This window comes from Oncorhynchus mykiss, chromosome 29 (genome assembly GCF_057628025.1).
Source record: "Oncorhynchus mykiss isolate SJ-2025 chromosome 29, ASM5762802v1, whole genome shotgun sequence".
Taxonomy (NCBI): domain Eukaryota; kingdom Metazoa; phylum Chordata; class Actinopteri; order Salmoniformes; family Salmonidae; genus Oncorhynchus; species Oncorhynchus mykiss.
This window is the reverse complement of record NC_143050.1, coordinates 24,513,498-24,657,676: the sequence shown is the minus strand read 5'-3', so window position 1 is coordinate 24,657,676 and position 144,179 is coordinate 24,513,498. Positions and strand designations below refer to the sequence as shown.

Below are 144,179 nucleotides of genomic sequence, written 5' to 3'. Positions count from 1 at the left end.
GCAAGATTTCTTATGTGTGTACCTTTGTGAGTCAAACGTAATGTCTTTTGGAGGGTAAAAGTCACTGAGTAAACCTTTGCTGGGTAAAGTCCGGAATGTTCACTGGCATGTACAAAAAATGAATTATACCCAATATCAAAGGCTTTTTACCTACTGTATGCCTTCGGTCTTCTGCTGTCTTTTTTTTTGTCTTTTTTGTTATATTATGGACTTGGCAACCAAACTATTTAAGCTGTAGCCTTTTTGCTTTCGGATTGTGTGTGTGTGTGTGTGTGTGTGTGTGTGTGTGTGTGTGTGTGTGTGTGTGTGTGTGTGTGTGTGTGTGTGTGTGTGTGTGTGTGTGTGTGTGTGTGTGTGTGTGTGTGTAATATTGCATTAGTGCAAGTCAGCATGTTTTGTTTTGTACAAGGATGACAAGAAAGTCATCTTTTCATGCAGTGTTTGAATCTATCCAGTCTAATTTGCTAAATTAAGAAGATGGCTGGATAGTCTTTATACAGTGCCTTGCGAAAGTATTCGGCCCCCTTGAACTTTGCGACCTTTTGCCACATTTCAGGCTTCAAACATAAAGATATAAAACTGTATTTTTTTGTGAAGAATCAACAACAAGTGGGACACAATCATGAAGTGGAACGACATTTATTGGATATTTCAAACTTTTTTAACAAATCAAAAACTGAAAAATTGGCCGTGCAAAATTATTCAGCCCCCTTAAGTTAATACTTTGTAGCGCCACCTTTTGCTGCGATTACAGCTGTAAGTCGCTTGGGGTATGTCTCTATCAGTTTTGCACATCGAGAGACTGCATTTTTTTCCCATTCCTCCTTGCAAAACAGCTCGAGCTCAGTGAGGTTGGACGGAGAGCATTTGTGAACAGCAGTTTTCAGTTCTTTCCACAGATTCTCAGGTCTGGACTTTGACTTGGCCATTCTAACACCTGGATATGTTTATTTTTGAACCATTCCATTGTAGATTTTGCTTTATGTTTTGGATCATTGTCTTGTTGGAAGACAAATCTCCGTCCCAGTCTCAGGTCTTTTGCAGACTCCATCAGGTTTTCTTCCAGAATGGTCCTGTATTTGGCTCCATCCATCTTCCCATCAATTTTAACCATCTTCCCTGTCCCTGCTGAAGAAAAGCAGGCCCAAACCATGATGCTGCCACCACCATGTTTGACAGTGGGGATGGTGTGTTCAGCTGTGTTGCTTTTACGCCAAACATAACGTTTTGCATTGTTGCCAAAAAGTTCAATTTTGGTTTCATCTGACCAGAGCACCTTCTTCCACATGTTTGGTGTGTCTCCCAGGTGGCTTGTGGCAAACTTTAAACAACACTTTTTATGAATATCTTTAAGAAATGGCTTTCTTCTTGCCACTCTTCCATAAAGGCCAGATTTGTGCAATATACGACTGATTGTTGTCCTATGGACAGAGTCTCCCACCTCAGCTGTAGATCTCTGCAGTTCATCCAGAGTGATCATGGGCCTCTTGGCTGCATCTCTGATCAGTCTTCTCCTTGTATGAGCTGAAAATTTAGAGGGACGGCCAGGTCTTGGTAGATTTGCAGTGGTCTGATACTCCTTCCATTTCAATATTATCGCTTGCACAGTGCTCCTTGGGATGTTTAAAGCTTGGGAAATCTTTTTGTATCCAAATCCGGCTTTAAACTTCTTCACAACAGTATCTCGGACCTGCCTGGTGTGTTCCTTGTTCTTCATGATGCTCTCTGCGCTTTTAACGGACCTCTGAGACTATCACAGTGCAGGTGCATTTATACGGAGACTTGATTACACACAGGTGGATTGTATTTATCATCATTAGTAATTTAGGTCAACATTGGATCATTCAGAGATCCTCACTGAACTTCTGGAGAGAGTTTGCTGCACTGAAAGTAAAAGGTCTGAATAATTTTGCACGCCCAATTTTTCAGTTTTTGATTTGTTAAAAAAGTTTGAAATATCCAATAAATGTCTTTCCACTTCATGATTGTGTCCCACTTGTTGTTGATTCTTCACAAAAAAAATACAGTTTTATATCTTTATGTTTGAAGCCTGAAATGTGGCAAAAGGTCGCAAAGTTCAAGGGGGCCGAATACTTTCGCAAGGCACTGTAAGATGTGGACTTCTGAAAAAGTGGTATGTCTTTCCTGCGTTGTTTATGCATGCCCAATAATATACAATTTGCCATGACTTATGGTATATTGTTGTGTGTGTGTGTGTGTGTGTGTGTGTGTGTGTGTGTGTGTGTGTGTGTGTGTGTGTGTGTGTGTGTGTGTGTGTGTGTGTGTGAGCGTGCGTGCGTGCGTGCGTGTGACATTCATTTTTTGATTGTGGTGGATGCTTTTAAGAACATGTCCATGTGCTAAACCCAAGTAATGGCTGTATTTGGACTCATTGACCACAAAATTGATTGGTAGCCACCACCTGAAAACCATTGATTTACATGACTCCACTCCATCAATATGCCTCACTGTCCGCAGTTACTCATCAGTAATGAAGCTGAAACAACAGCTTCCTTATTTATTCAGGGCAAACCCATTGAGATACATGTATCACAGCTGACCACACACACACACACAAAGTTGCATGTGTCTCCCCTTTTACGGGGAAGAAGGACGGGAACAAAGGAGGGATAATCTGTCTCAGCAGATGGGAAAATGGCATTTAAGGTGCCTTCAGAAAGTATTCACACCGCTTGACTTTTTCCACATTTTGTTGTGTTACAGCCTGCATAAAATTGATAACATTCTGATTTCACTGGCATACACACAATACCCCATAATGTCAAAGTGGAATCATGTTTTCCATTTTAATGTATTTTTTGTACAAAATTAAAAGCTGAAATGTCATGAGTCAGTAAGTATTCAACCCCTTTGTTATGGCACACTAAATAAGTACAAATGTGCTTAACAAGACACATAATAAATTGCATGGACTCACTTTGTGTGCAATAATAGTGTTCATCTCTCTAAGCCACACAGACAATGATATGTAAGGTCCCTCAGTCAAGAAGTGAATTGTAAACACCGATTCGACCACAAAGGCCAAGGAGGTTTTCTAATACCTCTCAAAGAAGGGCAACTATTGGTAGATGGGTCAAAAATAAAAAGCAAACATTGAATATCCCTTTGGGCATGGTGAAGTTATTCATTACACTTTGGATGGTGTATCAATACACCCAGTCACTACAAAGATACATGGGTCCTTCTTAACTCAGTTGCCGGAGAGGAAGGAAATTGCTTACGGATTTCACCATTAGGACAATGGTAACTTGAAAACAGTTACAGAGTTTAATGGCTGTGATAGGAAAAGACTGAGGATGTATCAACAACACTGTTTTTACTCCACAATACTAACCTGAATGACAGAGTGAAAAGAAGTAAGCATGTACAGAGTAAAATATATTCCAAAACATGCATCCTGTTTGCAATAAGGCACTCAAGTAAAATTGCTAAAAATGTTGCAAAGAAATGAACGTTGTACCCTAAATACAAAGTGTTATGTTTGGGGTAAATCCAACACAACACATTACTGAATTCCACTCTTCATATTTTCAAGCATGGTGATGGCTGCATCATATTATGGGTATGCTTGGCATCGGCAAGGACTATGGAGTTTTTTAGTATAAAAATAAATGCAATAGAGCTAAGCATAGGCAAAATCCTAGAGGGAAACCTGGTTCAATCTGCTTTCCAACAGACACTGGGAGACAAATTCACATTTCATTAGGACAATAACCTAAAACACAAGGCCAAATATACACTGGAGTTGCATACCAAGAAGACATTGAATGTTCCTGAGTAGCCGAGTTACAGTTAGGACTTAAATCCTAAAAATCTAAGGCAAGACTTGAAAATGGCTGTCTCGCAATGATCAACAACCAGCTAGAGCTTGAATAATTTGTTTAAGAATAATGTGCAAAAATTTTATAATCTAGATGTGCAAAGCTCTTAGAGACTTACCTAGAAAGACTCACAGTTGTAATAGCTGCCAAATGTGATTCTAACATGTGTTGACTTATGTAATGAGATATTTCTGTATTCAATTTTCAATCAATTTGCTAAAATGTCACTTTGTCATTATGGGATATTGTGTGTAGATGGGTGAGAAAAAAATCTATTGAATTGATTTTTAATTAACTGTAGGGAGGTATGAATATTTTCTGAAGGCACTGTACGTATCATAATTCCTCCATCCTCTGCTTTTGTCTTGTCCAAAGGTCACATATTATTGCACCTATTTACATTCAATATTATTCATACATGCATCCATGATGGAATGCAAACAGCATTGCACTGCATAGCTTGCATTTGCCTGCCTGTGTGACAGATACGTCACCCAGGGGTTTCCCAGACAGAGTTTAATTTAAGAGGCCAATTCTACTTAAATTAAGTAAGGACTAACCAGTTAAGTACTTGGTGCTGACCAGAGGATGCTTAAAAAAACAGGGATGGGACACTAATACATAAGCATTGTGTGGAATTGGAACAAGTCACCTAAACCAAACAATGAACAGAGGTAAAAGAAAACGTTCAAAGAATTTCAGTGACTTTGAAAAAACCCTCTTGATGCAAATTGTGTCAAACCAACCAATTATCTAGAACAGCATGACTCATCAACAGAAAACAAAAAAAGAATGCCCGGACTACCATTTGTAATTAATTCAAAGTAAACAACAGGTCACTTTGAAATGGCACTTTTCTTGTCTAGCACAACACAGTGGGGCCTAAATGTATTTGTGTGACAAAACTGTAACACAAACGATATCATGCATAATCTCGGATATAATTTCTATATTGTCTAGTCTTTCTAAGGTCCTGTGGAAAAACAAAAATCAACTTAAAGAAGACAAACGCTGTTGCTCGTAGGGAGCCTTTCAAGACTGGTGCAGGACCCCAGTAAGACCAGAGACAGATGAGCTGGTGGACGTGTTGACCGGGATCATTGATAGCCACCAACCCCTGGAAGGTAACCCCGATGATGACCAATTTGGACAGTTCAGATGGGGGACTGTTCCAATCCTCATTTGGTAGGACACTTTCATTCAACATGTGCCATCCCCAGACTGCAGGCTATATGTAATGTTTCCAGTCATCTCTTGACTCATGACTCACATGATAAAAACTATGTAATGAACACATCTATTAAAGAAATAGTGGTCTATAATTCTGCACTGTAATCATTTTCTAGAGGCAGATGATCACCATAGCTTAAAGCGGATAAGACAGGAAGTTACCACATCAGTCACTGGGTTTGTTTATTTATTTATTACAAAAAACACAAGGAAGGGGTAACATTAAAATATTAGAACATGAAGGACAAACAATACAGCATCAAGACACTATCAAACATGTATCAGTCTTTCCGCAACAGAGCCATCCTTATGTGTGAGGGTGCGTGTGCATGATAGTGATATAAAATATATGTCATAGTTTCCTTTTTCATGATCACAATCTTGTGAAGCCCAACCCTCCAAGATCCCCCCACAGTTCCCCAATAGCTGTCCCTCAACCATTCGAGACCCTTCCCACAGTCGTCGTCCCCCCCCCCCGGGAATAAATACTTTTTAAAAAATACCATCAATTCCATTCCCCACCCCCAATAACCCCCCAATGCACCAACAACCAAGAGAATGAACTAAAGAGAAAAAAGACAGAAGAAAACAGCAAACAACAATTACATTTTTTTTCTCACAAAATATTTAAAACAAAGGACATCAAGGACTACTGAAATCATAACAGCAATGCCTACTTTATATGTTTGTTTGTGTGCATGTCTGGCACTATTACATGTATGTGTGTGTTCCTGTATGTGTTTATTTGAATGAGAGTGGGTGTATATGCGTGTGTACAAACACCTGCACGGCATCAGCCTCAGGCAAACCGGCATTAATTGTAAAAACACTGCCACTTAGTAATGTACTTTTATCATGTTTTATTTAGACTTTTTTTCCCTTTATCTTTTGACCATCATTCTCTCTCTCACACAGCAACTCCACTCCCACTTGTCTCCAATTCCACATACCAACCCTCAGCTTCCCTTCAGCCCATCCCATCTATCTCTGCTGGCCACCCACTTTGTGTTTCGACACAACACATATCTTTCAACTATGCTGTGATGTTTAACGTACAATTTGAATCTCTAACTTATTTTGTATCTCTGTAGTATCGTTTTTATTGCTATCTACCTGTACTATTAGTTCATGGATTTCCCTTGTTAGTCTTATTTATTTTGCCAGAAACTGCTTTTTTATGATTTATGAATATTGAATTGAATGACCCCTGAAGGTACATTTAAAGGTATCCCAAACAATAAGGGGATTTGCTGAACCAATATTATACTTGAAAAATTCAGTTATAAATGATTTTGTCTTAGTAAAAAATAAGTTGTCCTCCAGTAAACTTTGATTAAATTTCCAATATCTCCGTCCACGTGGAAAATCTATGAGTTATGTGAATGCCAATTAGATGATGATCCGATCTCATTCTGTCTCCTATTAAAACTTGTTTGACCTTTGATGCAAGAGAGAAAGAGACAAGAAAGTAGTCAAGACGACTAGCTTGATTAAGTCTCCTCCATGTATGTCTCACTAGGTCGGGGTTTTTTAGTCTCCAAATATCCACTATTTCTAATGTATCGATAATATTAGTGATTTCCTTAAGGGCACAGTGATGATAGTTTGTAGAGTGATTACCTTAATGGTCCATTGAGGTACTTAACGCTGTGTTATAGTCTCCTACCATAATGATTAGATCATTTGTTGCCTGTAAGTTAATAAATTGATATAAATGTTTTCGAAGAAGTGTGGATCATCCTGATTTGGACCATATAGATTAATGAGCCAAATCTCTTTTTCATCCAATTTCATATTCAAAAGGATCCACCTTCCTTGCGAATCATTCCTGACTATTTGCACCTTCAGATCGAAATGTTTGCTAATTAATATCATCACACCTTCTGAGTTCCTTTGTCCATGATAGAAAATTATATCACCACCCCATTCCTTTTTCCAAGCAATCTTCATCTAAGGATGTATAGTGCGTTTCGTGTAAACAGTTATATGTTTTATGTTATATTCCTTTTCTTTTAGCCATGTAAAGGCTGCTCTTTTTTTATAATCTGCTAAACCGTTACAATTATAACTGGCTATACTTATTTCACCCCTTACCATAACTAGATATTATTAACTATTCTTAACTATTCTCAGGCTAAATTTACCATAATTAGTGCTTGTAAAGTTACTGTCATCAGAGGTATTATGAAGGTCAAAACTAGAGCTTTCAAATGTCTGATATTTAGAATTCAATAAATAGGTTCTCGCAATATTGTTTTTATCCCCTTGCCTGTTTGCCTGTGAGCCAATGCCACTTAATAAGTGTATCGAAGACCATCCCAAAGTGACCGTAAGTGAATATCCCAACCAGAAACCATGGATTACAGGCAATATTCTCAATGAGCTAAAGGCTAGAGCTGCCGCTTCCAAGGAGCGGGACACTAATCTGGACAAAGAAATCTCGCTATGACCTCCGATAAACTGTAATAAAAACGTCAATACAGGCCTAAGATCGAATTCTACTACACCGGCTCTGATGCTCGTCGGATATGGCAGGGCTTACAAATTATCAAAGGAAACCCCGCCGCAAACTGCCCTGCATGAGAGCACCAGCTGTTCCGTAAGACTGTGTGATCTCGCTCTCCGTAGCCGATGTCAGTAAGACCTTTAAACAGGGCAACATTCACAAGGCTGCAAGGCCAGAAGGATTACCAGAACGCGTACTCAGAGCATGCGCTGACCAGCTGGCATGTGTCTTCACCAACATTTTCAACCTCTACCTGACCCAGTCTGTAATACCTACATGTTTCAAGCAGACCACCATAGTCCCTGTGCCCAAGAACACCAAGGTAACCTGTCTAAATGACTATCGCCCCTTAGCACACACACATGTAGCCATGAAACGCTTTGAAAGGCTGATCATGTCTCACATCAACACCATCATCCCAGACACCCTAGACCCACTCCGATTTGCATACTGCCCAACAGATCCACAGATGACACCATCTTTATTGCACTCAACACTGCCCTCTCCCACCTGGACAAGAGGAACACCTACATGAGAATGCTGTTCACTGACTATAGTTCAGCGTTCAACACCATAGTGCCCCCAATGCTCATCACTCCATGCTCATCCTCATCAGGCCCTGGGACTGAACACCTCCCTCTGCAACTGGGTCCTTGATTTCCTGACAGTCCGCCCCCAGGTAGTGAGGGTAGGCAACAACACATCCACCACACTGACCCTCCACCACACTGTGTGCTCAGTCCCTTCCTATACTCACTGTTCACCCACGACGGTGTGGCTGCGCACAAATCCAACACCATCATTAAGTTAGCTGACGACACAACAGTGGTTGGCCTGATCACCGACGATGATGAGACAGCCTATAGAGAGTAGCTCAGTGACCTGGCAGTGTGGTGCCAGGACAACAACCTATCCTTCAACATCAGCAAGACATAGGAGCTGACCGAGGACTAAAGAAAACGGAGGGCCATATTGACGGGGATGTAGTGGAGTGGGTTGAGAGCATCAAGTGCCTTGGTGTCCACATCAATAAGGCATTTTCATGGTCCACACACACCAACACAGTTGTGAAGAAGGCTAGACAGATCTTTAAAAAGTTATACAGCTGCGCCATTGAGAGCATCTTGACTGGCTGCATCACCACTTAGCATGGCAACTGCTTGGCATCCAACCGCAAGGAGCTACAGAGGGTAATGCGGGCAGCCTAGTACATCACTGGGGCCAAGCTGCCTGCCATCGAGGACCTCTATACAAGGTGGTGTCAGAGGAAGGCCCTAAAAATGGTAAACAACTCCATCCACCTCAGTCATAGACTGTTCCTTCTGCTACCGCATTGCATACGGTACCGATGCACCAAGTCTGGAACCAACAGGACCCTGAACAGCTTCCACCCCCAAGCCATAACACTGCTAAATAGTTAGTCCAGGTAGCTATTGGTTAACCATTTAACTATCTGCATTGACCCTTTTTACACTAATTAATCACATGTATTTATAAAGCCCTTTTTACATCAGCAGATGTCCCAAAGTGCTATACAGCCTAAAACCTCAAAATGCAAGTAATACAGCAAGTAATACAGATGTAGAAGTACAGTGGCTAGGAAAAACTCCCCATAAAGGCGGGAACCTAGGATGAAACCTAGAGAGGAACCAGGCTCTGAGGGGTGGCCAGTCCTTTCCTGGCTGTGCCAGGTGGAGATTTTAAGAGTACATGGCCATTTAAGGCCAGATTGTTCTTCAAGATGTTCAAACATTCATAGATGACCAACAGGGTCTAATAATAATCACAGTGGTTGTAGACTAGAGGGTGCAACAGGTCAGTAACTCTTTTGACTCATCACGCTGCTGCTACTGTTTATTATCGGTTGCTTAGTCACTTTATCCCTACCTACAGTGCCTTCAGAAAGTAATCATACCCCTTGACTTATTCCACACATTTTACAGCCTGAATTTAAAATGAATTAAACTTTTGTTTTCACCCATCTACACACAATATCCCATAATGACAACGTGAAAACATGTTTTTAGAAATGTTTACAAACTAATTGAAAATGAAATACAGAAATATCTAATTCACATAACTATTCACAGTGATTACAGCGGCGAGTCTTTCTGGGTAAGTCTCTAAGAGCTTTGCACACCTGGATTGTGCAATATTTACCCATTATTATTTTTTACAATTTTCAAACTCTGTCAAATTGGTTGTAGATTTGGCTATGTGTTTTAGCTTATTGTCCGGCTGAAGTTTTAATTAATCTCCAGTATCTGGTGGAAAGTAGACTGAACCAGCTTTTCCTCTAGAATTTTGCCTGTGCTTAGCTCCATTCCGTTTATTTTTTATCCTGAAAAACTCCCCAGTACTTAACGATTTCAAACATACCCATAACATAATGCATAACAAACATACACATAACACATAACATAATACATATGCTTGAAAATATGGAGAGTGGTTCTCAATAATGTGTTGTATTGGATTTGCCTTTGTATTTTGTATTACAGTATTACAACACTGTTTTTGCAGTATTACTTTAGTGCCTTGTTGCAAACTGGATACATGTTTTGGAATATTGGTACAGTTGAAGTCGGAAGTTTACATACACTTAGGTTGGAGTCATTCAAATAAATGTGTCATCTACTCCACAAGTTTCTTGTTAACAAACTATAGTTTTGGCAAGTCGGTTAGGACATCTACTTTGTGCATGACACAAGTAATTTTTCCAACAATTGTTTACAGACAGATTACTTCACTTATAATTCACTGTATCACACACAATTCCAGTGGGTCAGAAGTTTACATACACTAAGATGACTGTGCCTTCAAACAGCATGGAAAATTCCAGAAAATGATGTCATGGCTTTAGAAGCTTCTGATAGGCTAATTGACATCATTTGAGTCAATTGGAGGTGTACCTGTGGATGTATTTCAAGGCATACCTTCAAACTCAGTGCCTCTTTGCTTGACATCATGGGAAAATCAAAAGAAATTAGCCAAGACTTCAGGAAAAAAATTTGTAGACCTCCACAAGTCTGGTTTATCCTTGGGAGCAATTTCCAAATGCCTGAAGGTACCACGTTCATCTGTGCAAACAGTAGTACGCATTCATAAACACCATGGGACCACGCAGCCGTCATACCGCTCAAGAAGTAGATGCGTCTCCTAGAGATGAACGTAGTTTGGTGCGAAAAGTGCAAATCAATCCCAGAACCACAGTCATGGACCTTGTGAAGACGCTGAAGGAAACAGGCACAAAAATATCTATATCCACAGTAAAACGAGTCCTATATCGACATAACCTGAAAGGCCGCTCAGCAAGGAAGAAGCCACTGCTCCAAAACCGTAATAGAAAAGCCAGACTTGGGTTTGCAACTGCACATCGAGACAAAGATTGTACTTTTTGGAGAAATGTCCTCTGATCTGATGAAACAAAAATAGAACTGTTTGGCCATAATGACCATCGTTATGTTTGAAGGAAAAGGGGAATGCTTGCAAGCTGAAGAACACCATCCCAACCGTGAAGCACAGGGGTGGAAGCATCATGTTGTGGGGGTGCTTTGCTGCAGGACGGACTGGTGCACTTCACAAAAAAAGACGCATCATGAGGAAGGAAAATTATGTGGATATATTGAAGCACCATCTCAAGACATCAGTCAGGAAGTTAAAGCTTGGTCGCAAATGGGTCTTCCAAATGGACAATGACCCCAAGCATACTTCCAAAGTTGTGGCAAAATGGCTTAAGGACAACAAAGTCAAGGTATTGGAGTGGCCATCACAAAGCCCTGACCTCAATCCCATAGAACATTTGTGGACAGAACTGATAAAGCGTCTGTGAGCATGGAGTTTAAATGTATTTGGCTAAGTTGTATTTAAACTTCCGACTTCAACTGTATATGGTACTCTGAGGCCTCATTTATAAAATGGACTTACGATCAATTTTGATCTTAAGTATGACTTACGACTGACTAATTTCAAGTATAAATCTAAGAACATTTTTATAAATGAGGCCCCTGGTCTTTGTGGTTGAATCTGTGCTTGAAATTCACTGCTCGATTGAGGGACCTTTAATTGTATGTGTGTGGTACAGAGATGAGGTAGTCTTAAGAAAATCATGTTAAACACTATTATTGCACACAGAGTGAGTCCATGCGACTTATTATGTGACTTGTTAAGCAAATCTTTACTCCTGAACTTATTTAAGCTTGCCATAACAAAGGGGTTGAATACTTATTGACTCAAGACATTTCAGCTTTTAATGTTGTGTTAATATGTAAACATTTTGACATTATGTGGTATTGTGTGTAGACCAATGACAAAACATCTCCATTTAATTTAGTTTCAATTCAGGCTGGAAGACAACAAAATGTCAAGGGTTGTGAAGGCACTGTATATGGACATACAGCATCTACCTCAATGACCTCGTAACCCTGCACATCAACTTGGTACTGGTACCCTGTGTATATAGCTAGTTATCGTTACTCGTTGTGTATTTATTCCTTGTGTTATTATTTTTATATTATTTCGATCTTTTTTTCTCTTGCATTGTTGGGAAGGGTAAGTAAGCATTTCACTGTTAGCCTACACCTGTTGATTTGATTTGCAATGAAATGCCTAACTTGCAAGCCCTCCCCAACAGTGCAATATTCAATATCAAAATAGTATAACTAATAAAAGTATTTTGCAACTGTTTGGGCCTTTCTCAGACACCGCCTGGCATGTATGACCTGGATGGCTGGGAGCTCACCCCCAGTGATATGCTGATCCGTTCACACCACCCTCTTTAGGGACTCCGGTCAGACTGTTATACAACCATGCTCTCGATGGTGCAGCTGTAAAAGTTCCTTAGGATCTGAGGGGCCATACCATTGTTTCAGCCTCCTGAGGGAGAAGAGGTGCTGCCGTGCGTTCTTCATGACTGTGCTGGCGTGAGAGGACCATGTTAAGTCCTCAGTGATGTGGATACCAAGAAACTTTAAGCTCTTGACCCTCTCCACTGCGGCCCCGTCGATGTGGATGGGGTTGTGCACCCACCCCTGATTCCTGTAGTCCACAATCAGCTCTTTGGTTTTGCTGACATTGAGGGATAGGTTGTTGTCCTGGCACCACACTGCAAGGTCTCTGACCTCCTCCCTGGTGATCAGGCCTACCACCGTCATGTCATCAGGAAACTTGATGATGGCACTGGAGTCATAGGTGGCCACATGTCATCTGACTTATGAACCATAAAATAGATTGACTCCAGATTTTGTATATAGACTTAATGAATTAGTCTCTAATGAATTTGAGAATGATTCATTGCTACATTCGAAGCCGGCCACGTTACACCACTAGATGTCACCATATCACATCAGGGTTATAAGAACTGAACCGATGGACCTGACGGGGCCATGAAATTTTGCATGTCAAATTTATGTATGTCCTTAGAATCTGTGGGAATATAAAGTCACTGCAACCTTAGATGGCTGCACCAGAACAGTTGGTGGCACTATAGATGTAATTGGCACCAGTGGTACCATAGGATACTAAAGCAATGACCTCTGATAGACCATTAAACAATAAAAACGTCAATACAGGCCTAAGATTGAATCCTACTACACCGGCTCTGATGCTCATCGGATGTGGCAGGGCTTGCAAACTATTATGGACTACAAAGGGAACACCTATCTGAGAATGCTGTTCATTGACTACAGCTCAGCGTTCAACACCATATTGCCCACAAAGCTCATCACTAAGCTAAGGAAACTGGGACTAAACACCTCCCTCCGCAACTGGATCCTGGACTTCCTGACGGGCCGCCCCCACGTGGTAAGGGTAGGCAACAACATATCTGGGGCCCCTCAGGGGTGCGTGCTTAGTCTCCTCCTGTACTCCTTGTTCACCCACGCCTGCGTGACCAAGCACGACTCCAACACCATCATTAAGTTTGCTGACGACACAACAGTGGTAGGCCTGATCACCGACAACGATGAGACAGACTATAGTGAGGAGGTCAAAGACCTGGCAGTGTAGCGCCAGGACAACAACCTCTCCGTCAAAGTGAGCAAGACAAACGAGCTCATCGTGGACTACAGGAAAAGGAGGGCCGATCCCTCTCCCATTCACATCGACGGGGCTGTAGTGGAGTGGGTTGAGAGTTAAGTTCCTTGGTGTCCACATCACCAACAAACTACCATGGTCCACATTTTTAGCAACAAGAAAAATATATATAGTTATATATTTTTTTAATTGGGAGGGGCTTGACGGTTTTGCATGTTATTTTGGTATTAATACGTGTCACATATCAATTTGCAAAACATGTAAAAAAAAAAGAGTTAATAAAGCCACATATACACATGGTCTCTTTTTTGTTTTCTTGAGTAAGGCAGCACCAAAATGCAGGTGTTTCAGTCTAGCTTAGTGCTTTCTGTGGTGGCGGCGTGAGCCAGCATAAAATAGGAGCATTGCGCCATGATTGTGTTCTGTCACTCATGGGGACACCACGTCATTGCCAGGTTTAAGTCCATAGTAAGGGTAGACATTCAAAATCTCAGCCCTTTGGGTCCTGCCATAGAGTTATATTACAAGTGCCCTTCCAAGAAGGCTCAAGGTCCTTGGCCACAGATAAAATGACGTCAAATCAAGTTATATGTATAGTAGCTTTGATTGGACTGATGTCAACATCTTACCTTCAAAGTCTTAGCTAGCAGTCATCTTCATGAATCAAGTCGACAATCTACTGGCAAATTATTTTTAATCCGTGTCATATGAAGAGAAATAATGAAGAGAAATTATAGATAAAACGTATCGGTGCTCATTGGCCATTGGGCATAAAGATTACACAACAAGTTAGAAATCGCAAATTCAACAATGAGTCGTTTGGAAGGAATCAGTGGCTAACTGCAAGCATTGCAAAGCAACCACTAACGTTAGCCTGCTATTCAATGGAGTGGCTGCGCGCTTTCTTTCCAGAGTTCCCACCATAATTCCAGAGAATGCCAGACTTTGATGATAAAGTTTGATGACAAAATGTGCCCACAAAGGACCACCTTCACAAGGTGAATCCAAAAATGTTTTGTATGCTGCTGCATAAATGATGTAATATGCAAGGGAGTTATGTATACTGTAGCTAAGAAAGTAATAATAAGTGTGTGTTGTGTAGTAAGCTACTATTAGCCCATATAATTAGGGTGCCTCACCCTAATAATTTGGTCTGTTTTCACCAACACGGTATTGTAAACACATCGTTCGTGGTCGGTGTTTGCTTGTTTGCCAACTTCTTTTGTGCAACTTTGATAGTGGTGGCGCTTGGCTTTCATGTGTAAATTCAGCATACACAAGATTCTATAATAGAATATTGTTATTTGACATGTCAAATTAAAAGCTTATTTAGAACGTCAAATAGTGTTATATGACGTGTATCTTTTTTGACACGCAAAGACCCAAAAGGCATTCAATGTGCCACACACCAATAATTTGGTATTTTTTCACCTCTTAATTTCGCCTACTGTTCTAACTTGGTGGTGCACATGTAGCCTATAAGCTGTTTTAGAGAAATGTAATAATCAAATATTGTGAGCGCCTTCATTGACTGTTTATATGCCCCCTTCATTTATCCTATGGTTCTGACTTGGTGTACAGGGAGTACACTGTATGAATGGCCCATGTTCTGAATTCTGTCGCTGTACATTTCAAAGGTGCTGAACAAATAGTTCTATTGACTATGTTCGTCACTCGCTCATTAATGTCTTAATCAAAATTACGGATTACCTCTTATCCGCTTGTCATCCCCTTATGCCATAGTTTGTACTATGGCATCTCAATTGTCAGTAGAAACCACATTTGTTCAAGCAAGTCAGCCATACAGTGCCTTGTGGAAATATTCACCCCCTTTGGCATTTTTCCTATTTTGTTGCCTTACAACCTGGAATTTAAAAAATATATATTTAGGGGGTGTGTATCATTTGATTTACACAACATGCCTACCACTTTGAAGATGCAAAATGTTTTTTTCTTGTAAAACAAACAAGAAATAATACAAAAAAAAACAGAAAACTTGAGCTTGCATAACTATTCACCTCTCCAAAGTCAATACTTTGTAGAGCCACCTTTTGCAGTAATTACAGCTGCAAGTCTCTTAGGGTATGTCTCTATAAGCTTGGCACATCTAGCCACTGGGATTTGTACCCATTCTTCAAGGCAAAACTGCTCCAGCTCCTTCAAGTTGGATGTGTTCCGCTGGTGTACAGCAATCTTTAAGTCATACCACAGATTCTCAATTGGATTGAGGTCTGGGCTTTGACTTGGCCATTCCAAGACATTTAAATGTTTCCCCTTAAACCACTTGAGTGTTGCTTTAGCAGTATGCTTAGGGCCATTGTCCTGCTGGAAGGTGAATCTCCATCCCAGTCTCAAATCTCTGGAAGACTGAAACAGGTTTCCCTCAAGAATTTCCCTGTATTTAGTGGCATCCATCATTCCTTCAATTCTGACCAGTTTCCCAGTCCCTGCCGATGAAAAACATCCCCACAGCCTGATGCTGGTTGGTGTTCTTGGGGTGATGAGAGGTGTTGGGTTTGTGCCAGACATAGCGTTTTCCTTGATGGTCAAAAAGTTCAATTTTAGTCTCAGAGTACCTTCTTCCATATGTTGGGGAGTCTCCCACATGCCTTTTGGTGAACACCAAACGTGTTTGCTTATTTTTTTCTTTAAGCAATGGCTTTTTTCTGGCAACACTTCTGTAAAGCCCAGCTCTATGAAGTGTACGGCTTAAAGTGGTCCTATGGACAGATACTCCAATCTCCGCTGTGGAGCTTTGCAGCTACTTCAGGGTTATCTTTGGTCTCTTTGTTGCCTCTCTGATTAATACCCTCCTTGCCTCCTCCGTGAGTTTTGGTGGGCAGCCCTCTCTTGGCAGATTTGTTGTGGTGCCATATTCTTTCCACATTTTTATAATGGCTTAAATGCTGCTCCGTGGGATGTTCAAAGTTTCTGATATTTTTTTATAACCCAACCCTGAACTGTACTTCTCCACAACTTTGCTCCTTGGTCTTCATAGTGCTGCTTGCTTGATGGTGCCCCTTGCTTAGTGGTGTTGCAGACTCTGGGGCCTTCAAAACAGGTGTATATATACTGTAATGTGACAGATGATGTGACACTTAGATTGCACACAGGTGGACTTTATTTTACTAATTATGTGACTTCTGAAGGTAATTGGTTGCACCAGATCTTATTTAGGGGCTTCATGGCAAAAGGGTGAATACATATGTACCCACCCCTTTTCAGTTTTTTATTTTTTGTAATTTTTTGAAACAAGCTATTTTTTTCATTTCACTTCACCAAATTGAACTATTTTGTGTATGTCCATTACATGATATCCAAATGAAAAATCTATTTAAATTACAGGTTGTAATGCAACAAAATAGGAAAAACGCCAAGGGGGTGAATACTTTTGCTAGGCACCGTATCAGCTATGTTTTTTTAAAAGGCAATAAATGAGGCTGAATGATCTGTTTCGCTGCTAAACAAGGCTCGCTGAAAGCCAAGTGTAGCAGTGGTAAAGTGTTGGGAGTCTGCTGTTGGGACAGCTTCATTTGTCACTGTTATAGTGCAATTAATGTATTGTTTAGTGTTGTGTCGTGGCTTTGCTGGCATGCACATCCCAAGTTTAAAAAAAACGTTTGCCCCACCAAGATTTACATGCTAAAATCGCCACTGCCTACAGAACTAGACTAAACTTAACTTGCGTCATCCTTGTGGAATTGAGAGATAAACATGGTAATGCATTCACTGATTGCAGATCATTCCTAGATGATAGAGCGCTTGCTTTGTTATCCAACTGATTTAGCATCCTTTCTGACATCCTGTGAACCCCATTCATTGCTGCCCGCGGCTATATTTCGTTATCTTTTTCTCTCACATAGCTCATGTTCACATACCTATGTTACAGTTATCTAACGCTATCACAAGGAGATCCTTTGAGAGATGATTTGTTTTTGTTACCAATGCCTGGGCGCGTGTTCTGAAACGGCTGGTGACAACTCTGTCCCACTTTAAATGAATCACTTATAAAGCATTCGTAGAGTGCATTCATTGATTTACAAATAATTGGAAAAGCAAAATCATACTACATTACCTTTTTTCCTCAGCCTTCCTTTTTTCATGATCTATTTACTTCTCTAGCCATTTCTCACTTTCTTCTTCTCTATCTGCATGGCTAGCTTGCTTCTCTCTCCACTTTTTCTCTCTTCCTGTTAGTTTTAGAGTTCCTGTTCTATGAATAATTCCCACATTATGAAGGCCATCCTTTACTGATAGGTCCTTTCAGCCCATTCATACTACCTCTGCTAGCGTAGGCCATAACACCATCATACATCACCTTCAGATCTCTTACTCATAATGTTCATAATTACATTTTTTCTCCATTGCTAAAACACTAAAAACCCCTTGGCTGAACAAAGTTCTCAGTTGCCTGGACTCATTTAGCTAATTATGCTGTCTGTTGTCAATACCTTAAACCATTTCACATGGTAAAACACAATTTGCAGATCTCACTTAGACTTTTCAGCAAAACTCTAAACACATTCTCATTCTCAAAACACATTCTGCACTCTAATGCACATGTCATCCATACTGGTAAGCACAAGTGGCAACAATCAAATACAAATAGAGAACATATGTCATTGATTGAACACAACCACTCAAAATTGATTTAACCTGTTTCAAATGATGCGACACAACCAATTTAAGCCAGTTCAGAGAGCAAACAGGATGTTGAAGGTGGGAAGGAGAAAGTCTGAGAATGGATAGAAGAAACAATGTGAGAGGACGAGGACGAGTGCGTATACGAGGTGGGCAATGAGGAGGAAGAGGAGGAGGAGGGCAATAAAGAGGAAGAGGAGGACAAAGAGGAAGAGAAAGACAAGTGGAAATATCTGATGAAATTCGAGCAACAGTTATAGACCACGTTCTTGTCCATGGACTGACAATGAGGGAAGCAGGACTTAGAGTGCAACCCAATTTGAGCCGATATATTGTGTCCACCATAGTAAGGGCATTCAGAGAAGAGAACAGGTACAGTATACTACTGTATTTTTGTAATTGCAAATTTACTGTACTACACTATATGCAGCAGTTTCAATAGATATTTGTAAAGTTAATCACTGTATGTATTGTACTGCATGAATATGTTTTGTAACTGCACAACTACTTTTTGTAGAATTGCAAGGCTGCCACATGCAGGTGGAAGGACAGCTATATTCACTCGGGAGCAAGAGGCCATTATAGTTGGCATGGTCCTTCAAGATAATGCAATACGACTCAGAGAAATCCAGGAACGAGTGATACAAGACAACACACACTTCCAGGGAATCGACATTCCACAATTGGCCGTGTCCTCCATCGTAACAGGATGCGAATGAAACAAGTATACACAGTAGCCACTCCAAAAGGCTTTCGGAGCCATCATCGACTCACTGGGTTTTGTCCAACATGTCTCTGGACCCACTCATTGTCACAGTCATACTCTGGACCTAGTTTTGTCCCATGGAATAAATGTTGTGGATCTTGATGTTTTTCCTCATAATCCTGGACTATCGGACCACCATTTTATTACGTTTGCAATTGCAACAAATAATCTGCTCAGACCCCAACCAAGGAACATCAAAAGTCGTGCTATAAATTCACAGAAAACACAAAGATTCCTTGATGTCCTTCCAGATTCCCTCTGTCTACCCAAGGACGCCAGAGGACAAAAATCAGTTAACCACCTAACTGAGGAACTCAATTTAACCTTGCGCAATACCCTAGATGCAGTTGCACCCCTAAAAACTAAAAACATTTCTCATAAGAAACTAGCTCCCTGGTACACAGAAAATACCCGAGCTCTGAAGCAAGCTTCCAGAAAATTGGAACGGAAATGGCGCCACACCAAACTGTAAGTCTTCCGACTAGCTTGGAAAGACAGTACCGTGCAGTACCGAAGAGCCCTTACTGCTGCTCGATCATCCTATTTTTCTAACTTAATTGAGGAAAATAAGAACAATCCGAAATTCCTTTTGATGCTGTCGCAAAGCTAATTAAAAAGCAGCATTCCCCAAGAGAGGATGGCTTTCACTTTAGCAGTGATAAATTCATGAACTTCTTTGAGGAAAAGATCATGATTATTAGAAAGCAAATTACGGACTCCTCTTTAAATCTGCGTATTCCTTCCTCAGTTGTCCTGAGTCTGCACAACTCTGCCAGGACCTAGGATCAAGAGAGACGCTCAAGTGTTTTAGTACTATATTTCTTGACACAATGATGAAAATAATCATGGCCTCTAAACCTTCAAGCTGCATACTGGACCCTATTCCAACTAAACTACTGAAAGAGCTGCTTCCTGTGCTTGGCCCTCCTATGTTGAACATAATAAACGGCTCTCTATCCACCGGATGTGTACCAAACTCACTAAAAGTGGCAGTAATAAAGCCTCTCTTGAAAAAGCTAAACCTTGACCCAGAAAATATAAAAAACTATCGGCCTATATCGAATCTTCAGTTCCTCTCAAGAATTTTAGAAAAGGCTGTTGCGCAGCAACTCACTGCCTTCCTGAAGACAAACAATGTATACAAAATGCTTCAGTCTGGTTTTAGACCCCATCATAGCACTGAGACTGCACTTGTGAAGGTGGTAAATGACCTTTTAATGGCATCAGACCGAGGCTCTGCATCTGTCCTCGTGCTCCTAGACCTTAGTGCTGCTTTTGATACCATCGATCACCACATTCTTTTGGAGAGATTGGAAACCCAAATTGGTCTACACGGACAAGTTCTGGCCTGGTTTAGATCTTATCTGTCGGAAAGATATCAGTTTGTCTCTGTGAATGGTTTGTCCTCTGACAAATCAACTGTAAATTTCGGTGTTCCTCAAGGTTCCCTTTTTAGGACCACTATTGTTTTCACTATATATTTTACCTCTTGGGGATGTCATTCGAAAACATAATGTTAACTTTCACTGCTATGCGGATGACACACAGCTGTACATTTCAATGAAACATGGTGAAGCCCCAAAATTGCCCTCGCTAGAAGCATGTGTTTCAGCCATAAGGAAGTGGATGGCTGCAAACGTTCTACTTTTAAACTCGGACAAAACAGAGATGCTTGTTCTAGGTCCCAAGAAACAAAGAGATCTTCTGTTGAATCTGACAATTAATCTTAATGGTTGTACAGTCGTCTCAAATAAAACTGTGAAGGACCTCGGCGTTACTCTGGACCCTGATCTCTCTTTTCAAGACCATTTCAAGGACAGCTTTTTTCCATCTACGTAACATTGCAAAAATCAGAAACTTTCTGTCCAAAAATGATGCAGAAAAATTAATCCATGCTTTTGTCACTTCTAGGTTAGACTACTGCAATGCTCTACTTTCCGGCTACCCGGATAAAGCACTAAATAAACTTCAGTTAGTGCTAAATACGGCTGCTAGAATCCTGACTAGAACCAAAACATTTGATCATATTACTCCAGTGCTAGCCTCCCTACACTGGCTTCCTGTCAAAGCAAGGGGTGATTTCGAGGTTTTACTGCTAACCTACAAAATATTACATGGGCTTGCTCCTACCTGTCTTTCTGATTTGGTCCTGCCGTACATACCTACACGTACGCTACGGTCACAAGACGCAGGCCTCCTAATTGTCCCTAGAATTTCTAAGCAAACAGCTGGAGGCAGGGCTTTCTCCTATAGAGCTCCATTTTTATGGAACGGTCTGCCTACCCATGTCAGAGACGCAAACTCGGTCTCAACCTTTAAGTCTTTACTGAAGACTCATCTCTTCAGTGGGTCATATGATTGAGTGTAGTCTGGCCCAGGAGTGGGAAGGTGAACGGAAAGGCTCTGGAGCAACGAACCGCCCTTGCTGTCTCTGCCTGGCCGGTTCCCCTCTTTCCACTGGGATTCTCTGCCTCTAACCCTGTTACAGGGGCTGAGTCACTGGCTTACTGGGGCTCTCTCATACCGTCCCTGGGAGGGGTGCGTCACCTGAGTGGGTTGAGTCACTGATGTGATCATCCTGTCTGGGTTGGCGCCCCCCCCCCCTTGGGTTGTGCCGTGGCGGAGATCTTTGTGGGCTGTACTCAGCCTTGTCTCAGGATGGTAAGTTGGTGGTTGAAAATATCCCTCTAGTGGTGTGGGGGCTGTGCTTTGGCAAAGTGGGTGGGGTTATATCCTTCCTGTTTGGCCCTGTCCGGGGGTGTCCTCGGATGGGGCCACAGTGTCTCCTGACCCCTCCTGTCTCAGCCTCCAGTATTTATGCTGCAGTAGTTTATGTGTCGGGGGGCTAGGGTCAGTTTGTTATATCTGGAGTACTTCTCCTGTCCTATTCGGTGTCCTGTGTGAATTTAAGTGTGCTCTCTCTAATTCTCTCTTTCTCTCTTTCTTTCTCTCTCTCGGAGGACCTGAGCCCTAGGACCATGCCTCAGGACTACCTGACATGATGACTCCTTGCTGTCCCCAGTCCACCTGGCCGTGCTGCCGCTCCAGTTTCAACTGTTCTGCCTTATTATTATTGGACCATGCTGGTCATTTATGAACATTTGAACATTACTCTTCAGTACATGCAATGTATGTGAATCAGGAGCCTAATTGTACTCTACAGTATAGCACTGTCTCTGTACGACTTACAAAATCCTACATACAGTATATTGTATTTCTACACAGACAATATTTGACTTGGAATCCTTGGACAGACTCCATGAGTTCATCTTTGTCGATGAAGCAGACTTCAATCTAATAAAGAGGAGAAGGAGAGGCCGAAACATTATTGGACAGCGGGCCATTGTTGAAGTCCCTGGTCAACGAGGTGGCAATGTCACAATCTGTGCTGCTATCAGCAACCATGGTGTTCAACATCCCCATGTTACACTCGGGCCATATAACACCCAGCACCTTCTAAGATTTATTGCCAAGATATATTTTATTTGAGCAGCAGGCTCAAGAGCAGCAGGGTCAAGAGCTAAATGAGAATGCCATTCCCACCTATGTGATAGTGTGGGACAATGTCAGTTTCCACCGAGCTGCTCAGGTAAAGGAATGGTTTAACATCAATGGGCAGTTTATGAACTTGTACCTCCCTCCATACTCGCCTTTCCTGAATCCGATTGAGGAGTTTTTCTCCTCTTGGAGATGGAAAGTGTATGATAGACAACCCTACACCAGAGTAAATCTTCTGCAAGCCATGGATTTAGCCTGTGGTGATATAGGTGAGGAATCATGTCAGGGCTGGATACGGCACACAAGAGGATTCTTCCCCCGTTGCCTCAGGAGGGACAATATTGCTTGTGATTTCGACAAAGTGCTCTGGCCTGACCCAGCCCAAAGACAAGAAGAAGCACATTGATCACATGTTTACTCCTTTGCTTTTTTGTCCCTTTTAGTATTGTATACTTGATCTTTATGATATCTGTGCATTGTAGGCTGTATACTGTACAATGGACAAATTGTATGGCCCTGAACATTGTGCTTTCCATTTATTAACAGTACTGACTGCTCAATAGATTTTGACTGGTTGCAGGTTCAAATCAACAAAGAACAAGAATTACAGTATCACAGAGACAAAGGACAAGTTTGTGAGATGCAGGGTACAGTACTGTAAAAATGGGGGTACAAGGAGGAGGAAGAACAAAAAAACTCAATTGCAAAGAGCAAAGCAGAGTAGTAATTTCTGATCAATTTTGAGCTACTATGAGAGAATATGTTTTCGTTCAATCAAAAGACAATGATGGAAAAATATGATTTTTTTAAATATTAAAAACAATGTTTTTTCTATTTTTTTGGCGCATTGTTTACTGACTGCTTGAGAGTGTATATCATTTTGATCACTTTGTTTATGATTTGAGAGCAGTGTTTGATTTTGAACACAGGTAAAACTGTTTTGAGACTAATGTTTCATTTTGCGAGAGGAGTCAGAGGTTATGTAAATAGTGCTTGAAGATGAGGGTTTGTGTTTAATGTTTTCAGGAAATGGAGCAAGGTTTCAGAAATTGTGTTTTAGCAATTGAGACGAACTGTAATCATTCAACAATGAGCCAACGCAATTACACCACTGATAACATGCAAAGCATTTCCTACAGATCCACTTCAAACGGCCAAGTGAAAAGCAGCTGGCTGAGGAGGGCAGTAGATATATATATATATATATATATATATATATATATGAGTGATATATGAGTGTCCTTCAGGGGGTTCTGTTGCTGTCTGGCAGTAATGTTAGCGAGGCGGATAATTCTGACAGCTGGAGAGAGAGAGTACTTTATATGAAGATAACCCACCCCACTACATTGCTGCCTGCCATAAAATGAGGGGCAGTGTCTGACAGACCAACCAAGGACAATGATATCAATCTCTACAATATACATTATCTTGGAAATATATGGTACCAAGTGGGCCAGATTAACCTGGAAAACTTTGGCTCTCGTGTGTAACTTCAAGTCTCTTTCACAGTGTTGTCATTGTCCTATCCTTCCTTGTCTCCTACTAGTATCCAGGCAGCTGTCAACTCCCACTCCCTGATAACAATAGTGGTCAGGTATCCTTTGGTCAGTCTGTGGGCCAGCCCTGACTCAGCACTTTATTAATAGTGCTTATCGAGATCCTATACCCCAAAACTAACTGCATCAAACACACACACACACACACACACACACACACACACACACACACACACACACACACACACACACACACACACACACACACACACACACACACACACACACACACACAAGCCAGAAGTACTTTCAGTTCGGTTTACAATAAAAACCTACAGCAATAATGACAGTATTGACTAACCCAATAACTGTGTCAGTATTTCATGAGTTGAAAATGAGTGTTTCATTCATTTAATTTAATTACTCATTTATTTAATAAAAGGTAGTTTATGGACAGAGTTATATCTAGAAATGTGTAGTTACATCACATTGTTGCAACAAAAAAAAGACAACTCTTTCTTTATTGACATCGCTTATAGCCTGATATCTGTAGGCATACTTACTGCATCTAAAAGGGAAGTGAAAGGAGTTGAACGCCCCTCTGACTCATCATCAGACATGTTTACACAGCAGTGCAATAGGCTTTCTTGCCTGACGTAACTGAGAGAGGAAGTAGCTGTTTTCCTCTGTCTTGACCATATTCTGAAATAAAAATTTTCTGAGCATTTCTGCCATATTCAAGCAGGACGTAAAACAGATGCTGTGGATTTCACCAATCCTAATACAGAGTCCAGTATTCATTTGAACAGGAACAATAATTGGTAAAGTGTCAATGTCTAAAATTACACAATTCAGGTTATTTTTTACGTGACTTTAATGATGGAATAGGTTTTGATATTATGTGACTACAACTGTATGTTCTCCATCTCCCCAGTATTCCCTCCCAATGCTAAAAGGGTTTCTGTCTACAACTCTTCATCTCTGCTTAGAGACCAATACATCAATTCACCCCTCAGAGCAGGGAAAGGAAATAACACCTTCTTCATACATTAATGACAAAATATTGATGAGTGCATGTGGGCAAATGCCAAAGCCTGTGAGTCAAAACAAGGTTTGCCATTTAAATGCTTGTCTAGTTATTCAAATGTCTTGATAAGTGCGCTCTCTATTGGACATTCTAAGCTCCTACACTATGAGACACAAAAAGCATTTGTGTTTCCTAAGTCAGCCAGATACGATGCAGTAGGGATGACCGGGGATGTTCCCTTGATAAGTGCGTGAATTAGACAATTTTCCTTTCCTACTAAGCATTCAAAATGTAACTTGTACATTTGAGAGTCAGGGAAAATGTAAGGAGTATAAAGTACATTATTTTGTTTAGGAATGTAGTGGAGTAAAAGTAAAAGTTGTCAAAAATATAAATAGTAAAGTAAAGCAGAGATACCCCTCCCAAAATGACTTAAGTAAGTAGTACTTTCTAGTATTTTTACTTAAATACTTTACACCACTGGTATTTAGAGAGTTGGGCCAATGTGGTTACTGCATTATGATGCATTTACATGACACTCCAACATTATATGGCAGCCATGATAGCTCCCTATAAATATTACATGGGGAATATTTAAACAATGTTACTGTATGTACAGTCGTGGCCAAAAGTTTTGAGAATGACACAAATATTAATTTTCACAAAGTCTGCTGCCTCAGTTTGTATGATGGCAATTTGCATATACTCCAGAATGTTATGAAGAGAGATCAGATGAATTGCAATTAATTGCAAAGTCCCTCTTTGCCATGCAAATGAACTGAATCCCCAAAAAACATTTCCACTACATTTCAGCCCTGCCACAAAGGACCAGCTGACATCATGCCAGTGATTCTCTCGTTAACACAGGTGTGAGTGTTGACGAGGACACGGCTGGAGATCACTCTGTCATGCTGATTGAGTTTCAATAACAGACTGGAAGCTTCAAAAGGCCGGTGGTGCTCAGAATCATTGTTCTTCCTCTGTTAACCACGGTTACCTGGAAGGAAACATGTGCTGTCGTCATTGCTTTGCACAAAGAGGGCTTCACAGGCAAGGATATTGCTGCCAGTAAGATTGCACCTAAATCAACCATTTATCGGATCATCAAGAGCTTCAAGGAGAGAGGTTAAATTGTTGTGAAGAGGGCTTCAGGGCGCCCAAGAAAGTCCAGCAAGCGCCAGGACCGTCTCCTAAAGTTGATTCAGCTGCGGGATCGGGGCACCACCAGTACAGAGCTTGCTCAGGAATGGCAGCAGGCTGGTGTGAGTGCATCTGCACGCACAGTGAGGCGAAGACTTTTGGAGGATGGCCTGGTGTCAAGAAGGGCAGCAAAGAAGCCACTTCTCTCCAGGAAAAACATCAGGGACAGACTGATATTCTGCAAAAGGTACAGGGATTGGACTGCTGAGGACTGGGGTAAAGACATTTTCTCTGATGAATCCCCTTTCCGATTGTTTGGAGCACCCGGAAAAAATCTTGTCCGGAGAAGACAAGGTGAGCACTACCATCAGTCCTGTGTCATGCTAACAGTAAAGCATCCTGAGACGATTCATGTGTGGGGTTGCTTCTCAGCCAAAGGAGTGGGTTCACTCACAATTTTGCCTAAGAACACAGCCATGAATAAGGAATGGTACCAACACATCCTCCGAGAGCAACTTCTCCCAACCATCCAGGATCAGTTTGGTGACGAACAAGGCATTTTCCAGCACTTTGCCATAAGACAAAATGGCAAAGTGCCAGCACTGGAGCACTTTGCCATAAGACAAAAGTGATAACTAAGTGGCTCGGGGAACAAAACATCTACATTTTGGGTCCATGGCCAGGAAACTCTCCAGACTTTAATCCCATTGAGAACTTGTGGTCAATCCTCAAGAGGCAGGTGGACAAACAAAAACCCACACATTCGGACAAACTCTAAGCATTGATTATGCAAGAATGGGCTGCCATCAGTCAGGATGTGGCCCAGAAGTTAATTGACAGCATGCCAGAGCGGATTGCAGAGGTCTTGAAAAAGAAGGGTCAACACTGCAAATATTGACTCTTTGCATCAACTTCATGTAATTGTCAATAAAAGCCTTTGACACTTATGAAATGCTCGGTCTAAAGCTGTTAAATATATGGCTCTGGACACCAGGTGTCGCTGTTACATTCGGCACGTCATATCCGTGTACAGCCACACCAGAGTCGACGAGAGCAAGGACAAAGATATTTATAATTAACCCAAGATAGTAAATCTGTGTCGTTTATAGCGGGAGAAAATGAAGCACAGGGGATTGAACAAGCAAGGAGGTGGCCAAAGCCATGCACAAGCTAGTTAGATCCTATTGGCGCGTTGTAGAATATATTTGCATATTTCGTTTAGGGAATGCCTACTCTGTGAAGTGCGCGTGTGCACAAACTCAATTCAACCTTGCACTCCTTCTGAACAACGCATTTTTTTTACGTGTGGAGTCTATACCTAGTGCCCTGTATTCATAACACATTATAGTTTTGAGAACAGTAAATCTATTGAGAGCAAATGTTTAATCGATGAGAAAATTAGCAGAATCTCGGTCCAGTTTCAACTAGTTCCGTCCTCTCCCACTACTCGCGACTGCACTTCCTCTCACTACCATATTTGGTGGTGAGAAAACGTTCTAAACGGATGCTTCAGCTTTATAGCCACTGTGGCGTGTCTGGGTTACCCCTTCTGTCTGTGGCAAGGAATTTCATTTTCAGGCCGGGTAGGTTGCCCACCAACAACATAAGTGAACGGGAAAATAGAATAAGAATAGGCAGCACAATCGCCAGCCATCCTTTGAAGCAACGTAATCTTTCGGAAATAAATCGTCATTATTGATCACAATAAATAATAACAAGTAAAATCGGTGAGTTATGAATGTATGTGTGCACTGTTTTGCAGGGACTTCACCAACTGCTCAGTTTTATTGTTGCTTTGTTCTGTGCAGCAGCCATTTTTAATCGCCTTGTCCTATAGTCATCGCCGCCTTCCGTGGTCCTGAAATTTGGCAAACTGCTCAAATAATGGTTCGTTTGTGCACTACTGTTACCTGAAAGTGAAGGGTTTCATGTGTTCTCTAAAACGCCAAATTTCTGAATTTTCTGGGATTTGTTTTTGGAATTCCAGACAGGAACTTCAGTTGATTGGCCGTCTTGAAATCGTAGCTAGCTAACTTGACATCTAGCTAAACCAGTTTGGTGTCAATGTTATTATTTTGACTAAATGGTTAGTTATTATATCAATACTTAATCATGGTGGTTTTGATTAAGAACTAATGGCCATTTCAATTTGTTTCCCCACGAACTCGCAGACAAAATACGCAATCAATGTTTACATACTCAGTGATACTAGGCAGACTACCAAGCGCGTACTACTAGCTAGCTAATTCAGCAGAGATGGCTACTGTCAAATTTGACTTGTCAGTGGTTTAAACCCCTCTGAACTAATATTGCATAGGTAACGAGTATCAACAATGTTTTACAATAGCTAGTTAGAATACGCAGAAAATGGTTAGCTAGCAAACGAATAATGGTTTAGCCACTTAACACAGCAAACAGGCCTTTGTGGTTAGGTAGCTGTGTTCCTACGTTTTTATTCTTAAATTCTGTTGCTATTAACCCGTTTTGTTTCTGATTTATTTGTATTCCCTTTGAAAATATTTGTGACTGCTAGCTTTTCTTGCATAACCACTTTAGTGCACAAACAACAGCTAGATAGTAGCTAGGCTATAGAAATGTCCTTCTGTTTGTAGGCTAACTCAGGGGTTCTCCAACTTTCTGGCATCGGGGACCCCTTTTGTGATAAGAAATTAATCAAATACCCCTTCATAATCAAGTTGATAGAAAAATAGCATACAATAAGCAAAATTTTTAAGGCCAGCCACTTGAGTCTTGGCATCAGAGAATGTTGCTGTTTTCAAGAGAAGTTCCTGCAATTTAAAAAAAATAATCATGGGGCAAGTTGTTATTGTTGCCGTTTCTAAATTAATATCCGGCAATTCTACACATTTTGTCATGGGGCAGAGAGATTATTTGTTGTTGCAGCTTTTACGCTAATATCCTGCAATATTACACATTTTGCTACTAGGTAGAGAACTTTAAACTTAAATTACACTGCATTTATGTGAAGGGGGGGAGGGTATTGCGTTGAAAAACTGATAATTGGTGGAGTACTGTAGATACCAATATCCCTGTAATCCTACCAAGCCCATGTTGTCCAGGGTTAAGAAATTGGAGATTAATATTAGGGTCGTTTCACCAATTCTGTGCCCTTTTCAGAAGTGTGACTTGCTATAAAAAAAATAAAACAACTTTTAACATTATTTCATGAAGAGAATGTTCAACTTAATAAACGTGTTCCTACCTGGAGGTTAATTCAAATAAAAAAACAATATAGTAAGTGCCAAATAAAATAACAGGGTTGATTTCTTAAATCAGCCATAGATCCTCTTGTGACAGGGGGAATGGAAGTTTTTGCAAACCTTTTTGTGCAACAGGGAGTGGTGGCAATTGAATGGGAGCTACACAAAAAAAGTGAAATTAAAACATTTCTAGTCTGTCTATGGTTAACAGGGTTGACTTATGCTCGACCTGCTAATTTTTCCTCCGCATTTAATTTTTTTTTAAAAACAAAGTTCGGGTGTCCCGCCTAAAATCTTCGTCCACCAAGAGTCGTCTGTTCTTTTGAGCAATCTAGTACCCGTTGTCTCTCCTCCCTGCTGCAGCGACCACCACAGAACATCAGTGTTTGTCGTCCTGACCGTGTTGCTAAAGCTGCAACATAATTACAGCCATTTCTGACTGAAAAGTCTTGCTACCAAAATCCCTAATTTGTTTCTGAAAAACTTCCCCTATTCCCTCAACACTTGCTCTCATCGCATGCACGTGACCAAAGACCTATTTGCACGGGACTAGAGAACGCTGGCTATGTAATTATTACTAAAATGTCCGTTATTCCAGAAGACGTTTCGGATGGGATTAGGTTTTTCCAAACTGCCCACTGTAATTCTTATTTTTGTTCAATAAATTGACAGTTATGACATAAGCCTGGAGGTTTTTATTCTAGGCGTGAAGATACAGTATTTCAACATGTCCAGGTGATAGGGCCACTGGTAACACGAGCTTGGTTTCGTCGCCATTATATTTTGAGGTAGTGTGATCCGCAGTACGTCCTAAATGCCCCCCAGCCTTCAAATGTCACCTAAACGGTGCAATTGCGCTTGAGATGTGTTTTAAGGGTATTGTAATTAAAGCTATGGCTAAGAAAGTTAACTTATAATTGCCAAATGTTTAGGTCAGTTGTATGCTGCTTTGTGATCTATTAACAGCAAGGTTTGCATTAAATAGGCTCTATTTTTTTACTGATGTATTTTGCAATATTCAATTCATACGCACAAAACATGTAAGCAAAAGCATTCACTGAAAGTCGATAAGCTACATGTAGGCCATACATATAGCTTATGTGCAGCATTTAGTTCAATTTATCGAATCAGTTATTCTTGCAGAAACCACAAGCAACACCTACCTGTCAAATGTATAAATAATCTCTCAAAACACAGGGATGTCGATTTAGCAAAGGACTAGTTTTATCAGAGGACCCCAAGAACATTGAAGGTCCCCAAGAACACAGTGGCCTCCAATAGGTTATTCTGGCTGGAATTGTTACTCTCCTGCCATGTAAAAATGACAGATTTTGTGCTTGTGCACAGAATTACATTACTCGACCTCCAGTGAAACTAATCCTGTCTGAATAGGGCCTGACCTATAGCATATCATAATCACATCGACAAACTCTGAACACCGTGACAGCAAGATGGATGCAGAGGATGTGACAAATAAACCTGAAACTGGGGACTGTTTTACTGGCTGCTCAGGAGGTAAAGGGAAATTCAGATGGGTGGATAAAATGTGACTAGTTGTGGGAAATACTAGGGATCAAGAAAAGGAATGTAAGGGGCATGCGCTGCGTGCATATTATGTGTGCTGAAAAGATTACAATAGCATTTTTCTGACTGGTAAAATAAAATTAAAAAAACATGAATTATGAGCGTACCAGAGAGTCTTGACGTTTTTTTGCTAAGCCTTTGTTACAGCAAGAACAGTCGCTTTCATTCGGGAATACAATTTCTCTAATGGAATGGTTTATTTGTTTCAGCTAGTTATTCAAGGCTCGCTTAACTTTTATTTAAAAACTAAAATGCTTGATTGCATTTCAAATAATGAGTGACTCGTATGCTGTGTGATGACATGAACGAATTAATGAATGATTGATACAGTAGCCTATATAAGTATTGAAATATAGGCCTGATTTAAGTTGCGGTATTAACACTAAAAAGCTTGTATGCGCTCTTGTGCCTACAGCTCAATGGTGGTTATGCAAGGCTGCTATAATAAGCCTACTAATGATAATGACATTACTTATGATCATAACAGTAAAATAACGATAAGGGGATCAAGAAAAAGGAGCATTATTAAAAATAGTTTTCTGAAAATGTGGAAGTGAAAATAGCACACAAAAAATGTATGATAGCAGAGGCAGTTCTAATTAAAAAAAGTGTAAAGCCTTTTTTACAGCAAAGCTGTGAAATTGTTTACTTGGTATGTTGCGTCAGGCTTGGTGCTCACGGAATCAGTAGGCCATTAAACAAAACTCAAAACAGGCAACAGAAACAGGATCTGTCTTATTTCTGTAAATACAGTGCCTTCGGAAAGTATTCAGACCCCTTAACTTTTTCAGATAAAAAAAAATATGTTTTTTTAACGTTACAGCCGAATTCTAAAATGCATTAAATAAAAACAATTTGACAGCAGTCTACGCACTACCCCATAATGACAAAATGAAAAACGGGTTTTTAGAAGTTTTTGCAAAGTTATTAAAAATGAAAAACGTAATAGTAAGTATAATAATAATAATAAATATTCAGACCCTTTGCTATGAGACTTGAAATTGAGTTCAGGTGCATCCTGTTTCCATTGATCATCCTTGAGATGTTTCTACAACTTGATTGGAGTCCACTTGTGGTAAATTCAATTGATTGGATATTATTTTGAAAGGCACACGCCTGTCTATATAAGGTCCCACAGTTGACAGTCCATGTCAGAGCAAAATCCAAGCCATCAGGTCGAAGGAATTGTCCGTAGTGGTTTGAGACAGGGTTGTGTCGAGGCACAGATCTGGGGAAGGGCACCAAAACATTACAAATAAAATGTTCTTAGTCACATGCGCCAAATACAACGAATACACCTTACAGTGAAATGCTTACTTATGAGCCCCTAACCGACAGTGCAGTTTAAAAAAATACAGATAAGAATAAGAGAGAAAAGTAACAAGTAATTAACCTGTCTAGGACTGGCGTAACCCCTCGCCAACAGCCAATGAAATTACAGGGCGCCAAATACAAATCAACAAAAATCTCAATCAAATTTCTCAAACATACAAGTATTAGGCACAATTTTTAAAGATAAAATCCTCGTTAATCCAGTCACATTGTCTGATTTCAAAAATGCTTTACAGCGTAAGCTCCACAAACGATTGTTAGGTCACCACCAACTCACAGAAAAACCCAGCCATTATTCCAGCCAAAGAGGGGAGTCACAAAAAGCACAAATAGAGATAAAATTAATCACGAACCTTTGATGATCTTCATCAGATGACACTCATAGGACTTCATGTTACACAATGCATGTATGTTTTGTTGGGTAAAGTTCATATTTATATCCAAAAATTGTATTTTACATTTGCGTGTTATGTTCAGTAGTTCCAAAACATGCAGTGTTATTGCAGAGAGCCACATGAATTCACAGAAATACTCATTATAAATGTTGAGTGTTATGCATGGAACTTTAGATACACCTCTCCTTAATGCAACCGCTGTGTCAGATTTCAAACTAACTTTACGGGAAAAGCATAATCTGAGAACAGCGCTCAGAGCCCAAACCAGCCAACAGAAATATCCGCCATGTTGCGCAGTCAACATTTAGTCATAAATAGCATTATAAATATTCACTTACCTTTGATGATCTTCATCAGAATGCACTCCCAGGAATCGCAGTTCCACAATAAATGTTTGTTTTGTTCGATAATGTCCATCATTTATGTCCAAATAGCTTCTTTTGTTAGGGCGTTAGGTAAACAAATCCAAAAGTGCGTTCAGCTCCAGTTGGACAAAAAGTTCAAAAAGTTATATTACAGGTCGAAGAAACGTGTCAAACTAAGTATAGAGTCAAACTAAGTATAGAATCAATCTTTAGGATGTTTTTATCATAAATGTTCAGTAATGTTCCAACTGGAGAATTCCATTGTCTGTAGAAAAGCAATGGAAGGAGAGATACCTCTCATGTGAGATGCGCGTGACTGAAAACGAGGCTGCTGGCAGACCCCTTAGTCAAACAGCTCCCATCCGACCCCCCCTTCACAGGAGAAGCCTGAAACAACGTTCTAAAGAAGTCTTAGGAAGTGCAAAATAACCCATATCCCACTGTGTATTCGATAGGGGGGAGTTCAAAAACTACAAACCTCAGATTTCCCACTTCCTCTTTGGATTTTTTTCTCAGGTTTTTGCCTGCCATATGAGTTCTGTTATACTCACAGACATTCAAACAGTTTTAGAAACTTCAGAGTGTTTTCTGTCCAATACTAATAATAATATGCATATATTAGCATCTGGGACTGAGTAGGAGGCAGTTCACTCTGGGCACGCTATTCATCCAAAAGTGAAAATGCTGCCCCCTATCCCAAAAAAGTTAAAGAGCAGCAGTAAAAAATAACTATATATACACAGGGGGCTGCCGGTACAGAGTCAATGTGCGGGGGCACCCGTTACTTGAGGTAGTATGTACATGTAGGTAGCCTTAATTAAAGTGACTATGCATAGATGACAACAGAGAGTGGCAGTAGTGTGGTGGGGGCAGGCAATGCGAGTAGTCTGGGTAGCCATTTGACTCGATGTTCAGGAGTCTTATGGCTTGGGGATAGAAGCTGTTTAGAAGTATTTTGGACATAGACGTAGCGCCCCAGTACCGCTTGCCGTGTGGTAGCAAAGAGAACGGTCTATGACTAGGGTGGCTGGAGTCTTTGACAGTTTTTAGGGCCTTCCTCTGACACCGCCTGGTATAGAGGTCCTGGATGGCAGGAAGCTTGGCCCCAGTGATGTACTGGGGCGTTCACACTACTCTCTGTAGTGCCTTGCGGTCAGGCTGAGCAGTTGCCATACCAGGCAGTGATGCAACCATGCTCTTGATGGTGCAGTTGTAGAACCTTTTGAGGATCTGAGGACCCATGCCAAATCTTTTCAGTCTGCTGAGGGGGAATAGGTTTTGTCGTGCCCGCTTCATGACTGTCATGGTGTGCTTGGATCATGTTAGTTTGTTGGTGATGTGGACACCAAGGAACTTGAAGCTCTCAACCTGCTCCACTGCAGCCCCGTCGATGAGATTGGTGGCGTGCTCAGTCCTTTTTTTCCTGTAGTCCACAATCATCACCTTTGTCTTGATCAGGGTTAGGGAGAGGTTGTTGTCCTGGCACCACACGGCCAGGTCTCTGACCGCCTCCCTATAGGCTGTCTCGTTGTTGTCGGTGATCAGGCCTACCACTGTTGTCATCGGCTAATTTAATGGTGGTGTTGGAGTCATGCCTGGCCATGCAGTCATGAGTGAACAGGGAGTACAGGAGGCGGCGGAGCACGCACCCCTGAGAGGCCCCCGTGTTGAGGATCAGCGTGGCAGATGTGTTGTTACCTACCCTTACCACCTGGGGGTGGCCCGTTAGAATCCAGTTGCAGAGGGAGGTGTTTAGTCTCAGGGTCCTTAGCTTATTGATGAGCTTTGAGGGCACTATGGTGTTCAACACTGAGCTGTAGTCAATGAATAGCCTGTGAAAGGGCAGTGTGGAGTGCAATAGAGATTGCATCATCTGTGGCTCTGTTGGGGCAGTATGCAAATTGGAGTGGGTCTAGGGTTTCTGGGATGATGCTGTTGATGTGAACCATGACCTGCCTTTCAAAGCACTTCATGGCTAGAGACGTGAGTGCTACGGGTCGGTAGTCATTTAGGCAGGTTACCTTAGTGTTCTTGTGCACAGGCACAATGGTGGTCTGTTTAAAACATGTTGGTATTACAGACTCGGACAGGGAGAGGTTGAAAATGTCAGTGAAGACACTTGACAGTTGGTCAGTGCATGCTTGCAGTACACGTTCTGGTAATCCGTCTGACCCTATGGCCTTGTGAATGTTGACCTGTCTAAAGATCTTATTCACAGCGGCTGCGGAGGACGTGATCACATAGTCTTCCGGTACAGCTGGTGCTCTCATGCATGTTTTTAGTGTTATTTGCCTCGAAGCGAGCATAGTTTAGCTTGTCTGGTAGGCTCGTGTCACTGGGCAGCTCTCGGCTGAGCTTCCCTTTAGTCTGTAATGGTTTGCAGGCTCTGCCACATCCGACAAGCTCCGAAGCCGGTGTAGTACGACTCTTAGTCCTGTATTGATGTTTTGCCTGTTTGATGGATCTTCAGAGGGCATAGCAGGATTTCTTATAAACTTATAAACTTCCTGGTTAGAGTCCTGCTCCTTGAAAGTGTCAGCTCTAGGTTTTAGCTTATTGCAGATGCTGCCTGTAATCCATGTCTTCTGGTTGGGGTATGTATGTACGGTCACTGGGGGGGTGTCATCGATGCACATATTGTTGAAGCCAATGACAGATGTGGTGTACTCCTCAATGCCATTGGAGGAATCCCGGAACATATTCCCGTCTGTGCTAGCAAAACAATCCTGTAGCTTAGCATCTGCTTCATCTGACCATTTTTTTTATTGATCTGGTTACTGGTGCTTCCTGCTTTAATTTTTGCTTGTAAGCAGGATTCAGGAGGATGGAATTATGGTCAGATTTGCCAAATGGAGGGCGAGGGAGAGGTTTGAATGCGTCTCTGTGTGGAGTATAGGTGGTCCAGAGTTCTTTTCCCCCTGGTTGCACATTTTAACATTTACGAAGCATTGAAGGTCCCCAAGAACACAGTGGCCTCCATCATTTTTAAATGGAAGAAGTTTGGAACTACCAAGACTCTTCCTAGAGCTGGTTGCCTGGCCAAACTGAGCAATCGCGGGGAGAAGGGCCTTGGTCAGGGAGGTGACCAAGAACCCGATGGTCACTCTGGTAGAGCTCTGGAGTTGCTCTGTGGAGATAGAACCTTCCAGAAGGATAACCTTCTCTGCATTTTTCCACCATTCAGGCTTTTATAGTAGTGGCCAGGCAGAAGCCACTCCTCAGTAAAAGGCACAAGAAACCCCTCTTGGAGTTTGCCAAAAGTCACCCAAAAACTCGCAGACTATGAGAAACAAGATTATATTGTCTGATGAAACCAATATTGAACCCTTTGACCTGGATGCCAAGTATCACGTCTTGAGGAAACCTGGCACCATCCCTACGGTGAAGCATGGTGGTGGCAGAATCATGCTGTGGCAATGTTTTTCAGTGGCAGGGACTGGGAGACTAGTCAGGATCGAGGCAAAGATGCACGGCGCAGAGTACAGAGATCCTTGATGAAAACCTGCTCTAGAGCTCTCAGGAACTCAGACTGGGGCAAAGATTCACCTTCCAACAGGACAACAACCCTAAGCACACAGCCAAGACAACACAGGCGTGGCTTTGGGACAAGTCTCTGAATGTCCTTGAGTGGCCCGGACTTAAACCTGATCAAACATCTCTGGGGAGACCTGAAAATAGCTGTGCAGCAATACTCTCCATCCAACCTGATGGCTTGAGAGGATCTGTAGAGAAGCTTGGGAGATACTCCCCAAATACAGGTGTGCCAAGCTTGTAGCGTCATACCCAAGGAGACTTGAGGCTTTAATCGCTCTCAAAGGTGCTTCAACAAAGTACTGAGTAAAGGGTCTGAATAGTTATGTAAATGTGATGTTCCAGTGTATTTTTTTTTTATACATTTGCAAAAATGTCTAAACCTGCTTTTGCTTTGTCTTTATGGGGTAATCATTTTTAGAACAAGGCTTCAACCTAACAAAATGTGGAGAAAGTCAAAGTGGTCTGAATACTTTGATTTATAAAGCCAGGCACATTTTACAGTTCGGCTATTGATTATAGGCCTAATTAGGTTGGTTTCTTCCCTCCTTGCTTTTCTCATCTCTTCAATCTGCTGCTGCCTTGGCGCATTGTTCTCAACACAAGGTTAACTTTGTTTCTGAACAGCACACAGTGACTACTATCCAACACGGGAGAAACACACTTGCTTTAAAATATATTTCTTTATTAGTGTTGCTCCATTGTTCTTATGTAATATCACCATATACAATTTCAGTAGCATCTGTCTTAGACTGTGCCTCCGAAATGGATCAGTCAACTCCGACCAAAGCCTATCAGACTGGTGTCTTGTACATCATGATACTTTTTTCTATTTAATAAAAAAAAAAAAATAATGTTTTGCTACTCCTCGGGCAAAAGAAATCTTGGTCGACCAAACAATCGACCAGTCGACTAATAGGTCAGCCCTAATAGGAAGGAATGGGGTAGATCAGGCACATTTCTCAAATGTTCAGAAAATGTTAGCTGTGTCCGCTCATTGCAAAAATATCACCGTAAATGCAGTGCACTCGTTGAGCACTGTATTGAGATGATGCGACGTCAGTGTTTTCCCTATATTCATTTAGCAGCTGCAAAAAAATATGACCGAAGTAGCAATGCTGAATCCTGAAGTGGGTTTCATGTAATGTTAAGCCTACTAAGTTACTTTTATAAGCGGTAGTAGCATCAATGTCTGGTTCGTCAGTCAGACCACTCAGCAGGCCTACCAGTATTTGAAGATTCATGTTCTTTCACATCGGGTAACACTGTTTCCAGATCACAATTTACAATAGGCCTCATCACAGTTAGGGCAGCGATACTCGTTCGTATCGTGTCAAGGAAACAACAAAGGGGATTTAGCTTCTTTCGGGAAATAAAAAGTCAGGAGACTGCTTAACAACTAAACTGATTAAATTTCCACCTTACTATTTGCATTGGACCCCCCCTTTGTTTGTATACAACTGCTACTCACTGTTTATCTATGCATAGATACTTTACAAATGACCTCGATTAACCTAAACATTGCATATGGGTAATTGAATTAAGATTGGTATGTTGACTTTTTTTTGTCACACTTTAGAATAGATTGAATAGTAATATTACGTTCTTTCCAATTCTAAGCTGGTGTGGCTTGTGTGCTAACAGTTTCCTCTTTTTTCTCTTCAGTAAAAGAAGGCACAGCAAGAGGCGCATAGAAACATTTCCATACTCGATGACATTACATCGCAATGTCCGATCGTTTGGGGCAAATAACCAAGTCCAAGGATGGGAAAAGCAAGTATTCCTCACTCAGCCTATTTGATAAGTACAAGGGAAAGTCTATAGAAACTCATAAAACCGCAGGTAAGTCATTGTCCATTCTTTTTCAAGTACTTCTGTGCAGACCTGGGTTCAAATACATCTGTATTTGTTACTTAAAGGCCCCCATCATAGGGAAATACCTCCTCTATTTCAACTTAATTTCTGTCCTATAGCAGAAATTCTCGTTTAAGTTCCACTTCCCAAGAAAGATGCAGTCTGCTAAAACATATATTCACAAATTGGGGGTGGGAACGCTGTGGTGATTTCCACATGGCGTGGAAAAATAACAACAGAGCACTAACTTCTGTCAGTGTAGCTAGCTAGCATGCTAACCTTATCTAGCAAGCAAGTATATTTTGTTGCTACACCCTATTAAAAGAATTAGCTGTCTAGGCTCTGGCTGATTCTGGAGCTGAATTTGTCATAAGCATTTAGGGAAAACTTAGCCACAGATGGCTAGGGGAAACCAGTATCTTTGACTTTGCAATCTAAGTTTTGGCATCTTCCATAAATTGTGGACGGGAAACTGCTATGGAAATAGAAAGAATAAGATGAAGCTCTGGTAATGGGGATAGCCGAACTGTTGAATGGTTTGGACTACATGTTTTTCTACATTGTAATGGTCACAATGCAACCTTGGCTGCTGGCAGGCTATCTGGCTGCGCTACAGCATTGCCAAGTTAGGGGAAAGTGAAATGATGGGCTACAATGGCTTTGCTCATGATGAACGTTGCAAATGATATGTAACAACACCCTGAGCACATCAGATGCGAAAATGACACCAATACAAATGTAACAACAGCACAAAATATAAACACATTTGTGGAATTTTCGTTATGAGATAGACACTTGTGTTTTCTAGCTGCACCAATCCAGTGGACTGTGGTCAAAACCATTCATTTAGGCGGAGTGGGGTTCCAAAATGCAATCATTGCACATGCAATTTTTTTATAATTTATTTTTTATTTTTTAAATGTACCCCCTTTTTCTTCCCAATTTCGTGGTATCCAATTGTTAGTCTTGTCTCAACGCTACAACTCCCATATGGGCTCGGGAGAGATGAAGGTCGAGAGCCATGCGTCCTCCGACACACAACCCAACCAAGCCGCACTGCTTCTTAACACAGCGTGCATCCAACCCGGAAGCCAGCCGCACCAATGTGTCGGAGGAAACACCGTACACCTAGCGACCTGTCAGCGTGCACTGCGCCCGGCCCGCAACAGGAGTCGCTAGTGCGCGATGAGACAAGGATATCCCTACCGGCCAAACCCTCCCTGACCCGGATGACGCTAGGCCAATTGTGCGTCGCCCCATGGACCTCCAGGTCGCAGCCGGCTGTGACAGAGCCTGGTCTCGAACCCAGAGTCTCTGGTGGCACAGCTAGCACTGCGATGCAGTGCCTTAGATCACTGCGCCACTGCGCCGCCTTCACATGCAATTTTACAATGTTAAAATGGTTATATATTTTTTTTTTCATACAGACTAGCTTAAAAATAAGTGAAGCTTGACTAATTATCCAATGCCTTATGATAATTTGATGGTTAAAGGTGGAGGTTCAGCAAGTTTCACTGCTATGAGACCGATGATACTTTTACATACAAGAACAAAATATTTAATTTGACATTTATTTAGCTCATCTGCACTTGATCTACTGACCGCTACGATCTACCTTCTGAGCAGGTCCTACAACGTGAATCCTAACCCTACTGTCAGGGCGGTGTCCGCTACCCATATCGCCTGGGAGCAGGGCTCGGGGCCATCCTCATGAGAGATGTTCCTGTCTCCTTGGTCAACTTCCCGCTGTTCACCCACCTCCACTGGCTGGGCCAGCCCTCTTGAGATGAATCGGCACCCTTTTACTGGGCCTTGCTCTTTGTCTGGCTGGCTCTACTGCAGCTGTGACAGTCAATCCTTGTGATGTTGTGAAAACGAGATTGCAATCTCTGAGCAAAGGGGCGAAGAGGAGAGTTACAATAGTGTGGTTGACTGTCAGTAAGATCATACGTAAGGAGGGTCCCTTCTGCCTTCCTGAAGGGAACAGGCTGCAGGGTGCTGGTCTTCGCTCCTCTTTTCAGCAATGTCCTGGTTATGTATTTTATTGGCATCGGAGAGTTCATCCTGGACCATTCACCTTTCAACTATTTGTCTGCATGAGACGACCAACCCTGCCTGGCTGTGTATGGGACTTTCGCATGTTGGATGATGATGTATCTCCGCAAATGACTGGCAGCTTTACACCAATATATGTTACAGATTAAAATACACAATTGTTGACATGTCAGAGCTTTGGAGCCAAGAAAAGACAGAAAAAAACGTTATGTAGTGTGGTCTTCCTGTATGGTCTAACGGCTGTACTGCGCTTTCTCCTAGTGGGTTGCTGGCTTATTTCGTGGGCTGGGACCAATGTTTGTGCAGATGTCAGTTTTCAGAAGTGGGGACGGAGAAGTGTAGCAGTGATGCTGGCTGGGGAGTCCCCTGGTTTCCTCTGTGGGAGAGGTCGGGACCACTTTAACTAACAACTGAAGTCTTTTTCACGCTGTTATTTCATTCATTCATTAGCTGGAATTATTTTTTTTCTTCATTTAATCTGATTCGCACATGTGACTTGTTAATTTCACTGTGGACAACTGAGGCCAAAGGGCAGTCTCTGCTGTAACCAAGAAACTTGATCTTGCCACTTAGCTAGCAAGTTGGCAAATTGAGTGCCAAAATGTTTACTTCTAAGCAGTGGCATAGGCATGTGCGCCCCCCACAAAAAAATGGGTATTTAAAATCCTACCACTGAAGCCTAATTGTGTTATATCCTAAATACTTCATTCATATTTTGCAGTATATACAGTGCCTTGCGAAAGTATTCGGCCCCCTTGAACTTTGCGACCTTTTGCCACATTTCAGGCTTCAAACATAAAGATATAAAACTGTATTTTTTTGTGAAGAATCAACAACAAGTGGGACACAATCATGAAGTGGAACGACATTTATTGGATATTTCAAACTTTTTTAACAAATCAAAAACTGAAAAATTGGGCGTGCAAAATTATTCAGCCCCTTAAGTTAATACTTTGTAGCGCCACCTTTGCTGCGATTACAGCTGTAAGTCGCTTGGGGTATGTCTCTATCAGTTTTGCACATCGAGAGACTGACATTTTTTCCCATTCCTCCTTGCAAAACAGCTCGAGCTCAGTGAGGTTGGATGGAGAGCATTTGTGAACAGCAGTTTTCAGTTCTTTCCACAGATTCTCGATTGGATTCAGGTCTGGACTTTGACTTGGCCATTTTAACACCTGGATATGTTTATTTTTGAACCATTCCATTTTAGATTTTGCTTTATGTTTTGGATCATTGTCTTGTTGGAAGACAAATCTCCGTCCCAGTCTCAGGTCTTTTGCAGACTCCATCAGGTTTTCTTCCAGAATGGTCCTGTATTTGGCTCCATCCATCTTCCCATCAATTTTAACCATCTTCCCTGTCCCTGCTGAAGAAAAGCAGGCCCAAACCATGATGCTGCCACCACCATGTTTGACAGTGGGGATGGTGTGTTCAGCTGTGTTGCTTTTACGCCAAACATAACGTTTTGCATTGTTGCCAAAAAGTTCAATTTTGGTTTCATCTGACCAGAGCACCTTCTTCCACATGTTTGGTGTGTCTCCCAGGTGTCTTGTGGCAAACTTTAAACGACACTTTTTATGGATATCTTTAAGAAATGGCTTTCTTCTTGCCACTCTTCCATAAAGGCCAGATTTGTGCAATATATGACTGATTGTTGTCCTATGGACAGAGTCTCCCACCTCAGCTGTAGATCTCTGCAGTTCATCCAGAGTGATCATGGGCCTCTTGGCTGCATCTCTGATCAGTCTTCTCCTTGTATGAGCTGAAAGTTTAGAGGGACGGCCAGGTCTTGGTAGATTTGCAGTGGTCTGATACTCCTTCCATTTCAATATTATCGCTTGCACAGTGCTCCTTGGGATGTTTAAAGCTTGGGAAATATTTTTGTATCCAAATCCGGCTTTAAACTTCTTCACAACAGTATCTTGGACCTGCCTGGTGTGTTCCTTGTTCTTCATGATGCTCTCTGCGCTTTTAACGGACCTCTGAGACTATCACAGTGCAGGTGCATTTATACGGAGACTTGATTACACACAGGTGGATTGTATTTATCATAATTAGTCATTTAGGTCAACATTGGATCATTCAGAGATCTTCACTGAATTTCTGGAGAGAGTTTGCTGCAATGAAAGTAAAGGGGCTGAATAATTTTGCACGCCCAATTTTTCAGTTTTTGATTTGTTAAAGAAGTTTGAAATATCCAATAAATGTCGTTCCACTTCATGATTGTGTCCCACTTGTTGTTGATTCTTCACAAAAAAATACAGTTTTATATCTTTATGTTTGAAGCCTGAAATGTGGCAAAAGGTCGCAAAGTTTAAGGGGGCCGAATACTTCGCAAGGCACTGTATACAGTAGGGTTGTGGAGTGTTCTCATTGTCCACTATTCTTGTGGGCTAAAGACAGTAGGTCAAGAGAGATTAGTTTATGTTCGTTATTTAGTTTCTTTTGTATTAATGACATGCCCCTAAATGTAATGCAAATTGTTTTGTATTAGCCTTAACTGAGTGGCTTGGCAGTTCTCACACTACGACGACGCGATCCTGTATCAGGACTGACTGAGCCTGCAAAATACCATCACTGATACTGTCTGCACCAGGTCATTGAACATAGGAAATGACTTGCATCACTTTGTATGTTATGTCTAGTTTTGTATATGTTCATAAAATGAAATGTATAGCTTTCTGCTATAAACAAGAAAGTGGAGGTGCAAAAACACAAGTTTGCCCCCCATTTTAATTAGCTCCATGGCTTGGGTGGCCAAGTGGATGCTACTGCGAAATGCTGTTTGGCTCAGCCAAAAATTATCTATTATATTGCTCAGTTGTAACTCACAAAGACTAACTTTGCAGGTGTTTCTGATTTTAATAAACGATGCCATGCTGGTGGGTGGTAACGTTCAATTTCAAAAGAAACGCAGACTGAAAAGTATTAGCACGTGATATCATAGGTGAGAAACGCTGCATTGGCACGGAAAAATCTGAAGTTACCACTTTGGATTTTCCAATTCAACCCCAAATATATCATACTTTGACTAAAATTATGACTTATTGACTTAAATTGTTTTGTAAGCTATAGGCATAGTCTTTCACCGAGAGAGGGAAATGTGTATTTGAGTACTTTCAAATATGTCCCAAATCAACTACTAACATGTGAGTGTATTTCCAAATGCATTCCAATATTCAACTACTTGTCTTTTTAAATGAAATATGTTTCAATACTTCGAAATGTATGTTCAAGTAATTAAGATATTTGAACCCAGGTCTGCTTCTGTGTTTTAAACTCAAATATGCAAGGATTTGATTTGACTTGGCTCATGAAGGTTGACCAATACAAATAATTTGCAAAGAGCTTTATTACCACCTCTATCCTTCCCTCTGTCTGTCTCCACTCTTACTCCCACTCTCTATCTTTCTCTTGCCTCTTTCTCCTCCCCTCTTCCTCCCAGCAGTTCCGCGACATGGCTTACAGAGTCTTGGCAAAGTGGCCGCAGCCCGGCGCATGCCCCCACCCGCTCACCTGCCGAGCCTGAAGTCCGAGAACAAAGGAAACGACCCCAACGTGATTATCGTGCCCAAAGACGGAACAGGATGGGCAAACAAGCAGGAACAACCCGATCAAAAGAGGTGGGTGAGAGCCCGGGATGGACCCTGGGAAAGGTCTGAATAACCGATTTAATGCAGTTACATCCAACTGTTTCTTGGAGATTGAACATCTGTAGACACAGCACTTTTGCCATTTCAATCAGCAACTGATGTACACTGAACAAAAATATATAAACATAACAATTTCTAACATTTTACTCAGTTACAATTTAAATAAGCAAACCAGTCAATTGAAATAAATTCAATAGGCCCTAATCTATAGATTTTACATGGCTGGGAATACAGATGGTCACCGATACCTTTTTATAAAAAAAGTAGTGGCGTGGATCAGGAAACCAATCAGTATCTGGTTTGATGACAATTTGCCTCAATTTGATCAGGCTGTTGACTGTGGCCCGTGGAATGTTGTCCGACTCTTCAATGGCTGTACGAAGTTGCTGGATATTAGCAGGAAGTGGAAAACGTTGTACACCATCGATCCAGAGCATCCAAAACATGCTCATTGGGTGACATGTCTGGTGAGTATGCAGGCTATGGAAGAACTAGGACTTTTTCAGCTTCCAGGAATTGGCTGTTGAAGATGAGCTTTTGCCCACTGAAGTCAGTTACGACGCCGAACTGCAATCAGGTCAAGACCCTAGTGAGGATGACGAGTACTCAGATGAGCTTCCCTGAGACTGTTTCTGACAGAAAATCTTTGGTTGTGCAAGACCAGAGTTTCATCAGCTGTCCGAGTGGCTGGTCTCAGATGATCCCGCAGGTGAAGAAGCCGGATGTGGAGGTATTGTGTTGGCATGGTTACACGTGGTGTGCGGTTGTGACACCGGTTGATGTACTGCCAAATTCTCTAAAATAACATTGTCGGCGGTTTATGGTATAGAAATGAATATCAATTATCTGGTCAAATCTCTGGTGGACATTGCTACAGTCAGCATGCCACAATTGCATGCTCCCTCAACTTGAGACATGTGACATGCATATTTTTAGAGTGACCTTTTATTATTCCCAGCACACAGTGCACCTATGTAATGATCATGCTGTTTAATCAGCTTCTTGATATGCTACACCAGTCAGGTGGATGGATTATCTTGCCAAAGGAGAAATGCTCACTAAAGTTGTGCACAAACTTTCAGCACAATGTTTTTGTGCGTATGGATAATTTGTGGGATGTCAGATCATGAAACATTGGACCAACACTATTCATGTTGCGTTTTTATATTTTTGTTCAGTATAGATTGAAGAAACCAAAACAATATGAAAGTGATACATCTCTTTCAAGGTGGGAAATTACATTTTTGGTACACCGGCTACTGTTGCAGGTAGAATAAATAAATAAAAATCTAACAGCCACTCAAATGTTCTCCCATTATTACACCAAAAATCCCGATCGTATGAGTACGCTTTGTTTCTAAAACAAATGTATTAATAGTAAGAAGTAATGGGGTGTATATTGCTCAATTTCATTTTTTGTGACTAGTCTTTTTAACCAATGTTAAAATCAATTTAGTTACAATAGTAAAAAGTTTAAGTTCTGCCACTGAACATCAAGAATTAACAAATTGACTGCCCTGTCACAAAATGCTGAGTGATGAGGCTAATTTATTATTATTATTATTATTATTATTAGTTCAGGAGGGCTCAAATGCTGCATTTTTTTTGCATATTTGATATTTAGGAGCACAATGAAATTGATTTTTTTTTGGACTGTTCGATGCATAATTTATCCCCAAATATTTGAGTCATTAGGTGAGACAATGTTCAGCTTCCCCTTTAAGGGGTGGGCCATTACCGTGGTAACGGCACTCCTCGGAAATGTCTGCAGAAAATGTCTGCTGGTAGCTCAAACTAATATTGAAAAACGACCTAGCATGTGAAAAAAAGCGATGTAACTAGCCAAGATACACGAGGACAAAGTCTCACTGTAGTAGTATTTCAGGTCTTGTGCTTTGTAATTTAAACTGTTCCCATATGCTGTGACTACCTGCGAACGTGGCTGGTGAAAGACATTCTTACCCAGCAATGCCAAAAATCTACCCAAATTTGGCGGGTGTTCCATTTCCCACCATGGTCTATTTTACTAACCAATTTCTCGTTTTGTAGGCTAAGAATGAGCCTAAAAAAATGTGGCGTCATAACGCGGTCAATTAAGATCTAGCTTTAAGTGAAGTTACTTACCATATGTCGGTTTTCAACATAGTTGACGGCCAAGAAGAAGCACAAGACAAGAAGTTACAACCGTTTGGCGGCGGAGCTAGCATGTTGGAGTGAACGGCTGTGTGTGAGAGGCTCCTGCAACTTTTTTGCGAAATAATCTAATTTAACCTACTTTATGGCACTTTTTACAACAAACGTTTCTTTTCAATACAAGATTGTAATTTTTATATGAAAATGCCGAGTAATAAGCGACCAAAGGACAATAAATCCACAGTGGAGGCCTACTCCCCACTAAACAACGAGACGGACATGGCGGAAGGCACATGCAACAACAATGTGACACTTACAGAACTTGCCCGGGCTTTGGGGGAGCTACGTGTTGCTATAGCTGAGGATCTTAAGGCCACTATTGCTGAACTGGACACCAAAATCGAGAGCATCATTCGGACGGTCGCTTCGCATGGCCAAAGTATTGTGGACCTTGAGAAAGCTTCTGAATTCAACGCTGGTAGGATCGACGAGTTAGAGAAGCTATGCATGTCATTGCAGGATAGTGTGCAGAGGCTTTCTGTGAAAGTGGTGGACCTGGAGGGCCGATCCAGACGTAATAACCTTCGCCTTCGCGTTGTTGCTCTGGCAGAGGGGGTGGAGGCGGGCTCTTGCCCCACCAACTTCTTCGCCAAGCTATTGAAGCATGCAATGCGATCGGATGTTTTGGCTTCGGATCCTCAGCTGAACCGCACACATCGCTCCCTTGTCCCAGTGCCTGGACCAAGCCAACGTCCTCACCCAGTAATCATCTGTTGTCACAGTTTCAAGACCAAGGATCTTATCCTGCATGAAGCTCGAATGAGGGGCAACCTGTTGCATAAAGGGCATCCATTCCGTGTCTATGAGGATTATGCTCCCGATGTGGCAAAGCATCGCGCCGATTACAGAGATGTCATGACCAAACTCTATCTTCGCCCAGCCTTCCTCTTCCCTGCAAGACTAAGAATTACCCCGCCTTCCGGTGAGAAGATTTGGCTCTCCTCGGTTTTGGACGCAAATAAGTTTATCCAGGAATATACGCCAATCTCCCGTACAGGTTAGAGTGCCTTGTCATTGTGTGTTAGGGTCTGCTCATGGACTCGAATCCATACTATACCATAATGGGTGAAACCGTATTAAACGGGCTCAACAAGGGCTACCGAACATGTAAGACGCTGAGCCGACCAATGGATGACCGGTCAGAGCTCTCATTTAACGTTAAATTAACTTTCATCCCGGCTGTGCTCAGAGCGATGCATATTTTTACTTCCAGGTTTGATCACTGACACCTTCGGATGGATATACTTATATTCCCCCACTTTTGTTTTGTTTCGTTATTTATTTTACAATCCTTACATTATTCTTATTACCATAACATTTATTTATTGCTTGCAGGGGACTGGGGGTGATAGTTGGGAAGGGGCAGACGCAGACACCTGGTTAGCAAGTTGAAGTTTTGTGCCGTTCTGCCTTTGTCTAGCCGTGGGCCGCTCTCCCGACTAGATACCCACCAGCCCTCTGTAGTGCTTGTGTCTGTGTAGGTGTGCATACATATAATTACTATTTGTACTTTATTACTATTTTCCCTTAGCATTTTAGTATTATGTATGTGTATATTTTAAATCAGTGTAGATTGTTATTCTGGGGTATGAATGTTTGTATGTGTATATGTGCATATGGATGTATATACATATCTTTCAAATATTTAGAGTATGGCTGTAATGTAACAAAGTGGAAAGCGAAGGGGTCTGACTCCTTACTGAATGTGCTGTATGTCTATCTTTCAACCACGCAGGTCTACAAATATATATTTTACATTTTCAAAAAGTACTGGCTGTGAACGTTCAGTTAAAAAAAATAAAAAAAACGTAATCTATTATAAAACACACAAAACGGCCTGTAACTAACAGGTTCTTACCGTCCTGTAGGTCCTCAGCTCGAGCAGGCATGCTAACAACGCTGCAGGAAATGTTTTTAAATTAGGCTTTTCTAATTAGACTTGCTTCTTGAGCATAAAATATTTAGATGAAAGGCATCGGGTAAATCAATATAATAATATTTTTATATACAGTACCAGTCAACTTTGGACACACCTACTCATTCAATGTTTTTTATTGATTTAAAAAAAAAAAATCTATATTGTACAATAATAAAGGCATCAACTATGAAATAACACATGTAAGCAAAAAAGTGTTAAATCTAAATATATTTGAGATTCTTCAAAGTAGCCATCCTTTGCCTTGACGATAGCTTTGCACAATCTTGGCATGATCTCAACCAGCTTCATGAGGTAGTCGACTGGAATGCATTTAAATTAACAGGTGTGCTTTGTTAAAAGTACATTTGTGGAATTGCTTTCCTCCAATAATGTGTTTGAGCCAATCCGTTGTGTTGTGACAAGGTAGGGCTGATATACAGAAGATGGCACTATGATAACTGGCTCTCATGAGGACCGCCACAGGAAAGAAAGATCCAGAATTACCTCTACTGCAGAGGATTCAGTTCATTAGAGTTACCAGCCTCAGAAATAGCAGCCCAAATAAATGCTTCACAAAGTATAAGTAACAGACACATCTCAACATCAACTGTTCAGAGAAGACTGCGTGAATCAGGCCTTTGTGGTGGAATTGCTGCAAAGAAACCACTGCTAAAGGACATCAATAATAAGAAGAGACTTGCTTGGGCCAAGAAACACGAGCAATGGACGTTAGACCGGTGGAAATCTGTCCTTTTGGTCTGGTGAGTCCAAATGAGTTTTTTTCTTTTTTGTTCCAACCGCCGTGTGAGTAGGATGATCTCCGCATGTGTGGTTCTCCCCGTGAAGCATGGATGTGTGGGTGCTTTGTTGGTGACAGTCTGATTTATTTAGAATTCAAGGCACTCTTAACCAGCATAGCTACCACAGGATTCTGCAGCAATACGCCATCCCATCTGGTTTGGGCTTAGTCCCACTATCATTTGTTTTTCAACAGGACAATGACCCAACACACCTCCAGGCTGTGTAAGGGTTATTTGACCAAGGAGAGGGATGGAGTGCTGCATCAGATGACCTGGCCTCCACAATCACCTGACCTCAACCCAATTTGAGATGGTTTGGGATGAGTTGGATTGCAGTGTGAAGGAAAAGCAGTTCAGCATATGTGGGAACTCCTTCAAGACTGTTGGAGCTTGTTGAGAGAATGCCAAGAGTACAAAGCTGTCAAGGCAAAGGGTGGCTAGTATGAATAATATAAAATATATTTTGTCTAACTTTTTTGCTTACTAAATAATTCCATTTGTTATTTCATGGTTTTGATGTCTTCACTATTATTCTACATTGTGTAAAATAAAGATCCTTGAATGAGTAGGTGTCCAAATGTTTGACTGGTACTGTATATCTTAAATTACCTTTTTGAATTTTCATATATTTGATGCTGTAGTCTTGAAGCCCATTCAAAATACCTGGGCCATGACCCCGGAAGTATGACATGGGAGGATGTCACTTGCACATCGTATTGAGTGAACACTGGTCAATCAGTGTTATTGATTCAATTAAGTTCCAGGGAGAAGAGGAAGTCGGCAAACGGTGTCCTAAATCCTTTGGCCGCCATCACAATAATGTGAAGTGGCTGATCTTGTGTCATCGCCTTCATACTCAGTAACCAGGTTTACATCCAACCTTTTTTATGTTGGATACAAAATGTCACAACAGGCCTAATGGAAACATCAAATGTAATTTTCCCACATGTCGACAAAATAAATTTACAGTAGGCAAGTTGGGATCTTTTTGTCTGTAAAATGTATTATGTGATAAATGGAGGTGAAAATGCCTTCATGCACAAATGTATATAATAACCATATCGAAGTGAACTTTGAGTCATTTGATATGTTGTGGTCCTACCGCTACGACTCGGATGAGCTTGATGCTCCTTTCCAATAAGTATTGAGGGTCTAATGCCGTGTGCACAGGTTAATGCTGTACTGTACATTTGTAGTCTTCACAATCCATGCTCTGTATCACAACAAAAATAATCGCTCTACAAATGAGAAACTACTTGTGTGGTTTACTACTGGTACCACGTGGCAAAAAATACAACGCATGCGACACATTTCATGCAGTGCCACGCAACGCAAGCTAGTCTGGACAGATAAGTCACGGTGGTGCGGATTGCCTCCCGATGAAATGAATGGTCTTCTGCTCGGAACGCATACAGTTTGACGCATCCACATTCTGGTGACATGATCGGTGCTTGGCTGCCGTTTAAAAAAAAAAGATCTTGCTTTTTCTGTCCTTAATTTTGGTGGCCGCACTATCTGCGAGCTGTTGGCTAGAGCTCAGTGGGCGCATTCACTATAAAACACTTTTTGTGTGACAAAACCATCAGTACAGTTTTAAATCATTTTCTATTGCATTTTAACTTTATTTTAATTCAGTACATTGGAATTTAACAGCAAATGTTTTGTGTACTATGTCATCTATCTCACACACAGCTTTTTATCCACAAGTCAATTTGATGGAAATACAGTTTGAAGTCGGAAGTTTACATACACCTTAGCCAAATACATTTAAACTCAGATTTTCACAATTCCTGACATGTAATCCGAGTAAAAATTCCTTGTCTTAGGTCTGTTAGGATCAGCACGTTATTTTAAGAATGTAAAATGTCAGAATAATAGTTGTGAAAATGATTTATTTCAGCTTTTATTTCTTTCATCACATTCCCAGTGGGTCAGAAGTTTACATACACTCAGTTAGTATTTGGTAGCATTGCCTTTAAATGGTTTAACTTGGGTTAAATGTTTTGGGTAGACTTCCACAAGCTTCCCATAATAAATTGGGTGAATTTTGCCCTGTTCCTCCTGACAGAACTGGTGTAACTGAGTCAGGTTTGTAGGCCTCCTTGCTCGCATACGCTTTTTCAGTTCTGCCCACATATTTTCTATAGGATTGAGGTCAGGGCTTTGTGATGGCCCCTCCAATACCTTGACTTTGTTGTCCTTAAGCCATTTTGCCACAACTTTGGAAGTATGCTTGCGGTCATTTGAGATTTCTGAAAAAACATTTAAAGTATTGTTGCTTGCAATAATCCATTTGAAATTTAGATTTTACTCAATACAGGGTCTATTCTCGTGACACCCAAAGCCCTTGTGCCCATTATTTCAGGCGTATTTAAATGTTTCGGGATTATTTTAATGTTCTGTCAACTTACCGGAGCTCGATGTTCCTTCCTCCTCCTGTTGTCTTCCACAGGAAGAATGGGCCAAAAAAATACCCATTTGCGACCAAGCTTTAACTTCATGACTGATGTCTTGAGATGTTGCTTCAATATATCCACATAATTTTCCTTCTTCAGGAAGCCATCTATTTTGTGAAGTGCACCTCCTGCAGCAAAGCACCCCCACAACATGATTCTGCCACTCCCGTGCTTCACGGTTGGGATGGTGTTCTTCGGCTTGCAAGCCTCTCCCTTTTTCCTCCAAACATAACGATGGTCACTATGGCCAAACAGTTCTATTTTTCGGACCAGAGGACATTTCTCCAAAAAGTATGATCTTTGTCCCCATGTGCAGTTGCAAACCGTAGTCTGGCTTTTTTTATTGCAGTTTTGGAGCAGTGGCTTCTTCCTTGCTGAGCGGCCTTTCAAGTTATGTCGATATAGGACTCGTTTTACTGTGGATATACATACACTGCTCAAAAAAATTAAGGGAACACTAAAATAACACATCCTAGATCTGAATGAATGAAATATTCTTATTAAATATATTTTTCTTTACATAGTTGAATGTGCTGACAACAAAATCACACAAAAATGAACAATGGAAATTAAATTTATCAACTCATGGAGGTCTGGATTTGGAGTCACACTCAAAATTAAAGTGGAAAACCACACTACAGGCTGGTCCAACTTTGATGTAATGTCCTTAAAACAAGTCAAAATGAGGCTCAGTAGTGTGTGTGGCCTCCACGTGCCTGTATGACCTCCCTACAACGCCTGGGCATGCTTCTGATGAGGTGGCGGATGGTCTCCTGAGGGATCTCCTCCCAGATCTGGACTAAAGCATCCGCCAACTCCTGGACAGTCTGTGGTGCAACGTGGCGTTGGTAGATGGAGCGAGACATGATGTCCCAGATGTGCTCAATTGGATTCAGGTCTGGGGAACGGGAGGGCCAGTCCATAGCATCAATGCCTTCCTCTTGCAGGAACTGCTGACACACTCCAGCCACATGAGGTCTAACATTGTCTTGCATTAGGAGGAACCCAGGGCCAACCGCACCAGCATATGGTCTCACAAGGGGTCTGAGGATCTCATCTCGGTACCTAATGGCAGTCAGGCTACCTCTGGCGAGCACATGGAGGGCTGTGTGGCCCCCCAAAGAAATGCCACCCCACACCATGACTGACCCACCGCCAAACCGGTCATGCTGGAGGATGTTGCAGGAAGCAGAACGTTCTCCATGGCGTCTCCAGACTCTGTCACGTCTGTCACATGTGCTCAGTGTGAACCTGCTTTCATCTGTGAAGAGCACAGTGGCGAATTTGCAAATCTTGGTGTTCTCTGGCAAATGCCAGAGATGTTGAGATGTCCCAAATGTTGGGCTGTAAGCACAACCCTCTCCTGTGGACGACACAGCAAACCTTCTTGCCACAGCTCGCATTGATGTGCCATCCTGGATGAGCTGCACTACCTGAGCCACTTGTGTGGGTTGTAGACTCCGTCTCATGCTACCACTAGAGTGAATGCACCGCCAGCATTCAAAAGTGACCAAAACATCAGCCAGGAAGTATAGGAACTGAGGTGGTCTGTGGTCGCCACCTGCAGAACCACTCCTTTATTGGGGGTGTCTTGCTAATTGCCTATAATTTCCAACTGTTGTCTATTCCATTTGCACAACAGCATGTGAAATTTATTGTCAATCAGTGTTGCTTCCTAAGTGGACAGTTTGATTTCTCAGAAGTGTGATTGACTTGGAGTTACATTGTGTTGTTTGTGTTCCCTTTATTTTTTTGAGCAGTGTACTGTTGTACCTGTTTCCTCCAGCATCTTCACAATGTCTGTTGTTATTCTGGGATTGATTTCCACTTTTCGCACCAAAGTACGTTCATCTCTAGGAGACAGAACGCGTCTCCTTCCTGAGCGGTATGACGGCTGTGTGGTCCCATGGTGTTTATACTTGCGTACTATTGTTTGTACAGATGAACATGGTACCTTCAGGCGTTTTGGAAATTGCTCCCAAGCATGAACCAGACTTGTGGTGGTCTACAATTTTTATTGTATTTTTTATCTGATGTCTTGGCTGATTTCTTTTGATTTTCCCATGATGTCAATTAGAGGCACTGATTTTGAAGGTACGCCTTGAAATACATCCACAGGTACACCTGCAATGGACTCAAATGATGTCAATTAGCCTATCAGAAGCTTCTGACATCATTTTCTGGAATTTTCCAAGCTGTTTAAAGGCACAGTCATGTTAGTGTATGTAAACGTCTGACCCACTGGAATTGTGATACAGTGAAATAATCTGTCTGTAAACAATTGTTTGAAACATTTCTTGTGTCATGCACAAAGTAGATGTCCTAACCGACTTGCCAAAACTATAGTTTGTTGACAAGAAATTTGTGGAGTGGGTGAAAAACAATTTTTAATGACTCCAACCGAAGTATATGTAAACTTATGTTTTCAACTGTACGTCTCTGTTGGGAATATGTGCATATTGTTTTTATGCAGATTATAGAACATTTGCATGAAACTGTCACCAGTTGGATGGAAACCTAGCTAGTGATCTGAAAAGTGTTGAATTTCGGTCACCTATTCAGTTTTTCCAGGTCCTTGCAGATAAATTAGTGGAGATGAGGAAAAGAAACCATAATATACTGAGATGCACTCTTGGATTCATGTATTCCCATGATCCAACATCTTTCAGGAAATCAATGGGTTTTGTATTCTGAGAGCATGTAATCTCTTGCCCAACCAATAGGTACAGTGGGGCAAAAAAGTATTTAGTCAGCCACCAATTGTGCAAGTTCTCCCACTTAAAAAGATTTTCATCATAGGTACACTTCAACTATGACAGACAAAATGAGAAAAAAAAAATCCAGAAAATCACATTTGTAGGATTTTTTATGAATTTATTTGCAAATTATGGTGGAAAATAAGTATTTGGTCACCTACCAACAAGCAAGATTTCTGGCTCTCACAGACCTATAACTTCTTCTTTAAGAGGCTCCTCTGTCCTCCACTCGTTATCTGTATTAATGGCACCTGTTTGAACTTATCAGTATAAAAGACACCTGTCCACAACCTCAGTCATACTCCAAACTCCACTATGGCCAAGAACAAAGAGCTGTCAAAGGACACCAGAAACAAAATTGTAGACCTGCACCAGGCTGGGAAGACTGAATCTGTAATAGGTAAGCAGCTTGGTTTGAAGAAGTCAACTGTGGGTGCAATTATTAGGAAATGGAAGACGTACAAGACCCCTCGATCTGGGGCTCCACGCAAGATCTCACCCCGTGGGGTTAAAAATCCCAGAACCACACGGGGGGACCTAGTGAATGACCTGCAGAGAGCTGGGACCAAAGTAAAAAAGTCTACCATCAGTAACACACTATGCCGCCAGGGACTCAAATCCTGCAGTGCCAGACGTGTCCCCCTGCGTAAGCCAGTACATGTCCAGTCTGAAGTTTGCTAGAGAGCATTTGGATTATCCAGAAGAAGATTGGAAGAATGTCCTATGGTCAGATGAAACCAAAATATAACTTTTTGGTAAAAACTCAACTCGTTGTGTTTGGAGGGCAAAGAATGCTGAGTTGCATCCAAAGAACACCATACCTACTGTGAAGCATGGGGGTGGAAACATCCTGCTTTGGGGCTGTTTTTTCTGCAAAGGGACCAGGACGACTGATCCGTGTAAAGGAAAGAATGAATGGGGCCATGTATCATGAGATTTTGAGTGAAAACCTCCTTCCATCAGCAAGGGCATTGAAGATGAAACGTTTCTGGGTCTTTCAGCATGACAATGATCGCAAACACACCGCCCGGGCAACGAAGGAGTGGCTTCGTAAGAAGCATTTCAAGGTCCTGGAGTTGCCTAGCCAGTCTCCAGATCTCAACCCCATAGAAAATCTTTGGAGGGAGTTGAAAGTCCGTGTTGCCCAGCAACAGCCCCAAAACATCACTGCTCTAGAGGAGATCTGCATGGAGGAATGGGCCAAAATACCAGCAACAGTGTGTGAAAACCTTGTGAAGACTTACAGAAAACATTTGACCTCTGCCATTGCCAACAAAGGGTATATAACAAAGTATTGAGAAATGTTTGTTATTGACCAAATACTTATTTTCCACCATCATTTGCAAATAAATTCATAAAAAATCCTACAGTGTGATTTTCAGGATTTTTTTTTTCTCTCATTTTTGTCTGTCATAGTGTACCTAGTGTACCTATGATGAAAATGACAGGCCTCTCATCTTTTTAATTGGGAGAACTTGCACAATTGGTGGCTGACTAAATAATTTTTTGCCCCACTGTAACATTAGCTGGATGATGCAAGAATAGGGGGATGGTGGCATTGGTGAGCAAAGAAATCGGTTTTTATTCACCTGGTACACAATTTGTTGGAGTTTGTTTCTGTACACTTTCCTGCATAGTGTGTCTGTGCACTTTTGTATGGATGCGTTCAAACACTTAGTCCCAAGTGCAGTTGCGTCTTTGTCTCGCAGACTTGAGAGGCGTTTGTTTGCTACCTCAAGGTTCGCTGACATGCAGGCCGTAGAGCTGTCTGTGTGGGAGTTGAGTGGTGGGAAGTGACCACTCTATTGTTTAGCGTGTGTGGGTGGTTGGAGGAGTGCGAGCGGGATGACTAATGTACAATGAGTATATTGCAATGTTGCATGAACACCAAACATATGGCAATTATAAAACCAGCATTAGGGTGCTACTTTTTATTTAGTGTTATTTGCATACAGATCCTTCACATTTCTCGCGCTGGTCATTTGATTCCAGACAGCAGAAAAGTGAGTATTTTTGTAATGCTGCCTGGTACGCCAGAAGTGGGTGTACTATTTATTTTTTAAATTCTACAAGAGATTCTTGCTGGGTTATGTGTTCAAGCTCTGTAATGTGCCGAAGTGATACTGTGCACAGTATGTGTCTTGGCACAAGATGTGTATGCATCTAGTCTGCCTCTGTGTTCTGTCATGAGCTGATGGAGTGATGGTTCCCTCTATCTCCTCCCTCAGTTCCATTGCATCAACACAACAGCTGCTGGAGTTGCAGCCGCAGCTGGCTTTACAGAAATCTGTCTCCAATCTCCAGAAGACCACACCGGTAGCCAGTCAGGAGGTGGGTTTGGCCTCTCTCTACTTTTTATCTTCTACAGCTTGTGGTTTCTTATTGTATTGTTTTTATTGGAATTGTGTTTTTCAAGTTAATTAAAATTCCTTCCTTTCTACAGAGCACAAACACAAGTGGACCAAAGCAATGGGCCCATCTAAATGGAAAGGCCGTAGAACTAGATGGTGAGTTAGAATGGGAAACCCAACTGCTTAAAATCACTGTGTCTGTGGTCAACTGATGGATTTGCTATCAGACCTCTGACATACGCCAATTTACTGCATGTCTCCACCACACCTCATAATGATTCTCCAGCAGCCTCTGTTTTATTTTTTACTTCTCTGACTGACAGCTGTGCCACTTGTTTTCATGGCAATGGCAGGTTTAAGGGCCTCAAACCGACTGCAGCCCTTCTCTCACGAGGAATTTCCAACGCTGAAGGCTGCTGGGGAACAGGACAAGGCTGGCAAGGAAAGAAGCACCTTCGATCCGTCGTATGGGCCCGGACCAAGCCTCCGCCCCCAGAGTGAGTCCAGTGAACAATGGCTGTGGTGGCACAAAAATTGACTGAAGTTCAAAAGTGGCCCAAATGTCTCCCAGCAAAGTTGCTAATAATCTAACAAGTGCCATGGGAAAATATTGTACACATACTTTAAAACAACTGAATACGCTGCAATTTCGCCACTTAACTCTTATACCACGGCCTTGTTTTCTCAAATTTGTTTTCCTCTTGTCTCTCCAGATGTGACAAGTTGGAGGGAGGGTGGTGGGAGGAACCTTGTGCCCTCATCCCTGCCGGCCGGCCTGCCTTCAGAGACCGAGGGCAAGGCCAGCGGCGTGGCTGAGACTGGGAGCTCCCCCCCTCCTCTTCCCCCCTCTGCCTCCTCTATTCTCTCTGCCCCCATGGTTAGTCCCACCACTGCCACCATTGTCAGCACCCCTCCAGCCCTGGAGCCCAAGGAGATTTCTCTGCGCCCCGCCCAGCCACTCCGCAGGCCCGCCCCCCCTGCCATGAGCCATCACCACCCTACCACCACCACCTACCACGACATGCTGCCTGCCTTTGTATGTAGCACAGTACTACTCTCCATTTATTTTCACTTTATGACACCATAATGCAAGATTCTTTTCTGACTGTATGCTTTTTGGCCATTGGTTTTCAGATGTGCCCCAAAGAGACTTGTGATGCTCCCGGCACTGCTGAACACACTGGCCCTGTCACTGTGGTCGCCCCAGTCCGCTTTGACAACAGGCCCACCTTCAGGCAGCCCTACCCCAATAACAACCAAGAGCCTGTCAAGTAAGTAGTCACCTGCATATGCCCACTGTCTGGAAGTGTGAGCAATGCTCAGTTAAAATTATCATGAATTATTTAAAAAGGATAATACAAATGCTGGGAATATTTTATTTTACTTAGCAAAAAAATAAATGCAGACTTCTCACCTCCCCATGTTCCTATTCTCCATGTACATGTAGTTGCGAGGTTGGGAGAGGAGAAAACCGCTTCATCCGCGGGCCCCTGCGCAACCCCTCCTCCCGACCCATCCGTCGACCTGGCGACAGACCCCCTCGTCCGGCAATCATCAACCCAGATGACCTGAAGGATCTGGATGAGCTAGACAACGACTGTGAAGATGGCTGGGCAGGTAGGGGGGTTCCTGTTATTATCGTCATCATACAAAGACTGAAACAACATACATCAAAGGCAACATTTCTGTACATGTGCCCCAACGGAACTAGTTTGACCAAAAAAAGTTGCTCCATTGCTGTTCCAGGTATCCATGAAGAAGTCGATTACGGCGAGAAACTCAAGTTCAGTGATGATGAGGAGGAGCATGCCGCTGGTGAAAAGAACAAGATGTGGTGAGATTACCCCCACCCCCTTTGTGTTTGTGACTAAATTTAATATTGTCGGTGCAATTTCTGTCATTTTAAGCGCAGTGACCTTGTAGCAGTGACTGATGGTGAGCTTGTCTGGGTCCATCTTTGATCCAGGGCTGAATGGGAGAACCAACGTCGTGAGCGCCAATTGTCCCTGAGCTCAGGAGAGGGGCCATACCCCCAGGAGGGCCCTGAGGAGGAGGCTTACCTTGCCTACCAGGAGCAGATGGCCCACAGGAACACCAATGGCAGGTTCCCCTCTGGAGAAGCACAGGTAAGATCATACCGGGGTTCACTATGCCTCAGACTGCTACCTTGCCTTGTCCCCCTAGCCTCTTCAATACCACTAATCTCTGACTTTTTGAGTTGAAAGCAATATGGCAGGAACCCGTTCAGTCATTTCACCTATCACTGCTCATAAAATAGAGGAGACCAGGGAAAGGGAGGCAATATAAAGTTGAGACAATGGACGAGAGATTCACTTTGTTACGTTACAGCCTTATTTAAAAATTGATGATTGATGCTAATGACATTTTTTGTAAATGTATTTAAAGTAAAAAACAAATACCGTATTGACCCTATGCTATGAGACTCGAAATAGAGATCCGTTGCATACTGTTTCCATTGATCATCCTTGAGATGTTTCTACAACTTGGAGTCCACCTCTGGTCAATTCAATTGATTGTACATTATTTTGAAAGGCACACACCTGTTTATATAAGGTGCCACAGTTGACAGTGCACGTCAGAGCAAAAACCAAGTCATGAGGTTGAAGGAATTGTCCGTAGAGCTCCGAGACAGGATTGTGTCGAGGCACAGATCTGGGGAATTGTCCCAAAACATTTCTGGCGCATTGAAGGTCCCCAAGAACACAGTGGCCTCCATCATTCTCAAATTGAAGAAGTTTGGAAACACCAAGACTCTTTGTAGAGCTGGCCTCCCGGCCAAACTGTGCAATCGTGGGAGAGCGGCCTTAGTCAGGGAGGTGACCAACTCTGGTAGAGCTCTGGAGTTCCTCTGTGGAGATAGGAGAACCTTCGAGAAGGACAACCCTCCCTTCAGCACTCCACCAATCAGGCCTTTAGGGTAGTGGCCAGAGGGTAGCCCCTCCTCAGTAAAAAAGGCACAGGACAGCCCGCTTGGAGTTTGCCAAAAGGTACCTAAATACTCTGACCATGAGAAACAAGATTCTGGTCTGATGAAGCCAAGATTGAACTCTTTGGCCTGAATGCCAAGCGTCACGTCTGGAGGAAACCTGACACCATCCTTACTGTGAAGCATGTAGGGGATGTTTTCAGCTGCAGGGACTTGGAGACTGGTCATGATTGAGGGAAAGCTGAATGGCCCAAAGTACAGAGATGAAAACCTGCTCCAGAGTGCCCAAAGTTGCCTCAACAAAGTATTGATTAAAGGGTCTGAATACTTTTGTAAATGCAATTTATAATACATTTGCAAAAAATTATAACCTGTTTTTCTTTGCAAAAATGGGGTATTGTGTGCAGATGAACAATTGAATACATTTAGAAGGCTTTAACGTAGCAAATTGTGGAAAGTCGAAGTGTCTGAATATTTTCCAAATGCGCTGTATATACTGTACACCTGTAGCTCAGAGAAGACTATTCTTGAGTCCATTGAGCACAGAACCTAAATCATGGAGAGTCCTTCCCATGGTAACACCTCTGTGCCGTCTACAGGCACAGCAGAAGAGCTCTGGACTGGGCATGGCCCACCAGGGTGAACCCCTGGAAGACCAGGAGGAGCGCCAGGTCCCAGCCCGGGCCAAGTTTGTTTCCCCTGAGCTCTCAGAGGCTGTGGAGAGAGCTCGCCGACGCAGGCAGGAGGAGGAGAGACGTGCCCGCGAGGAAAGACTGGCCGCATGCGCCGAGAAGCTCAAGAGGCTAGATGAGAAGTTTGGGAAGATGGAGAGGCAGTTGTCGAGGTCTGAGGAGGAAGCAAAGGACGGGGAGAGCAAGGAGGCAGCACTGTCCCCTGGAAAAGAGAGCAACAACCACCCAGAGAGCTGTCAGTACGGCACGAAAGGTAACGCCAATCTGCTATTTAATAAACATTTATCCAGGTTGGTCAGTTGAGAAAATACAAATTTGCAATTGCAACAATAACCTACTCGGTTATATATAGATGGATAGATAGAGTTCACTTATTGTTGAAATGGAGCATTTTACTGAATGGTTTACAGAGGTAGTTATGTAAAAGTAGGATTATATCCCTCTCCTGTCCCAGACGCTGAGTGTCTCTTGGAGCACTCCCCCAGACAGCAGGACTACAGGGACAAGGCCACCTCGGGCTTTGCCTCCTACCGCAGCGAGGACGATGCCGGGGCCGAATCCAACTCTCCCCTCCCGCCCCGCTTCCAAAAGCAGCAGCAGCAGGTGAGCCGCCCGGCCGACGCAACAGCCCGTTCCCTCGTGCCCCTAATCCCCCTCCTTAATTCCTGCCAGAATTAGCGCCCAGCGGCACTAGAAAGGCCCGTCAGAGTTCACATGAGCAGGTGTTTTCCGTAGCGACTGTCCTTCTTTACTGGAAAGGGGAGGGTATTATGAAGGGTGTGCTTGTCATTTTCTATTTAGTTCAGTGGTGGATACGTAGCAATAGGATACACAACAAAACAGGAATAAAAGACCCACTCACTGCTTATAGTACAATTCCAAAAGGTCTTTAACTGTAGCTAGTCACTTTTTATTTTACTTATGTGAGGTGAATAATTGTACCAGTGTTTATACTAAATGAGTTTCTGCTCTGTGTCCCTCCCACTCTCAGGAGCAAGTGTATAAGATGCAGCACTGGCAGCAGCAGTCTGGCCACCCCGCCCCCTCCGGCTCCAGCCACCCCCAGAGGGCCTACTACCCCCCACACGTGCTGGGCTTTGACCCCCGCTGGATGATGATGCCCCCCTTCATGGACCCCCGCATGGCCCAGGGCCGCCCTCCTGTGGACTACTACCCTAACGCTGTCCATTCTTCAGGTTAGACCTGAGAAAATAGTCTTGTTGTACTAAAGCAGGGTTTTCCAACCCTCTCCTTAGCCCCCCCTAGACATTTCACATTTTCGTTTAACTGTCACATCTGATTCAATTAGTCAACTAATAGTCAAACCTTTGACTAATTGAATCGAGTGTGCCAGTTTAGGGTTAAAACAAAAATGTGAAAAGTTTGTTGAGTCCTGAGGAGAGGGTTGGGAAACCCTGTACAGGAGGGAATGGTAAGGGGATCCCTTTAAAAGAATCTTGTTCTTGTGTGACAGCATTATCGAACTTTATAGACCGATATAGATTCCTAAACAATCCTGTATCTCTTACTGTAAAAAACTATTGTTTTTGTGTAGGAATGATGAAACCGCTGATGCAGCCAGACCACCTGAACAGCCCAGGGTCCACCTCTGATGAGGGCTGCAACCCCAGCATGCATCACGAGAGGAGGGCCCCCTCCACCGAGCCCTACCCCATTTGGAACCAAGATGGCTACCCCCCTCGCAGTTTCACCCCACCCTACCAGCGACAGCACGAGAGCTCAGACAGGAGCCAGCCAGACGACCGGATTGACAGGACCTGCTCCCAGCAGGACTTGTATGAAGAGAGGGGAAACGAGTGCCTAGACAACCCCTCTCACGACCTCTTGCATCCGGCCTACCACCAGAGCAGAGGCCCCGACAGGGACCACCACTCGCAAAACCAAGGCCTGCTCTCCACAGCCCTGAGCCGGCCCCAGCAGCAAAACGCAGACGGCGGCTACCCCAAACAGGAGACCAAAGACGGGCACCTGAAGGACAGCACTGACCACCGCGACGATGTCTTCGACACAGCCAAGGAAAAGGGCTTTGACTCAGACTTCTGGAGGCGAGATGGAGACCAGAAGAAGGAAGGTGGTGTTGGTGTTCAGAACCAGTGGTTTAATCCTGGCACCACTACCTCCGCCAGCAGTGTAAGCCAGCCATCTGAGACCAGCGGTAGGACCCTGACCCGCAGGACCGGCCCCATTAAGAAGCCTGTGCTCAAGGCCCTCAAAGTGGAAGACAAGGAGAACGAGAAGCCCAAAGTGGAGCCCGGGGAGAAGGTAGTCCCTTACCGTCTGGAGAAAGAAGTGCTCACCAATGTATATGACCTGAAGAAAGACAACCAGCCCCTAGTAAGTAACAGACGCTCCGCCTCACCTGCTATCGAGAAGCAGCCAGAAGAGAAGCAACACCAACCACCAGCCCCTGCTAAAGTAGAGCAGCCATCCAGTCCCCACAGTGAGGATTTGCCCAAGGATAGCAGCTGGGACAGTGGGAAGAGCCAGTCCTCTAGAGATGACCAGGAGAACAGGGAGCCTGCCGCACCACGACGCAACAACTGGATCTTCGTCGATGAGGAGCAGGCCTTTGCCGGAGCCAGGGGAACGGGTAGAGGTCGAAGCCGTGGCGGCTTCAGGGAGTTCAGCTCCAGAGGAGACCGAGGTGGCCGGGGAGGCCGAGGTGGAGAGAACCTCAGAGGAAGCTACAACAACAACAATAACAGCAGGGACGCAATTGGAGCCCAGAGACCAGGCAGAGGCAGAGGACTGCCCAGGGACTTTGTCAAGGTGGAAGACCTGCAGAGGGGGAAGCCAAGGAGGCGCAACGTCAGTGAGACACTGAGCGAGACCTCCGAGTACGAGGAGCTGCCCAAGCGGCGGCGCCAGAAGGGCTCTGAAAACGGAGAGGGTGTCTGCTACCCAGAGCAGGGAGAGACCAGGAAGGCTGACCGAGACTCGTGGAGGTCGAACAAGGTGTACACTGAAGACCAGGCGGCTAGCGACGCCCGAGACGACAAAGCCAAGGCCAGCAGCAGGGGCTTCGGCGGCCGCTCTCTGCCTCCCAGACTCGACACTGGCAGGGGCTACAACACCGGCCGGGGGTTCAACAACGGCTCCAGAGACACCTCCACCTGGAGGGGCCGGGGGACACAGTTCGGCAGCAGCGGTGGGCCCATGCAGGAGAACGGCTATGGCCCGGGCACCGAAACCTTCCCCAGAAGAACACCACCTGCAGAGCGCGATCTCCTCAAATACACCCCCAAGTTTACCGGCTCTACCGGTTCCTTCATGGAGAATGGCACAGAGGACCGTGGCTTGGAGGGAGAGTACTACATAGACAACGACAACCCTGGACAACAGCAGTTGAGAAGACGGCGGCCGCCGCGCCAGGACAAGCCCCCGCGCTTCCGCCGACTACGCCAAGAGAGGGAGCCCGGCAGCGGCCAGTGGACCAGTGACGAGTATATCAACGGATCGGACGGATTCGCCAACCCCTGGCCGGGCCGCTCCAAGGAGGGAGGTAGAGAAGACGGCTGGCCCAGTGGCCACTACGCCGGAGGGGGAGGGAGGTCCGGTGGTCAGCATGGCCAGGCTGATGACTGGGAGACTGGCTCGGAGAACAGCGACTTCAACGACTGGAGGGAGAAGCGAGGTGGAGGGCAGCAGCAGCAAGCCCACGGTGGAGATGTGCACTCAGACTCTGGCCACGGGGAGCTTGGCTCTGTGGAGAAGAGGGAGCTGGCCAAGAGAAGCTTCTCCAGCCAGCGCCCCCTGGTGGACCGGCAGAACAGGAAGGGAGAGCCGGCCCTACTGGAAGGGAACAAGATGACACGTTCCTCAGAGAACCCCAGCGCACTGCCCTCTTGCAACAGGAACGACGGCTGGCAGAACGGAGGGGCCTCCAACCATAGGAGGTGAGTACTGTGCTAACTTTGGCTTACGCTAACTTGGTGCGAGAATGTTCAACAAAACTGTGGATATATATATACACTGCTCAAAAAAATAAAGGGAACACTTAAACAACACAATGTAACTCCAAGTCAATCACACTTCTGTGAAATCAAACTGTCCACTTAGGAAGCAACACTGATTGACAATAAATTTCACATGCTGTTGTGCAAATGGAATAGACAACAGATGGAAATTATAGGCAATTAGCAAGACACCCCCAATAAAGGAGTGGTTCTGCAAGGGGTGACCACAGACCACCTCAGTTCCTATGCTTCCTGGCTGATGTTTTGGTCACTTTTGAATGCTGACGGTGCTTTCACTCTAGTGGTAGCATGAGACGGAGTCTACAACCCACACAGGTGGCTCAGGTAGTGCAGCTCATCCAGGATGGCACATCAATGCGAGCTGTGGCAAGAAGGTTTGCTGTGTCTGTCAGCGTAGTGTCCAGAGCATGGAGGCGCTACCAGGAGACAGGCCAGTACATCAGGAGACGTGGAGGAGGCCGTAGGAGGGCAACAACCCAGCAGCAGGACCGCTACCTCCGCCTTTGTGCAAGGAGGAGCAGGAGGAACACTGCCAGACCTCCAGCAGGCCACAAATGTGCATGTGTCTGCTCAAACGGTCAGAAACAGACTCCATGAGGGTGGTATGAGGGCCCGACGTCCACAGGTGGGGGTTGTGCTTACAGCCTAACACCGTGCAGGACGTTTGGCATTTGCCAGAGAACACCAATATTGGCAAATTCGCCACTGGTGCCCTGTTCTCTTCACAGATGAAAGCAGGTTCACACTGAGCACGTGACAGACGTGACAGTCTGGAGACGCCGTGGAGAACTTTCTGCTGCCTGCAACATCCTCCAGCATGACCGGTTTGGCGGTGGGTCAGTCATGGTGTGGGGTGGCATTTCTTTGGGGGGCCGCACAGCCCTCCATGTGCTCGCCAGAGGTAGCCTGACTGCCATTAGGTACCGAGATGAGATCCTCAGACCCCTTGTGAGACCATATGCTGGTGCGGTTGGCCCTGGGTTCCTCCTAATGCAAGACAATGCTAGACCTCATGTGGCTGGAGTGTGTCAGCAGTTCCTGCAAGAGGAAGGCATTGATGCTATGGACTGGCCCTCCCGTTCCCCAGACCTGAATCCAATTGAGCACATTTGGGACATCATGTCTCGCTCCATCCACCAACGCCACGTTGCACCACAGACTGACCCGGAGTTGGCGGATACTTTAGTCCCTCAGGAGACCATCCGCCACCTCATCAGGAGCATGCCCAGGCGTTGTAGGGAGGTCATACAGGCACGTGGAGGCCACACACACTACTGAGCCTCATTTTGACTTGTTTTAAGGACATTACATCAAAGTTGGATCAGGCTGTAGTGTGGTTTTCCACTTTAAATTTGAGTGTCACTCCAAATCCAGACCTCCATGGGTTGATACATTTGATTTCCATTGATCATTTTTGTGTGATTTTGTTGTCAGCACATTCAACTATGTAAAGAAAAATATATTTAATAAGAATATTTCATTCATTCAGATCTAGGATGTGTTGTTTTAGTGTTCCCTTAATTTTTTTGAGCAGTGTATGTATCTTTTCAAAACATCCTCATGGCATCATGATACTGTAGCTTTTAAAAGCAACACCCTTTAATGGGAACACCTGACTCATGGAATGTCTCTCCCTTTCTGCAGGAACAAAGAGGATTCAGGCCTAGTCTACTGTGTCGAGCAGTCTGAGGAGGGCCACAAGCCCAACGAACCCTCAGGGAAGAAGCTGGACAAGGAGCTGAGGACTCGGTCTGTGAAGGGAGACCTGGCTGAACCATTGTCTCAGTACGACCTCAACAGCTACCACAGTGAGTGTCAGGCACCAATCTCATAGTAAAGCATGGCTCAAATGTAACCAGGGTTCTCAAACTTGTGGCCCATGGACCAGATGCGACCCACAGACTGATTTAATGTGCTCCGTAGTTGTCTTTTTGTAAATGTTATTTTCATATTTCCTATCACAGTGTGTTGTAATGGCATACGTGTATGTCTTCCAGTTGAGGGGGATGCTGGGTGTTCCAGTCCAGATGGGTTCCAGGACCTGTCCAAGAAACAGCAGCGTCGTCTTCCACAGGAAGACGACAGGAGGAGGAAGGAACATGGAGCTCCGGTAAATTGACAGAACATTAAAATAATCCCAAAACATTTACATGCATGCATGATGCAAACATGCATCTGAAATAATGGATGTCTTGAGAATAGACCCTGTATTGAGTCAAATCTAACTTTCAAATGGATTATTGCAAGCAGCAATACTTTAACTAAATGTTTTTTCAGAAATATCTCAATTGTATAGTTACAATTGACTTGACTTGTATTGACTTGAATACATTACTTATTTTTTATTTTACCTTTATTTAACTAGGCAAGTCAGTTACTTTCAGTCACTTATTTTCAATGACAGCCTAGGAACAGTGGTTTAACTGCCTTGTTCAGGGGCAGAACGACAGATTTTTACCTTGTCAGCTCAGGGATTCGATCTTGCAACCTTTCGGTTACTAGTCCAACGCTCTAACCACTTGGCTACCTGCCGCCACTTGAGCAGCTATGTTGTACTTCATCTATGAAGAAATGTCTTCCTCTACCTCACACTGCAGGTGCCGGTGAAGAACAGACCGATCACCTCCAAGATGCCCCCACGGTTTGCCAAGAAGCAGGGTGGCATGACCATGGATCCGCCAGAGGAGGGCCTCTCTGCCAACAACCTGGGCACTGAAATCTGGGAGACCAATAGCTCCGGTAGGAGTAGGAGCAACACCCCTGTGCTCACAACTCATCTTCCACCCCATCTGATAACTGAGAGTAACTCAGTCTGTTGCCCATACTCTGCTTTTCTATCCAGATGAACATTGTGTTTTCAACTGTGTTAAAGAAAATCTTTGACTCCAGTGGTTCTTACATTATTTTCATACCCTTTAGCTTTGTCAGTCCAGTCATCTGGAGGAGACTCGTGGACCAAGCAGGTGTCTTATACAGGCAGTGAACCCAACTCTGAGGACTCTGACGCGGGGCCTGAGCAGAGCAAGGAGCAGCACAAGCCCGGCCCCATCGGCAACGAGCGTTCGCTCAAGCACCGCAAGGGCTCGGAGGGTCTGGAGGGCAGGTCCATTACTCCTGTCAATGGCGTGAACCTCCACGCGGACACGGTGCTGCCCGTGCCGCCCATAGAGTTTGGCGTTAGCGCCAAGGACTCTGACTTCAGCCTACCGCCCAGGTCCACCCCAGCGCCTGTGTCCAACCCCGTCACCAAGCTACAGGTCACCCTTGCCAGCAACGTGAGTACAAATACACTGAGTACTACCAGATTTCCATTGTCACCTCATATTTATAGGGTGGGGTATTGAAAGGAATCCTTGAAATTGCTTCACCATGAAGTGGCTTGATTAAATAAATATAAATTAGATGTCATTGACTAGTTGTGTTAACTTCTGTCTGTGTGTAGCCGGCCCTGACCCAGGCCATCCCCATGCTGTGTAGAGACCACCTGCAGCCTGGCATCAACCTCAACCCCATCTCTTTCCCCAGCGCTGACCTCACACTCAAGGTACACCACCTCCACCATACTACCTCTCACTTTCCACAAATCAGTCTTGTTAGAGATTTAATTCTCAATAACCTACCTGGCTAAATGTCAGATCAGATAAACGTTAGTAAACTCCACAATGTTTTTTTTTTGGTGTACTTTCACTAAACAGTTGCCTCCCTTTGGCCCTCTTCCTCAGATGGAGTCAGCCCGTAAGGCGTGGGAGAACTCCCAGTCTCTCCCTGAGCAGGGCTCTCCTGGTGGGGTTGCCACCGGTGCCCAGCCCCCCTGCACCGTAGGCTCCTCCAGTGGGGTCAGCTACAGCTCCTTTGGAGGGGTGCCCATGCCCGTGGCCTCTGTGGCGCCTTCCATGTCCATGCAGGGTAAAGGGACACTCAGACACATTAACAGACATTATTGGTATATTTGGCCAAGGACTATGCATTGTATGAAATCTACATCTGTGTGTTATTATTAAAAAATTTGAAATAACATAATTGCATTTCCCTCTCTAGGTAACCATATCCCCCCGCTGTATCTGGACGGCCATGTTTTTCCCAGCCAGCCTCGTCTGGTGCCCCCAACCATGACCCAGCAGCAGAGCTACCAACAGGTACTTCACTCACAAGTATAGGGTCTTTATAGGATTTCATTCCATTTTTCTTTTTAATAAAGAACACATTTATTGGGGGTTTTCTTTTTGGCAATAATCACCAAAACTACACTGTGCAGCGGAACACCAACTGTAATATTATAATTCACTCCTTCCCATGTGTGCACGCAGGCAGCTGCCCAGCAGATCCCCATCTCCCTTCACACCTCTCTGCAGGCCCAGGCCCAGCTTGGTCTCCGGGGGGGCCTGCCCGTCTCACAGTCCCAGGAGATGTTCAACTCCATTCCCTCCTTCAGGTCCCAGGTATACATGCACCCCAATCTGTCCCAGCCCAGCCCCATGGTGCTGTCAGGTGGTGGCCCCCTCAAGGGGCCCTACTCGGCCTTCCCGGGCATGCAGCCGTCGGATATGGTCAAGCCCCAGTCTGGCTCCCACTACCAGCCAATGAATGGCAGCCAGGCCATGGTCTATGACGGCCAGATGAACCAGGGCCCTGGCATGGGCTCTTCCCAGCTCATGGACTCCCAGCTCATCCAGGTAAGGGGAGCCACTCTGTGGCACACTTGTGTTAGTTTGAAGGAAAACCGTTAGTTTGGCTTTTAATGGAAACATACTCTCATAATTCAATGTTTCAAAGTCTGATGCATTGATCACCCCTTTCTCTCTCCAGGTGACCATGCCCTTGCCGGGCTCTCAGCTGCGTTATGGCTCTGCCCAGCAGCACCTCATCCTGCCCCAGTCCATCCAGCTCCAGCAGGGCCAGAACCTCTCCGTGGGAGCTGCCCGCAGAATGCTCCCCCCTGGCTCCCAGCCCCCAGTCATGACCGGCAGCAGAGAGGTGAGAGCCAGAGACCCACCAAGTGTCCCTTCCAACAATGATACAGCCCAACTACCTTGATTGGTCAATGTTAGCTTTAGGTTGGATTTGGAAACATTTCATGTATAAACAGAAAAAATGCACATTGAATTAAGTGAAACCCATCCCTTTGACATAGAGGGGAAAGTTCACCTAAATCACAATTACTTGAATGTTTTCGCAGAATTTCCCAATCTCTACTGGTCCATATACTACTTACAAGGTAAGGAAAAACGTATGCGTGAATTTGTCATTTGGGTGAACTATGACGTTAATGCCACAACATTTAATAGATGGAATTGAGAAGTTCTTACATGGATGTTTGTTTGTTTATCCTCTAGACCTCCCAGATGGAAATGAAAGGTTTCCAGTTCTCTGACAAGCCCAATCACTCCCAGGGCATGCCCGGAGGATACAACAGGTGAGCTGGAACAGCTAAATGTCACCCGGAAAGCTGTTAGACTGCAACACGGCTACTCTTTAGTTTGTATCTTTATAAACACGTGTTCATGTTATTGTAACATGGCAAAGGATTCTACATGGTTCGATTCCAGTAACATTTTTCCAGAAACGGACATAATATCCGCCTATGCTTTTTGTTTTCTTCTAGTTAGTTCAAAAGTTAATTTAAGAAACATTTAGTGATCATATAATGGCATTCAAGTGACTTTTAAATGGATGTTATTGAAAGGTAATGGTAAATCTATCTCTGTCCCTCTCTCCCCTCAGACCAGGGTCTGCCAGCCCCAGTGGGAAGCCGTCTGGCCCCGTGCCTGGACATTACACCCAGCAGGTATGACCCAACACATAGTCATACACACATTAGGTACATGCACACACAATGGTCGCACTAGTTATTGCTCACACTCTACAATCAATCAAGGTCCTCCAGAGCACTTCACACACTTTCATATGAACAAACACAATTTTACAGGCACTGCACACTGCTCTGACACTAGCAGGCATGACACACACACACACACACAAACGGTCATGACTCAAACAATCCCAGCTGCTTATACACACACACTCATATAGCCTCCCCCTCCCATTTCATTGGAAACAGAAGACGACCTCCATGCAGGCTGTTCAGCAACGAGGCTGGGCCTGCAGTGGCCCTGGCCTGACCTGTAGTTGCTGCTACAGAGACCCGGCCACCGGCTGGTTTGAGGCCCCGCTGTGCCCCCTCCACGGCAAGGTTATAGAAACCTCACACTCAATCATTCTGCTTGTTTAAATCACTGATGTTGTTGCACCATTTTAAATGACTGATCAGTGTTGTCATGCAGCTACCTTGAACTGCTCTCACACAATGGTAAAACGGCCACTCAAGACCTTGGTGTACTTTTGAGTCATGAGCATAAAGCAATATTATTAAATATAATTTTGGTATTCTTTCTGTGGAAAATATTTGCGGCATTTCACAAGTCTCCACTACCCCCAAGGTTTGCCTAAAGAAAGATAACCATGCAGATATACTGAGCCATGTTGCCATGCTAACAGTGTGTGTATTTCCCTGCCTGCCGCCTCCACCCTATAGGTCCCTCCTCAGGGCAGCATGGTTATGCACATGCGTCCCCCCACCACCGGCCCCTTCCCCACCCCCATCCAGAGACCTGTCATGCAGGTCAACAAGACCGTCATCATCCGCTCCCCCCCTTATCCCAACCCTGGGCGCGAGCCCCCCCACTCCACCCCCCCCTTGGCCCCCGAGCCCTCCGTCAAGGGGCCGGAGGATGGCATGAAGGTGAGCCATCCACTGTAAATACAGGTAATTTGATTTGAATCCATTTGTTTTTTGTTTTTCTCCAATCCAATGTGCAAATGTATGTAATAAGAGCCATATGTGGAGAGTTTGGTCCTTGCTGTTTATGTCAGATTGTAGGTTTCTGTGGATTATTACTTAAACATAATTTGATTGGTTAAAAGGGTGTCATGTGACTTCAATCGCTACTGGCAGCACCTCAACTCTCCTCCATGTTCATTGCCAAGTGACTAGTAGTTTTCCAAGTTAGCCTGAACTCTCTTTATAGAAGGCTTTGAATGAACTCTGGATGTACTGCTATGAACTATTGTAGTTATTAATGACCATATTATATTGAGTCATAACCAGTAATGTGGTGCCTGAAGTATGATTTATCTCATTACAAGATTAATTTGTCATTGAGCTTACCTAGGGAACTGCATTTGACTGAATGGTGCTCATAGACATAGAAAGCCTAATCATGTAGGCACATGCTTACTGGTACATAATAGCATTTACTGGCATATGCGTTGTTTGGTTTTCTGGATTTATAGTCGTCAGAAGACATCAAAATATATATGTTTCAGTGCGTAATACTTGTTGCTAACAATGCCTGATGCTTGATAATAGCTTTTTTTTTTTATGGTGTCCAATTTTTGCTATTAGACTGTTTTTAAAACAATGTTTTAACTATTTCCCTTGATATGGCCTAAAAATCATATCAAATAAAAGGCAAACTTATGGGCGATTCATGATATGTATCTTTTTTCTTTTTCCTCTAAGCTTTGTTGTACAACTAAAGGTCAATACACTTCATTTCAAATAGTGTAATGATTTCAGGGCTTGTAAAAGTATACCTAGGCTAAATATAAACAGTCCACAACCATAAGACCCACGACTAATTACATTATTTTATAAAAATAGTTTAACCTGCCTTTTTGCAATAATCACATCTGGCTGTCAAGACAGTCTATGAAAATGCAATTTTTGTTAGAAATTTTAACAGAACCGTGCACTTCCACTAACACTAATAATGACCAACTTCTTGTAGCAGGTGATTGCATTATAGAAAATCAACCCACGTGTTCGTGAGAAGTCAGCTAATCTTTATATTTGAAGTCTAGCAAACTTGGATATATTTGCTAGGTATCAAGGTAGAACAGTTGAACTGTTATGAACACAGCCTTCTGTCCGTTTCCACCTGTTTGAACAGCATGCTAGCCTGTCCACTTTGTTTAGATGTTGAAATCAAGTGGTCTACCTGGATACGGTGCTTATTTCTCAGAATGAGAACGAGTTGACAATTCCTTGTATAAATGCCTCTTTATGCACATTGCAAATGTATAAAACACAGACTAGACTGCTAGCACAACACTCTGGCTAAAATGCTGCTAGCGGTATATAGTACTGTAAGGCCGTGCATGACAAACTGAGCATTTCATTTTCCAGAATGAATGTTAATTGATACTCCCGTTTTAGTAGGGTCTGCTCTGCGCTCAATTTTGAGAATTCAGACATAAACATTTTACATTTTCCAGTCAAATGTCTGTTTCGGTGTCCATATGACTGATTCTGTTGGACCAAACCTCAAATGCAAATAGAGTTGAAACTGTCAGAGGGAGAAGTGGTCTTTCATCCTTGTTGAGAGTGGCAGGGGACGGGACTGTGTGTGTGTGTGTGATAACTGGGAAAGGTACATAGCACAGAAGGAGTGATGTAGACCACACCAAAAAGACACGAGAACAAACTCGTCAAAACTAAATAATAAAAAACGTAATACTTGTGGTACTGGCCTTTGGTAAACATTCATTTGAATGAATTTGATATCGCCACTGCCCTACTTGTAACAGTGTTTTGTTGCCCATTTGAAAACAATATGAAATGTTAACCTTGAATTTCTTGTGTGTGTTCGAGTAAAGCCCTGTGGGATAGGCGCCAGCTGGTGGGTGAGGGGAAGGCACTGCCGGGGGGCCTGATGACCAGCAACCTCCAGGAGCCCCTTCCGGCTGGCAGGGCAAACCAGCACCATGCACCAGTCATCAAAGTGGAAGAGGGCAAGGCATAGCAACGGACCTTAAACCTCCTTTTAACCTTCACAAAACCTGCTTCTGGAAGACGCAAACCCCTGCCTCCTCCCTCGGCCCACCTCTCAGCCTTTTCTCACAAAACCCCAGGTCGGCGCCAGACTGAAGGGCAGACATACTGTATCAACTCCCAGAACCTGACACCAACTTTCAGAACCGGACATTATTATTATTATTAAACACCACATATAGAGATATATAAATATATATAAATATATACATAGACAATAGTTTTGGACACTCTTCTAAGCAGACTCTTCAAGGTCCTCTTTATTTATTAATGTTAATGTCCATTTGGAGAGAAGGATAATGGTAACAAAAAAGAGAATAGAAATTCACGTTTTCTGTGTTGCTCGCCATCAGAGTCCGAAAAAGGAAACGGCCAGCTCCTGCAGATAGTTCACTGTCGTAATTCACCCCTTTTTTGCCAAACTGTACTTACCTTTTTGGTCTGTAGCCTTGTAGATGAGGCAGACACTTGACATGTCACCACAAGAAAGCAAATCTTTAAGTGTTTAAAAAAATGAATTGCAGAGCGGCACCTTTTTCTCCCCCTCCCAACTCTTTGTCATTTTTCGCTGATAACTGTGGAGTTTTAATATTATTTTTTTTAGTCGTCATCTCCTATTTGCTCTATTCAAGGACTCCTTTTATTCAATAAAAATCCTTCAATCCCAGGTTTGAGGACATTGTGTGTAGACGTGGAAAGGCGTGACCTGGGGTGTGTCACCCTCCCAGGGTACTTCACACAGCTCGTGAACTGTGACAAAACTGCTTAGATTGTTAGAAAATGTTTCCGTTTATTTTTAAAAGGCAGTTTTTTTTTTATTTTATGTGACTCGCCTTTATGTATTTCCTATTTTAGAGAAATCATGTTGCCTCATTTGAAGCTTCCCTGGCTTTGATGCAGTGTGTGCATGTGATGTGCTGAACATGGGTTAACTGCAGGGCCTGATCCAGGATTCCGTCACAACATTTCAAAAGGCTCTGAAGTCAGTGGACATGTGCCGCTGCAGTGTGTGTGTGTGGTTTTGATCAACCAAGCTGGCAAAAAATGTGGAGTTATTCTTTAGTATTGGGGAGTGAGGGTGGGCTTCATTGACTTACTGTACAATCCCAATAGCTGATTCAAATTCTTTCTATCGCTATCCATTTGGTTGTAATGAGTTGAAATCTGAATCACATCTGATACATGTCAAGTGATTTTATATCCCTCTCCTGGAGTATTTTTGCTTTTTCTCCTAGAGCTATTATAAACACTTCTCTGTATTGTGTTTTTTTTAGTTAACACAACTCGATGGAAAGATGGAGGTTAGTGAAGAAATTAGTAGGCATACCTCCCTAGTGAACGTTCAGCACCATGTAAAGTCTCCGGGTAATAAAAGCAACCTAACTAGAACTCTCAATCAGGGTCCAAATATCTATTTCTATGTTACAATTTGATGATAATGGAGGAGGATTAGATGCTTGATGAATTAATGTACTATCTTCGTGTAACATTTTTTTTGTGAACGTTGCAGTTGCTTTGGGCTCTCAGAAGGAATATTAAAGCATTTATTTTTTGTTTGAAAAATGTGATCTGTTTGCAATTATTTTTTTTGTCACATTTTGAAAGTCATTTACTATTCCAATGTCATAAAGGTTTAGAAATGTTACTGCTTATTATAATGCTCCATGACACTACAAAATGTTCACTCATCTTTGTCACTGATGTCTGTACATTATGCATACCTGTTCATTATATTCTGAGTTGTGGTCAGTCGGGGAGGGTGGGAGTCAAACATGTTTGATTTATATATTGTATCACTAATAAAATGATAAATGTTTAAAAGGTCACTTATGTTCTCACAGGGTGGACTGCTTTAACTTGTGGATTGGCTTATTGGACGTTGTGATGGCTTTTTGCAGTGACAGGACCCTGTCAGTTTTTGGACAGGGAAAAGGTGGACACTGAAACCTCATACACACCTGAGAAACTGCATTTGGTTTCCGTGCTCGACTTCTATCACTGTACCGAAACCAAGATATCGCCAAGACGCTTATTTTTATTTTACTTTTAAGAGTCATATTTGATTTGTCAGAGGACCAGTGTACTCTGGCACAGATCCAACAGTATCCTTCCTGATATGTGATCATATTCGCCTTTTCCTTGTTAAGAGCTTGAGAGAGAAATAAAGCCGTTGTGCTTTTTCAAACCCGTTGTCCTTTTTGAATGTGTTTTGTGTTCAAGGCTGTCAGTTGGATAAAGGTATTAGAATATTTTTTACTAATAAAATGTATCAAACCTGTGCGGCTGCAACAGCAATACAAACGGATTATCGTGCCTATCGTATCAAATAACCGACGTGGTGGTTTTTACCTGCGGAAAAATAAGCCAAGTGAATGTCATGACGTCATAAGTGTCGAATTCCACGAATTTTTGTCAAGACAAAGGGGGCTTTCTACACTGCAGAGAATTGTTCAGCACTTGCACTAAACAGGACATATCAGGACATCTTGACGGAATAAATCAAGTAGAAGGTAAACATTTGAACTCAAACATTGTGCACGTCAAGTTGTAGATACATAAGGTGGTCTAGAAAGTTGTCAACTGATGACGGTAAGTTACGTTTGAAAACTTTTGTCGTGCAACGCACCTCTCAAAGTGAGCTATCTCGGTCACTTTACGTTGCTTGTACAAAGTGTACTGATGAACTGCATTTTAAATGGGGTAAATATATTTACATTTTATGGGGAATAAAGTTGAATGTCACGAATGTGTCTAACACTCGCGAATTTCGAACACTTTTGGACGTGGCAGTCGGCCCTGTATCGTCCAGGGAGAATGTACCCCAAACGGCCGGCAGATGGCGATATTGAGTCATTTAATTTTACAGTCCAAAGAGCACGCATGCATGCAGCCGGATATATACACACTTTTCCCCGTGGACGAGTTCGTACATAAAACATTCAAGCTGCAAAGGCGTCGATTTCCTCCTTAACTAGATGTAACGGCGAGAAGGCGGGGAAAATATGCATACTTTCTTTATGAAACACAATTTTCCACCACCACGCTAGAGTGGCTAATGCTCATTTCTAATGTTAACGCCCAGCGTTCAACCAGGGCAAAGATATGGATATAATGATTAGATACTTACTTGTATTGTCTCCATCCTAACAATGGATTTGAAATGGTGGGCTGTCCAGCTCCCGTCTTGTCTTTGGATTTGTAGATAAGTCTCATTATTTTAATACTTTTTAAATATTCGATGAGGGGTTGAGTTAATCGCCTGTATTCAATGGAGAGTTAGATGCTATGCTAGCCTAATACATATACATAGACTGTCTCGAATTTCAACAGGGACAACTGCGATATAAAGTGTTTTTTCTCAGTCAGGTGCATCACACATATCACTCATAAAAACCTACGCATTACAAAACGTGTATTAAATAAGCATCACAAATCAAAATAGCAGTTTGTGTTCATCTTGACTCAGTTCGACACTGTCTCATTGCCCCCATACAAAAACCTTGTCAATTGCTTTATAGGCTGACTGCACCGATGCGAGCATTGCAAAATAAATTTAGAAATCTATGTTATTCAATTATTGCACCCACACTGCTCGCACACGCCAACGAGTGTCTAGCGCTAAGGGCAAAAATAGAACTCCTTTCTATTTCTGAGGCAAGTCCTGCCTCTCCCATCTCGTCATTGGTTTGTAGAAGCAGGTACGTGCCATCTCCTCAGGGTGATTGAAAGACAATGTTTTGCCGGTTGTTGTGGTAATACTATGAAAGTGTGCCAATCACCACATAAGTTCAAAGATGAAAAAGCCGGGAAGGAGGAGAGATGACTAGAAACGATTCGGTTGGCCGTTTTATGTGTGGATTTAGAGGACCTTGTGCATTTCAGGTAATATAACAACTCAATGTTAATATCCCAGGGCAATTAGCTAGCAACAGCAAGGTAGCTAAATAGGACAAATTAGCTAGCAAGTGGAAGCTAACTAGCTAAATTGCCATACATGTTTAATGCTTTTCAACCTGTCTCCAAATTAATGTAATTGGTTCAGAGTTTGTTTTGATATTTTAACCTACACGTCGTGATCGCATTTGGTGTAGGGGGACAAAATAAATGTATCCACGATAGCGCACAATGGCGCACTCGTGCAGCTGGTTTGGGTTCCGTGTAATAGTTAAGGATGTGTTCGCTTCGCCTCCCTCTCTCTGGCCTGGGCTCCATGCATTCCCTTTGGATGGTAAAATGAAACGATTCAATATCGGCATCTGCTGGCTGTGAGCTAGGGAAATGGTTTGGCTAGGGAGAATCAAGTCGAGTGTCTTCACAAGGAACCAAACGGGGGGACTAACTTGAACTTCCAATAATAAATGCTCATTTCCATTGCGAACATTTTTCCTATGTTGGAGTAATGATTACACACCGGGCAAGCATTCCTGTGCCATAAAGGTCCAGACATCTTGGCAGATATGGTGCCCTACTCTTGAGAAGCCGGAGCAGGGCTAGAACCAACTACCTTGCTGTCACAGGACAAAATGCAATAATTCCTTTGCTATAAAGGTTCAGTGGCCTCATTTATAACCGCTGCATACATTTCACACTAAATATCTGCATACGCCATTTCTGAAAAGACTCCGCACGTACAAAAATATTGAGATTTATATACTTGGCACACGCCATACACACCCATGTTTCCCGTTATAAATCAGACCGACCCGTCCTGAAACTGTGCATGTGTGAACAAGCAATAAAACTCAGCCTGAAAACACCCATCATTCACCTTTTATTGTGATGTATGTATGTGACCAATAAAAGGTTGTTTAATAACACCCTTATTTGCTTTATACTTTGGAAGTATTGGAATAAGGACGTTTCTAAAGGAAATGGCAAACTTGATCAAATGTCTCAGGAGTTGTTGGCAGTACGTTTTAATCTTTTACAGTGACATTGGCTGTATCTGACAGTTTCTGAAAGAAATCGTTTGAATTGAATAATTTGTGGATCGTTTGAATTAAATTATTTCAATTAAATCATGTTTTTATGTTGGCCACTGGGCACAGACGTCAATTCAACACATATTTCACGTTGCTTCAACATAATTTAATTGAAGTGACGTGTAAACAACGTTGATTTATTATCTAAATGTTGAAAGTGTGTGGACAAGGAAGAGAAACAAAAAGGTGCAGTTTGAGGCCATGTGGAGGAGAGTGATGCGGGCGCCGGAGATGGGGTTGTGAGCAGGTGGGTCTGGGAAGTTGTGATGTCGTTGATGTTTGTGTGTATGTGTGTTTTTTTTTATTTTTTGAAGAACAACAAATATATACCTCCCCAAAAAATTTAAATGGGATGTTGAAGGCCTGTAGGCTACTTGGACAGTATGAAACCATCAGTCAGAAAATGCGAGAAACTTATTCTGCAGTTTATGGGAAGCTAAGCACATTCTCACATCAAGTTACATTTTTATAAATGCCAACTTTTGCATGGCCTGGCGCACCCACATTTTGTGTTATATTTTGTACATACAGTGCCTTCAGAAAGTATTCACACCCTTTGACCTTCACATTTTGTTGTGTTACAGCCTGAATTTAAAATGGATGAAATTTAGATAATTTTTTGTCAATACCCCATAATGTCAAAGTGGAATTCTGTTTTCAATTGTTTTTACAAATTAACTAAAAATGAAAAGCTAAAATGTCTTGAGTCAATAACTATTCAACTCCTTTGTTATGGCAAGCCTAAATAAGTTCAGGAGTAGATATTTGCTTAACAAGTCACATAATATGTCGAATGGACTCACACTGTGTGCAATAATAGTGTTTAACATCATTTTTTATGACTACCTCATCACTGTACCCCACACATACAATTAATTATCTGTAAGGTCCCACAGTCGAGCAATGAATTTCAAACACAGATTTATTTGACCTTTATTTAACTAGGCAAGTCAGTTAAGAACAAATTCTTATTTTCAATGAGGGGCAGGGGCAGAACGACAGATTTGTACCTTGTCAGCTCGGGGATTTGAACTTGCAACCTTTCGGTTACTAGTCCAACGCTCTAACCACTAGGCTACAAAAATGTAAAAAGCATACATTGAATATCACTTTGAGCATAGTGAAGTTATTAGTTACACTTTGGATGGTGTATCAATACACCCAGTCATTACAAAGATACAGGCATCCTTCCTAACTCAGTGTATCAATACACCCAGTCATTACAAAGATACAGGCGTCTTTCCTAACTCAGTTGCCGGAGAGGAAGGAAACCTCTCAGGGATTTCACCATGAGGCCAATGGTGACTTTAAACAGTTACAGAGTTTAATGGCTCCTGTTTTCAACAGGGCACTAAAGTTATGCTGCAAAAAAATTTGGCAAACTTTTTGTTTGGGCAAATCCAATACAACACATTACTGAGTGCCACTCTCCATATTTTCAAGCATAGTGGTGGCTGCATCATGTTATAGGTATGCTTGTAATCATTAAGCACTGGGGAGTTTTTCAGGATACAAAAAGAAACAGAAAATCCAAATCTACACTGTAGTTACTTACCAATACATTTTACTTACTCAGGCAAGTCAGTTAAGAACAAATTCTTATTTACAATGACCCGGGTGACGCTGGGCCAATTGTGCGCCGCCCTATGGGACTCCCAATCACGGCTGGTTGTGATACAGCCTGGAATCAAACCAGGGTGTCTGTATTGACGCCTCTAGCACTGAGATGCAGTGCCTTAGACTGCTGCGCCACTCGGGAGCCCATTTTGAGCATAGTTAATGTTCCTGAGTGGCCAGGCCGAGTTACAATTTTGACTTAAATCGGCTTGAAAATCTAAGGCATGACCTGAAAAGGGTTGTCCAGCAATGATCAACACCCAATTTGACAGAGCTTGAAAAATGGGCAAATGTTTCATAATCTAGGTGTGGAAAGCTCTTAGAGACATATTACTCAGAAAGATTCACGGCTGTCATTGCTGCCAAATGTGCTTTTACAAAGTATTGACTCAAGGGTGTGAATACTTATGTAAATGAGAGATGTGTATTTAATTGTCAATAAATGTCTGTGTGTGTGTGTGTATGTATATATATATATTTTTTATCCATTTTGAATTCCGGCTGTAACACAACAAAATGTGGAATAAGTCAAGGGCTAGGAATCTTTCTGAAGGCACTGTACGTGTATGCACGGTTTATAAATGAGGCCCCAGACCACTTGGCAGAGGCAGTAGTACATTTGTAGGGTCCAGCGAGTCAACACTCATTATGATGGAATTTGATACCTGTCTTCATTCTATTTTGTTGTGCTTTGTCTCAGGATGTCAGGTAGAGCAGTCAGGCCAGACGAGGGTCTGATGATGATGCAGGAGCTTGAAGACCGTCTGAAGGAGCAGATTGATAAACTAGAGCACGTCCGCCTCTCTGCTACTGAGCTCAAAGACAACCTTTCTGGGGTTTGTTTGCACTATTTATTCTCTCACTCAACTACTATAGCCTATAGGCCTATTTCCCCCTTTTCTTATCTGAATACTGATCCACTACATACAGTGCATTCAGGAAGTATTCAGACCCCTTGAATTTTCCACATTTTGTTACGTTACAGCCTTAATCTAAAATGCATTCAATATTTTTTTTCATCAATCTACACAAAATACCCCATAATGTCAAAGCGAAAACAGGTTTTTAGAAATTTTTGTAAATGGATAAATAAAAAAATAAAAAAAACATACCTTATTTACATTAGAATTCAGACCCTTTGCTATGAGAAGAATGCAGAGAAGAATGGGAGAAACTCCCCAAATACAGGTGTGCCAAGCTTGTAGCGTCATACCCAAGAAGACTCGAGGCTGTAATCGCTGCCAAAAGTGCTTCAACAAAATACTGTGTAAAGGGTCTGAATACTAATGTAAATGTGATATTTCACTTTTTCATTTGTAATAAACTTGCAAAAAATTCTAAACCTGTTTTTGCTTTGTCATTATGGGTTATTGTGTGTAGATTGACAAGAAAAATACAATTTAATCAATTTGAGAATAAGGTAACAAAATGTGGAAAAAGTCAAATGGTCTGAATACTTTCCGAATGCACTGTACCTGTCCATGGAAGCCCCATTGAGCTCAGAGTGGGATTTATACATTTATATACATATATTTATCTGTTTCTACACCATTGCAGATCAATGGTGATCTGAACCAATCTATTGCTGACCATCTGGACTGGCTGGGTCAGCTGTCAGAGCGAGTGGAGACCCTTCAGATGAACACATCCGTCTTTGTTCAGGTGAGAGACAGGAGACATGGTGAAGGGACAGTTTTAACTGACAACTGCTTCTGTCTGTGTTAAGAAGAGGTGCATGGATTTCTATAATAGCATGGCTTTTGTGTGCAGATGAACCCGAAGCCTCGTACCTGGGGAGGGAAGCAGGGCTCCAGGCATGCTCCACGCTGGGGTCGACTCCACAGTCTGGCTGATGATGCCCAGTCTGAGTATGGCTGGTCCCCTATCCGCACACGACGCAACAGCGACGCTGCCTCCGAGATGTCCTGTGCCTGGTGACCTGGTAGCTCAGATGGATCAGTTGGTTGGACTTGGATCAGGGTGCTGGCAATACCGAGGGTTGTGTGTTTGAATTGCGTGGGACACGTACTACACTGATTGTGTTAACTGCAAGTTGCTTTGGATAAATTAGTCTGCTAAATGATCATACTAAAAGACATGATTACAACAAACTAAGCTGCAGACAAACACATTTTATATTATTTCAATGCCACAATATTAGTTGCTATCCTCTCACATTGCTGTAATTGTATCGAATAGTTGAACATTTCACTGCAGTGTGTTATTTGAGAAATTGACTTGTATTATGCAATATAGTTATTGTTTGTATTTTGTGTTCTTCTGTGGTGCTTTTCTCTCTCTTGTAAAATGTTTGTTGATGTTACTCAATGTTGCTATTATTCAAAGTTATTTGATTTTGTTTTGGTCTTCTCATTGTTGTGATCTTTTGCAGCTGCCAGCTATAACCAATGATGAAGCCACAACACCTCCATCTTGGCACTCTCCCTAGCATTGTACATTTATTTTTAGTGGAAGCTATAGAAATGCATTTATTAATGTCTACATTCGTTTTTGCCACATTTATTCTATTAGAGACACATGAATGCGTACTTTAAAATTAGATTATGTGAGCTAATCATTAAAACAAATCTTTTAACGTTCTCCCAATAGCTAATAGTATAATTGTTTTAGCTTACTAATGATACTGTCCCTACTACAACAAAAATACTTACACTGAACCAAAATGTAAACGCAACATGCAACAATTTCATTTTTTTTTAGATCATATAAGGAATTATTTGGGCCCTAATCTATGTATTTCACGACTCGGAATACAAATATGCATCTGTTGGTCGCAGATACCTTAAAAAAACTAAAGGAAAGGGTGTAGACCAGAGATCAGAGAACCAGTAGATCAGAGAAGCAGTTTGTATCTGGTGTGACCACCATTTGCCTCATGCAACGTGACACGTCTCTTTTGCATAGAGTTGATCAGGCTGTTGATTGTGGCCTGTGTAATGTTGTCCCACTCTTCAATGGCTGTGCGAAGTTGCTGGATATTGGCAGGAACTAGAACACGCTGTCGTATACATCGATCCATAGCATTCCAAACATGGGAAATGGGTGACATGTCTGTGTAGTATGCAGGCCATGGAAGAACTAGGACATTTCCAGACTCGAGTGATGTAAAGTACCTAAGTAAAAAATACTTTAAAGTACTACTTAAGTAGTTTTTTTTGGTGTATCTGTATTTACAATTTTATTTATGTTTAAAAAATTTGTTTTACTTCACTACATTCCTAAAGAAAATAATGTACTTTTTACTCCATATATTTTCCCTGACACCCAAAAGTACTTGTTACATTTTGACAGGAAAATGGTCCAATTCACACACATCAAGAGAACATCCTTGGTCATCCCTACTGCCTCTGATCAGGCGGACTCACTAAACAAATGTTTGTAAATTATGTCTTTAGTGTTGAAGTCTGCCCCTGGCTATCCGCTAATTAATAAAAAATAAATACAATTATGCCGTCTGGTTTGCTTAATATAAGGAATTTGAAATGGATTATACTTTTACTTTTGATACTTAAGTACATTTTAGCAATTCCATTTACTTTTGATACTTAAGTATATTGAAAACCAAATACTTTTAGATTTTTACTCAAGTAGTATTTTACTGGGTGACTTTTACTTGAGTCATTTTCTATTAAAGCATCTTTACTTTTACTCAAGTAAGACAATTGAGTACCTTTTCCACCACTGCCAGCTTCCAGGAATTGTGTACAGATCCTTGCGACAACAGCTGTGCATGATCATGCTGAAACATGAGCTGATGGCGACAGATCAATGACAATGGGCCTCAGGATCTCATCACAGTATATCTGTGCATTGAAATTACCGTTGATGAAATGCAATTGTGTTCGTTGCCCGTAGCTTATGCTTGCCCATACCATAACCCCACCGCCACTCTGTTCACAACGGCACACAGTCGTCCATCACCTGATTGGCTACTGCTGGCTAACACCTCTGTCCCGAAGCAAACGCAAGTTAGCCTCGAGCTAGGCCCATCTCCCGGCTAGCCGAAGAGGTCTACCAGCTAATTCTTGGGCTACAATTCCTCTTTTGCCAATTGGCCTGGACCCTTTATTGCCGACATGGAGCCCCTGTGATCCATCACGACTGGTCTGCCGACATAATCGTCCGAGGAGGTTTCAACAGGCTTTTCCGTTGCAACGATGCCAAAGACCCATCTGCTTTCCCCGGCCCGCTAGCTTTCTGAATTGTTGTGTCTCAAGCTTGCCTAGCGTAGTAGCGACTACCGAACGGCTCCCTGACTCATTTAATTGCTGCTCATTGGACCCTATGATCACTCGGCTACACATGCCTCTCACTAATGTCAATATGCCTTGTCTACTGCTGTTTAGGTTAGTTATTATTGTTTTATTTCACTATAGAGCCCCCAGCCCCGCCCAACTTGCCTTTGATAGCTCTTTTGTCCCACCCCCCCCCCCCCACACATGCGGAGACCTCACCTGGCTTAACTGGTGCCACCAGAGACACCGTTCTCATCGTCACTCAATGCCTAGGTTTACCTCCACTGTACTCACATCCTACCATACATTATGCCCTGAATCTATTCTACCACGTCCAGAAATCTGCTCCTTTTATTCTCTGTTCCCAACGCACTAGACAACCAGTTCTTATAGCCTTTAGCCGCACCCTTATCCTACTCCTCCTCTGTTCCTCTGGTGATGAAGAGGTTAACCCCTGTAGTCTCCAGTACCACACCTATTCCCCAGGCGCTCTCATTTGTAGACTTCTGTAACCATAAAAGCCTTGGTTTCATGCATGTTAACATCAGAAGCCTCCTCCCTAAGTTTGTTTTATTTACTGCTTTAGCACACTCCGCCAACCCTGATGTCCTAGCCATGTCTGAATCCTGGTTTAGGAAAGTCACCAAAAATGCATAAATTTCCATCCCCAACTACATTTTCCGACAAGATAGAACTGCCAAAGGGGGCGGAGTTGCAATCCACTGCAGAGATAGCCTGCAGTGTTTATCATACTATCCAGGTCCATGCCCAAGCAGTTCGAGCTTCTACTTCTAAAAATCCACCTTTCCAGAAACAAGTCTCTCACCGTTTCCGCTTGTTATAGACCCCCCTCATCCCCCAGCTGTTGCCTGGACACCATATGTGAATTGATTGCCCCCCATCTATCTTCAGAGTTCGTACTGTTAGGTGACCTAAACTGGGACATGCTTAACACCCCGGCCGTCCTACAATCTAAACTAGATCCCCTTAATCTCACACAAATTATCAAGGAACCTACCGTAACCATGGGCACCCTCATAGATATCATCCTGACAAACTTGCCCTCTAAATACACCTCTGCTGTCTTCAACCAGGATCTCAGCGATCACTGCCTCATTGCCTGCGTCCGTAATGGGTCCGTGGTCAAACGACCACCCCTCATCACTGTCAAACTCTCCCTAAAACACTTCAGCGAGCAGGCCTTTCTAATCGACCTGGCATGGGTATCCTGGAAGGATATTGACCGCATCCTGTCAGTAGAGGATGCCTGGTTGCTCTTTAAAAGTGCTTTCCTCACCATCTTAAATAAGAATGCCCCATTCAAAAAAAATTAGAACTAAGAACAGATAAAGCCCTTAGTTCACTCCAGACTTGACTGCCCTTGACCAGCACAAAAACATCCTATGGCGTACTGCATTATCATCGAATAACCCCTGCAATATGCAACTTTTCAGTGAAGTTAGGAACCAATATACACAGTCAGTTAGGACTGAGGCTAGCTTTTTCAAACAGAAATGTGCATCCTGTAGCACTAATTCCACAAAGTTTTGGGACACTGTAAAGTCCATGGAGAATAAGAGCACCTCCTCCCAGCTGCCCATTGCACTGAGGCTAGGAAACACTGTCACCACCGATAAATCTACGATAATCGATCATTTCTACAAGCATTTTTCCACGGCTGGCCATGCTTTCCACCTGGCTACCCCTACCCCGGCCAACAGCTCTGCACCCCCCACAGAAACTTGCCCAAGTTCCCCCGCTTCTCCTTCACCCAAATCCAGACAGCTGAAAGAGCTGCAAAATCTGGATCCCTACAAATCAGCAGGGCTAGACAATCTGGACCCTCTCTTTCTGAAATTATCCACCAAAATTGTTGCATCCCCTATTACTAGCCTCTTCAACCTCTCTTTCGTATCATCTGAGGTCCCCAAAGATTGGAAAGCTGCCGCGGTCATCCCTTTCTTCAAAAGGGGGAGACACTCTAGACCCAAACTGTTATAGACCTATATCCATCCTGCCCTGCCTTTCTAAAATCTTCAAAAGCCAAGTTAACAAACATATCATCGATATGTTGAATCCCACCGTACCTTCTCCACTATGCAATCTGGTTTCGGAGCTGGTCATCGGTGCACCTCAGCCACACTCAAGGTCCTAAATGATATCATAACCACCATCGATAAAAGACAGTACTGTGCAGCCGTCTTCATCGACCTGGCCAAGGCTTTCGACTCTGTCAATCACACATTCTTATTGGCAGACTCAATGGCCTTGTTTTCTCAAATGACTGCCTCACCAACTACTTCTCAGACAGAGTTCAGTGTGTCAAATCGGAGGGCCTGTTGTCCGGACCTCTGGCAATCTCTATGGGGGTGCCACAGGGTTTAATTCTCGGGCTGGTGACTCTCTGATCCAACTCTACGCAGATGACACCATTATGTATACATCTGGCCCTTCTTCGGACACTGTGCTAACAAACCTAACAAGCTTCAATGCCATACAACACTCCTTCCGTGGCCTCCAACTGCTTTTAAATGCTAGTAAAACTACATAAATGCTCTTCAACCGATTGCTGCCCGCACCCGCCTGCCCAACTAGCATCACTACTCTGGACGGTTTTGACTTAGATTATGTGGACAACTACAAATACCTAGGTGTCTGGTTAGACTGTAAACTCTCCTTCCAGACTCACTTCACTCATGCTGCCAAACATACCCCCGTAAAACTGACTATCCTACCGATTCTTGACTTCGGCGATGTCATTTACAAAATAGCCTCCAACAATTTACTCAGCAAATTGGATGTAGTCTATCACAATGCCATCTGTTTTATCACCAAAGCCCCAAAAACTACCCACCACTGCGACCTGTATGCTCTCATTGGCTGGCCCTCGCTACATATTCGTCACCAAACCCACTGGCTCCAGGTCATCTATAAGTCTTTGACAGGTATAACCCCGCCTTATCTCAGCTCACTGGTCACCATAGCAACACCCATCTGTAGCATGTGCACCAGCAGGTATATTTCACTGGTCATCCCTAAAGCCAACATTTCCTTTGGCCGCCTTTCCTTCCAGTTCTCTGCTGCCAATGACTAGAACGAATTGCAAAAATCACTGAAGCTGGAGATTTATATCTCCCTCTGTAACTTTAAGCATCAGCTGTCAGAGCAGTTTACCGATCACTGTACCAATACACAGCCCATCTGTAAATAGCACACCCAACTACCTCGTCCCATATTGTTATTTATTTTATTATTTTTTGCTCTTTTGCACCCCAGTATCTCTACTTGCACATCATCATCTGCACATCTATAATTCCAGTGTTAATGCTAAATTGTAATTATTTCACCTCTATGGCCTATTTATTGCCTTACCTCCCTAATCTTACTACATTTGCACACACTGTACAGTCGTGGCCAAAAGTTTTGAGAATGATACATATTAATTTTCACATTGTCTGCTGCCTCAGTTTGTATGATAGCAATTTGCATATACTCCAGCATGTTATAAAGAGTGATCAGATTAATTGCAATTAATTGCAAAGTCCCTCTTTGCCATGCAAATGAACTGAATCCCCAAAAAACATTTCCACTGCATTTCAGCCCTGCCACAAAAGGACCAGCTGACATCATGTCAGTGATTCTCTCGTTAACACAGGTGTGAGTGTTGACGAGGACAAGGCTGGAGATCACGCTGTCATGCTGATTGAGTTCAAATAACAGACTGGAAGCTTCAAAAGGAGGGTGGTGCTTGGAATCATTGTTCTTCCTCTGTCAACCACAGTTACCTGCAAGGAAACATGTGCCGTCATCATTACTTTGCACAAAAAAGGCTTCACAGGCAGGGATATTGCTGCCAGTAGGATTGCATCTAAATCAACCATTTATACGGATCATCAAGAACTTCAAGGAGAGCGGTTCAGTTGTTGTGAAGAAGGCTTCAGTGCGCCCAAGAATGTCCAGCAAGCGCCAGGACCGTCTCCTAAAGATGAGTCAGCTGCTGGATCAGGGCACCACCAGTCCAAGATTGCTCAGGAATGGCAGCAGGCAGGTGTGACGCACAGTGAGGCGAAGACTTTTGGAGGATGGCCTGATGTCAAGAAGGGCAGCAAAGAAGCCACTTCTCTCCAGGAAAAACATCAGGAACAGACTGATATTCTGCAAAAGGTACAGGGATTGGACTGCTGAGGACTGGGGTAAAGTCATTTTCTATGATGAATCCCCTTTCCGATTGTTTGGGGCATCCGGAAAAAAGCTTGTCCGGAGAAGACAAGGTAAGCGCTACCATCAGTCCTGTGTCATGCCAACAGCAAAGCATCCTGAGACCATTCATGTGTGGGGTTGCTTCTCAGCCAAAAGAGTGGGCTCACTCACAATTTTGCCTAAGAACACAGCCATGAATAAGGAATGGTACCAACACATCCTCTGAGAGCAACTTCTCCCAACCATCCAGGAACAGTTTGGTGCCAAACAATGCCTTTTCCAGCATGATGGAGCACCTTGCCATAAGGCAAAAGTGATTACTAAGTGGCTTGGGGAACAAAACATCGATATTTTGGGTCCATGGCCAGGAAACTCCCCAGACCTTAATCCCACTGAGAACTTGGGGTCAATCCTCAAGAGACGGGTGGACAAACAAAACCCCACAAATTCTGACAAACTCCAAGCATTGATTATGCAAGAATGGGCTGCCATCAGTGAGGATGTGGCCCAGAAGTTAACTGAAAGCATGCCAGGGTGGATTGCAGAGGTCTTGAAAAAGAAGGGTCAACACTGCAAATATTGACTCTTTGCATCAACTTCATGTACTGTAATTCTCAATAAAAGCCTTTGACTCTTATGAAATGGTTGTAATTATACAATGTATTCCATAATAACATCTGACAAAAATATCTAAAGACACTGAAGCAGCAAACTTTGTGGAAATTAATATTTGTGTAATTCTCAACATTTTTGGCCTCGACTGTACATAGATTTTTCTATTGTGTTATTGTACGTTTGTTTATCCCACGTGTAACTTTGTGTTGTTGTTTTCATTGCACTGCTTTGCTTAATCTAGGCCAGGTCGCAGTTGTAAATGAGAACTTGTTCTCAACTGGCCTACCTGGTTAAATAAAGGTGAAATAAAAATGTTAAAATATCAGTACAGTTGAAAGCAGGATTCATCCTTGAAGAGGACACTTCTCCAGCGTGACAGTGGCCATGGAACGTGAGCATTTTCCTACTGAAGCTGGTTACGACACCAAACTGGAGTCAGGTCAAGACCTTGATGAGGATAAATTATTTGGTTGTGCAAACCCACAGTTGTCCAGGTGGCTGGTCTCAGACAATCATGCAGGTGAAGAAGCCAAATGTGGAGGTCCTGGGCTGGCGTGGTTTCATGTAGTCTGCCATTCTGAGGCTGGTTGGACGTACAGCCAAATTCTCTAAAACAATGTTAGGAGGCGGCTTATGGTAGAGAAATTAACATTCAATTCTCTGGCAACAGCTCTGATGGACATTCTTGCTGTCAGCATGCCAATTGCATGCTACCTCAGAATTTGAGATATCTGTGGCATTGTGACAAAACTGCACATTTTAGAGTTGCCTTTTATTGTAATAATGATCATGCTGTTTAATCAGCTTCTTGATATGCCACACATGTCAGGTGGATGGGTTACCTTGACAAAGGAGAAATGCTCACTAACAGGGATATAAACTAATTTGTGCACAACATTTGAGAGAAATAAGCTTTTTGTGCACATGGAACAATTCTGGGATCTTTCATTTATGCTCATGAAACTTGGGACCAACACTTTACATGCTGCGTTTATATTTTTGTTCAGTGTAAATACATGTAATTTTGTCCTTGAAGCATTTAATTGAAATACTGTAGCATTCTATTCATTCCTATGGAGGACTGCTCATACTGGGGAGTGGCTATATGGGCGACCGGTGGCTTCAAAGTCTCTCTCAAGGGCCAATACATAGCATCAGCAATACATAATTGGCTAATCTTACCTAAAAAGTGTACACCTTGTTACGTAGTTATCTCAGTGTATAATAAAGAAAATACCCTCAACACAATCTGCGTATGCATGTTGAACCATTTTTAAACCTGTTCCACAACAATAATAGGCAAATTCCATCAAATACTAAATTAAATCATCAGGAGTTAAAGGCTACAGAGAAAAATTACTAAGTTCATTCCAGTATGTATTTGTAACCTTGTTGATGACCTGTTTTATAGTAACTGTTAAAATGGAGCCAGAGCAATCGAAGCCAGGCTCCTGCACCTTGGGTCAAAGGGGGAGCCGAGCTCCAGCATCTTATGGGTCCAAAGAGAAAAGGATGATAAACTCTTAGGGTTATTATTGCCAAGGTTTGAGCCAAGGTGTGGACATGAAGCTAGAGTTATGGCTAGGGTAAGGGTTACGCCAGGGTGTGGACATAAAGTTAGAATTATAATGTATTACCAGTCTAGGATTGGGGTTGGTGCTACAGCTATAAGTACAATATTTCCAGTCTAGGGTTAAATTTAGGGTTATGGTTGGCTCTACAGCTGTACATGTATTACCAGCCTAGGGTTAGAGTTATGGTTTGGTTGTTTCCATAGCTTTAAGTACAATGTATTACTAGGGTTATGGTTTTGGTTTGTGCTACAGCTCTAAGTACAATGTATTACCAGTCTACTTTTAGGGTTGAGGTAAGGGTTAGGGTTGAACCGGGGTGTGGACATGAAGTTAGGGTTAGGATGGACATTTGCCTGGCTGATGCGACCCATGTGGTACACAGCAGACTTGGAGGAGGACTTCGAGTTTGTATCAGCCAGACTAGCTGGACATGGGGCAAGAGGAAAGTGTGGAGAGATGGCAGCTGACAGGGCATGGCTCAACCCCAATCTTAACTCTACACCTTCAAATAGAGGCTCCTCCACTCCACCTCTGAATTCCCAATCCAGTGGAGACTGCTGAGGGGAGGATTACTCATAATAATGGTTGGAATGGAGTCAGTGGAATGGTATCAAACAAGTGATTTCCATGTGGTTGATACCATTCAATTGACTGCATTACAATCATTATTATGAGCCATCCTCCCCTCGGCAGCCTCCACCCATGTTTATATTGCTACAGTACATTGTATGGATACTTAATATCAACCACTATTACATTATGAACACGGGATACTTTGTAACATCAAGCAATTAATACTGGTTATCACAATAACCACAGCCAATAAGTCAAATCTGGCTATATCGTAAAAAATGAATGAAAGCAAAAATGTGCTCTATGATCAAAATTTAAGGTTAGGCATAAAGTAAACACTGTGGTTAAGGTTACTACTTTGTTGTTACGGTAACATGTAACATCAACCTATGAAGACTGGAAAACAAACATTTTACCCTGCACCACCTGAAGAAACTAAGAAAAGACATTAACATTAACTGTATTTTTTGTGTATAGCATCCAGAAACAGTTTTGCATTTATTTTGACATTGTCTCTTTGTAAAGAAATTATGTCAAGATATTCATAGTTTTATAATTGTTAATATTCTTGATGACTTTTGTTTGTTATGTGAGAATGTGCTGCTCGGTTTCCTTAACTATAATAAGTATAAAGACATTTTTTTTAACCTCATAAATCTAATTGTGCTAATGGGAAATATGAATAAATGTAAATTCACTAATAAAAAAAACATCTTCCATGTTTTGTATAAGGAATTCGAGCAGTACATTAAGACCACTCTACATTCTTCTAACAAGAAAGCTGTTAAAACAATCAATACGTGCGTATATTTTAAGGTCTTTGTATAATCTGTAATTTGTTGTAACCCCTTGAATATTGTATCATTGTCTTTTTGTATACTTCTTGTATGTATACAGGTGTTTCTGCAATAAATAAAAAAACATAGATCATTGACATTTCCTTTGTTCTCAAGCACTTCCTTTTTAACAGCAGAGGTCACTGTAGATCTAGGTTAACATATCTGAGGTTGTTTTGAATAAAGCTTTGGATTTGAAAGAAGCGTGGGTGTTTGTTATTAGTTCGTCGTTTGTTGTTGTTGTCAAAGCAAGCGTAGGAAAGAAGTAGCCTTACGTCGCCAGATATCGTTTTGATACCCAGGCATTTAACGTTAGCTTTATTTTTGTATAATTATTGTCGTTACGGCTATCGAATAATTCCTGGAAACAATGGCAGAAAGCGACTGGGACACCGTGACGGTTTTGAGGAAGAAGGGTCCGACTGCTGCGCAGGCCAAATCTAAGCAGGTAGCTAGCTGCTAGCTAGAGCAGCTAGCATTAGCCACTTAGCATGTGAACCTGAGAAACAACTCGATATATTGTAAATAAATATGCGATTTAATTAATCAAACCACTGAGCCCATGTAGGCTGCACACTGTCACTGGCAGGGAAGCTTGCTAATAAATCCCGGGGATTTGATTGTGACCTCGCCTCTCCCTGGCGTTTCCTGCTCGGTAAAACGGTCGACGTGGACAGAAATAGCAACTATGTGGGTTGGCGTCTAATCATTTGACTGACGTCGATGAATTGGACTTTTATCAAACATTTTCTGCGTTTTTCGTAGCCTGTGTTTTGATTCTGTGTTGGATCAGCCCCCCTGGCCTGGCCTACTCGTCAGCTGTACAAGCTAACTAAATATATCCCTGTGTTATGGAACGATGTAGAGTACATTTGAATAATATGCCATGTTTTGTCTAGGCTATCACAGCTGCACAGAGACGTGGAGAAGACCTCGAGACTACTAAGAAATGTAAGCCTTGTTCTATACAGCAATCCATGCAAGGTGCAATCCACCAACTCCCCTACTGGGAAGTCTGGGACATGAAGGATTGATTTCTGAATTAAATTATGTTATGGCTTGTTTATGCTTACCATGCCAATGAATGTCTCCACAGGGTCTGCAGGGCAGAACAAGCAGCACCTGATGACCAAGAACACGGCCAAGCTGGACCGTGAGACGGAGGAGCTGCAGCACCAGCGGGTCTCCCTGGAGGTGGGAAAGGTCATCCAGCAGGGACGCCAGAACAAGGGCCTCACCCAGAAAGACCTAGCCACTGTGAGTAATGCTACCGCAAACCCATATGACTCATTAAGATATTGGTGCATTTCTGTGGCTTCCTTGTCTCCTCTGCACTCATCTAAACACAGTGTAGGTGAAAATTATGTCCAATACTTTCACATCAGTACATATGAGGATGGGAGGACACTTTGAAGATGCCTCCAATGTATGTGTACCTTAAAATTGATGGCCTCAGTGATGATTGACATTTCAACAGTTTGACTGTACAGTGCATTTGGAAAGTATTCAGACCCTTTGCCTTTTTCCACATTTTGTTACATTACAGCCTTATTCTAAAATTGATTAAATTATTTCCCCCCCTCAATCTACACACAACACCACATAATGACAAAGTGAAAACAGGTTTCTAGAAATTGTAGCTTATTTATTCAAAGTAAAAAATGGATACCTTATTTACTTAAGCATTCAGACCCTTTGCTATGAGACTCGAAATTGAGCTTAGGTGCATCCTGTTTCCATTGATTGTCCTTGAGATGTTTTCTTAAGTCCACCTGTGGTAAATTCATTTAAATGGACATGATTTGGAAAGGCACACACCAGTCTATATAAGATACCACAATTGACAGTGCATGTCAGAGCAAACACCAAGCCTAGAGGTCGAAGGAATTGTCTGTAGAGTTCCGAGACTGGATTGTGTCAAGGCACAGATCTGGGGAAGGGTACCAAAACATTTCTGTAGCATTGATGGTCCCCAATAACACAGTAGCCTCCATTTTTCAATTAAATAAGTTTGGAACCACCAAGACTCTTCCTAGAGCTGGCCGCCTGGCCAAACTGAGCAGTCGGGGGGAGAAGTGCCTTTGTCAGGGAAGTGACCAAGAACCCGATGGCCACTCTTACAGAGTTCCTCTGTGGAGAGGGGAGAACCTTCCAGAAGGACAAGCATCTCTGCAGCACTCCGCTAATCAGGCCTTTATGGTAGAGTGGCCAGACGGATACTTTCTGAATGCACTGTAGGTCTAAATAGAATAAACATTTTAGGTTACAGATTTTTCCTGACATCTCTTTTGGCTTTCACTTTCAGAAAATCAATGAGAAGCCTCAGGTCATTGCTGACTATGAGTGTGGGAAAGCAATTCCCAACAATCAGGTCATGGGAAAGATTGAGAGAGCAATCGGTGAGTGGAATCTGGGAAAGACTCACACTGACATTTTTCCTAATCAACCCCTATGTTTAATCAGGTCTCGGAGTAGTATGCCACCTTATTCATCTGTACTTTGGATTTTACCATTGGTACTTTTTTTGTCTGACATCGCAACTTTTTGTTCACAGGTTTGAAACTGCGCGGGAAAGATATTGGACTGCCCCTGGAGGCAAAACCCAAGAAGAAATGAGGACAAAGCCTCGAAATCAGCCCCCCCTTTCCCCATGTACCCCACTTTCATCCCCAAGTCCCCTTCCATTATCCCCACCTCCCTACTCCGCTATGACCCTGCCCCCACCCACCCCCCACCCCCACCCACCTGGGCTGAGCTCCACCTGTCCTGCTACAGGACCTGGTGATCCACCATGTTACAAGCTGCATATACTGACAAGTCATCACAAAATACTTCTTATAAACAATGATTGAATGCATTGCAAAACTTGCAAACCAAAAGTGCTGTGAAATGTAATTTTTATTTAGTTCGCTACTGCTTTGGCATTAACTTATTTTGGGATGTTTGAAACAGACTAGGTGAATTTTACCATGGCCATGTGCATCAATTTTACTTTTTCTCGGAGCATGTTCTTTATCCATTTCGGAAGTGCTTGTTTGTGGCCTTTTCAGACCCATTGTATATTAGGTCATTACAATATGAACATGTCCTCCTGCTGTAGCTTGGTTTTGAATTTAAAATAAAGTTTGGCAGTCTACTTGTCATCTGATGGTTATTTAGAATGTTTTCTTCAGTTTTACATTAGAGAAGGCCTTGAAATAAGATATTTTGGTGTCCTACGTTACTAGCAGTAATAAAACCAGTCTGACACTGGCCCTGTACTCACTCAGGTTCTACAATGAATGTACAACCCATTTGATACAACCAATATTTTTTTATGAGTTTGCACAAAAGCACTATGCCAAGTAAAGGGAAGTGAAACTATTTGTATGGGTGAGTAGGGCCATGAGTTGTATGGGTTAGATGTTGCTCGCATAGAGGTTGAACTGTCGCAAGTGGCTCACCACTATACCTAAAGTGGACATTGCCATTGACTGTACGGAGTCGCGTTTACAAGTTTGAACACTGGAACGTGATGTAATCTACAACTTGATTAGGATGATTTTTCGATTTGAGTAATTATTTCTATATAGCCTACACTTTCTCGTTCTCAACATTAACGCGGGAGTGGCTTCATGACAATGATCGCAAGAGCAGCTGCTCACCGATTTGATGGTTTCAACTCAGTTCCACCTAGACACCGCCAAAGCATCCACTATGCATGCTGGTGTCTGCTACGGCTGGTTAACGCTAAATCTGATTGAGGGCTCTGTTCAATCTGTAAAACTGAAGCGTTACAGATTTGGTGTAAGGTCATTTCCAATTAAGCCGACATAAGCAGTTTAACGTGAATGCAGTCTGCTAAAGCGGGAACATTGCCTTTAAATTTCAATCATGCTGTAAAACTGAACTTCTGCAATGCGGATTGAATAGAGCCGTAAAGCGGCAATAAACAGAAGAAACAATAACAAAGCAACCTCAACTGTTGGGTACCACAAGTTGAATTAAGCTCATGAGTTATGTTCTTTAAGAATCAATGGGTATATATTAATTTTTAAGTCCAAAAATGGATGTGGCAACTGCTGATTGCCTCTTTAATCTAGACCTTAATTAGTTTAATTTAACATTGTTAGATTTCCTGTTGTGCCAAAAGCAAGGACAATATTGATATTGTATCTTGCTCTGTGACCTGGTAACTGAGCCTACCTTAAGGCTAAATAATATTGATCAGGCATCATTTGGCTTAGGTGGCTTATAATGCCAGTCCTTGATTTGTTTTCAGACCAACGGCAGCCCTGCCAGTGCCACTCTATAATGCTCAACTCTGGACCATTTTTTTGTTGTTCACCTGTAATCAGGGACTGATTTAGACCTGGGACACCAGGTGGGTGCAATTAATTATCAGGTAGAACAGAAAACCAGCAGGCTCTGGACCTCGTAAGAGTCAGTGGAGGCTGGTGGGAGGAGTGCTCAATACTTGTCCAATACTGCCCCTTGAGGGTGCTGTTCCAAGATTTGAGTTTACATTCTTTCTTAAGGTATAGCCTACAATTGGTTTTGGCCTAGGGCTCAATTAAATCAGATCAGGTTTAGCCAACATCTGCATAGTGGTTGTTTTGGAGGTGGAACTGCTTTAGAACTGTTAAATCCACAAGTGGCTCCCCACATTATACCTGATGGATGCAATTAATTATCAGGTAGAACAGAAAACCAGCAGACTCTGGACCTCGTATGGTAAGAGTCAGTGGGGGCTGGTGGGAGAAGCTATAAGAGGATGGGCTCATTGTAATGTCTGGAATGGAATGTGGTGGTTTCCACTTTGATAGCATTCCATTTATTCCATTACAGCCATTACAATGAGCCCATCCTCCGATAACTCCTACCACCATTCTCCACTGGTAAGAGTTGAATACCCCCTCGCCCCAACCTGGGCTTGAACCATTCAACCTCAAAGTATCGTTGCCTATCGCTCCACAAAAGCTGCTGTCCTTGCAGAGCAAGGGAATCAACTACTTCCAAGGGCTCAGAGCAAGTGATGTCGCCGATTGAAATGCTACTAGCGTGTCTAGCTAGCCATTTCACACCGGTTACACCGACATAGGCTATAGATAGCAAACAAATGCTGTTTTTTTGTAGGCACTAACTCCGCCATGGTTCGTTGGACAAAGCCTATGGGAAAATGAATGGAGATCTTATACATTTTACTCTTTGAGCTAATCTTCATCAACTGTCACATTTTGTGAATTTTGGAGCATTTGTGTAATCGAAAAAAAGCACATCAAGGCTACATAATTCATAAAGGTCATCTTAACTAACAATGTATAGGGTGGTGCACAATTGGCCCTGCATAATTAAAAAATATATATATAATTGTAACTCATAAAACAAAACGTATAAGATCCCCTAAGCCTCTTAACCGAGTTTATCCAAACCCCCTATTGTTTCTACATTAATTTCCCCATAGGAATGGCTGAATAAACCAGTGGTAACTCATTTCATTTTTTTAGGACTACAAACTGGCAAGCTCTTTTGCCATGAGGCATTTATAAGCCATTGAACAGCGGTATATCAACTATGCCATCGTATGGGAGGCCATTGAACAGCAGTAAATATTGCATATTTTACTAAACAAAATGTCTACTTTTATTATGCTATGCTAATTAACTTATTTCCCAAATTCCCCATGCTACTTGGGTGAGAAACCTGGATGCGATGTTTCACCGACCACAGATTGTCCCTCAATAATTGAAGGGCTGAATGTATAACATGAAGTAGTTAACCATTTCAAGCTAAAATTCAACAAATAAACCTTTCATTTCATGTTCAAAATATATTTAAAATATTTATTAGATAGAGGGAGGCTGACCCGACACCCTTGATTTACACACCAAATATTATATTATTTCAACACATTGGAAACACACTAGCATACAAAGAACAACAGTAACAAAAACTGGATTCTAAAGCTCCGTACAATGGTAGATCACCCTGTTTAAACCTAACTGAGCCCTGCAATCACATGTCCAGTCCACATCAAGTCAGCTTCTATGATTGGGCACTTCGACAGAGAGATCCTAGGTCAACCAATAGTTTCTACTGAAGAGATGGGTGCTGGTGCCACAACAGTCAAAAACACAAATTCCCTGGAAGTGACAGCATCAATGCCATACCTCACCAGTCATCATTGAAAGAATGCATGTCCACTTATTGACAGCTGACTGTCTGTTCAGTGAAGTATCAGGGACTCTTGCAGAATAGTCAACATTCATGGCAATATATAATTCCCAATATATATATATTACTTTGCATACCAGTATACAGTTTGTTTTATAGGAACTCTGTAGATTCAGTCTGAAATTGCCCTTAACTCACACATTTTCATGTGTAAAATAAAATGCATTTAATCTCATTTAAGAAAAATGTCACTAACCCCTCCCTGTAGGTGAGCCCTTATTCACTCAGATTGAAACAACTGCCTCCATACAATGTTGTATGGCTGGATAGTGTACTGTACGTACTCTCCCTCATCAACTGTCCATGCAATAGTACAGTATAGATCTATGGTGTATTCCTGGTAAAACTTGAGAGTATCCTGCATAGTGCATCCAAGTCCCTTCTCTCAGGTTCTCCTCTCTTGGTTCTGCTTTTGGTTGCCCACACCATTCCCGTCACTGTATGACACACAGCTCAGTACTGTCTTGATTACGTGGATCTCCGGTCCTGTCTAAGTGTTCCTCAATGTGGCGTGTATCATAGACTCCTTCTGGGCCCCTCTCCTGTACCTCCTCTGGGGGCAGCAGACTCTGTCTCAGCTCCATCAGAAGGTCCCGTCCCTCGCTGGACGGCAAGTTGCCTAGGTAGTACAGAGGGGCCAGCTCCACCAACCTGCACAGGAAACATTAATAGGCCAAGGTTACCGAAGTAGGTTATCAATGTAATGCACTTAAATGCCTAGTTTACCTCAATGTAATGACATGTGCACATCTCAGAAGATTGCTATATCATATTGACCTGGTTCCAGAGAAGTTTAATGCTTCTCGTTGTGCGATCTGATCTGATCACAAAAGACAACCTGGTATGCACCACTATCCTCTGACACATAGTACAGTTTACTGTTTATCAGAGGACTAGTATTCTAAAAGGAAGTAAAGACACTAGAGGTTGGCCGATTATGATTTTTCAAAGCCGATACCGATTATTGGAGGACCAAAAAAGCCAATACCGTTTAATCGGACGATTTTTATTTATATTTGTAATAATGACAATTACAACAATACTGAATGAACACTTACTTTAACTTAATATAATACATCAATAAAATCTATTTAGCCTCAAATAAATAATCAGACGTGTTCAATTTGGTTTAAATAATGCAAAAACAGGGCGGCGCAGTGGTTAAGGGTGCTGTACTGCAGCACCAGCTGTACCACCAGAGACCCTGGGTTCGCGCCCAGGCTCTGTCGTAACCGGCCGCGACCGGGAGGTGCGTGGGGCGACGCACAATTGGCCTAGTGGCCACAATTGGCCACAATTGGCCGAGTTAGGGAGGGGTTGGCCGGTAGGGATATCCTTGTCTCATCGCGCACCAGCGACTCCTGTGGCGGGCCGGGCACAGTGCGCGCTAACCAAGGTTGCCAGGTGCACAGTGTTTCCTCTGACACATTGGTGCGGCTGGCATCCGGGTTGGATGCGCGCTGTGTTAAGAAGCAGTGCGGCTTGGTTGGGTTGTGCATCGGAGGACGCATGACTTTCAACCTTCGTCTCTCCCGAGCCCGTACGGGAGTTGTAGGGATGAGACAAGATAGTAGCTACTAAACAATTGGATACCACGAAATTGGGGAGAAAACGGGGTCAAATTAAAAAATATATATATAATAATATTTCAAAAACAAAGTGTTGGAGAAGAAAGTTAAAGTGCAATATGTGCCATGTAAGAAAGCTAACATTTAAGTTCCTTGCTCAGAACATGAGAACATATGAAAGCTGGCGGTTCCTTTTAACATAAGTCTTCAATATTCCCAGGTAAGAAGTTTTAGGTTGTAGTTATTATAGGAATTATAGGACTATTTCTCTCTATACCATTTGTATGTCATATACCTTTGACTACTGGATGTTCTTATAGGCACTTTAGTATTGCCAGTGTAACAGTATAGCGTCCGTCCCTCTCCTCGCTCCTCCCTGGGCTCGAACCAGCAACACAACGACAACAGCCACCATCGAAGCAGCGTCACCCAGAACAAGGGGAACAACTTCTAGAAGGCTCAGAGCGAGTGACGTTTGAAACACTATTAGCGCGCGCTAACTAGCTAGCCACTTCACTTAAGTTACACCAGCCTCATCTCGGGAGTTGATAGGCTTGAAGTCATAAACAGCGCAATGCTTGACACACAACGAAGAGCTGCTGGCAAAACGCACAAAAGTGCTGTTTTAATGAATGTTTATGCACCTGCTTCTGCCTACCACCGCTCAGTCAGATACTTAGATACTTGTATGCTCAGTCAGATTATGTGCAACGCAGGACACGCTAGATAATATCTAGTAATATCATCAACCATGTGTAGTTAACTAGTGATTATGATTGATTGTTTTTTATAAGTTTAATGCTAGCTAGCAACTTACCTTCGCTTACTGCATTCGCGTAACAGCACTCCTTGTGGAGAGCACGAGAGAGAGGCAGTTCGTTATTGCGTTGGACTAGTTAACTGTAAGGGTGCAAGATTGGATCCCCCAAGCTGACAAGGTGAAAATCTGTCGTTCTGCCCCTGAACAAGGCAGTTAACCCACCGTTCCTAGGCCGCCATTGAAAATAAGAATGTGTTCTTAACTGACTTGCCCAGTTAAATATAGGTACAATTTATTTATTTTTTTAAATTCAAATCGGCGCCCAAAAATACCGATCTCCGATTGTTATGAAAACTTGAAATCGGCCCTTATTAAATCAGCCATTCCCATTAATCGGTCGACCTCTAAAAGACACCACTATGAGGATGTCCCAATGAAGTTCAGGGTTAGTGTACAACACACTATCCACAGTTGAAGTCGTTTACATAGACCTTAGCCAACTATATTTAAACTCAGTTTTTCACAATTCCTGTAATTAAATCTTAGTAAAAATTCCCTGGCTTAGGTCAGTTAGGATCACCACTTTATTTTAAGAATGTGAAATGTCAGATTAATAGTAGAGATAATTATTTCTTTCAGCTTTTATTTCTTTCATCACATTCCCAGTGGGTCAGAAGTTTACATATACTCAATTAGTATTCGGTAGCATTGCCTTTATAAATAGTTTAACTTGAACGTTTCGGGTAGCCTTCCACAAGCTTCCCACAATAAGTTGGGTGAATTTTGGCCCATTCCTCCTGACAGAGCTGGTGTAACTGAGTCAGGTTTGTAGGCCTCCTTGCTCGCACACGTTTTTCAGTTCTGCCCACAAATTTTCTATAGGATTGAGGTCTGGGCTTTGTGATGGCCATTCCAATACCTTGACTTTGTTGTCCTTAAGCCATTTTGCCACAACTTTGGAAATATGCTTGGGGTCATTGTCCATTTGGAAGAACCATTTGCGACCAAGCTTTAACTTCCTGACTGATGTCTTGAGAGGTTGCTTCAATATATCCACATAATTTTCCTCCCTCATGAAGCTATCTATTTTGTGAAGTGCACCAGCAAAGCACCCCCACAACATGAAGCTGCCACCCCTGTGCTTCATGGTTGGGATGGTGTTCTTCGGCTTGCAAGCCCCCCCTTCTTCCTCCAAACATAACAATGGTCATTATGGCCAAACAGTTCTATTTTTGTTTAATCAAACCAGAGGACTTTTCTCCAAAAAGTACAATCTTTGTCCCCACGTGCAGTTGCAAACCCTAGTCTGGCTTTTTTATGGCGGTTTTGGAGCAGTGGCGTCTTCCTTGCCGGCTGCGTGGTCCCATGGTGTTTATACTTGCATACTATTGTTTGTACAGATGAACGTGGTACGTTTGGAGATAGAGGCGTTTGGAGATTGCTCCCAAGGATGAACCAGACTTGTGGAGATCTACAATTTTTTCTGAGGTCTTGGCTGATTTCTTTTGATTTTCCCATGATGTCAAGCAAAGAGGCACTGAGTTTGAAGGTAGGCAATTAATTATGTCAATTAGCCTAACAGAAGCTTCTAAAGCCATGACATCATTTTCTGGAATTTTCCAAGCTGTTTACAGGCACAGTCAACTTAGTGTATGTAAACTTCTAATCCATTGGAATTGTGATACAGTGAATTACAAGTGAAATAATCTGTCTGTAAACAATTGTTGGATAAATTACTTGTGTCATGCACAAAGTATATGTCCTCCGACTTGCCAAAACTATAGTTTGTTAACAAGAAATTTGTGGTTGAAAAACGAGTTTGAAGTGGTTGAAAAACGAGTTTTAATGTACATGGATTTTCTCAACAACAAAAGTGCACAAAACATTTTAGGGTTACTCACATGTGGGGGTGCACCTCGGAGGCGGTGCAGATGCAGTTGTCATGGGAGATGGTGAATTCGTGGTAGAGCACCCAGGAGGGGGGGTTGAGGCGCGGCCGGCGACACAGATAGGAGGAGAAGGGGTGGAGGTGAGCCACGTGACGGTGAGTCAACAGGAGGTAGTTACCTGAGCCGTCCACATCATGAGCCACCTGAAAAAGAGAGGAGAGGGGAAGGGAGAAGATGAAATCAAATGAGATCGAGGGAAACAAATACAGAAAGGACAGGAGAGACTTGGGGGGGGGGGGGGGGGGGGGGGGGGCACCAGAATGGAAAGAGAGGACAATGTGAACATTTTGACAGACAGTAAGAGAAGGACAAAGAGAGGAGGAAGAAATAGGGGGAGGATAGAGAGAAAGGTTAAGGTCTATATTTGTAGACAAAAACAAATGTTAGACACGTACAAACTAAATTACATCTTAAATGGAGAAGTGGACTGATGAGTCCTTTTACCTTGAGGAAGAACCCTGAGATGAGTGCACGCTTGATATTAGTGCAGTTGTCTTGGCAACCAAAGGAAGGAGGCGAGACGGGCAACTCTATTCGCTGCATCACCTCCAGCAGCTCTGCCCTGATCACCACAGCCAATCGTAATGCGGCAGGGTTCAGGAAGTTGGTAGTGCACCAGGCATCATCCTCATTGTCTAAAATATTAATCAGAGAAACACACATATTAATATTCAAGGAGTAGAGATAGTGTGAAATGCATGTCTGCTCCATGCCTATGTGTGTAGATCCATGAATGTGTGTGTGTGGTATATGGTCTCACGCTGTATGTAGGCGTTGTAGATGTTGATGAGGGTGAGGTGGTCTCCCTCGTTGTGCAACAGGGGGCGTCTGTGAGTGGCTGCTGCCTCCTCTCTCTGGGGTGTGGGGGTCACAAAGCAGGGGGAAGCTGGGAACACACACAGGTGGAGAATTTAAATGAAGTTAAGTTATAGAAACAAAACAAAGCAATATTCTGTAATGCATGTAAAAAAGGCTCATTTTACAGCCAGTACTAAGCACCTTGGACAGTGTATGTGTGTGCAGTGTGTACCTGTGAGCATGGCAGCGATGGTGAGCAGCTCGTTGACACAGTCAAACTCGCAGGCAGCGATGAGGGCCTTAGCCAGAGGGGGCTCCAGGGGCAGCTCTGACATAATGATGCCCACCTCAGATAGGTTCCCATCATCATCCAGTGCTGCCAGGTAGTCCAGGTCCTCTAGAGCCTGCATCAGAGCCTCTGGAGCTGGGGGAGGGAGAGAGGAGAGAATAAAAGAGAGTGAATAAAACAGAGAGGGAGGGTTGAAGAAAGTGACGGATATGGAAAGATCTTATATTTTGCCTGATATCACAAAATAGAAGGCACCTAGTAAAAACATGAATGCTACATGAATCCCATGAATGCAAGGCAGACCTGGGTTCAAATGTATTTAAAACAAATCTCAATTACTTTTACATACATTCAAAGTAAGTATTCAGATATATTTTATTTGAAAAGACAAGTAGTTGAATATTTTTATGTATTTGAAAATACACTTGGAATGTATTTGAAAATACACTTGGAATGTATTTGAAAATACACATGGAATGTATTTGAAAATACAGTGAGTCAAATGCATTTAAGCTAGAAAATAGTATTTGAAATAAGCATTTGAAAATACAATTGTGTAGACTATTTGGCTTTTACAAATAACCATTCAAATACTGAAATAAAAGTACTTGTTTTTGTGCAGTGTAATTGAAAATAGTCAAATACAAAGAAAAAAGTATTTTAAATACCATATACTCAAAAATACACGTATTTGAACCCAGGTCTGGTTCAAGGTGCACTTTATTAATTCAAAGGAAACAGGGCAGAAATAGCTAGATGACGCACGGCCCTCCTTACCAGGCCTGTCCAGGAACTTGCACTGGCCCATGTCGGCGATGTCCAGCCTCTTGAGCAGCAGCACCAGGTGACTGAGGTTCTCCTCCACCACCCCCGGGCTGCGGGCCTCTGCCATGCCCTCCTCATACAGAGCCTGGGGGTACAGACGTAAACACAGACCTGGAGGGACAGGAGAGAGGGTTCAGAAGAATACACAGAGAGAGGAAATTAGTCCCGTAACAGCTTTGTATGTCCCTTCTGTCCATGATGATTTCTTACAACAGATTTGATTGACCTTAACCTACCTGGTAGGTCACCGTTTACCCTCTGCGTCCGCATGTCTGCCTGCTGCCGGCTGATGGGACGCAGGACCTGGGAGTCCGCTCTAATTTGAGGGTTGTAAACCTATGAGACGGAGGCAGGAAGAGTGGGAGGTTATGCATGGCACTGGGACTGGGTGCACCTCATAGTCTATTGAGGTTATGCAGCATTGTGGTTATTGTGGCCACACACAGAGATTCATACAAAGCTCGCCCTCCACATGGAAAATCTGACCGTAATTCCATCGTCCTGATTCCTGCTTACAAGCAAAAATTAAAGCAGGAAGCACCAGTAACTAGGTCAATAAAAAAAGTGGTCAGATGAAGAAGATTCTCTCTTTCTTTCTCTCTCTCGGAGGACCTGAGCCCTAGGACCATGCCCCAGGAATACCTGACATGATGACTCCTTGCTGTCCCCAGTCCACCTGACTGTGCTGCTGCTCCAGTTTCAACTGTTCTGCCTTATTATTATTCGACCATGCTGGTCATTTATGAACATTTGAACATCTTGGCCATGTTCTGTTATAATCTCCACCCGGCACAGCCAGAAGAGGACTGGCCACCCCACATAGCCTGGTTCCTCTCTAGGTTTCTTCCTAGGTTTTGGCCTTTCTAGGGAGTTTTTCCTAGCCACCGTGCTTCTACACCTGCATTGCTTGCTGTTTGGGGTTTTAGGCTGGGTTTCTGTACAGCACTTTGAGATATCAGCTGATGTACAAAGGGCTATATAAATACATTTGATTTGATTTTGCTATGGCATTGGCATTGAGGAGTACACCACATCTGTCATTGGCTTCAACAATAAGTGCATCGATGACGTCGTCCCCACAGTGACCGTACGTACATACCCCAACCAGAAGACATGGATTACAGACAGCAGCCGCACTGAGCTAAAGGCTAGAGCTGCCGCTTTCAAGGAGCGGGACTCTAACCCAGAAGCTTCTAAGAAATCCCGCAATGCCCTCCGACGAACCATCAAACAGGCAAAGCGTCAATACAGGACTAAGATCGAGTCGTACTACACCGGCTCTGACGCTCGTCGGATGTGGCAGGGCTTGCAAACCATTACAGACTACAAAGGGAAGCACAGCCGAGAGCTGCCCAGTGACACGAGCCTACCGGATGAGCTAAACTACTTCTATGCTCGCTTCAAGGCAAATAACACTGAAACATGCATGAGAGCACCAGCTGTACCGGAAGACTGTGTGATCATGTTCTCCGCAGCCGATGTGAATAAGATCTTTACACAGGTCAACATTCACAAGACCACAGGGCCAGACGGATTAACCTGGACGTGTACTGCGAGCATGCGCATACCAACTAGCAAGTGTCTTCACTGACATTTTCAACCTCTCCCTGTCCGAGTCTGTAATACCAACATGTTAACCTGTTGAGTGTAGGGGGCAGTATTTTGATGTTTGGATGAAAAACGTACCCAAATGAAACTGCCTATTTCTCAGGCCCAGAATCTAGAATATGCATATAATTGTCAGATTAGGATAGAAAACACTCTAAAGTTTCCAAATCTGTCAAAATATTGTGTGTGAGAATAACAGAACTGATACTGCAGGTGAAAACCTGAGGGAAATCCAACCCGTTTTTTCCTGAAAGCTCTCTGTTCCATTGCCAGCCTTCGCTCCACTTAAAGGGATATCAACCAGATTCCTTTTCCTATGGCTTCCCCATGGTGTGAACAGTCTTTAGACATATTTTTCAAAATAAAAGCCTGAAACTAAGTGAGAAAGATCACATCTTGTCATTGTATGGCTGGGTGCCAGCAGCGTTTTGCATGCGCAACAGCTTGGAGCAGACATTTTCTCTCTCTCTCCTATTGAAGAAGCTACAGTCCCGGTTGAAATGTTATCGATTATATATTGTAAAAACAACCAGAGGATTGATTATAAAAAACGTTTGACATGTTTCTACAAACTTTAAGGATACTATTTGGAATTTTCGTCTGCCTGGTCGTGACGGCTTAAAATTAAGTGTATGTAAACTTCAACTGTAGTCACTTTAATTTACTCTACCTACATGTACATACTACCTCAACTAACCGGTGCATATTGACTCTGTTTATATTGTTATTTCTTACTGCTGCTCTTTACTTACTTGTTACTTTTATCTCCTATTCTTATCCGTAATTATTGAAACTGCTAGGTTGGTTAGAGGCTCGTAGTAAGCATTTCATGTGACTAATACAATTTTATATGTGCCCGCTGTGTAGGATAGTACCACACATACTCCTCCTCCTTCCTATCTCTAATAAATGAGTACTCACTGTCTTGAGTTGCATGCCTGTGTCTATGACATAGCGGACTCCAGATAGAGAGAAGGAGGCCTCCCCCAGGGTGTCTGTGAGGATGACCCTGCGCGTCGCTCCCGTCCCCGCCCCTATCCCTGGCCCTTCCAGTCCTTCAGACCCATTGGATCCCTCCGTGTCCCCAGAAGGCCCTTCTGGCTCGGCTTCATAGACGCGCTGGGTAGCCCCTCCGAGGCCTGCGTGGAGGTGCAGAACTCTGAGGGTCCCCAGCTGAGGGCTCAGGGCAACAGACTCCTTCTCCAGCAGAGAGCCACACTCATCAATCTCCTGAGAGAGGAGGAGAGAGAAGAAAGGTTTGAGAATACATACTGTCCTATCCTGGGCACTTAGTAAATCTCTTGAGAAATGTTAAGTCCTGGCATTCTAAAAGTTGTCCAGCCATAAAAAAAAGTGAATGAGTGGACAAGTAGAGAGAGTAATATAAATTAAATTAAAACATGCTATTTATGCTACCTACATGCAGTGAAATGTAGTGTGTAAGGTACACATGGTCCCAAATGCATCCACTCTTTCCTCTCTCCACTCTGCCCCTCCAAGGCTATCATTTCTTCCCTCCATATGGCAGGAGAGTGGGAGTGGCTACCAGTTAAAGGGATTGCACATAGGGCACAGAGGGAATTTAAAGGGGAAGAGTGGAACCAACTTCTCATCTTTGCCCTTACCCCACCCACTGCCTCCTTGCCCTGGTAAAGTCCCCATACTTTGTAATGGCTTCTTCTACTTAAGCTAGCTACACCAATGGGTTAACATTGTTTTAAAAAGTAAAAAAATTATCTATTTGAGCGTATTGGGTCCTCTGTCCCTGTGCCCGTTCTACTTTCTCATGTCTCTCCCCCTTTCGCACCCTCCCTCTTCGTTTCCCTCTCCCTAAACAGACAGTGCTTATCTGTGTCCTTGTTTACTTTGTTTACAGTGAGTCTTAACCAGATCCGTCCTCCTGGCTAGCTAGCTCTGTGTTTTGCAGCCTTGGCATCAACTACTGTACTGAAGTCCTGGTCTGCCTCAGGATTTGAAACCATATCCAGGAATTAGTCGAGGAGCTAGGGTGTGGTGATGTTGACATAGTGGCAGTGTGTGTGAGAGAAGTGGATGTGAATATGATGGGGCTCAGTGCTCTCTCTCTCTGCACGGCATGTACAGTTGAAGTCGGAAGTTTACATACACCTTCGCCAAATACATTTAAACTCAGTTTTTCTCAATTCCTGACATTTAATCCTAGTAAAAATCCCCTGTTATAGGTCAGTTAGGATCACCACTTTATTTTAAGAATGTGAAATGTCAGAATAATAGTAGAGAGAATGATTTATTTCAGCTTTTATATCTTTCATCACATTCCCAGTGGGTCAGAAGTTGACATACACTTAATTAGTATTTGGTAGCATTGCCTTTAAATTGTTTAACTTGGGTAAAATGTTTTGGGTAGCCTTCCCCAAGCTTCCCACAATAAGTTGGGTGAATTTTGGCCCATTCCTCCTGACAGAGCTGGTGTAACTGAGTCAGGTTTGTAGGCCTCCTTGCTCACACACACTTTTCAGTTCTGCCCACACATTTTCTATAGGATTGAGGTCAAGGCTTTATGATGGCCACTCCAATTCCTTGACTTTGTTGTCCTTAAGCCATTTTGCCACAAGTTTGGAAGTATGCTTGGAGTCATTGTCCATTTGGAAGACCCATTTGCGACCAAGCTTTGACTGATGTCTTGAGATGTTGCTTCAATACAGCCACAGAATTTTCCTTTCTCATGTAGACATCTATTTTGTGAAGTGCACCAGTCCGTCCTGCAGCAAAGCTCACATATTCACATCCACTTCTCTCACACACACACACTGCCACTATGTTATCACCACACCCTGTTGCTTCAATACCCCCACAACATGATGCTGCCACCCCCGTGCTTCACGGTTGGGATGGTGTTCTTCGGCTTGCAAGCCTCCCCCTTTTCCTCCAAACATAACGATGGTCATTATGGCCAAACAGTTCTATCAGACCAGAGGACATTTCTCCAAAAAGTACGATCTTTGTCCCAATGTGCAGTTGCAAACCGTAGTCTAGCTTTTTTATGGCGGTTTTGGAGCAGTGGCTTCTTTGCTGAGTGGCCTTTCAGGTTATGTCGATATAGGACTCGTTCTACTGTGGATATACATACTTTTGTACCTGTTTCCGGCAGCATCTTCACAAGGTACTTTGCTGTTGTTCTGGGAATGATTTTCACTTTTCGCACCAAAGTACGTTCAACTCTAGGAGACAGAACGCGTCTCCCTCCTTAGTGGTATGACGGCTGCATGGTCCCATGGTGTTTATACTTGCGTACTATTGTTTGTACAGATGAACGTGGTACCTTCAGGCATTTGGAAATTGCTCCCAAGGATGAACCAGACTTGTGGTGGTCTACAATTATTTTCTGAGGTCTTGGCTGATTTCTTTGGATTTTCCCATGATGTCAAGCAAAGAGGCACTGAGTTTGAAGTTAGGCCTTGAAATACATCCACAGGTACACCTCCAATTGACTCAAATTATGTCAATTAGCCTGTCAGAAGCTTCTAAAGCCATGACATCATTTTCTGGAATTTTCCAAGCTGTTTAAAGGCACAGTCAACTTAGTGCATGTAAACTTCTGACACACTGGAATTGTGATAAAGTGAATTATAAGTGAAATAATCTGTCTGTAAACAATTGTTGGAAAAATGACTTGTGTTATGCACAAAGTAGATGTCCTCCGACTTGCCAAAACTATAGTTTGTTAACAAGAAAGTTGTTGAGTGGGTGAAAAACGAGTTTTAATGACTCCAACCTAAGTGTATGTAAACTTCCAACTTCAACTGTATGTGTATTCTGGATGCGTTAAACAGGACACCTGACCCACCCTGGTGCCATTCAGTAGTCTAAGATTACAGTGTCCCTGTTTCTCTGTCCCCAGGGTGAGAGGCAACAACAGACAAGGAAGATGGCATTAAGAAACAACATAGTTCAATAGGGATTTACATGTAGAAGGAAGTCTAGCAGAAACTGACAAGAAGAGGTGGGATAGAAAGGAAGGTAATTTAGCAGACACTTTTATCCAAAACGACTTACATTTAACTCATAATATATTCATATACTGTGTGGCCCGTGCGGTAAAATAATACCACAAGTCTGCTGTTGCATGCACCAACTAATCCTAACTAACTCGACCCAAAGTAACCCACTTAGCCTTCTGAACCATTTCTGCGTTACCAGCAGTAGGACTACTGGGCATCTATTGTCTAAGGACATGATAAGACTAAAAACTGCCCCAGTAGTTGATGAGACTAGCTACAGTGGGGCAAAAAAGTATTTAGTCAGCCACCAATTGTGCAAGTTCTCCCACTTAAAAAGATGAGAGAGGCCTGTAATTTTCATCATAGGTACACTTCAACTATGACAGACAAAATTAGAAAAAAAATCCAGAAAATCACATTGTAGGATTTTTAATGAATTGATTTGCAAATTATGGTGGAAAATAAGTATTTGGTCAATAACAAAAGTTTATCTCAATACTTTGTTATATACCCTTTGTTGGCAATGACAGAGGTCAAACGTTTTCTGTAAGTCTTCACAAGGTTTTCACACACTGTTGCTGGTATTGCAGATCTCCTCTAGAGCAGTGATGTTTTGGGGCTGTTGCTGGACAACACGGACTTTCAACTCCCTCCAAAGATTTTCTATGGGGTTGAGATCTGGAGACTGGCTAGGCCACTCCAGGACCTTGAAATGCTTCTTACGAAGCCACTCCTTCGTTGCCCGGGCAGTGTGTTTGGGATCATTGTCATGCTGAAAGACCCAGCCACGTTTCATCTTCAATGCCCTTGCTGATGGAAGGAGGTTTTCACTCAAAATCTCACGATACATGGCCCCATTCATTTTTTCCTTTACACGGATCAGTCGTCCTGGTTCCTTTGCAGAAAAACAGCCCCAAAGCATGATGTTTCCACCCCCATGCTTCACAGTAGGTATGGTGTTCTTTGGATGCAACTCAGCATTCTTAGGCCTCCAAACATGACGAGTTGAGTTTTTACCAAAAAGTTATATTTTGGTTTCATCTGACCATATGACATTCTCCCAATCTTCTTCTGGATCATCCAAATGCTCTCTAGCAAACTTCAGACGGGCCTGAACATGTACTGGCTTAAGCAGGGGGACATGTTTGGCACTGCAGGATTTGAGTCCCTGGCGGCGTATTGTGTTACTGATGGTAGGCTTTGTTACTTTGGTCCCAGCTCTCTGCAGGTCATTCACTAGGTCCCCCCGTGTGGTTCTGGATCATTTTGACCCCACGGAGTGAGATCTTGCGTGGAGCCCCAGATCAAGGGAGATTATCAGTGGTCTTGTATGTCTTCCATTTCCTAATAATTGCTCCCACAGTTGATTTCTTCAAACTAAGCTGCTTACCTATTGCAGATTCAGTCTTCCCAGCCTGGTGCAGGTCTACAATTTTGTTTCTGGTGTCCTTTGACAGCTCTTTGTTCTTGGCCATAGTGGAGTTTGGAGTGTGACTGTTTGAGGTTGTGGACAGGTGTCTTTTATACTGATAACAAGTTCAAACAGGTGCCATTAATACAGGTAACGAGTGGAGGGCAGAGGAGCCTCTTAAAGAAAAAGTTACAGGTCTGTGAGAGCCAGAAATCTTGCTTGTTTGTAGGTGACCAAATACTTATTTTCCACCATAATTTGCAAATAAATTCATAAAAAATCCTACAATGTGATTTTCTGGATTTTTTTTCTCATTTTGTCTGTCATAGTTGAAGTGTACCTATGATGAAAATTACAGGCCTCTCTCATCTTTTTAAGTGGGAGAACTTGCACAATTGGTGGCTGACTAAATACTTTTTTGCCCCACTGTGTATATATTTAGTATAATGTGTGTGTGTGTGTGTGTGTGTGTGTGTGTGTGTGTGTGTGTGTGTGTGTGTGTGTGTGTGCGCATCTACCTGGGCACTGGAGAGAAAGACCATGACATCCCCTTCCTCTCCCCTGCGGTGGAGATCCAACACCATGTAACATGCCGCTGCCGCAGACTCCCTCCCTCCAGGATCCCTATACACCGTTTCCACGACAACCGGTGCCCTCCTCCTTGTCTCTGTGTAGGGTGTATCTCTGGCGGGCCGGTCCTCATCCGCGACAGGCTCATCCAGCGTTAGAACCGGAACTCCCTCACCCAGGAAGGTGGCGAGGCTGGACGCAAGGGAGGGGTCGGTGAGGAGGACCACACGGAGGTCGTCAGGGCGCTGGCAGCACACGTCCAGCAGCAAGCCCAGAAGGACGTCGGAGGGCACAGTGCGCTCCTGGACCTCATCCACCACCAGCACCCCATACTGACGCAGCAGGGGGTCCGACATCATCTCCCCCAGGAGCAGAGAGTCACTGACGAACCTGAGAGAGGGAGGGGGGAGAGAGAGGGTGAGGGGGGGGAAGAGGGATCAGGGAGAGAAACGACCCCATCCCTTAATCCTATTGTCTTGCACTGTTGTAAACCTCAGGGGAGAGAAAGATAGAGGAGGAAACAAGGACTACAATATTCTTTCCCAGGTCAAGGGAGAGCTTAAAGAGGGTGGATAAATGAGATCGAAGAAGATGAGTACGAAACGTGCCATCAGATTGGGTGATGTGTGTGTACCCAAGCTTGAACCAATGTGGTATGTGTGTGTACATACACATGCGCCAATGTTCATGCACACCTGGCTGTCTACATCTCTCCTCACCTAAGTAGTGTATCAGGGGTACAGCCATCGTCGTGGGGGACCCAGTAGCCCACCTCCAGGCCCAGACTCAGGTCCATCTCATCAGCCACCCTGAGGGCCAGACTCGCTGCAGCCACAGCATAGGGCTGGGAACAGCACACCAAGCCCTGAGAGAAGTCATGGGACAGGGCATACTCCACACACCACTGGGGCACCTGGGAGAGAGAGGATGAGGGAGAGAGAAAGAGGGAGACTAAGTGAGAGACTGATATGCACACAAAGTCAGTGTGTATAGAGTGATAGCCTGTGTGCTTAGTTGCTTGAGTTAGTTCAGCGGTCTGTCTATCTTCAGTGTCTGAATATTGTGTACATTTGGAGGGTCCCTAGCCATATGTGTGTACGAGTGTGAATGTGTGCATCCTATATGTTAGTATGTTTGTAAACCTGTATGTTTGGCATGTTTCCCCACCTTTGCTTTCTCTGGGCTCTTCATCACCAGTGCTAATGTGTGTGACTATACCTGTGTGCGCGTTTGTATGTGCTTTACATGCCTCTTACCTGTGTGCTCTTGCCTGTGCCACTGGGGGCACTGACCACCACCATGCTGTGTGTCTCCAGGTGCTCCAGCAGGCGGTACTTGAGGCTCCACAAGGGAAGCGTCTTCCTCTCCTCCAGCAGAGAGTAGTAGCGTGACGAGAAGGGCAAGCCATCATACGGGTTCACCTCCAGGTCCCCCAGGCCCCCCACCTCCCCCTCTCCATCCCCCATCTCATCCTCTAGGTCCCCGGACAGTAGAGAGGACATGGAGAGAGAGTCTAGGGCGGAGGGGGGGCGTAGGGTGGGGGGGGACGTTGTCAAGGGGGTGGCCACAGAGGGTGACGACATCATCGCAGGGTGGGTTGGGGAGAGGGGATGAGGGGTGGTAATGGAGTGACTGGAGATTACCTGGGAAGAGGATCAGAGAAGAGATGCTGTTGTGTTGACAGTTGTATAGCAAGTTTTAGATTTCACCCAACTTAGTTGATTGACCCCTGTCACTGAAGGAAATGTAATATACAGTATCAGTCAAACGTTTGGACACACCACCCCTTTTTTTTTTCTTTTACTATTTTCTACAGAAATAACATATATGGGATCATGTAGTAACCAAAAAAAGTGTTAAACAAATCAAAATATATTTTATATTTGAGATTCTTCAAAGTAGCCAGCCTTTGCCTTGATGACAGCTTTGCACACTCTTGGCATTCCCTCAACCAGCTTGATGAGGTAGTCACCTGGAATACATTTAAATTAAAAGGTGCCTTGTTAAAAGTTAATTTGTGGAATTTCTTTCCTTCTTAATGCATTTCAGCCAATCAGTTGTTTTGTGACAAGGTAGGGGGGTATACATAAGATAGCCATATTTGGTAAAAGACCAAGTCCATATTATGGCGAGAACTGCTGAAATAAGCAAAGAGAAACAACAGTCTATCATTACTTTAAGACATGAAGGTCAGTCAATCCGAAAAGTGTCTAAAACGTTGAAAATTTCTTCAAGTGCAGTCGCAAAAACCATCAAGCGCTATGATGAAACTGGCTCTCATGAGAACTGCCACAGGAAAGGAATACCCAGAGTTACCTCTGCTGCAGAGGATATGTTTATTAGAGTTAACTGCACCTCAGATTGCAGCCCAAAGAAATGCTTCACCGAGTTCAACAGACACATCTCAACATCAACTGTTCAAAGGAGACTGCGTGAATCAGGCCTTCATGGTGGAATTGCTGCAAAGAAACCACTACTAAAGGACATCAATAAGAAGAAGAGACTTGCTTGGGCCAAGAAACACAAGCAATGGACATTAGACCGGTGGAAATCTGTCCTTTGGTCTGAGGAGTCCAAATTTGAGATTTTTGGTTCCAACCGCTGTGTCTTGTGAGACGCAGAGTAAGTGAACGGATGATCTTTTCATGTGTGGTTCCCACCATGAAACATGCAGGAGTTGGTGTGATGGTGCTTTGCTGGTGACACTGTCTGTGATTTATTTAGAATTCAAGGCACACTTAACCAGCATGGCTACCCCAGCATTCTGCAGCTATACGCCATCCCATCTGGTTTGCGCTTAGTGGGACTATCATTTGTTTTTCAACAGGACAATGACCCAACACACCTCCAGGCTGTGTAAGGGCTATTTGACCAAGAATGAGAGTGAATAAGATGTATAAACTGAAGGTAGAAGTCTAAGTGTTTTTTAGTAGTTTACTGCAATTGGGGGAAGGGTGGTAGGGTTTGCGGGGAATAATAAAGGTATATTCTAAAAAAAAGTACAGTGGGGCAAAAAAGTATTTAGTCAGCCACCAATTGTGCAAGTACTCCCACTTAAAAAGATGAGAGAGGCCTGTAATTTTCATCATAGGTACACTTCAACTATGACAGACAAAATAAGAAAAAAATCCAGAAAATCACATTGTAGGATTTTTAATGAATTTATTTGCAAATTATGGTGGAAAATAATTATTTGGTCACCTACAAACAAGCAAGATTTCTGGCTCTCACAGACCTGGAACTTCTTCTTTAAGAGGCTCCTCTGTCCTCCACTCGTTACCTGTATTAATGGCACCTGTTTGAACTTGTTATCAGTATAAAAGACACCTGTCCACAACCTCAAACAGTCACACTCCAAACTCCACTATGGCCAAGACCAAAGAGCTGTCAAAGGACACCAGAAACAAAATTGTAGACCTGCACCAGGCTGGGAAGACTGAGTCTGCAATAGGTAAGCAGCTTGGTTTGAAGAAATCAACTGTGGGAGCAATTATTAGGAAATGGAAGACATACAAGACCACTGATAATCTCCCTTGATCTGGGGCTCCACGCAAGATCTCACTCCGTGGGGCCAAAATGATCCAAGAACGTTGAGCAAAAATCCCACTGGTCTTCCGTTTCTTCGTGGTCACCTCTCCTCCAGACCTAGTGAATGACCTGCAGAGAGCTGGGACAAAAGTAACAAAGCCTACCATCAGTAACACAATACGCCGCCAGGGACTCAAATCCTGCAGTGCCAGACGTGTCCCCCTGCTTAAGCCAGTACATGTCCAGGCCCATCTGAAGTTTGCTAGAGAGCATTTGGATGATCCAGAAGAAGATTGGGAGAATGTCATATGGTCAGATGAAACCAAAATATAACTTTTTGGTAAAAACTCAACTTGTCGTGTTTGGAGGACAAAGAATGCTGAGTTGCATCCAAAGAACACCATTCCTACTGTGAAGCATGGGGGTGGAAACATCATGCTTTGGGGCTGTTTTTCTGCAAAGGGACCAGGACGACTGATCCGTGTAAAGGAAAAAATGAATGGGGCCATGTATCGTGAGATTTTGAGTGAAAACCTCCTTCCATCAGCAAGGGCATTGAAGATGAAACGTGGATGGGTCTTTCAGCATGACAATGATCCCAAACACACCGCCCGGGCAACGAAGGAGTGGCTTCGTAAGAAGCATTTCAAGATCCTGGAGTGGCCTAGCCAGTCTCCAGATCTCAACCCCATAGAACATCTTTGGAGGGAGTTGAAAGTCCGTGTTGCCCAGCAACAGCCCCAAAACATCACTGCTCTAGAGGAGATCTGCATGGAGGAATGGGACAAAATACCAGCAACAGTGTGTGAAAACCTTGTGAAGACTTACAGAAAACGTTTGACCTCTGTCATTGCCAACAAAGGGTATATAACAAAGTATTGAGATAAACTTTTGTTATTGACCAAATACTTATTTTCCACCATAATTTGCAAATCAATTCATTAAAAATCCTACAATGTGATTTTCTGGATTTGTTTTTCTAATTTTGTCTGTCATAGTTGAAGTGTACCTATGATGAAAATTACAGGCCTCTCTCATCTTTTTAAGTGGGAGAACTTGCATAATTGGTGGCTGACTAGATACTTTTTTGCCCACTGTATGTATGTATGTATATATATATATATATATATATATATATATATATATATATATATATATAGGTATGTGTGTATATATATATTTATGTATATGTATGGGTAAATACGTGTATGTATATGGATATATATATATTTATGTATATGTATGGGTAAATACGTGTATGTATATGGATATATATATATTTACCAAAAAAAGATATGGGGGATTGGAAATTATGCAGACAATTACATTGATGGAAGCAACAATCTTTCCGCAATATTAAGCTGATCCACCCCTATAGAAAAAAAAGAGAGAAAAGATAAGGAGAGTGATGGAGTGCTGCATCAGATGCTCTGGCCTCTACAATCACCCGACCTCAACCCAACCGCAGAGTGAAGGAAAAGCAGCCAACAAGCGCTTAGCATATGGTGGAACTCATTCAAAATGGTTGGAAAAGCATTCCAACTGAAGCTGGTTGAGAGAATGCCAAGATTGTGCAAAGCTGTCATCAAGGCAAAGGGTGGCTACTTTGACGAATCTCAAATATAAAATATATCATGATTTGTTTAACACTTTTTTGGTTACTGCATGATTCCATATGTGTTTTTTCATAGTTTTGATGTAAAGAAAAATACTTGAATGAGTAGGTTTTTCCAAACTCTTGACTGGTATTGTATATCATATGTTATTTCAAAAATATGATGTATGATTCTGAGAGAGAAAGTTTGATGTAGTGTAAGAAGCCTCAAACCTTTCACAGGGGTAAGGGCAATGTCAACCTTGACTAAATACGTATATAGTAACAGTTGTGCTATACAGAGTGCATCATTTCTAGTGTAGTCACTGAAGGCCTAGGAAGTCAGACAGCTTCAGTCAGAAAGCACAGAGCAGCTGTAGCTCTGTACAGCAGCTGTGGGCCTGTGCTATCCCATTCACTCCTGGAATGTCTGCAATTGCCCAGTATGCATTTAGCAATACACATAAGACCATTATCACACACACACAACACAGACTTGCACTTACTGACACATGTAATCACTTATGGTTAACACCCACTCTAGACTGAGGCTGTCTTTGTACATTCACAAGAAATCTCTGAAAAAATGGTATAAGAGTAACTTCACTAAAATGATGGATAAAATAATTGATATGACTTTAAGATGGATGGGATGGGTACAATATGAATATACTGCATGAAATAAGTAGGCTACGGTTCTTACATAAGGTAATAAGAGCTTGGGTATATTTTGTAATGTGTACACATCAATTGTTATGTCAACAAACAGAAGTGGCAAGAGATTTGGCCTAGCTACACTATATACACAAAAATATGTGGACACCCCTTTAAATTAGTGGATTTGGCCATTTCAGCCACAACCATTACGGACACACACACAGCCAAGCAATCTCCATAGACAAACACTGGCAGTAGAATGGCCTTACTGAAGAGCTCAGTGACTTTCAATGTGGCACCCTCATAACCTTTCAAACAAGTCAGTTTGTCAAATTTCTGCTCTGCTAGAGCTGCCCCAGTCCACTGTAACAGGCTGACTACACCGCTCGGGTCGCGTGTGCGAGCATTGCAAAATAACTTTAGAAATCTATGTTATTCAATTATTGCACCCACACTGCTCGCGTGCACCAACGAGCGTATGCGTTGCCAAGAGCTAAAATAGAATTCAGTTCTATTTCTGACGCAGATCGCGCTGCAAGTTCTGCCTCTCCCATCTCCTCATTGGTTTATAGAAGCAGGCACCCACGTGCCATCTCCTCATTGGTTATACCCAGTGGGTGACTGAAAGACGAATGAAGCCAGTGGCAGTAATGCACCCAATTTATGAAAGTTTCCAATCGCAATATAAAGTCAAGAGAAGAAAAAGCCTGGAAGGAGGAGAGATGACTAGAAACGATTCAGTTGACCGTTTTATGTGTGGATTAATTGGCAGAGTAGAGGACCTTGTGCATTTCAGGTAAAATCACAACTCAATGTTTATATCCCAGGACAAATTAGCTAGCAACAGCAAGCTAGCTAAAAAGTACAAATTAGCTAGCAAGTGCAAGCTAGCTAGCTATATTGCCATAAATGTTTCATGCTTTTCGACCTGTCCCCAAATTAATACAATTGTTTCAGTGTTTGTTTTGATATTTTAACCTACGTGTCATGATCGCATTTGGTGTGGGGGGACAAAATACATTTATGCATGATGGCGCATACGCGCAGACGGTTTGGTGCTGTTATTGTGAAGTGGAAACGTCTAGGAGCAGTGTTGTGTTCGAGACCATCTAAAGCAAGACCGATTCAAGACCCAGACCGGAGCGAATCGAGTCCGAGTCAAGAACAAGACCGGAGCGAATCGAGTCCGAGTCAAGACCAAGACCGGAGGGGGGAGCGAGACCGAGTCAAGACCGAGACCGGGAGGGAGACGAGGGGTCCGAGACCAAGTCAAGACCAAGATCAGAAAAATGCGAGTCCAATTCAAGAACATGATTGTAATTTTGTCAAATAGCCACCATAATAAGAGTTTAAAATGTCCAGTATGTCTGTGTTCATATTTCAGAAGAACACATATGGTTTCTTTAGACATTAAGAATGGTGGGACAAATGCATGCTGAAATGCAAATTGAGCCTCTTTACACATTTTAAAAAAAAACACACAAAAAACACTTTAAATGTAATAAAAATATATATATATATATTTCACTTTTATTTAACCAGGTAAGACAGTTGAGAACAAGTTCTCATTTACAACTGCAACCTGGCCAAGATAAAGCAAAGCAGTGTGACAAAAACAACAACACAGAGTTACAAATAAACAAACATACAGTTTAACACAAAATAAAAGAAAAATAGAAAAAAATTATATGTACAGTGTGTGCTAATGTAGAAGAGTAGGGAGGTTGGCAATAAATAGACCCAGGAGGCAAAAATAATTACAATTTAGCATTAATACTGTGATAGATGTGCAGATGATGCATGTGCAAGTAGAGATACTGGGGTGCAAAAGAGCAAGAGGGTAAGTAATAATATGGTGATGAGGTAGTCAGGTGTACTATTTACAGATTGGCTGTGTACAGGTACATTGATAGATAAGCTGCTAAGACAGCTGATGCTTAAAGTTAGAGAGGGAGTTGTAAGTCTCCAGCTTCAGAGATTTTTGCAATTCGTTCCAGTCATTGGCAGCAGAGAACTGAAAGGAAAGGTGGCCAAAGGAAGTATTGGCTTCGGGGATGACCAGTGCAATATACCTGCTGGAGAGTGTGCTATGGGTGGGTGTTGCTATGGTGACCAGTGAGCTGAGATAAGGCGGGGCTTTACTTAGCAAAGACTTATAGACGACCTGGAGCCAGTGGGTTTGGCGACGGATATGTAGCGAGGGCCAGCAAACGAGAGCATACAGGTCGCAGTGGTGGGTAGTATATGGGGCTTTGGTAATAAAATGGATGACACTGTGATAGACTACATCCAGTTTGCTGAGTAGAATGTTGGGGGCTTGAGTGAAGCATGAGTAAAGGATGCTTTGTTTGCGGAATAGGAAGCCGAATCTAGATTACATTTTCGATTGGAGATGCTTAATGTGAGTCTGGAAGGAGAGATTACAGTGTAACCAGACACCTAGGTATTTGTAGTTGTCCACATATTCTAAATCAGAACTGTCCAGAGTAGGGATGACAGTTGGGTGGGAGGGTGCGGGCAGCAATCGGTTGAAGAGCATGCACTTCGTTTTACTAGCATTTAAAAGCAGTTGGAGGCCACGGAAGGAGTGTTGTATGTCGTTGAAGCTCATTTGGAGGTTTGTTAGCACAGTGTCCAAAGAATGGCCAGATGTATACAGAATGGTGTTGTCTGCGTAGAGGTGGATCAGAGAACCACCAGCAGCAAGAGCGACATCATTGACTTACAGTGCCTTGCGAAAGTATTCGGCCCCCTTGAACTTTGCGACCTTTTGCCACATTTCAGGCTTCAAACATAAAGATATAAAACTGTATTTTTTGTGAAGAATCAACAACAAGTGGGACACAATCATGAAGTGGAACGACATTTATTGGATATTTCAAACTTTTTTAACAAATCAAAAACTGAAAAATTGGGCGTGCAAAATTATTCAGCCCCTTTACTTTCAGTGCAGCAAACTCTCTCCAGAAGTTCAGTGAGGATCTCTGAATGATCCAATGTTGACCTAAATGACTAATGATGATAAATACAATCCACCTGTGTGTAATCAAGTCTCCGTATAAATGAACCTGCACTGTGATAGTCTCAGAGGTCCGTTAAAAGCGCAGAGAGCATCATGAAGAACAAGGAACACACCAGGCAGGTCCGAAATACTGTTGTGAAGAAGTTTAAAGCCGGATTTGGATACAAAAAGATTTCCCAAGCTTGAAACATCCCAAGGAGCACTGTGCAAGCAATAATATTGAAATGGAAGGAGTATCAGACCACTGCAAATCTACCAAGACCAGGCCGTCCCTCTAAACTTTCAGCTCATACAAGGAGAAGACTGATCAGAGATGCAGCCAAGAGGCCCATGATCACTCTGGATGAACTGCAGAGATCTACAGCTGAGGTGGGAGACTCTGTCCATAGGACAACAATCAGTCATATATTGCACAAATCTGGCCTTTATGGAAGAGTGGCAAGAAGAAAGCCATTTCTTAAAGATATCCATAAAAAGTGTCGTTTAAAGTTTGCCACAAGCCACCTGGGAGACACACCAAACATGTGGAAGAAGGTGCTCTGGTCAGATGAAACCAAAATTGAACTTTTTGGCAACAATGCAAAACGTTATGTTTGGCGTAAAAGCAACACAGCTCATCACACTGAACACACCATCCCCACTGTCAAATATGGTGGTGGCAGCATCATGGTTTGGGCCTGCTTTTCTTCAGCAGGGACAGGGAAGGTGGTTAAAATTGATGGGAAGATGGATGGAGCCAAATACAGGACCATTCTGGAAGAAAACCTGATGGAGTCTGCAAAAGACCTGAGACTGGGACGGAGATTTGTCTTCCAACAAGACAATGATCCAAAACATAAAGCAAAATCTAAAATGGAATGGTTCAAAAATAAACATATCCAGGTGTTAAAATGGCCAAGTCAAAGTCCAGACCTGAATCCAATCGAGAATCTGTGGAAAGAACTGAAAACTGCTGTTCACAAATGCTCTCCATCCAACCTCACTGAGCTCGAGCTGTTTTGCAAGGAGGAATGGGAAAAAATGTCAGTCTCTCAATGTGCAAAACTGATAGAGACATACCCCAAGCGACTTACAGCTGTAATCGCAGCAAAAGGTGGCGCTACAAAGTATTAACTTAAGGGGGCTGAATAATTTTACACGCCCAATTTTTCAGTTTTTGATTTGTTAAAAAAGTTTGAAATATCCAATAAATGTCGTTCCACTTCATGATTGTGTCCCACTTGTTGTTGATTCTTCACAAAAAAATACAGTTTCATATCTTTATGTTTGAAGCCTGAAATGTGGCAAAAGGTCGCAAAGTTCAAGGGGGCCGAATACTTTCGCAAGGCACTGTATATAGAGAAAAGAGTTGGCCTGAGAATTGAACCCTGTGGCACCCCCATGGAGAATGCCAGAGGTCCGGACAACAGGCCCTCTGATTAGACACACTGAACTCTGTCTGAGAAGTAGTTGGTGAACCAGGCGAGGCAGTCATTTGAGAAGCCAAGGCTATTGAGTCTGCCGATAAGAATGCGATGATTGACAGAGTCGAAAGCCTTGGCCAGGTCAATGAAGACGGCTGCACAATACTGTCTTTTATCGATGGTGGTTATGATATTGTTTAGGACCTTGAGCATGGCTGAGGTGTTGCTGCAGGGGTGCTGAGATGTTGGCCAGGGTAGGGGTAGCCAGGTGGAAAGCATTGCCAGCCGTGGAAAAATACTTATTGAAATGATTGATTATCGTAGATTTATCGGTGGTGACAGTGTTTCCAATCCTCAGTGCAGTGGGCCGCTGGGAGGAGGTGCTCTTATTCTCCATGGACCTTACAGTGTCCCAAAACTTTTGGGAATTAGTGCTACAGAAAGCAAATTTCTGTTTGAAAGAGCTAGCCTTTGCTTTCCTAACTGACTGAGTATATTGGTTCCAGACTTCCCTGAAAAGTTGCATATATTGAATAGCAGCTATTCGATGTTAATGCAGAATGCCACAGGATGTTTTTGAGTTGGTCAAGGGCAGTCAAGTCTGGGGTGAACCAAGGGCTATATCTGTTCTTAGTTATACATTTTTTGAATGGGGCATGCTTATTTAAGATGGAGAGGAAAGCACTTTTGAAGAGCAACCAGGCATCCTCTACTGATGGGATGAGGTCAATATCCTTCTAGGATACCCAGGTCAGGTTGATTAGAAAGGCCTCCTCGTTGAAGTGAAATTTAAAAAATAATACAAGTATATTCAAAATATATATGAAGAAAAACAATATATACAAGGGACGGGACAAGACAATCAAAACAGACATCCCCACTGCTACGCCATCTTGGAAAGAAGACGGCAGGATGATTAGTTAGTCATAAATGATGACTCACCCAAACACAGTAGGGAACAATGAGAGCTAAGGATTTATAAAATAACAAATATTAATAATTATTTTCAATGATGTTCTGATTTAATCTCTTCAGTTTTTGTTAGAAAAGGAAAGTGTTAACACCGAAGATAACAAAAAAATATCCAAACAGGATTTATCTTGGGTGGTCTCTGGGGAGATAAATCTACCTAGCTAAGTCAGCCATTGGCTAGGCCATCAGACGCTTGATATAAGGCATCTGCCATTCAACTGTGCTATAGCAAAATTTTGGAGTGATGGTGGAATCAACCAATCACATTGACCTGTAATGAGTGGGACCATTTTTACAAAAATGTATGGAAACATCTGCCTTCTTGAAGGCGAACAGGCCACTGTACAATAGCAAGAAGTTAAGTTTTTTGCAATGGGAAGTACTAGTTTCAATTGGGTAATGCTTAGCCTAATGGTTGTGTTTTTGAATTCTTATGATTGGGACCTACTAGCTTATTTTGTCCGAATGAATGAACTGCTTATCCTTTATTAAAGTGACCAGTGATTCCATGACTATGTACAGTGCCTTGGGGATGCGAAAATATATATTTTTTAAATGTTTGCTAATTTATAACAAATTCAAAACAGAAATACGTTATTTATTTAAGTTTTTAAGTATTCAGCCACTTTGCTATGAGACTCGAAATTGAGCTCAGGTGCATCCTGTTTCCATTGATCATCCTTGAGATGTTTCTACAACTTGATTGGAGTCCACCTGTTGTAAATTCAATTGATTGGACATGATTTAGAAAGGCACACACCTGTCTATATAAGGTCCCTGTCACACCATGACCTTAGTTATCTTTGTTTTCTTTATTATTTGGTTAGGTCAGGGTGTGACAAGGGTGGTTTGTGTAGTTTTTGTATTGTCTAGGGTTTTTTGTATGTTTATGGATTTTCCCTGGTCTAGTTATTTATATATGTCTATTGTTGCCTAGATTGGTTCTCAATCAGAAGCAGCTGTTTATCGTTGTATTCCTTGGATAGTTTGTGGGTTGTTATTCTATGTTTAGTTGCCCGTTTGCACTAGTCATACAGCGTCACGGTTTGTTTTGTTGTTTTGTATAGTTTTGTTCAGTGTTCATTCTTTTCATTAAAAGAGTTATGTACGCTTATCACGCTGCGCCTTGGTCTCCTCATTATGACGACCGTGACAGTCCCACAGTTGACACTGCATGTCAGAGCAAAAACCAAGTCATGAGGTCAAAGGATTTGTCCTTTAAAGCTCCGAGATAGGATAGTGTCGAGGCACAGATCTGGTGAAGGGTACCAAAAAATATCTGCAGCATTGACGATCCTCAAGAACACAATGGCCTCATTCATTCTTAAATGGAAGAAGTTTGGAATCACAAAGACTCTTCCTAGAGCTGGCCACCCAGCCAAACTGAGCAATCGGGGGAGAAGGGCCTTGGTCAGGGAGGTGACCAAGAACCCGATGGACACTGTGATAGAGCTCTAGAGTTCCTCTATCGAGATGGGAGAACCTTCCAGAAGGACAACCATCTCTGCAGCACTCCACCAATCAGGCCTTTATGTTAGAGTGGCCAGATGGCAGCCACTCCTCAGTAAAAGGCACATGACAGCCGGCTTGGAGTTTGCCAAAAGGCACCTAAAGGACTCTTAGACCATGAGAAACAAGATTATCTGATCTGATGAAACCAAGATTCAACTTTTTGGCCTGAATGCCAAGCATCACGTCTGGAGGAAACTTGGCACCAGTCAGGATCGAGGGAAAGATGAATGGAGCAAAGTACAGAGAGATCCTTGATGAAAACCTGCTCCAGAGTGCTCAGGACCTCACACTGAGGAGAAGGTATATAAATATATAAAAACCTCATTTTGATTTGTCATTGTGGGGTATTGCTTTGATGCACCTGTACTGACCTCGCCTTCTGGATGATAGTGGGGAGAAAAGGCGGTGACTTGGACGGTTACCTTTGCTTTCTTGGGTACAGGAACAATGGTGGACATCTTGAAGCATGTGGGGACAGCAGACTGGGATAGGGAGAGTTGAATATGTCCGTAAACACTCAAGCCAGCTGGTCTGCGCATGCTCTGAGGACACGGCTAGGGATACCGTCTGGGCCGGCAGCCTTGCGAGGGTTAACATGCTTAAACGTCTTACTCACGTTGGCCAATAAGAACGAGAGCCCACAGTCCTTGGGAATGGGCCACCTTTGGTGGCACTGTGTTGTCCTCAAAGTTGGTGAAGAAGGTGTTTAGCTTGTTGGGGAGCAAGACGTCAGTGTCCGTGATGTGGCTGGTTTTCCCGATGTGGCTGGTAATCCATGATTGTCTAGAGTCTCGTGTCTAAGCCATTGAATTGCGACTCCACTTTGTCACTGTACTGACGTTTTGCCTTTTTGATTGCCTTACGTAGGACATAACTACACTGTATGTATTCAACCATATTCCCATTCATCTTACCATGGTTAAATGCTGTGGTTCGCGCTTTCAGTTTTGTGCGAAGGCTGCCATCTATCCACAGATTTGGTTTGGGTAGGTTTTAATAGTCACAGTGGGAACAACTACCGTATACACTTCCTGATGAACTTAGTCACCGTGTCAGTGTAAACGGCAATGTTATTCTCAGAAGCAAGCCGGAACATATCCCAGTCCTCGTGATCAATACAATCTTGATGCATGGATTCCGATTGGTCAGACCAGCATTAAATAGACCTTAGCAAGGCTACTTCCTGTTTGAGTTTCTGCCTACAGGAAGGAAGGAGCAGAATGAGTCGTGGTCTTATTTGCCAAAGGGAGGGTGGGGGAGGGACTTGTAGCCTTCACGGAAGGGAGAGTAACAGGCGGTCGAGAGTTTTTGAAGTGTGAGTACTACAAGGCAATGTGTTGATAGAACTTTGGTAGTATTTCCCTCAAATTTGCTTTCTCACCAGCTATAATAAATGCAGCCTCGGGATATGTGGTTTCCAGATTGCACAAAGTCCAGAGTAGTTCCGTGAGGGCCGTTGTGGTATTGGCTTGAGGGGGAATATACACGGCTGTGACTATAACTGAAGAGAATTATATTGGGAGATAATACGGTCTGCATTTGATTAGGAAGTATTCTAGGTCGGGTGAACAAAAGGAATTGAGTTCCTGTATGTTATCACAATCACACCATGAGTAGTTAATCATGATCAATCATACACCTCAACCTTTCTTCCTCCCAGAGTTTTATATAATAATAATAATGCTAAGTTTGTTAGATGCTAGAAGCAGAGCTGCCATGTCTGTCGCGCCAGCTTCACCATCTGGCAGTCCGATGGACTAATCTGGGTTTGGTGGATGCCAGGAGAACGCTACCTGGCCCAATGCATAGTGCCAACTGTAAAGTTTGGTGGAGGAGGAATAATGGTCTGGGGCTGTTATTCATGGCCCCTTAGTTCCAGTGAGGAAAAATCTTAACGCTACAGCATACAATGACATTCTAGACGATCTGTGCTTCCAACTTTGTGGCAACAGTTTGGGGAAGGCCCTTTTCTGTTTCAGCATGACAATGCCCCCGTGCACAAAGCAAGGTTCATAAAGAAATGGTTTGTCGAGATCGGCATGGAAGAACTTGACTGGCCTGCACAGAGCCCTGACCTCAACCCCAACAAACACTTTTTGGATGAATTGGAACGCCGAATGCAAGCCAGGCCTAATCGCCTAACCACAGTACCCAAACTCACTAATGCTCTGGTGGCTGAATGGAAGCAAGTCCCCGCAGCAATGTTCCAACATCTAGTGGAAAGCCTTCCCAGAAGAGTGAAGGCTGTTATAGCAGCGAAGGGGGGGGATCAACTCCATATCAATGACCATGATTTTGGAATGAGATGTTGGATGAGCAGGTGTCCACATACACTACATGACCAAAGGTATCTTCTGATCCATGGTTACCTGCAACTCGCCTATGTTTAATGAGCACACTGACATAGGCCTGCATACAAAAACAAAGCATACACAGGGGTTATATTGGCTATGGGGAAAACATTGGAGCTCATCTCATAAGGTGAGTCCATCCATGGGGAAAGAGGGGGGGGGGGGGGGGGGGGGTTGGTGTTGTTCATCATCATGTGGGAATCACGTGGGAGGGGTCTAATGTCAGCTTGGAGTTTACAGTAGACAATAAGAAACAGCACTGGATGCATGACATCACGTGTTGTAACCATGTTATAACGTTAGCAAACAATGACTAGTTTTTTTTACATCTATTATTTACTATCATGCAACCAAAATCATTGTAATATTGGCATGTAGCCGATTTTGGGATTATGTTCAAATGCATTACAACTGTATGGCCATGACAATATATAAGACTGATCTTTATACTGTTTTTGGTAATGAGAAACTACGGATGACGACACCTGTATCAGTCAACTCACAATAACTCCCCCTGCCTTCGTTCTCTTCTTTCCTTATATGCCCCCTTTCCTGCCCACCTCGAGTCCAGTAGGCCTATATCGACCTGCCAGGAACTACGTGTCAGCTGACAGTCACACACGCACGATAGGAGGTAAATATAATGAAGATCACTGGGAGAGTCGAAAACAACCACGTAGACAAATGCCATTGGCATCTTACCTTCGACACATTTCTCTAGAGTCTCCTAAAATCCCCACCAAGGCGCGGGATATCCAGCAAAACAATATAACCCGCTGAGCTGTCAGTGAAACGTTCTACTGCTCACTGTTGTTGCACACACATTTCTTGGAAGAGACAATATGCGGATACAATGTTTCATTTTTTTGCAAACATTCACAGATTCTCTCTTCGCTTCTTCTCTGCCTCTGGTTTCTCCGTAACCGTTGACATTAATTAATAAAATAGAGCTCGTCGTCCGCTGTTGATCTATCGAATCGCTTGCCTGTCTAAGCAAACTCCTTGCTCCGGTCAAACGCTTCGCCACGCCCACAGACGTTAGTTTCTGAAGTATGTTGTGAACATAGAGCCACAGAGTTTCTAAACCCAGATGCGCAACATCGCAAGACTTCCGGGAACGCTTGAGAAACAGACCAAACAGACCATTTGCGGTTTGATAAGTCAATGAGAGAAGTGATAGGGTATTCCTTAGTTGTGAATTTTCTCGAAATCTAAAGTCACAACCTACATTCGAGTCAATGTCTTAAGTATTTGAGCTTGTTATTACTTCAGCCTCGTGAGAGTGACAAGGAATGCCATTGAGTTGATGGCTTGCACATGCGTAGTTTGGCGCGTGACTACCCGTTAGACCCGATTACGTGTTTCTACGCATGAGCTTAGCTAGCCAACGTCGCCATGACATCGCATACAAGTGTGATCGGGGATTTCTATTGTAGAAGCAGTTTTAGGCTGTCTTCATGCTGTACTGCCTTCGATCGAGCAGTGTAAGAATTCAATGGCAGTTTCTTTTGCGTTGGGGACAACTGTAGCATTGTAGCTAAATTTAACCCTAACCTCAGTCTCCTAACCTGACACGCTAATTCACCTAGCCTAGTGGTTAAGAATGTTGGGCCAGTAACTGAAAGGTCGCTGGTTCGAAATCCCCAAACCGAAGGTGGAAAATTCTGCTTTTCTGCCCATGAGCAAGGTAGTTAACCCCCCAAAACAACTGCTCCCTAGACGTCGATTAAGGCTCTGATTCAGAGGCTTTGGGTTAACTGCGGAAGACACATTTCGGTAGAATGCATTCAGTTGTGCAACTGACTATGTATCCCCTTCTCTAATTCATCTAACTTGCAACATCAGTTATCCTAACCTACTATGTAAACAAAGCATCTATGTTGAGAAACCATCAGTCTCATAACACCAGAAGTGACCAATGCCAGGTATCCTGATATCAGGGATGAATGACATCATACTGACCATGTTTCGCCAACTCACTGTGCACAGGTGGAGTCAACATTCAAAGGAGGAGGAGCTGGCTCTTTGTCAGTGGTCAGAAATATTTTGCCAAGCCAAATCTCAAATGTACTCTTAAAGATGCAATATGTAACTTTTTGGGCTACCCGACCAAATTCACATGGAAATTAGTGAATTATAGATTTGTCAGTCAATTAAAGCAAGTCTAAGAAGTGGTAGATGTTTTCTATGTGCTCTATTTCTTTGCTTCCTGTTCTTAAATTTCATGTTTGCCTCTTCTACTTGAGGTTTTGTACACGAGCTTTAAACAGCTAAAAATACAATATTTTTGGTTATGGAAAATATGTTTTACAGTGGTTTAGGTGGTACAATGTTTCTCTACACTCTACACTTATTTATTTAGTCAATCTCTGCATAGTGCATATTTTAGATATTTTATACACTATTAGATTGTAACATTTAAAAAATGTATGAATGTGTTCATTTAATAAATACATTATTATTTTTAGTCCATGGCATATTGTGGAGAATTAGGGGGCAACCCCGGCCGTGACCCGAACCCTGGTCCAGCTACTGTCAAGCCAACACCTTTATGCCAAGAGGACCAAACCTCTTGAGGATGTCACTAGTTGATATCGTTATAATATTTTTTGCACAAATTCGAGATATCAGCTATAATTATTAGATGCATTAAATATGGCCACTAAAGGCCTTTCAAAATGTCTGCCTCTCCACACAAATATAATTTTTTCTCATGTCATTTTTTTTGCATTATCATGTAGGGCTTTGACGTCAATTGATGTTTTAATTTGATGTAATAATTGGTGTAGGCCTAATTAGAAAAATTAAGTTGGGGTGGAAATAGGCCTAACAATGTCCAGATAATGACTTGAGTTAAATTCACAGGATCTGTCCAGGTTAAAACGTAATGAGAAATACATGATTAACACATGGTGAGGTCAAGGTCAACCGTGCTCTTGTTATTAATAAGGACAATGAGAACCTTTTAATCATCCCTTGAGCCATTTCTCTATTTATCTGAAGTTCTCTTTTCCTTTTATTACAATAGTTGTTACATAGCCAATACAGGCTGAGTAAAGTCATACATACATACACACACACACACAATAATATATTGTAACGTAATTTTTAAAAATGAATGTGTTAATTTAATAAATAAAGGATTCTTCATAGTCTGTGGCATATTGTGGAGAATTAGGGGGCAACCCCGGCCACGACTCGAACCCTGGTCCAGCAGAGGGAGCACGCTCCTATCCACATCAACAGGACCACAGCGGAGAAGGTGAAAAGCTTCATCTTCCTCTGCGTGCACATCACTGACAATCTGAAATGGTCCACCCACACAGAAAGTGTGGTGAAGAAGGCGCAACAGCGCCTCTTCAACCTCAGGAGGCTGAAGAAATTCAGCTTGACCCCTAAGACCCTCACAAACTTTTACAAATGCAAAATTGAGAACTTCCTGTCGGGCTGTATCACCGCCTGGTACAGCAACTGCAATGCCCGCAACCACAGGACTCTCCAGAGGGTGGTGCGGTCTACCAAACGCATCACCGGGGGCACACTGCCTGCCCTCCAGGACACAAACAGCCCCCAATGTCACAGGAAGGCCAAAAAGATCATCAAGGACATCAATCACCCGAGCCACAGCCTGTTCACAACGTTACCATCCAGAAGGCTAGGCCAGTGTAGGTGCATCAAAGCTGGGACGAGAGACTGAAAGACAGCTTCTATCTCAAGGCCATCAGACTGTTAAATAGCCATCATTAGCCTGCTACCACCCGGTTACTCAACCCTGCACCTTAGATGCTGCTGCCATATATTCATGCTACATCCATACTATATACATATACATGGAATCACTGGCCACTTTAATAATGGAACACTGGTCACTTTAATAATGTTTACATACTGCTTTACTAATTTCATGTGTATATACTGTACTCTATTCTATGTTTTTCCGACATTGCTCGTCCTAATGTTTATATATTTCTTAATTCCATTCTTTTACTTTTAGATTTGTGTGTATTGTTGTGAATTGTTAAATACTACTGCACTGTTGGAGCTAGGAACACAGGCCTTTCGCTACACCCACAATAACATCTGCTAAATTTGTGTATGCGACCAATATAATTTGATTTGATTTGACAAACAAATCAACTCGGAAGTCATAGCTCCCTCCTGTTTTACCCTTTTCATCCCCCCTTCCCTCCTACCCTTGTTGTTCATCCCATAACATTTATAAACATATTGTACTGTAGAACGAGTGTTGTAGCACTCGAGACCGGTCTCAAGACAATATTATGAGTGTCTCGGTCTTGTCTCGGTGTCATATACATTTGTACTCGGTCTTGACTCGGTCTCGGACTCGTAATTTCTTTCAGAGACCAGCCGAGACCAGCGGAGAAAAAACTCATAATTATCAGCTTCCATTTATTAAGTGCATAAAACTGCTTCACCAGGTCCAATATAGACACTCATTTCTTGATACCTTAATTCCTGAACAGTCTTTATATCTATTCTAGAAGTTTGCGCAGTGGCGAACCTATTGGACCTAGTGTGTGACAACTTCGTCAGGACAGCAACAGTAATACTGACAGCAACAGTAATAGGAGAGTGCACTTTTTGTAAAACACAAAAAGTCCACAAACAATTATTATTGTTATTATTTTATTAATCCTTAGAGGTGTAGAGGGCCCTCATTGTTCCCCACTGTGTTTGGGTTAGTAATACTTTGTATAGTGGCTCTGTTTTCCCTCAGCATGCATTTTGTCACCATTCTGAATGTCTAAAGAATTCATATGTTGTTCTGAAATATGAACACAGAAATCCTGGACATTTTGAATTGTTATGGTGGTGATTTGACAAAATTCATGGTCTTGAACTGGATTCACATTTTTTCTGGTCTCAGTCTTGACTCGGGCTCGGGCTCGTCTCCCCCCCCCCCCCCCCCTAACCAGACCCCCCATACCTCTTATGCATGGTCACGCCTGATATGCCCTTTTCTTGTCCATCTCAATGTCCATTCCATTTACTAATCAGGTCACACAATTAGGAATAACGTCTTGATTGGACTTAATTGGTGGTTTTGAGGCCATGTCACAGCCTAAGAGACGGAGCAAGAGGTATAAAAGGGTACCTTTTGGCAAGGAACATGAACAAAGACAATCAACCTTTACCAAGATCAACCATCGACAAATTCGCAGATCATCCTCACCAAAGCCTCAACCTCAACACAGTAAGTGTGTCTTCTGTATCTCATACAGTGTTTGTATTTTCTCTGACAATCTTAAAACGACTTAATCTTAAAAAAAAGAAAAAACATGTTTCTGTAACAGACTTTGCAATAATTATTGCAGCAATAAACTGTCTATGATTGATAATACCATCTTATCTCTATCCTGAGACAAGTAGCATCAACTTAAATCAATTTTTCCTTCTTTCTCAGTGGCTATGTTTGGCACCTCAGTGTCCGCCCTCTGTCTGCTGTTCCTGCTATCTGTATGCACTGCCTGCTACATCTCCAACTGCCCCATAGGAGGCAAGAGATCAGCCCTTGCTTTCCCATCCAGAAAGGTACCAAGTAATTCTGAGCAGTTCCTCTTTGTTATTGTCTATTATTACAGTGTGTCTGTTATAGAGTTAGATTCGTGGCTACATATAGGCTTGCATCTTTCCTTTGAAGGGTTGAGATTGCACGTTCAAATCAAAGGTTATTGCATGTCAATACTGTATATCCCCCTCCTTTCCCCCCTTTTCTTTAGACTACAAAAACACTCTTATATATATGAACAAAAACTTACAGACACACAAATAATGACGCTCATCTGCCCAGATCTGCATGCTCACTAGTGCCTGCATTATTGTTTGCCACTTGGCCTTAAATTGTACCAATTTGTTTTTTCTCGGACGCCTAGGCTATTTCAACATTTAAATAATAAATCGTTCAATTTTTTCCATTGTGTGCCGATTGATTGACTTTCAAGTTTTTAGTATACGTCTTTTCAAATTGAGTGATGAGAAGAGAATCGTCCAGCCCATTGGGTATCTCACTACATCCCATATACCTGTCTTGAAATATGCAGACAGATTAAAAGTATCTTTACATTGTAATACTTCTGACAGACAACTCCGTCCACAATTTCCAGACTTTATAGCATTCCCAGAAAGAATGGATTATTGAGTCATTATTAGTTTTGCACTTGAGACATGACTCTGCCGTTGTGCTGTAGAATTGATCATTTTGTCTCTTGTATAATACATTCTATACATACGTTTATACTGGATTAAGCATACACTTTTGTCTTGGTTTTCTAAGAGATTGTCAGTTGGATATGCTCTCTGCAAGGTTTTGTATATCTTCCCAATCATATGAACCATTCTTGTTGGACTCAAATACGATTCCCTCAAGGTTGCGCTGATGTCCAAAATATTTAAAATCAACATTTTGTGATGTGTAACTTTTAAGTTGCATGTATTTGAAACTATCAACATTGGTCAGTCCAAAATTACTTTTTAATTCACGGTTTCTATGCCTTTAGTTTTCAATGTGGACCAAATTATCGGTGATGTCTCAAAAGCTATCCAAGGATTGTTCCATAAGGTTGTGTTTTCAGGGAGTGATATTGGTTCTTGTAAAATACTTTTCATTTTCTTCCATATTGTTAATGTTCTTCACTATGTAGTTCTTAATGTTCTAAGTTTTATCCTTTAAAAATAGACACGTAAAAATATTCTGCGGATGAGCATGCACATCTTCCATACATATCCATTGTTCCTCTTTAGTGCATTTAACAAGTAAAAACCTTGGGTAGTGAGTTTATATAATTTCAAGTCTGAAAGGTTAAAACCACAGTCAGACTTAGGAAGATGTAAAACGGTTTATTCTGTGAATTGTATTTGCCCATATGAAGTCTGTTATGACCAAGTATACCTTTATAAAGAATGTCTTCAGTGGGGTTACCATAAATAAATACAAAAACTTTGTCAGCCATTCCATTCTAAGAGGTTTATTCTACCTGTGAGATTTCTGGGAAAATTATTACATTTAATTAGATCTGCTTTCATATTGTTGCTTTCATAATGGAATAAAGTTCCAATTAAATTAAATTTGTCACATGCGCCAAATGCAACAGGTAGACCTTACCGTGAAATGTTTACAAGCCCTTAACCAACAATGCAGTTAAAGAAATAGAGTTAAGAAAATATTTACCAAATAAACTAAAGTAAAACATTTAAAAAGTTACACGATAAGTTATCTTTATTAATGTGTTGTTTGTTGTCACTTATTAAGCAAACAAAGTATTTAATATTTTCTGTGGTCCACTTAAGGCATTGCTGTAGATCGTGAGTTATTATTTTTCTTGGCATTGTTCATTTTTTTCCACATTCATTTTCTAACCTGACATTTGAGTATTCTGAAAAATATTTTTTAGCAAAGGGGGCATTGACTTTTAAATATTGGTCAGGTATATCAGGAGATCATCTGCAAATAAGTTTAGTTTATATTCATGTTTACCATTACTGATACCTGTTACGTTAACTGGGTCCTGTCTAATTCTTTCTGCATGCGGTTCAATTGCCAGTGCAAACATGAGAGAGGAGAGGGGGCATCCCTGTCTTGTGCCTCTTTCTAAAGCAATTTCATCAGATAATGCATTATTTGTGTATATTTTTGATATAAGACATTTATACAATATTTGTATTAAATGTAAAAGTTTTGAATAGAAAAGGCCATTCAAGACGGTCGAAAGCCTTTTTGGCATCAACAGCCATTATTGATAAATCTATATGTTGTTGTTTTTGTTTGCGTATGGTATTAAACTGAAACATGTTCTTGTATTTGTTTGAGGTTTTTTAATAAACCCTGTTTGATTATCAAGTCTGTAAGACTTTTGCCATCATATTGCCTATAAGCTTTGGTATAATTTTATTGTCACAATTTATTAACCTTATGAGTCTATAATCAGCAGGGGACACTACAGAGAGTTTCCTGGTTTTAATATAACTGAAATAACTGTTTGATATTGAACTAGGAAGTACTGAATTGAGTGACGTGTGTTGTCATTTGTGTAAATAGTGGGGCTACTTTACCCCAAAATGTTTAATAGAATTCTATGGGAAAGCCATCCATACTTGGTTCTTTTTTGTCTGCTGATAGTTGCTTCATAGTTGTTGCGTCTAGGAAAGCTATAAGATCCATCCAACTCTTCTTTTATTTGGATTTATTTACATTTTCATAGAAGCTTTTAAAATGGTAATTAATTGAACTGTTTCTAATGAATGCTTTTGTATCTTTATCTTTTACAATTATAACTGGTTTAGAATGTATTTGTTTATCAATACTGTATATTGTATTGTACTGTTATGAAAAAACTAAATGTTCTATAAATATATCATTTGTTTCTATAATAACAATATAACTATAACTTTCTTTTTCCTATTATCTTTCCAGTGCATGTCATGTGGCCCCGGGGACAGGGGTCGCTGCTTTGGCCCCAATATCTGCTGTGGGGAGGGGATGGGCTGCTACGTGGGCTCGCCAGAAGCAGCTGGCTGCGTGGAGGAGAACTACCTGCCCTCCCCCTGTGAGGCCGGAGGAAGAGTGTGTGGCTCTGAGGAGGGACGTTGTGCTGCACCGGGGATCTGCTGTGACGTGGGTAAGACAAAGACTATACTCCTATTTTCATGTATAGCAAATGTTTCCGTTCACACTGAATGATTCTGCAAAGGAGCAAAACGCATTGTATGCAGTAGGGTTTGTTTTTCTATGGATTGCTGGTTGTGGCAATTTAAATAGACAATTGAATTGTTAATATCATGTGCCAAGCTCTTGTGGTATTGAATACTTTGTCATTGTCAGCAACCAAACTATTTGCTCCACGATTACTAAAGAGTTTAGGAATAAATGTGGTGTTGTGTTAGCCAATGGTAATAATGTACTATTTACATGTATTACTTGTTGTGAGTTCATACAGATTCAGTTTAATATGACAGTTGTGTGACAGATTGTCTATTTTGGTCTTTTCTCTTTTAGAGGGTTGTAGTATTGACCAATCCTGTACTGAGGAGGATGAAGCTGAATACATAAGCCAATCAGTGAGCAGTAGCCATGGCCATGATCTGCTGATGAAGCTTCTGAACATGATTAGCCACACCCCTCCCCACAGAGTCCACAAATAAAACAGCCTCTAATTCAGTGGCAGTCCTGAGTTGAAAGACAGTGTAAAAAATCTGTCACATCTCAATGTCAGAGGCATACCTATGTACATACATTTTGTACAGAAGACAGACATAGATGTAAAGGATTAGTTTTGCTTGTAACTGTTTGTGTAATTGCTTGTGCTTCAAGAGTCAAATAAAGCTTACTGTACAAAAACAACTGTCAGGATAGTCAAGAGCTAGGTTTCCATCCAATTTGTGACCAATTTTTACGTGATTATTCTCAAATCTGCATAAATCAATATGCATATTTTCCCACCAGAGATTTTTCCATCAAGCAAACTTTTTTCTGGATAAAAAGCTGTGCGTGATGACATAGTGCACACAAAAATAACCTTTGACAATAAATTCCTATGTGCCGAATTAAAAATTCAAGTTAAATGGGTTTCCATCGCATTTTCAACTACTGATGGTTTTGTTACAAAAACTGTTGTGTAATATTGCAAATGTGCCCACCCTGGTCTTGGCACATGCACTCTAGCCAATAGCTCACAGATACAGTGTGGGTAGGCTACCTACAATATGAGATTACCATGGATAAGAGCGATATATTTTTAATTTGTCAAACAGCAGCCAAGCATCGATCATCATCTCACCAGAATAAGACCCTCAATATTTATTGTAAAGGTGCATCAAGCTCATCACATTGCACATTCACCACCCTGTGAAGTTCATCATCATTTATTTAATCTGTAGCCTAATAAACTGCATGGTTTCCCTTGTTGTAGTGGGAGGACCACTCAACATAAACTCAGCAAAAAAAGAAACGTCCTCTCACTGTCAACTGCGTTTATTTTCAGCAAACTTAACATGTGGAAATATTTGTATGAACATAACAAGATTCAACAACTGAGACAAACTGAACAAGTTTCACAGACATGTGACTAACAGAAATGGAATAATGTGTCCCTGTACAAAGGAGGGGTCAAAATCAAAAGTGACAGTCAGTATCTGGTGTGGCCACCAGCTGCATTAAGTACTGCAGTGCATCTCCTCCTCATGGACTGCACCAGATTTGCCAGTTCTTGCTGTGAGATGTTACCCCACTCTTCCACCAAGGCACCTGCAAGTTCCCGGACATTTCTGGGGGGAATGGCCCTAGCCCTCACCCTCCGATCCAATAGGTCCCAGACGTGCTCAATGGGATTGAGATCCAGGCTCTTTGCTGGCCGTGGCAGAACACTGACATTCCTGTCTTGCAGGAAATCACGTACAGAACAAGCAGTATGGCTGGTGGCATTGTCATGCTGGAGGGTCATGTCAGGATGAGCCTGCCGGAAGGGTAACAAATGAGGGAGGAGGATGTCTTCCCTGTAACACACAGCGTTGAGATTGCCTGCAATGACAAAAAGCTCAGTCCAATGATGCTGTGACACACCGCCCCAGACCATGACGGACCCTCCACCTCCAAATCGATCCCGCTCCAGAGTACAGGCCTCGGTCTTTGACAATTGCCTCCACACCTTTTATAGTCAACATTGATAGTCATGCAATAAACTGCAGAGGTTTGATTGCAAAAGGATTTCACATTTAATTGACAATCACACAATTTGATCTAAATTCAGATAAAACATATACAATAAACAATCATACTGTAATATACACTGAGTGTACAAAACATTATGAACACCTGCTCTTTCCATGACATAGACTGACCAGGTAAATCCAGGTGAAAACTATGATCCCTTATTGACGTAACTATGTAACTAGCTATGATCCCTTATTGATGTAACTATGTAACTAGCTATGATCCCTTATTGATGTTAAATCCACTTCAATCAGTGTAGATGAAGGGGAGGAGACAGGTTAAAGAAGGATTTTTAAGCTTTGAGACCATAGAGACATGTATTGTGAATGTGTGTCATTCAGAGGATGAATGGGCAAAACAAAATATTGAAGTACCTTCGAACGGGGTATGGTAGCAGGTGCCAGGAACATGACACAAACCACACACTAACAATTAGGGGTTCAACAAGGATTCTTCTAAGATCCACAAAGTTTGATAAGACAGCAGGTGCAGGCTTATCAAACTTTGATACGTTTGGTGCAAGATCTCCTCAATTTATGGTAAGGTTTGTCCCTTGCATGAACTAAATTGATATTGTTTTATGATGATACCATCTATATTTTCATTTTTGTGCCAATCTTTTTAAATCAGAAAATGGACACAATTCAATGGATATCAACCAACAAAGAGGTAAGAGACTATGTGGGCTATAAGAATATGTTGAAGGCTGGCTGTATTGGGTGCAGATGACTGAACTGCTCACTTTTGTGTCTGCAATTGACATACAAAAGTATGTCAATTGGTATGTTATGCTGATCACATTAACCATCCTCCTCCCTGACCTCTTCAATGAATATCCCATAGGCCTCTACATTATGGACAAGATATGTTTATGAAAACCATTATCAAAACAGTTTTTTTTTTCATTCACATTCACCTCAAAATCCAAGGTATGAATTCTCTCCTGTGCACGTTTTATCATCTGAAAAATTAATATTTTGGGGATTCACAGACTTCACCCTCCCTACACCTCTGATGAATAAAACAGGAAACCTGCTCGATCACCATGCACTGCAAAATCATTCTGGCTATGGATACGGAGAACATCAACACATTAACATCAACACACCAGAGGATATACCCATTGGACTTGAGGCTCTGCTTGGAGTTTACCTAATATTTCAATTTTTTATTCTGCTTTGCCACTAAAATCATAATAAACACTGATAACTAAAATAGTGTGTTGTTGTTGTTATTGTTAAGCATAATAATAATTATTATTAGGGGAGGGGGATAGTTCAAAAATGAACCCCAAAAGGTTCTTCAAAGGTTCTGAGGATCCATTAAAAGGGGTTCTTTGAAGAACCCTTTTAAAGGGTTCTTCAAATAACTTATAGGGGTTCCCCCACATTTTCAATTTGAAGAACCCCTAAAGGATACTCAAGGAACCTTTTCTTTTTAGAGTGCCTGAACTGCAATGCCATAGCCGCGGAAAGTAGTTTGGGGGTGCTGTGATTTTGTTATTGGGGGTGCTGTGATTTTGTTATTGGGGGTGGGGATGAAGATGTTTTTTTTTGCTTGTGCTGAAGACGTCTGTATTGGTCCACTAATACAGAACTAGTATAGGCCCAGTGCACTACATTTGTGAAAAAAATTCAACAAAATGTATTGGAGTGTTTACCAGCATTTGTAACTGGAGTCTGATAATTATCTGTACAAAACAGTTTAGTAGATGCACTTATCCAGAGCAACTTTTTGTACTGGTCCCCCGTGGGAATCGAACCCACAACCCTAGCATTGCAAGTGTCACACACTACCAATTGAGCCTCAATTCACATCATCACAAACCACTTGATGTGTCAATATACTACTGTATTGTGCATTAAACAACCAATGGTATTGGGCACCTATCTATGTGTTTGTTGAGAGCTTCAGGCAGAGTGTGTCTGTGAGAGTGCAGAAACTCCTCCCACATGCCCTTTACCAGGGCTCCATCTCTACCAGAAAGCAGCCAGAACACAAGCTCCATTTTATAGGGGTGCTGGGGAGAGAGCACAGTGTTAGCCATGGCATACACACACTTCTTAAACCTTAAAGTGGCGAGCCATCATGCATAGCACCTGAATGTCTGTAGCCTGGGCCAAGGTCTGCATGACATTAGTTGCCATGGAAAAGTCACCACTCATTTTTGTAAATTATTAATTTTCATTTTTTATTGAACCTTTATTCAACAAGGCAAGTCAGTTTAGAACAAATTCTTATTTACAATGACGGACTACCCCCATTAGCGTTTGTCATGGCAACGAGGTGCAGCGGTATCCCTATCTGATTCACAATGCTGCCCGCTGAGAGAGGGGACAGAGAGACGGACAAAGAATGAGGAGAGATTAAGGAAAATCTGAGAAAAACATGAGCTATCTTCCAACACTCTCAAATGGCTTAGTTTCTTTTAGAAATGTTCTTCCCAACGGCCTAAATAAGTAATGTGAGCTAAGGAATATGGTAAACTATCAATCAAAAAAGGGGAACATATTGGGGTAAAAAAACACTGTTGCATGGTCACACTTCTCACCGGCGATATTTCCAGCCCCTCCTGTGGGCACTATCATCTCCAAGACGAGTATGGGTGCCCTTGTCTCTGCCTGCTTCAGCCCGCCTACATGAAGGTAGGCATAGAGGAAGTGTGCCAGCTGCATCATTACAGGAGACCTGTTGACTGAATGGATTACATTGAGATTTTGGATCACTGGGCCTACACACAATACCCCATAATGTCAACGTGGAATTATGTTTTTAGACATTTTTACAAATTCATTAAAAATTAAAAGCTGAAATGTCTTGAGTCAATAAGAATTCAACCCCTTTGTTATGGCAAGCCTAAATAAGTTCAGGAGTAAACAAGTCACATAATAAGTTGCATGGATTCACTGTGTACAATAATAACGTTTAACATGATTTTTTAATGACTACCTCATCTCTGTACCTCACACATACAGATCATTTTAAGGTCCCTCAGTTGAGCAGTGCATTTCAATCACTTTACTCTAGATTCAACCACAAAGACCAGGGAGGTTTTCCAATGCCTTGCAAAGAAAGGCAACAATTGTAAAACCAAAAGCTGACATTGAACATCCTTTTGAGCATGGTGAAGTTATTAATTACACTTTGGATGGTGTATCAATACACTCAGTCACTACAAAGATACAGGCGTCCTTTCTAACTCAGTTGCCGGGGAGGAAGGAAACAGCTCAGAGATTTCACTATTAGGCCAATGGTCCCTTTAAAACAGTTACAGTGTAACGGTCTTTGTCGTCTGAAGAAGAGGAATCATCGGACCAAAGCGCTTCGTGATAAGTGTTCATGCTTGTTTTATTAAAACTGAACACTATAACAAAAATAAACAAGAGCATAACCGAAACAGTCCTGTAAGGTGAAAACACTCAACATAAATTAACTACCCACAAAAACCATGTGGGAAAAAGCTACCTAAGTATGGTTCCCAATCAGAGACAACGATAGACAGCTGTCCCTGATTGAGAACCATACCAGGCCAAAACAAAGAAATAAAAAAAACATAGAAAAAGAAACATAGAATGGCCACCCAAATCACACCCTGACCAAACCAAAATAGAGACATAAAAAGCTCTAAGGTCAGGGCGTGACATACAGAGTTTAATGGCTGTGATTGGAGAAAACTGGGGATGGATCTACAACATTGTAATTACTCCACAATATACTAACCTAAATGACAGAGTGATAAGAAGGAAGCATGTACAGAATACAAATATTCCAAAACATCAAATAAAATCTTATTGGTCACATACACATATTTAGCAGATGTTATTGCGGGTGTCGCGAAATGCTTGTGTTCCTAGCTCCAACAGTGCAGTCGAATCTAACAATTAACAACAATACACACAAATCTAAAAGTAAAAGAATGGAATTAAGAAATATATAAATATTAGGAGGAGCAATGTCGGAGTGACATTGACTAAATTACAGTAGAATAGAATACAGTTTATACATATGAAATTAGTAAAGCAGTATGTACAGTGCCTTGCGAAAGTATTCGGCCCCCTTGAACTTTGCGACCTTTTGCCACATTTCAGGCTTCAAACATAAATATATAAAACTGTATTTTTTTGTGAAGAATCAACAACAAGTGGGACACAATCATGAGGTGGAACGACATTTATTGGATATTTCAAACTTTTTTAACAAATCAAAAACTGAAAAATTGGGCGTGCAAAATTATTCAATCACCAATCTCCTGCAGAGGGTAAGCACAGCAAAACCCAGCAGACAGAGCAGGGAGGGGCTGGCACAAATGTATTACCAGAAAAAAGCACAAGAAATAAGAATAGGAAATAGGAAATACACAATAAAGTAAGTAAGTAAGCATACTATATACAGGAAATATTTAAAAAGTCAGATCCAATACCATATTTACTTGTGCAGGGATACTGGAGTGATGGAGGTAGATATAAATAGGGGTAACAGGATATAAGATAAACAGAGTAGTAGCAGTTTGCATGTGAGTGGGTGTGTGGGTTTGTAGAGTCAATGTAAATGTATGGAGCAAATGATGATGGAGTGAGTGTTTGTGTGTGTAGGGCCCTGTGATTGTGCATGGAGACGGTGCAATATTGAAATAAAAGGTCAATATAAATGCAAGGTCAACTCAGCCGTGGAACTATTTTGTTAGCTATTTATCAGTCGTAGTGCTTGGGGATAGAAGCTGTTCAAGAGCTTGTTAGTGTCACCGGAAACTCTTGCCATGCGGCAGCAGAGAAAACAGTCTATGGCTTGTGTGGTTGGAGTCTTTAACGATTTTCCGGGCCTTCTTTTTACACTGCCTGATATAGAGGGCCTGGATGGCAGGGAGTTCGGCCTCAGTGATGTACTGGGCCCTCCGCACAACCCTCTGTAGCACCATGAGATCGAGGACGATGCTATTGCCATACCAAGAAGTGATGCAGCCACTCAATATGCTCTCAATGGTACAGCTGTAGAACCTTTTCAGGATGTGAGGGCCCATTACAAACTTTTTCAACCTTCTGAGGGAGAGTGCTCGCCCCCAGTTTCCATTAGTCCACGATCAGCTCCTTGGTCTTGCTGACATTGACAGAGATTGTTGCTGCGGCACCACTACCAGGTCACTGACCTCCTCCCTGTAGGCTGACTCATCGTCGCTGGTGATTAGGCCTACCACCGTCATGTCGTCAGCAAACTTGATAATGGTGTTGGAGTAGCCAGTTGTAGGTGAGCAGGGAGTACAGGAGGGGACTAAGCACACACCCCTGTGTTAAGGGTCAGCGTGGTGGTGGTGATGTTGCCTACCCTCACCATTTAGGGTCGGCCCGTCAGGAAGTCCAAAAGCTTATCACCACTCCCATCTTTTCCCATCCGATTAACAGCACCATTAAGTCCACAAACAAGTCTCCCCTATCCGACCTGCCCGTCTTCACACTACTCAACACTGTAGCCGAATCAAAGCAGATCACCACTCAGGGGTTTCACTTCCTTCGCCCATCTCAAACCTATGATCATGGCCATTAACTCGGCCGAATCCACGGACACAGTCAGTTAACCTCTTAAGTACTCTAACATTGACTTCTGGAATATACACCCCAGCCCCAACCCTACCACTGACTGGATCCTTTGAACCACCAAAATGAATAAAACGGATTATCTATATACTGTTGAAGTCGGAAGTTTACATACACATTAGCCAAATACATTTAAACTCAGTTGTTCACAATTCCTTTATTTATTTATTTTTATTTCACCTTTATTTAACCAGGTAGGCTAGTTGAGAACAAGTTCTCATTTACAACTGCGACCTGGCCAAGATAAAGCATAGCAGTGTGAACAGACAGCAACACAGAGTTACACATGGAGTAAACAATAAACAAGTCAATAACACAGTAAAAAAAGGAGTCTATGTACATTGTGTGCAAAAGGCATGAGGAGGAAGGCGAATAATTACAATTTTAGCAGATTAACACTGGAGTGATAAATGATCAGATGGTCATGTGCAGGTGTGCAAAAGAGCAGATAAGTACAATATGGGGATGAGGTAGGTAAATTGGGTGGGCTATTTACCGATGGACTATGTACAGCTGCAGCGATCGGTTAGCTGCTCAGATTGCAGATGTTTAAAGTAGGTGAGGGAGATAAGTCTCCAACTTCAATGATTTTTGCAATTCGTTCCAGTCACAGGCAGCAGAGAACTGGAAGGAAAGGCGGCCAAATGAGGTGTTGGCTTTAGGGATGATCAGTGAGATACACCTGCTGAACGTGTGCTACGGGTGGGTGTTGCCATCGTGACAAGTGAACTGAGATAAGGCGGAGCTTTACCTAGCATGGACTTGTAGATGACCTGGATGGCCAGTGGGTCTGGCGACGAATATGTAGCGAGGGCCAGCCGACTAGAGCACACAGGTCGCAGTGGTGGGTGGTATAAGGTGCTTTAGTAACAAAGCGGATGGCACTGTGGTAAACTGCATCCAGTTTGCTGAGTAGAGTATTGAAAGCCATTTTGTAGATGACATCGCCGAAGTCGAGGATCGGTAGGATAGTCAGTTTTACTAGGGTAAGTTTGGCGGTGTGAGTGAAGGAGGCTTTGTTGTGAAATAGAAAGCCGATTCTAGATTTGATTTTCGATTGGAGATTTTTGATATTAGTCTGGAAGGAGAGTT

General features: G+C 42.5%; 6 protein-coding genes and 1 long non-coding RNA gene across 22 annotated transcripts in view; 6 read left to right on the top strand and 1 right to left on the bottom strand.

Moving 5' to 3' along the window:
• LOC110509828 (inactive phospholipid phosphatase 7) overlaps positions 1-156 on the top strand; it is a 12,575-nt gene extending 12,419 nt beyond the window's left edge. Inside the window, exon 2 of the mRNA XM_021590958.3 lies at positions 1-156. This exon is cut by the window's left edge and continues 1,335 nt beyond it. The gene's annotated coding sequence lies outside the window, so the exon portion shown is untranslated.
• Positions 157-2,910: 2,754 nt separating this feature from the next.
• Positions 2,911-6,399, top strand: LOC149970399 (uncharacterized). Its single transcript, XR_016493300.1, has 2 exons — positions 2,911-4,966; positions 5,988-6,399. It is a non-coding gene; the product is annotated as an uncharacterized LOC149970399 (long non-coding RNA).
• A 21,256-nt stretch (positions 6,400-27,655) lies between these two features.
• LOC110509829 (protein PRRC2B) lies at positions 27,656-75,295 on the top strand. Of its 14 annotated transcripts, none has more exons than XM_090226860.1 (30): positions 27,656-27,906; positions 38,273-38,449; positions 43,962-44,139; positions 56,521-56,623; positions 56,736-56,799; positions 56,997-57,140; positions 57,357-57,679; positions 57,778-57,914; positions 58,091-58,260; positions 58,390-58,477; positions 58,610-58,769; positions 60,190-60,535; positions 60,737-60,885; positions 61,274-61,478; positions 61,838-64,199; positions 65,925-66,088; positions 66,278-66,390; positions 66,878-67,019; positions 67,200-67,555; positions 67,723-67,824; positions 68,003-68,186; positions 68,319-68,416; positions 68,588-68,953; positions 69,087-69,254; positions 69,457-69,495; positions 69,614-69,693; positions 70,002-70,065; positions 70,339-70,470; positions 70,813-71,019; positions 72,936-75,295. In XM_090226860.1, the coding sequence occupies exons 2-30, from the start codon at positions 38,335-38,337 to the stop codon at positions 72,990-72,992; spliced, it is 6,816 nt and encodes a 2,271-aa protein (XP_090082986.1). In that variant the 5' UTR covers positions 27,656-27,906; positions 38,273-38,334; the 3' UTR covers positions 72,993-75,295. The 14 variants fall into 14 exon arrangements, with proteins under 14 accessions (XP_090082986.1, XP_090082989.1, XP_036824228.1 ...); XM_090226863.1 differs by having other exon boundaries at positions 70,813-71,043; XM_036968333.2 differs by having other exon boundaries at positions 66,245-66,390.
• Positions 75,296-75,505: 210 nt separating this feature from the next.
• Positions 75,506-83,175, top strand: LOC149970398 (uncharacterized). The gene is made up of 4 exons (XM_090226872.1): positions 75,506-75,620; positions 80,410-80,545; positions 81,267-81,371; positions 81,480-83,175. The coding sequence occupies exons 2-4, from the start codon at positions 80,411-80,413 to the stop codon at positions 81,645-81,647; spliced, it is 408 nt and encodes a 135-aa protein (XP_090082998.1). The 5' UTR covers positions 75,506-75,620; position 80,410; the 3' UTR covers positions 81,648-83,175.
• An 8,712-nt stretch (positions 83,176-91,887) lies between these two features.
• LOC110509830 (endothelial differentiation-related factor 1 homolog) lies at positions 91,888-94,906 on the top strand. 3 transcript variants are annotated; one of them, XM_036968119.2, is made up of 5 exons: positions 91,888-92,211; positions 92,663-92,714; positions 92,860-93,020; positions 94,069-94,162; positions 94,318-94,906. In XM_036968119.2, the coding sequence occupies exons 1-5, from the start codon at positions 92,134-92,136 to the stop codon at positions 94,377-94,379; spliced, it is 447 nt and encodes a 148-aa protein (XP_036824014.1). In that variant the 5' UTR covers positions 91,888-92,133; the 3' UTR covers positions 94,380-94,906. The 3 variants fall into 3 exon arrangements, with proteins under 3 accessions (XP_036824014.1, XP_090082984.1, XP_090082982.1); XM_090226858.1 differs by having other exon boundaries at positions 91,897-91,968; XM_090226856.1 differs by having other exon boundaries at positions 91,907-92,453.
• A 2,665-nt stretch (positions 94,907-97,571) lies between these two features.
• On the bottom strand, positions 97,572-128,101 carry LOC110509832 (ATP-dependent RNA helicase homolog DQX1). The gene is made up of 12 exons (XM_036967795.2): positions 127,476-128,101; positions 112,991-113,377; positions 112,454-112,647; positions 111,683-112,124; positions 106,695-107,003; positions 104,402-104,501; positions 104,118-104,276; positions 103,284-103,475; positions 103,014-103,139; positions 102,698-102,888; positions 102,206-102,396; positions 97,572-98,627 (listed from the first exon to the last, which is right to left on the bottom strand). The coding sequence occupies exons 2-12, from the start codon at positions 113,318-113,320 to the stop codon at positions 98,411-98,413; spliced, it is 2,451 nt and encodes an 816-aa protein (XP_036823690.2). The 5' UTR covers positions 113,321-113,377; positions 127,476-128,101; the 3' UTR covers positions 97,572-98,410.
• A 3,783-nt stretch (positions 128,102-131,884) lies between these two features.
• LOC110509833 (isotocin-neurophysin IT 1) lies at positions 131,885-138,714 on the top strand. Its single transcript, XM_021590966.3, has 4 exons — positions 131,885-131,988; positions 132,199-132,326; positions 135,205-135,409; positions 135,787-138,714. Coding segments are annotated over exons 1-4 (480 nt in total). The 5' UTR covers positions 131,885-131,987; the 3' UTR covers positions 135,933-138,714.
• The last annotated feature ends 5,465 nt before the right edge of the window (positions 138,715-144,179 follow it).

Excerpts from the sequence above, each read along its gene's own strand:
- LOC110509829 (XM_036968333.2), top strand. The coding sequence starts at position 38,335 with ATGTCCGATCGTTTGGGGCAAATAACCAAGTCCAAGGATGGGAAAAGC. Across the intron at positions 58,770-60,189 it reads TCCCCTCTGGAGAAGCACAG|GCACAGCAGAAGAGCTCTGG; the intron begins GTAAGATCATAC and ends TGCCGTCTACAG. Across the intron at positions 68,417-68,587 it reads AGCAGCAGAGCTACCAACAG|GCAGCTGCCCAGCAGATCCC; the intron begins GTACTTCACTCA and ends GTGTGCACGCAG.
- LOC149970398 (XM_090226872.1), top strand. The coding sequence starts at position 80,411 with ATGTCAGGTAGAGCAGTCAGGCCAGACGAGGGTCTGATGATGATGCAG. Across the intron at positions 80,546-81,266 it reads TCAAAGACAACCTTTCTGGG|ATCAATGGTGATCTGAACCA; the intron begins GTTTGTTTGCAC and ends ACACCATTGCAG. Across the intron at positions 81,372-81,479 it reads ACACATCCGTCTTTGTTCAG|ATGAACCCGAAGCCTCGTAC; the intron begins GTGAGAGACAGG and ends TTTTGTGTGCAG.
- LOC110509830 (XM_036968119.2), top strand. The coding sequence starts at position 92,134 with ATGGCAGAAAGCGACTGGGACACCGTGACGGTTTTGAGGAAGAAGGGT. Across the intron at positions 92,212-92,662 it reads CGCAGGCCAAATCTAAGCAG|GCTATCACAGCTGCACAGAG; the intron begins GTAGCTAGCTGC and ends TGTTTTGTCTAG. Across the intron at positions 94,163-94,317 it reads AAAGATTGAGAGAGCAATCG|GTTTGAAACTGCGCGGGAAA; the intron begins GTGAGTGGAATC and ends TTTTGTTCACAG.
- LOC110509832 (XM_036967795.2), bottom strand. The coding sequence starts at position 113,320 with ATGATGTCGTCACCCTCTGTGGCCACCCCCTTGACAACGTCCCCCCCC. Across the intron at positions 104,502-106,694 it reads CAGGCATGCAACTCAAGACA|GTTTACAACCCTCAAATTAG; the intron begins GTGAGTACTCAT and ends TCCGTCTCATAG. Across the intron at positions 103,476-104,117 it reads CAAGTTCCTGGACAGGCCTG|CTCCAGAGGCTCTGATGCAG; the intron begins GTAAGGAGGGCC and ends TCCCTCCCCCAG.
- LOC110509833 (XM_021590966.3), top strand. Across the intron at positions 132,327-135,204 it reads TTGCTTTCCCATCCAGAAAG|TGCATGTCATGTGGCCCCGG; the intron begins GTACCAAGTAAT and ends TTATCTTTCCAG. Across the intron at positions 135,410-135,786 it reads GGGGATCTGCTGTGACGTGG|AGGGTTGTAGTATTGACCAA; the intron begins GTAAGACAAAGA and ends TTTCTCTTTTAG.